This window comes from Dama dama, chromosome 12 (genome assembly GCF_033118175.1).
Source record: "Dama dama isolate Ldn47 chromosome 12, ASM3311817v1, whole genome shotgun sequence".
NCBI classification, from domain to species: domain Eukaryota; kingdom Metazoa; phylum Chordata; class Mammalia; order Artiodactyla; family Cervidae; genus Dama; species Dama dama.
The window spans coordinates 78,098,814-78,242,992 of record NC_083692.1 but is presented as its reverse complement, the minus strand read 5'-3'; the positions used below and the strand labels follow the sequence as shown (position 1 = coordinate 78,242,992).

The 144,179-nt window shown below is 40.1% G+C and overlaps 2 long non-coding RNA genes, 4 pseudogenes and 8 gene segments (V, D, J or C); all 14 read right to left on the bottom strand.

The window, feature by feature from the left end:
• Positions 1 to 12,297: 12,297 nt before the first annotated feature.
• Positions 12,298 to 12,950, bottom strand: LOC133067046 (T cell receptor delta variable 1-like). The segment is given in 2 exon segments: positions 12,298 to 12,650; positions 12,868 to 12,950. Coding segments are annotated over 2 exon segments (402 nt in total).
• An 8,552-nt stretch (positions 12,951 to 21,502) lies between these two features.
• LOC133067392 (T cell receptor alpha variable 22-like) lies at positions 21,503 to 22,358 on the bottom strand (annotated as a pseudogene).
• Positions 22,359 to 40,499: 18,141 nt separating this feature from the next.
• LOC133067045 (T cell receptor alpha variable 22-like) lies at positions 40,500 to 45,248 on the bottom strand. The segment is given in 3 exon segments: positions 40,500 to 40,600; positions 44,689 to 44,970; positions 45,188 to 45,248. Coding segments are annotated over 3 exon segments (435 nt in total).
• Positions 45,249 to 54,466: 9,218 nt separating this feature from the next.
• LOC133067044 (T cell receptor delta variable 1-like) lies at positions 54,467 to 55,161 on the bottom strand. The segment is given in 2 exon segments: positions 54,467 to 54,891; positions 55,113 to 55,161. Coding segments are annotated over 2 exon segments (474 nt in total).
• Positions 55,162 to 59,992: 4,831 nt separating this feature from the next.
• LOC133067043 (T cell receptor alpha variable 22-like) lies at positions 59,993 to 60,663 on the bottom strand. The segment is given in 2 exon segments: positions 59,993 to 60,348; positions 60,540 to 60,663. Coding segments are annotated over 2 exon segments (480 nt in total).
• Positions 60,664 to 62,991: 2,328 nt separating this feature from the next.
• On the bottom strand, positions 62,992 to 63,911 carry LOC133067042 (T cell receptor alpha variable 26-1-like). The segment is given in 2 exon segments: positions 62,992 to 63,371; positions 63,814 to 63,911. Coding segments are annotated over 2 exon segments (420 nt in total).
• A 578-nt stretch (positions 63,912 to 64,489) lies between these two features.
• On the bottom strand, positions 64,490 to 80,581 carry LOC133067041 (T cell receptor delta variable 1-like). The segment is given in 3 exon segments: positions 64,490 to 64,581; positions 79,921 to 80,277; positions 80,493 to 80,581. Coding segments are annotated over 3 exon segments (531 nt in total).
• A 4,080-nt stretch (positions 80,582 to 84,661) lies between these two features.
• On the bottom strand, positions 84,662 to 85,957 carry LOC133067391 (T cell receptor alpha variable 22-like). The segment is given in 2 exon segments: positions 84,662 to 85,407; positions 85,597 to 85,957. Coding segments are annotated over 2 exon segments (471 nt in total).
• A 3,336-nt stretch (positions 85,958 to 89,293) lies between these two features.
• On the bottom strand, positions 89,294 to 90,031 carry LOC133067040 (T cell receptor alpha variable 8-3-like; annotated as a pseudogene).
• Positions 90,032 to 93,180: 3,149 nt separating this feature from the next.
• On the bottom strand, positions 93,181 to 94,172 carry LOC133067038 (T cell receptor alpha variable 21-like). The segment is given in 3 exon segments: positions 93,181 to 93,201; positions 93,516 to 93,871; positions 94,070 to 94,172. Coding segments are annotated over 3 exon segments (435 nt in total).
• A 12,458-nt stretch (positions 94,173 to 106,630) lies between these two features.
• On the bottom strand, positions 106,631 to 107,593 carry LOC133067390 (T cell receptor alpha variable 20-like; annotated as a pseudogene).
• A 6,099-nt stretch (positions 107,594 to 113,692) lies between these two features.
• On the bottom strand, positions 113,693 to 117,675 carry LOC133067389 (uncharacterized). Its single transcript, XR_009695236.1, has 3 exons — positions 117,559 to 117,675; positions 116,641 to 116,756; positions 113,693 to 115,523 (listed from the first exon to the last, which is right to left on the bottom strand). It is a non-coding gene; the product is annotated as an uncharacterized LOC133067389 (long non-coding RNA).
• Positions 117,676 to 119,859: 2,184 nt separating this feature from the next.
• LOC133067037 (T cell receptor alpha variable 18-like) lies at positions 119,860 to 120,690 on the bottom strand (annotated as a pseudogene).
• Positions 120,691 to 134,197: 13,507 nt separating this feature from the next.
• On the bottom strand, positions 134,198 to 135,171 carry LOC133067388 (uncharacterized). Its single transcript, XR_009695235.1, has 3 exons — positions 135,074 to 135,171; positions 134,889 to 134,981; positions 134,198 to 134,479 (listed from the first exon to the last, which is right to left on the bottom strand). It is a non-coding gene; the product is annotated as an uncharacterized LOC133067388 (long non-coding RNA).
• Between the last annotated feature and the right edge of the window lie 9,008 nt (positions 135,172 to 144,179).

Here is a 144,179-nt window from a genome sequence, read left to right as displayed (position 1 = left end):
TTAATGGAAGAAAGAATTTTGTATTGGAATAAAGTAAAGTTTCACATGAACTATTTCACTAATAATGATAGGAAAAAGGAGTAAAGAGAGTAAAGAAGGAAAAGAGAGAGCGGGGGAGAAAGGAAAAGAAATGGAAATAAAAGGAAAGGATTAATGGGTTTATGAATAAATAAGTATTTTTCAAATGTAACCCTATCTTCATTATGAAATCTGTGTGAGGTTGACTCTCTCTTCTATTTTTATAGAAGCTCTAACTCACCCTTTCAATATTTTATTGCATCCATAGTAATTATTAGTATCATCAGTCATGAATATTTCTTTACTCAATAAATATTTATTGAACACCTACTATATATTGGGTACTGGGCTGATGACTGAGAATACTTCAATAAGCAAAAGGAACAAAAAGATATGCTTCAGGAATAGTGAAGTGAGGAAAAGGAAAGTGAGCTCAAAGTCTGTAAAGAGGAAGAAATGAGTGAAAAAGTGACTGGAGAGATATGCTGGTATTTGGAAAGTGCTACAGCACCTCTCATTGTACTTTCCAGGACTTCAGTACAAGCACCTGTTCTTTTATCTCTAACTCACAAATCAAAGCAATTTCCAAAGCATGATAAACACAGCAATTTACATTTAGGTACACATCCTACACAGGAGGATAGATTTCTGTCTTTTTGATGATCCAAGAATATTATGTTAGTGATGCTGCCCACATCAAGGACCAGAATACCTCTCTATTATTTTCCTGCCTTGTGCTCTAATTTCCTCTAAATCTTTTCACCTGGGGAACATGTGTGACTAATAAGGAGCTAAGGATGTTTCAGAATCTTGCTACAATCAGTAACACATAGTCCTACTGCCATTTGGATATTTAGAGGACTGGCATGTTTCTTTACAGATTAAGGATTATTGCTTTTCTCAAGTTACAACATACGATTTTTATTCTAACACTTGACATTTTGCCCTGAAATGTTTCACCTTCTGCGATGGATATTGTATGACTTTCCAGTTGATTCATTACTTTGGGGCTTTCTTCTTACTATTACTCCCAGCAAGACCACATTGAGCAACACATGCCGAGATTTTGGAGCTTGACATTAGCAGATTTAAAAATAAATGTAACAGCTGGACTAAGACATATTAAAACTGATGATAGGCAACTTTTAAAATCTCTTTGAGGCTTAGCTTTTTAATAGGTGGCATAGGTCTCAGAATAACTCACTAAATGGTAATGAGGATTAAAAGATACACTTAGGGCTTTCTAAAAAGACAGTGATTTTAAAGCCAAAAAGAAATTTTTGATAGATTTGACAGTATGAGAACTAAAGACAACATCATTTAAAAAATAAATGGTAGTATGTTAGAATAAAATATACTAACAAATATAAAAGTTGAATTATCAAGTAAGATATCAAAATAATTCTAGCAAAGAAAAATAAAACTAATCTAATGAAAAAAAAAGGTCAAAAGATAGCAATAAGCATGTGACCAAGGTTGAATGAAAGAGTGCCAAAACACAGAGAAAAAAATTGCTCAAAAGCACTAGGGATCAGTAAAATGCTATAGATAAAGTACCTTTGGATTGCTAAAATGAAAGAGGCTGATAATTCTCAATTTTTAGAAGATGCAAACTGCACCTTCCCACTCCCTGTTGGTTGAAGTATAATTATTTATACCACTTGAATGGAAAGTTGTCACTTAATCAAAAAATTTTTAAATGCACCTTGTTTTGCAAACAGCCATTCCAGTTTCAGAAATTCCATTACAATAGACATGTCTCCACATATACAAAAGTCAATCTCCAAAGCTGTATAAAGACAACACTCCTTATGATAGCACAATAATAGAAACAAATATTTATTAATGGAAAAGTAGTTAATAATAGAACATTTCAGAGTACTACATAGACATTAGAAAGAATAAATTGGACCACTTCCCAGGTGGCGCAGTGGTAAAGAATCCACCTTATGCAGAAGACAAAGGAGACCAGATTTGATCCCTGGATTGGGAAGATCTTCTGGAGAAGGAAATGGTAACCCACCCCAGTATTCTTGCCTAGAAAATCCCATGGACCGAGAAGCCTGGAGGGTTACAGTTCTTGAGTTGGCAGAGTCAGACATGAAAGAAGTCTTTGGAACAATGAGAATTATTTGTACTTTTCTCACATTTAGGTTAAGACTAACACACTGGAACTAACGTTTTATTGACATGAGAAAGAACTGTGAAAAATTGCTAATGCTTCTCACTTTATTTCTATGTTGCAATTAGGATTCTTAGTATACCCATAATTCATCTCAGCCACATCAATCAATGAAGCACTTCTTCCTTGTCCTTTTCTTTATGCGTCTTCTCCCGGTTTCCTTCCCTTCATTTTGCTCATCTCTTACTGCTCTCTGACTCTCCTTCTGGATGACTCTAGATTTGCTCTCATGACTGCTCCCCCACTGTGTCCCCCCTTCTTCCCACCAGAGATACTGCACAGGTGCAGCCCCGTCTGTCCCCGTGTGCCCCTCTCAGGACACAGTAGTACACAGCGGTGTCTCTCAGGGTGACCTGGGGCAGAACCAAGGAGCTGGACTTTCTGTCTGAAGCTGTGGTCAGAGAGGCCAGGCTGTTGTTCCCTGTGCTTCATACGCCATGAATGACATACTGTGGACTCTGATTGGGATTTTGCCGATACCAATGTATACAGTCATTTCCACCAACAGTAGAGTGGTTACAACGCAGGTTCACATCCTCTCCTTCAGGACAATCCATGGAGCTGGGCTGAGTGGTCTTAGTATCAATCACAGTCCCTGGGGGGTTAAGAAATCAAGTTAACTCCAGAGCACAAATCAGTGTAATTCTATGGATCAAAGGGATAAGCCTCCTATAAATGTTTAGCTGCAGGGAGCCGGCCTAACTGCTCAGGCCCCTTCTCAGCCCTGAGAGAGATCTAAGAGGTCCCTCTCTGTCCCACCACCCCTGATTTATTAAAGTGCAAATTGGCCTTTCTCACCTCCCTCAAGGAAATCGCTGCAGCCACCATTTGCCCATTTTCCTGACTCTGATAAGATTATCGGGCTCCTGTGAATGGTTTATGTCTAGGTAGTCTTTAACTGATTGTAAGACGCTGGTGCCATGCTCTGCTAGAGTTAAGATAAAACTCCTGAGCTAAAACTAGTGTCTGCAGTTCTGCACGTATGCAAGTCTTTGATCTAAAATTTGGTGAATCCTGTTAGCATATATATGTATGTTACCCCTCAATAAAGTCATCAGAATCAGTCACAAGCTGGCTCCGTCCCTCTCAACCCCATCTTTCCAAGTCTTTTATTTCTCAGGTGCTCTGGTGATTGCGTCCTCGACCTGTTCGTTTTGCCGGCAGGTCCGGCAATTAGCCCTAACCCCTACTCCAGTGTTTCTACTTATGTCCTGTAAAAATATTGTTGATGTTCATTATTGGACTGCAAGGAAATGAAACCAGTTATCCTAATGGAAATGAAGCCTAAATATTCACTGGAGAGACTGATGCTGAAATTGAAGCTCCAATATTTTGTCCACCTGATGAGAAAAGCTGACTCATTGGAAAATACCCTGATTCTGGGAAAGAGTGAAGGCAAAGGAGAAGGGGGCATCAGAGGATGAGATGGTTAAACAGCATCACCATCTCAATGGACATGAATTTGAGCATACTCCAGGAGATAGTAGAGGACAGAGGAGCCTGGCATACTGATGTCCATTTGGTCATAAAAAGTTGGATACAACTTAGCAACTGGACAACAACAAAATTATAGAGAGCAAAGATACATGGCAAGAATCAGAGATTCCATAGGCTTTGTTCCATGGGTCCTTGGCTTAATAAACCCAGAGAATTCTTACAACCTGCTTACTGAAAGGATTCTTCTGTTATCGTGGCTATGATTTAAACTGTAAGGTAGAAGATGGTCCTCTTTAGCAAACCCACAGATCACTTCTCAGTCCCATCACTGTGATGCTGAATACAGCACAGGGAGGGGAGTGGAGAGTAAGTGACTCTTTGTGGCCCTTTGCCCTTAAGTCACCCCTTGCAGACACAGAGCACTTACCCAAGGTCAGAAACACAGTTACTCCAGTCACCAGCCTCATACTTCAAGGACAAACCAGGATTGTGGGCCCAGAGCTCAGGCTGTGTCTGACCCTTTGCTTGAGGAGGTTCCAGAGAACAGAGGCAACAGCTGTCAGTAAAAACTTACAACCAGTGAAGATACTGCTGTGTTGTTGTCAGGACCTTCTCAGCCAATGATCAAGCAGCTCCTTATCTATGTCTTCCTCCCCAGTTTTAGTCATGTCCCCAAAAGATGGTGAAACATCCTCAGCTCACAGTGAGATCACCTATGAAGTTTAAAGTCTGGCTCTGGATAAGGAACACCGATCACAATGATGTGTCTGCACAATTATTGGTCTTTCATTTGTTTCTTAGGAGACTGGCTGATGCTCCAAGAAGCCTGAGGAACACAATGTTTAATCCCAGAAAAATATACTGAGCTCTGTGTTGTAAAATGATGAAAATTTCCATCCACATTCCAGAAAATTAATGGGAGATTCAAAAGTAGGCAGTGATGTGCTCTGGGAGACAGGAAAAATTAATAACATTGAGACAAAAAGCTACACATCCTAGAACTTGCAGCAGCTCTTGTAACAGTTCTTGGAATCATGCATCTATTGCCAACTAGGCAGACATTTTCCATGCATTTGTTCTTAATAAACTAACTGATTGACATAGATGGTGTTCGCCTCCCCTTGAACAGTAGTCCTTAATCCTCATGTTCCCCATGCCAATGCTTGTGGATGTTGTGTAGCAAGGATGCTAAGGGCAGAGGAATTGACAGAAATGAAGGGAAAAAAGTGGAGGTGGCATAGAGGTGGATGTGAGTGGTAGAAAAAGTTGGAGGAGGGAAAAAATGGTATCAGGAATAGAAAAGGGAAGGGATAATCAGAGCAGGGAATGGGAAGCATGTTAGGAAGGCACTTGGAAAGGGCTTAGGCAATTGGGCTAACCTGAATCCTCGACCACACACATTCAACAAGGGATAATAAAGCTCAACAAGGGATAATAAAGCTCAAATTGTCTAAAGAATATGAAAGTATGCCATTTTTCCTTTTTGGGGACAAATCAATGGAAAATAAATTTCCGTTACCTTCTCCCAGAAAGAAACACTGTTTTCAGATGAATCAGCCCCCTCTTGTGACTGAATGGAACTGCAGATCTAAATCCGGACCAAAAGTCAGCAAGCAACTTTTTGAAAAACCCCTCAAGTTTGCAGGTAAATGGGCTTCCCAGGTGGCAGGAGTGGTAAAGAACTCACCTGCCAATGCAGGAGACTTAAGAGACCCAGTTTCAATCCCTGGATCAGGACGATCCCTTGGAGAAGGGCCCATGGCAACCCACTCCAATATTCTGCCTGGAAAATTCATTGGAAAGAGGAGCCTGGTGGGATACAGTCCATGACTTGTAGAGTCAGACACGACTGAAGCACACGTCTTACTTGTAATACCTCTGTACTCATCTGTATTTTCTTGGTCCTAAACACGCCATAGAAGTGTTTTAATTATCTTTGACTACTTTATTGCGGTCATATAATTCTCATTTGTCTCTAACCTTCCTATATTTAAAATTTACTTCAAAGGCCATGTAATTCAATGTTTATAAGAAAGTTTGGTACACAGTAGACACTCAAGAATTACTTGTATCTTGAATGAGCTGATGAATCATTATTCATGAATTTAATGAAAAAATTATGTTGAACAATTGTTTAAATTATTCTGAAAACAATCTTCCAATTTTATGGAATGCATGCCAGACAAAAGGCTCCAATAGTATAAACAAGGAGTTTTTATTGTGAACAAAATGGACATAAACAATAAATCCAAGTCTAGGGTTGAGGAAAACTCTATTGAAGACATGGGAGTAAATGTTATGGTAATCACGCTTTGTTCGTTTAACAAACATTCATAAATACTCAGTGGAAGTCTCATTGTTGTTCAGGCACTCAGTCGTGTCTGACTCTATGTGACCCCTTGGACTGCAGCACAACAGACTTCCCTGCCCTTCACTATCTCCAAGAGATTGCTCAAACTCATGTCCATTGTGTGGATGATGCCATCCAGTCATCTCATCCTGTCACCCCCTTCTCCTCCTGCCCTCAATCTTTCCCAGCACCAGGGTCTTTTCAGTGAGTCAGCTCTTCACACCAGGGGGTCAAAGAATTGGAGCGTCAGCTTCAGTATCAGTCTTTTTAATGAATATTCAGGGTTGATTTCCTTTAGAATTGACTGGTTTGATATCCTTGCTGTCCAAGAAACTCTCAAAGGTCTTCTACAGCACCGCAATTAGAAAGGCTAAATTCTTCAGCTCTCAGACTTCTTTAGCTTCCAACTCTCACATTCATAGTGACTACTGGAAAACCATAGCTTCGACTCTATGGGCCTTTGTTGGCAAAGTGATCTCTCCGCTTTTTAATATGCTGTCTAGGTTTGTCATAGCTTTCCTTCCAAGAAGCAAGCATCTTTTAATATCATGGCTGCAATCATCTTCTACAGTGATTTTGGAGCCCAGGAAAATAAAATCCATGACTGCTTACGATTTTTCCCCATCTATTTGCTATGAAGTGATGGGATCAGATGCCATGATCTTAGTTTTTTGAATGTTGAGTTTTAAGTCAATTTGTCACTGTCCTCCTTCACCCTCATCAAGAGGCCCTTTAGTTACTCTTCTCTTTCTGCCATTAGAGTGGTATTATCTGCATATTTGAGGTTGTTGGTATTTCTCCTGACAATCTTGATTCCAGCTTGTGCTGGAATTCATCCAACCCAGAATTTCACATGATGTGTGATGTACTCTACATACAATTTAAATAAGCAGAGTGACAGTATACAGCCTTGATGTACTCCTTTCCCAATTTTGAACTGGTTTGTTGTTACATGTCCAGTTCTGTTGCTTCCTGACCTGCATGCAGGTTTCACATGAGGCAGGTAAGATGGACTAGTATCCTATCTACTTAAGAATTTTCCAGTTTGTTGTGATCCACACATTCAAAGGCTTTACTGTAGTCAGTGAAGCCGAGGTAGATGCTTTTCTGGAATTCCCTTGCTTTTTCTATGATCCAATGAATGTTGGCAATTTGATTTCTGGTTCCTCTGCCTTTTCTAAATCTAACTTATACATTTGGAATTTCTCGGTTCACATACTGCTTAAGCCTACTTGAAGGATTTTGCGCATTACCTTGCTAATCTATGAAAAGAGCTCAATTGTACGATAGTTTGAACATTCTTTGGTATTGCCTTTCTTTAGTATTGGAATGAAAACTGCCCTTTTCTACTCCTGTGACCATTGCTGAGTTTTCAAAATTTGCTGGCAGAATGAGTACAGCACTTTAACACTCAGGGTGCTGAAAGGACACAGATGAATCAGGTGAGGCTTGATTTTGGTTTCCTTAAAAATAGTAAAATCAAGGACATATTGCATGTTTACTAGCTACTATTGGATATAATATTTCTGAATTGGATCTCCAAGATTTTACCTTTCATATTAATTATTTTCACTTCATATTGATTTATGAGATTTTAATATATTGTGCATTTGATTCTCGTTTCAGTAATGTAGATTGCATATATAGCCTTCCAATTGCATTGACTTTGTACTCTCTTAGCAGTGATTTTTAACAGAAAAGACAATCTAAAAATATACTTTCATGCTTATAAGAAGCTTCCTTGACAGTTTTGTTTTCTTTAAAAACTTTGAGAATGCTTTCCTATTGTGACTGCCATTGCTCGTGATGAGAACTCAGGCGTCATTCTTGGTGATGTTTCCCAGAACACAGCATATTGGTTTCTCCTAACTGTTAGCAAGATTTTCTTCCACTAAATTAGACCCTTGGATTTGTCTTCAATGCCTTGCATACTTCTGCCAAAACCACAGTGGTGAACTTGCAGAATTCTTTATTCATCTTTATGACTCTTCACATAGCATTGCTCCTGAATAAGGAGCTTGCTTTATAGGAAGTCAAGTACAACAGTGAGTGGAGGTTCTTGCTATGATAAAAAGCTTATGGAATGGGTAATGGATGAGGTAGTTATAAATACCAGTTACAATCATGTGGTTATTTGCAGTAACAAAAGCTATAATAGTTATAAAATTATCTTCATTTTACATGAATATATTTATGTATACATTAACCATTTTTTAGCTTCTCTCTCCTCTTTGCCTGCCTGTGGTAAAAGAAAACATGCCACTACAATCTAATCTTACATCTCAGTGTATCTCAGTAGCTAAGATACAGAATTCAATGGGAGAGTGTGATTCAGCTAGATAAGGAAAGAATATCACCTGTAAATGGATAAATGAACTCAGTAATCTCTTTGAAGGAGAGAGCTTGTTTTGGTTGAATGAAGAATAATTGCATCATATTAACAGGAAGCATTAAATTGAAGAAAGTGGAGAAGACCACTAGATCATTCAAGTATAACTTAAATCAAATCCCTTATGATTATACAGTGGAAGTGAGAAATAGATTTAAGGGACTAGATCTGATAGACAGAGTGCCTGATGAACTATTGACAGAGGATCATGACATTGTACAAGAGTCAGGAATCAAGACCATCCTCAAGAAAAAGAAATGCAAAAAAGCAAAATGGCTGTTTGAAGAGGACTTACAAATAACTGTGAAAAGAAGAGAAGCGAAGAGCAAAGGAGAAAAGGAAAGATATACCCATCTGAATGCAGAGTTCCAAAGAATAGCCAGGAGAGATAAGAAAGCCTTCCTCATTGTTCAGTTCAAAGAAATAGAGGAAACCAATAAAATGGGAAAGACTAGAGATCTCTTCAAGAAAATTAGCGATGCCAAGGGAACATTTCATACAAAGATGGGCTAAAAAAAGGACAGAAATGGTAGGGACCTAACAGAACACAACATATTAAGAAGAGGTGACAAGAATACACAGAAGAACTGTAGAAAAAAAAAAGATCTTCACGACCCAGATAATCACGATGGTGTGATCACTCACCTAGAGCCAGACATCCTGGAATGTGAAGTCAGGTGGGCCTTAGGAAGCATCACTATGAACAAAGCTAGTGGAGGTGAAGGAATTCCAGTTCAGCCATTTCAAATCCTAAAAGATGATGCTGTGAAAGTGCTGCACTCAATATGTCAGCAAATTTGAAAAACTCAGCAATGGCCACAGGACTGGAAAAGGTCAGTTTTCATTGTAATCCCAAAGAAAGGCAATGCCAAAGAATGCTCAAACTACCACAAAATTGCCCTCATCTCACATGCTAGTAAAGTAATGCTTAAAATTCTCCAAGCCAGGTCTCAGCAATATGTGAACTATGAACTTCCAGATGTTCAAGCTGGTTTTAGAAAAGGCAGAGGAACCAGAGATCAAATTGCCAACATCCTCTGGATCATCGAAAAAGCAAGAGAGTTCCAGAAAAACATCTATGTCTGCTTTATTGACTATGCCAAAGCCTTTGACTGTGGATCACAATAAACTGTGGAAAATTCTGAAAGAGATGGGAATACCAGACCACCTGACCCGCCTCTTGAGAAACCTGTATGCAAGTCAGGAAGCAACAGTTAGAACTGGACATGGAACTACAGACTAGTTTCAAATAGGAAAAGGAGTATGTCAAGGCTGTATGTTGTCACCCTGCTTATTTAACTTATATGCAGAGTACATCATGAGAAACACAGGGCTGGAAGAAGCACAAGCTGGAATCAAGATTGCCAGGAGAAATATCAATAACCTCAGATATGCAGATGACACTACCCTTATGGCAGAAAGTAAAGAAGAACTAAAGAGCCTCTTGATGAAACTGAAAGAGGAGAGTGAAAAAGTTGGCTTAAAGCTCAACATTCAGAAAACTAAGATCATGGCATCTGGTCCCATCACTTCATGGCAAATATATGGGGAAACAGTGGAAACAGTGGCTGACTTTACTTTTCTGGGTTCCAAAATCACTGCAAATGGTGATTGCAGCCATGAAATTAAAAGATACTTACTCCTTGGAAGGAAAGTTATGACCAACCTAGACAGCATATTAAAAAAGCAGAGACATTACTTTGTCGACAAAGGTCCATCTAGTAGAAGTGATGGCTTTTCCAGTGGTCATGTATGGATGTGAGAGTTGGATGATAAAAAAAAGCTGAGTGCTGAAGAATTGATGCTTTTAAACTGTGGTGTTGGAGAAGACTCTTGAGAGTCGCTTGGACTGCAAGGAGATCCAACAAGTCCATCCTAAAGGAGATCAGTTCTGGGTGTTCGTTGGAAGGACTGATGCTGAAGCTGAAATTCCAATACTTTGGCTACCTCACGTGAAGAGTTGACTCATTGGAAAAGACCCTGATGCTGGGAGGGATTGGGGGCAGGAGGAGAAGGGGACGACAGAGGATGAGATGGTTGGATGACATCACCGACTCAATGGACATGAGTTTGCATAAACTCCAGGAGTTGGTGATGGACAGGGAGGCCTGGCATGCTGCAGTTCATGGGGTCACAACGAGTCGGACATGACTGAGCGACTGAACTGAACTGAACAGGAATCATAATTTTCCTGTTTTCCTTATCAGAAAGTTTTGTTCTTCAAAGAGGTAATGATGAATTCTTAGTTAACAAGGAATGAAGTTAGCCAGTTAAGCTATTACAGTGGCTTTGTAGTGTCTCAACTTAACTATCTGGAAATCTGTTTCCCAGAATTTGCTTCCCTGTATTGTTCTCATTTATGGTTGGCCATGAAAGAGGTCTGCATAAGATTTGGAAGGTACTTGGGATGCAGTAGCCATGTTTCTATCTTCCACAGGTTGGTGCAGGGCTCCAGGGACTATGGCAACTCATAATGTTGCTGCAGATCAGGTAGTTCAATTTACTGTTGACTCACAACTCCTTGACCTTCCACCAGATCTCTTACTCATGTTATCTTTGTCTTTGACTAAGTATGCTTGTAGCATGATGGCAAATGACATCCACTTCTCCTGAAGGTCACCCAGTACTTTGAGCCTAAAGGAGGTGAGAGAAAAAGACAAGGTTCGGTGTATCTTGTGGGTTCCATTGTCCTCATGTTATTTCCATACATGTCATAGTTTGTCCATGCTTTTGTCCACATCCAACTTTCCTTCACAAATGTTACTCTGGTTGACTTTCAGTGAATTCAGACACAACACCAAACAAATGTAACATTTTTTACCTGCATTTAGTGTTGGAATACAAATGGAACAGACTCTTCCACTGGCTCTAGCCTCTGCCAGTGAATAATCCTTATCAGTTCAGTTGCTCAGTGCTGGCTGACTCTTTGTGACCCCATGGACTGCAGCACACCAGGCCTCCCTGTCCATCACCAACTCCCAGAGCTTGCTCACACTCATGTCCATTGAGTCGGTGATACCATTCAACCATCTCATCCTCTGCCATCCCCTTCTCCTCCTGTCTTCAATCTTTCTCAGTACCAGGGTCTTTTCCAATGAGTCAACACTTCGCATCAAGTAGCCAAAGTATTGGAGTTTCAGCTTCAACGTCAGTCCTTCCAATGCATATTCAGGACTGATTTCCTTTAGGATTGACTGGTTGGATCTCCTTTCAATCCAAGGGACTCTCCCCAGATCTCCTGCATTGAAGGTGGATACTTTGCCAGCTGAGCCACAGGAGAAGCGGAATAATCCTTATCACTAATCTCTTACTCTACTTCACTGGTAGTTCTCCGTCTCTGAATATGCCCTGACACGATCTAAGAGTGAACGGGCTGTATAATAAGTCGCTTCAGTTATGTCCTACTCTTTGTGACCCTGTGGACTGTAGCCCACCAAGCTCCTCTGTCCAAGGGATTCTCCAGGCAAGAATACTGGAGTGGGTTGCCACGCCCTCCTCCAGTGGAACTTCCCAAACCAGGGATCAAATCTTTGTGTCTTATGCCTCGTGCATTGGCAGGCAAGTACTTTACCCTTACTGTCTGGGAAGCCTTAAAAGGAAAGAACTAAGGAAATTATTTTCATGACAATTTCAGGTAATATATCAAGATTTGTGATGTGAGGATCTTTAGGCAAAAGTGTCATTTTATATTATTATGGGGCAAGTTTTCAAATTTAGACAACTTTATACATGTTCTGTACGGTTGATTTAAAGTCAAAAATTCAAGAGGAGATTGTACCAGTAGAAAGTTACTCTGGACACCTGCTTCCATATGACACAGAAGGAGCTTTTATTTAGAATTAAATCTTCTGATCCAGACCACAGATGAAGCAACCACAGGACTACCATTTATTGTCTGGGATCTGCAGGTGTGTATTTCAGCTAGGGTCCTACAGCAGAGAGGCTTTCTCTTATTAAGCTTGGGGGTTTTTGTTCAGCTTTTCCTATTATTTCAAGCACTGTGAGTTCCCAGAGAACACAGAAGTACTTTGCAGAATCCTCCAATTGTAAGGTTGAAATGGTGAGGCTGGATGATTTACGTGATCTCTCAAAATTTATAGAGTAACGGCCACCCCTTGTAAGAAAACTCATCTCTCCACTGGGAAGTTGCTTGTACCAAAAAATGCTGTAACTGCTCCTACTTGCTTCATACCGACAGTTCAGGGTAACTGACTCCCCAACTCGACTGGATATGTCTGGCTGGTCTTGAATAACTTTCTGGGCTATGCTGAATCCTGTGGGGAAAATCAGAAAACAGAGATGAAACAGTGAATAAAATAATGTAGGAATTAGACTCATTTAGGACCACTGCCCCCCAAAACAAACTGAAATCATAGGATGCTTGCTTTTCTCCAGTCCTCCTTTCCTCCCCAAGTCCCTGTGAAGCACCACGTGCCTGTGTGCAGTCCTTTCACCTTGAACACGCGCACCCATGTGTGGGAGCATCCCTACCAGAGAAGGTGAAGGCCAGGAACACCCAGAGCAGACTGGAGAGCGCCATGAGGCATGGATTCCCCTGCACAATTGTGCTCAGTTTTGCCTCAAGCTGAGAGTGACTTTGTGCTCCTGGCAGCACATATACATATTACCTCAGGTCCTGTGTGACTCCGCCAAACAGGAAGTGGGATTTGTCATTTACATACGTCATGTGGTCTGTGCACAGATGGGAAAAAATGTCTGACTCACCACAAACTTTTACTTTGTCGATTTTTCTTTCACTGGTAATTAAGTTAGGCTGATCCTGAAGGGGGCTTCACAAAAGCAATTAGTAATAAAGGTTTGAGCTGAGGGGAACTGAGGAACAAGCTAGGTGACATTCACTGATAATAATTCAGCACAGTAATTTTGCCATCCCATTTAAAACAGCATTTGCTTTTGGTTTTTGAACTTTTTATTAGAGTAGAGTTGATTTACAGTGCTTGTTAGCTTCTGCTGTACAGCACAATGGAATATCCGTCAACAGAGGAGCGGGTGGAACATGGGTCTAATGAGATATCCATCAACAGAGGAGCAGATGGAATATGTGTCTAATGAAATTGTTGCCGTTGTTGTTTAGTTGCAAAGTCGTGTCCCACTGTTTTTCAACCCCATGGACTGTAGCCCTCCAGACTGCTCTGTCCATGGGATTTCCCAGGCAAGAATACTGGAGTGGGGTACCTTTTCCTTCTCCAGGGGTTCTTCCTGACCCAGGGGTCAAACCCTTGTCTCCTGCTTGGCAAATGCATTCTTTACTGCCAGGCCACCAGGGAAACCTGTGATGAAACCCTTCAGCTATAAAAAAAAAAAAAAAAAAAAGAATAAAATAATGCCATTTGCTGCAACATGAACAGATCTAAAATAAAATTTAGTATAAGCTACGAACCCTTCTTGTAATCTACATACTGGTCATTTATTTAGCCTACAGTTATATTGCTCCATCCAGAATCTAAGTACTTTATTTAAAAACTCACAGACCTTTGGTCTTCTTGGTGAAATGTAGTCTTATCCAAAATTTTTAATGTACTTTTTTCTGGGTTTTAGGGCTCTACTTAGTTTTTTCAATATGTAAAATTAATTTGACATTAAATGATAACAAAAAATCAGTCCTTCTGACTTTAAGAGTCTATTCTATTGATTGTGTTTATATTAATTTATGACAGAAATAAAATAGTTATACTTTTGAAACCTGATATTGAGTCTTATTTATTAGATTTTGAGAAGGATCAGAATATTCAGTCTCATTGCCTCCACAAGTAGAATTGTACTTATTAGATCATGAATCTTGGAATTGTCCTCATGTCACATTTTCTATCCCACTGGCCCAAATTGTTCAGTCTCACTAGTTAGTTATTTATTATGTTTTCTTCTTGCAAAATATACTTTAGATAAGCATGCTGGACCTTTCTGTGCCATAGTATTATAATGCACTCCAACAAAACTTAGTATCTACTAGCTGTATCTACACCATAGATGGTGATGCAAGAAGTTTTGTAAACTGTTACATGTTCATTGAAGGCAGGAGAAGAGGGGGATGACAGAGGATGAGGTGGTTGGATGGCATTACCAACTCAATGGACATGAGTTTGTGTTATACTTTTTATTATAAAAAGTTATACTTTTTATTTTATATTGGAGTATAGCCAATATAAACTGTAATAGTTCCTGCCACAGAATGGCAGGATATATTTTTACAATGCATTTCCATCAAAGGATGGTATTCAGAATACAATGTACTCTCTAAACTCAGCAAGAAGAAACTGTAACAGTTTCTGGTGGACCCCAGCGGGGAGTCTATCTGATTAACACTGTAGCATCTGTATTATTGCTTACTTTTCATTCCTTATATTTTTAATTTGTGCTTTCTCTTTTTTCACCTTGATAATTTAGCCTAGGAATATATATTTTATTAATCATTTTAGCAAAATTAACTTGGTATCTCATAGCTATTTCTATCATTTTCTTTCTATTTTTACCAATTTGACATTTTTCATTATGCTATTGCTTCAGTTTGCATTAGTTGTAATTTTTCTTCTTTTTTTTTTTGTTGAAAACGTACATAATTGTTTTCTCAGCTTTTTTCCTTTAGCAGTATAAGCATTTAAAAAGATAAATCTCTCCTATGTAAAATATTAACTGTATCTCATAAATATTTGTATGTATGTGTTCTCACTATATTTTCTTTCAAAATATTTTGTTATAGCCCACTAATTGTTTCTTTAACCTAAGGGTTTGTTTTTTTTTTAAAGTTTAATGCCTGAATTCCAAATATTTGGGAGTTTCCAGAGATATCTTTTTGCTATTGATTTTCTAAGTCAATTCCAATTTTGATCAAAGAATAGATTCTATATAATTTCAGTTTTCTTAAATGTATTAAAACTTTTCATGCACAAACCAGTGTGTGTGTGTATTTATCTACATGGCAGGGTGTGTCTGGATCCTGGGCTGCAGATCTGGGCACAGGCTGCAGGTGCCCGGAGAGCACTGTGCACTTGCTGCAGAAGTAGGTGCTGAGTCTCCAGGCTGGGAAGCTGTGATGGGCAGTGAGAGCTGTTTGGCACTCGTACTGAGGAAAACTGTGAGTCTTCTACCTTCCTTTTTATTCATAACTGAACCTATGGCTATCAAGAATGCAAGACCTTTGCCAGGGTATTGACTGTACCATGGGAAGTGTCAAATGCACTCCTCTTCTACAGTTCAGAATGGAAATCTCTCCTTCCTGGACTATCAAAGATTGAGGGCTGTTTCACCTGCTGTTGGTCACTTTTTTCCTTCTCTTGTCCACCCACCCCTGTTTAAAGAGATAAAAAGTCATAGGTCCACAAATTAATATTTCCTTCTTAAAGTTCCCATCTGCATGAATTTGTCCATTCCCCAGTTTTCTCATTCCCCCTAATTAATGAGATATCTTAGTTTTTGTCCACCACAACCCACAGTCCTAATTGAAACCACAGAAGTAAAAATGATGCTCCCAGAATCTTGTCCATTGTTCTTGGCACCAAAGGTCAGTGACAACTCAAGTTCCTCTTCTGGTCTTCTCAACCAGCCAGAACTCTGACTTTAAGTTCACATCTGCTTTAATGCTTTCAGCAGACCCCATCTTCTTACAAGTGCTTTCACTTAAACCTATCTCTCTCAAGGAAAGTATTCCCCATATTGAGACTAGAATTGCTGTAAATTAATTTCACTGGGAATCAGAAATACTCTGCTTACACATGGGTACAGAGCAGGTTAGACTTTCTCGCCTGCTCTGCACCTCTTCCTTTCCTTAACACCTCCTAGAAAAACTCATATATCAGGACAGCATGATATGTTAATGGAGATTACATTATTTTACAATGGGAAAGAGAGAGCCTCCCATGAAGTTACAAATTAGTAGTGTGCAGAGGGATATTTATTTTTTATTATAAATAGTAATAAAGTCTATTGAAGATACACTGAAGCATAATATATATCATTACAAGAAAAGTCATGGATCTGACAGAGAGAATATATAGCCCTTTTGCCATGATGGAACGTCATTTTTGACACAATCTTTCAGATGTGTCCACATTTTACATGACCCTAAAAAATGATAGAAAACCAATCAAGTTCAATTTATACTTTTCCTAAAATATAATTTAGGCAAATGGAATATTTCCAAGCTGATCATGGATCCTAAGCTGACATTCAGGTTGCTCAGAATACTTTTGATAAGGGTTGAAGTATAAAAAAGTGAGTTTTAAATTATGAATCTGTACAGATTTAAGACATCCACATACTCTGTCTCTTCCTTCACACACATCGGTATCACAGATGTCCCTCAGCTTCTGATGTCCTTAAGATCACATGACCATTTCTGCTGATATTTTATCAGAGAGAGAATAAAACAATCCACCACCTGTGGATGGTGAAGATAATTCTGGAAAATATAGTGAATAAGAGAAGCAATATCCAGGGTCAAAGAGTAAGAGGTCTAAAGGGAAGGTTGGGGAGGAAAATATCCAGGGTCAGGAGAGAAACATGGGTTTGTGAGTGAAAAATGTCCTTCATCACTTAGGGAGCAGAGAAGTGTGAAGATTAAAGTGGATAGTGCTGGGGAAGACATGTGTAGACGTGGCTAGAAAGAGATGAGGGTTGGTTGGATAGGCAGAGAAAGTTCAAAGACAAATGTGAACATTGGAGAATTTGACTTGACTTTTTCACTGCAAAAGCAGTGAAACCTGCAGGACTGTTCCAAGGAATAAATGTTACAGTGGCTACATTAGACATTGTTGGTACCTTGTTCAAATTTTCTCAGAAACCTCCTCTGTGCTCAGTCCCCAAGTTCTTTGTGTTTTGCTGCCAGCAGCTTAGGTAATAACTGATTTCTGGAATAAAAGAATTTCCAATTCTTTTGTCTAAGTGGTACAGTATAGTCTGATATGTGCTCTAGTGCTCCCCACAGAATTAGGCAGACAGAACAGCAGGAACATCTGAAATCTTCCTCTTGTTTGGCCTTTTCCTTTTCCCTAGTCAGTGGGCTTCCCAGGCAGTGCTAGTGGTAAAGAAGCCGCCTGCCAAGGCAGGAGAACTAAGAGACTCCAGTTCGATCCCTGGGTCGGGAAGATCCCCTGGAGGAGGAAATGACAACCCAGTCCAGTATTCTTGCCTGGAAAATCCCACGGGCCGAGGAACCTGGTGGTTTTTCCTCTTGAGGTCTGAGTCTGAGGAAGAGGACCCAAGGCAGAGAGTATTTAAATAGCTTGTCCATTATTTTCATTAGTGAAAAACTATACTACTTCTCATAATTACGCTATCTTTGATACACTAATATTAGATATTATAAAAACCCAACACTAATGGTGCTTTCTGTTGAAGAGTTAAAACTTAGGAGATATGACTGTTAATCTTTAAACGATGGATAATAGCTCTAAGTACAACTAGTGTTTCATAAAAGATATGATATTCCTGTTTTTCAATATTAATACTCTCAGAAAACATGATTGTGTTAATATGGAGATCCATGGTAGAATTATATTTGTGGCAGGTTTAGGCTAAAGACAAGAAGACAGCTTTTTTTGTCAATGGAGAAAGCCAATGAGTCTCAAAGAAAAGCTCAACTTTTGATTATATTCTCTCTAATCCTATTCTATTTGTGCTAATAATATAAGTAGCAGACTGTACCTTCCAGAATGACTTTGTGAGTTGATTTATGGCTACTCTCTCCAACAAAACAGTTAAAACAGATGAAAATTATTTTTAAGAAACTAAAGCCTCTGGACATAGTCTTTAGGTTATAGAGCATATAAAAAGGGTAATAGAGACACATTTATTCATAAAATCTACTAAATCTCCACGACAGCAGAAAGAATCTGTGGCAATTGTACCATGACCCACTCCCCGTCCCCAGCTCAAGATGATGGAAGTTCTACTCACGGTGGACACAACCAAGGACACAAGGCTCCTCCTCCCTCCAGTCCGCAGTGCAGGGCTATCGTATCTCCTACAGAGGGGCTGACTGCTGTCCTTCCTTACCTCCCCCAGGCCTGTGTTACAGAAACTGTGTTACAAACAAGAAAAGCTGACAGCTCTATGGCCACTTCTCACCTCACTTACAGCACAGAGGTTCTATGTCAGGCATGGTGGACTGAGAATACTGGGTCCTCTCGCTCTCATCCCAGCTCATAGAGTGGTGATTTCATGCTGGCAGAAGCAAGCCAAGAAGACAAGAGGCTACTGCTCCCTTCCATCACGCTTCTCGTAACACAGGGATGTCACTCTGAGACAAGCAGCCAACTGTCCCTTGTTACAGGTCCAGAGCAGTGGCTCAGGTGTTGTGCCCAAGGAGAGAAGCAGCTGTAAAAACAGAGGTCTCCCTTTGAGATGACTTTATTTGAAACCATCATTGGGAAGCCCAAGTTTAAGGGTGCTGTTGAAAACAATGGAGATGCTTATGGTAAACAATTAAGAGGAGGCTGGCAACTCAATGAGAGCAACAAGTTAATTCATAGACAACAACTTAAAATCTTAACAGAAAGTACAGGAAAAGGGATAGCTAGCAAAAGCCCTCTCTGGTCAGAAGACCTCAAAGAAAAGTTTCAAAGGCTGTCTCTGCAAAAGGCTTGATTTAATTAGATGGGTCCTGGGAACAATTTATGGCTTCATAGCACTGTTGGAAAAAATCAGCCAGCGATTAATGGAGTCTATTGCTTAGGTGCCAAAGAATTGATGCTTTTGAACTGTGGTGTTGGAGAAGACTCTTGAGAGTCCCTTGGACTGCAAGGAGATCCAACCAGTCCATCCTAAAGGAGATCAGTCCTGGGTGTTCATTGGAAGGACTGATGCTGAAGCTGAAATTCCAATACTTTGGCCACCTCATGAAAAGAGCTGACTCGTTGGAAAAGACCCTGATGCTGGGAGGGATTTGGGGCAGGAGGAGAAGGGGACGACAGAGGATGAGATGGCTGGCTGGCGTCACTGACTCGATGGACATGAGTTTGAGTAAACTCCGGGAGTTGGTGATGGACAGAGAGGCCTGGCGTGCTGCGATTCATGGGGTCGCAGAGAGTCGGACACGACTGAGCGACTGAAATGAACTGAACTGAATAGAAACAGAAACATATAGTCTAGCATAGAAATTAGAGAAAAAGACTGTTAAAGAGCCTTGCTAACCCACTACTGCATCAGGATGTCTGAGAATGTACCCAAGACTATATCCTTTGAGGAACAATATCATAGGCTATACAGTATGGGAAAAATTAACTTACCTGAAATAATCAAGTCACTAGGCAAATAAACAAGCAGATAACAGCAAGTGCCGGAGGGGTGGAAAACAGATAGCCAGAGTTGCCGTAATAAATGTGGTAGCCTGAAAAAGGACTCCCAAAGTTATTCAAGTCCTAATGCCTGGAACCTAAAAATATGACTGTAAAAGCGATACATTCCTGGACACACACAGTCTTCCAAGATGGAATGTGAAAGAAAAAGAAAATTTGAACAGACCAATTACTAGTAATTAAGTTGAACCAGTAATCAAAAAATTCCTGAGAAACATAAATCCAGGGCCATATGCTTCAAGAAGAAATTCAGCTGAATATTTAAAGAAAAATTAGTACCCACCCTTTGCAAATTATTCCTAAAAATCAAAGATGAGGAAATGCCCTCACTCTCATTCTCTGAGGCCTACAGTATTCTGACACAAAATCAGACAAAGATTCTACAAAAAGGAAAATTCAGGCCAATATTTCTGATGACTATAGATGCAAAAATTCTTAACAAAATAGTAGCACACTGAATTCAACCAAACTTGAAAGAATCATGCATCATGATCAAGAGATTTATTCCAGGTGTGCAACGATGGTTCACTATCCACAAATGAAGCAAAGTGATATACCAGGTTAGCAGAATAAAGGATAAAAATTACACGACTATCAATAGATGCAGAAAAAATTTTGACAAGATTTAATATTCATGATAAAAACTGTCAACATATTTGGTATAAAGAGAGCATGCCTCGAAATAATAGACCATTTGTTACAAATCTACAGTTGACATCATACTAAATGGTAAAAATCTTAATCTTTTTCTCCAAGATTAGTAACAAAACAAGGATGCAACTCTCACCATTTCTATTTAACATAGTACTGGAAGTCCTAGTCTCAGTAATCAGATGGGAAAAAGAAATAATTGGCATCCAAGTTGAAAAGAAAGAGGTAAACTGTCTCTAATTACAGACAGCATGATACTCTACATAGAAAATTGTAAAGACGCCACCAAAAAAACTAATAGAAACAATCAACAAAGTTGATTACAAGATAAAGTTGCAGAACACAAGATTAATATACAGCAGTCTGTTGCATTTCTATATTCTAATAATAAGTATAAGAAAGAGAATTTAAGAAAGCAATCCAATTTCTAGTTGAATCAAAAAGAATCAAAAGTACTAGGAATAAATTTAACCAATGAGGTGAAAGAGCTGTTCTCTGAAAACTGTTAAGACATTGTTGAAAAGAATTTAAGACAATGTAAATTGAAAAAGGAAGCCGAGAGGGCTCCAGTAAACAAGAGCCCACAGCTTTTCATTGGCTGAGTCCTTGCCAGGAAATAAGAGGCATCCACATCTTCCCCTTGCCCTCCACTATGTGCACAGATCACGAGAGCTCCCTCTGTCTCCCAACTCTATTTAACTGAGATTTCTGTTTAATATTTTTTATACCTTATAGGACAGAGACGAAAGATATTTGACTACAAAAGAGGAAGGAGCTACGGTGAGGGAAGCAAGAAGTTCTAGTGATTCAAGAAGGAGTCATGAACCAAAGAAATTAGTTGGCCTTCAAAAGCTAAAAAAGGCAAGGAAATGGATTATCCCTTAGATCTCATGAAGCAATCAACTCTTCCAAGACCTTGACTATGGAAATAGATTTAAGATTTCTTGCATCCAGAATAATTTTCTTCTAAGTTATCAAGCTCATATTAAACATTGAGTAAGGTTTATTGTTGTTGCTCACTTTGCTTCACTCGTAGGATGGGATGATGCAAGTGTCTTTGGGGACACATTCTGGTGAGGCAGATCTGAACATTCTTGAGACATCAAACTAATCAGGATAACAACTTTATTGGAGTTATTTTTTTCTCTGAATTGTTCTCACTTTTTACCACTTTTGAGATCAGCATACTGTGGTTGAATATTTATTTTATTTTTGTCCCCTTATCAGCTATTCTGCTAGTTCCAAGTTAGAGGTCTCTAGTGCAGAAGGAGATACAGGTTGAGAAAGGAAGACAAAGACCGAAGTTCACAATCTGTAGGCGGAAAGTGTCTGTGATTAAACTGTACCAGTGCAGGTAAGAGACAATCAGCGCTGCGAATGCCCTGTGGGGCCCACGGTGTGACTGAGGCTGGAGGAGGGGCTGAGCCCCGGAGGGTTCGTGTAGAGGCCGCAGGTGCCTGGGGAGCACCGTGCTGCGCAGCGCAGAAGTAAGTGCCCGCGTCTGTGGTCCGCGAAGAGGAAATGTGCAGTGAGCTGCGGCGTTCTTTACGGATTGTTGTGGCGTTTAATCTTCCTTCCTGCTTTGTCCCTGAAGGAATGTAAAACAGGTGGATAAGGCGGCCGCTGGGGTTCTGAAGATACCAGTGTACATTGTTCACAGAGGCAGAAAAATTACACCTCAGCACGTGGCTGGCTCCCTCCTGGAGACTCAGGGCTGCGGGACTCTGCTCCACATCCACCCCTCGCACAGCTGGTGAGAAACAGAGAAACAGTCACAGGAGAGGGTCACTGTAACTCTGACAAAATCGTGGAAGTGACCCCCCCCCCCCCCACACACACACACACACAACTCCCATAGATGATGAGAAGGATAGAAAGTCTGCAGGACTTGGCAGTTCCTCTCCTTCCCTGAACAATACAGCAGCTGCTCAATCCTTCAGATTCCCTGTGGGTCAGCCCCAACTCACAGCAAATCTGGGCAAATAAAAGCCCCAGCACAGCGCTTGCTAGCCTCTACATGATGCTTCCTCTTCTTACTGAGACATTTTCACTGTCAAATACTTAACTAAACCCTGAGGGAGGGAGTGTCATAAGCTGCTGTGGAAATGTTCCTCTCCTGCAGCCAATCAGCTCACCCACCAAGTCCTGCTCAGGCCCTCACTTTGTGACAGGAAGCCCCGCCCTCCCGCCTCAACCAGTTCAGAATGGGCTGCAGAGGAGTGGAGGGGAGTGGAAAATAGAAAGGTCACTATTTTAGGACCTGAGGGGCATTTTCTAAGAACATTGCAGTGAAGGCAGACTCTGATTTGGGATTTGTGGAGGATTTTAGGGAAGAGAAAACAAAAATTAATTATCTAGCCATAGTTTTAGTCTCAGATGGCATGGATGCAGGAGATTCTTGCATAATGAAATATTTTCTCAGTTGTCAGGATCCTTTTTTTTTTTTTTTTGCATCTCCTGTGTACTCACCTGTGATTCTGAAAGGTGCTCACGAATCAGCACAGTATTCGTAACAGTCTTGGCTGGAATACTTTTCAGTATTAAACAGTTTCATTTTTAAATTATATATATATACTTATTCTAGACTGAACCTACATAAAGAGTTATACTATTTTTAATCTCTAGATGGGCACTGAAATTTGAATTGTAAATTGTTTTATTTTTATTAAAATATATATAATTTTAAAATAAAAATAAATTTTGAATAAAATTTCAGGTTTAAATACATCATATTTTATTTAGTTATTTTTTAAATTAGAGGATAATTGCTTTACATTCTTGTGTTAATTTCTGCCATACAAAAATGCGAATCAGTCATGGTTATATATACATATATTACCATCCTTCTTGAGCCTCCCTGTCCTTTTCCTCCCAACCCTCTGTTCCTCACAGACCACCAGTAGGGGCTCCATCTGTTATATTGAACCTTCCCACTAGCTATCTATTTTACACTAAATATATTTTAACTGTTGATTATTGTTATTTGTATTCTGCTTTTTAGCTCTAGTAGGTTATTTTAAAAGAACAGTTAAGTATTTTTTAAAACATATGAAAAAGTAAAATAAAATAAAAAATAAAACATATGAAAATAAATTCTGTGCTTTTTCTCAGAGTCTATGATTAATAATGGTTCCCTGTATATGGATTTAGAGGTAAAAGGGATAGAAAATGAGGACTTGTATATTTTCACTGAAGTAAAACTGAAGTGATCTGCAGACTCTCAGGATCAGATGGACAGTTCGAGATGGTTGCAAATGTTGACTAAAGGAACTGTGAGAAACAGTGTAGAAAAATAAAAGTAATAATAATTATTATTGGCCACACAGTGGATATTAGAGAAATAGAATTAGAAGAGAGAAAAGAAGAGAGGGGCAACCAGAGTGGGTCAGTTGGAACTTTGCCACAAAAATGTACTTAACCTAGAATGCCCGTTATAGGTGACCACTGGATAAACAAAGCCTTTATTTCCCCTTCATATTCTATTGTCTGGACATACAAGAAAAGATAAGGAAGTACACTGGAGGTAGGAATAGTTGCACCTCCACTTCAGGGGGCCCCTTTAGAGCCAGTGATGTGATTGTCAGGCGGGTCACTGACTGGCCTCCAGTTCGTTCTGCAACATTAGTGCTGAATCAGTGAAACCAGGACAAATCTGCCTATAATAAGACAATGTCTCTATTCAGATTTCAACCAGAACTGGTTTGTTCTATAGAGGAAGGAGCATGGAATATAATGTTACTGATTCCCTATGAAGAGCATTCCCAACAGGCGAAGGGTGGTGGAGAACCTGACTGTGCAGAAAAGAAGCTGGGAGCCATATTGTGGAAGATTTTCCCTAAGGAGCCAGAAGGAATGTGCCAGAGTGTGCTGAATCCTATTACAGGGAAATCTGAGATTCAAAAGATCCCTATTTAAGCAAATTATAGTGACTATCAGGAAGAAATGCTTCCTTGACAATGACTGTTCCTGGTGTTGAGCCTGTTCAAATGTGTACCTCAGTGAGCTGCGAGATACAGAAGCTCATAGGAGTGAAATGGAACTTTTGTTGGAGGTGACATTTCCAATTTATGCAACATCACCCCCTGGAGGATAGCAGTGGGAACAAATCCCACCTTGAGGCTTTTATGCCCTATTTCCTCCTCGTTCTTACCAGGGTTGAATTTCTTCCCATTCTAGTTTGATGAGTGTTTTCAGGGGTTTGCATATTAAGTTGTTGTTGTAGTTCAGTCACTAAGTTGTGTCCGACTCTTTGAGGCCCCATGGACTGCAGCATGCCAGGCTTCCCTGTCTTTCACTGTCTCCCAGAGTTTTTCAAATTCATGTTCACTGAGCCGATGAAGCCATCCAACTATCTCATCCTCTGTCACCATCTTCTCCTGCCCTCAATCTACCCCAGCATCAGGATCTTGTCCAATGAGCCGGCTCTTCGCATTACATGGCCAAAGTGTTGGAGCTTCAGCAGCAATCTTCCAAAGAATATTCAGGGTTGATTTCCTTTAGAATTGACGATTTTGATCTACATGCTGTCCAAGGACTCTCAAGAGTCTTCTCCAGCACCACAACTCAAAAGCATCAGGTTTTCAATGCTCAGGCTTTTTGGTCAAACTCTTACATCCATACACAACTACTGGGAAAATGATAGTTTTGACTATTCGGATCTTTGTCAGCAAAGTGATGTCTCTGCTTTCTAATAGACTGTCTAGGTTTGTAATAGCTTTTCTTCCAAGGAGCAAGCATCCTTGAATTTCATGGCTGCAGTCACCATGTAGTGATTTTGCAGACCTGGAATATAAAATCTTCCACTGCTTTCACTTTTCCCCTATTTGCCATGAAGTGATGGGACTGAATGTCATGATCTTAGCTTTTTGAATTTTCAGTTTTAATCCAGCTTTTTCACTCTCCTCTTTCATACTCATCAGAGGTTCTTTAGTTTCTTTCACCCTCATCAGGAGGTTCTTTAGTTCCTCTTGGCTTTCTACCATAAGCGTGGTGTCATCTGCATATCTGAGGTTATTGATATTTCTCCCAACAATCTTGATTCCAGCTTGTGATTCATCCAGCCTAGGGTTTTGCATGAGTTATTCTGCAGAGTTAAATAGGCAGGGTGACAATATACAGCCCTGACATACTCCTTTCCCAATTTTGAGCCAGTCTGTGGTTCCATGTCTGATTCTAACTGTTGCTTCTTGACCCACATACAGGTTTCTCTGGAGACAGTGATGGACTTCCCCTATCAATACTCCTTTCAGATATCAAAAGTGGGTTTTAAAAATGTAAATAGCTTCATATGAGAAGAAATGAAATACAAATACGCATGCAGTGAGAAGGTTGAACTAAACCAAAATCAAAATCTCTCCAATGAATTAATGAGGCATAATTGACTGTTCTGGTATAAAACATGCAGATTTTCTTGCCAGGTGTGTGAGAAGGTGTGTGTCCATGTCTCATTCATGAATGTGAAGAAACACCATAGAAGGTATAGCTCTTAGGATGTAGCAACAGTGGAGTTTAAATGTTGACCTAGTTGAACTACATTATTTTGTTTGATATCTTTGAGTAATCATTTAGTGCATTTTAAATCATGGGAAAAGAGGCTAGAGATCTGACTCAATGATATGGCCAATACACTGGTGGGAGTCACGTTAGTTAGTGATGTTCAGTACAGTCGAGTTGGTTGAGGGAACTACAGTGACTGAAATACCTGTTAATCTACGGTTCCACTTCCCCCTGATTACTGAAAACACTGTCGTTCATTGACTTTCCCTTTTCCTCCACAATGGCTCTTCCTCAGCGCTGGTCCCAGAGCAGCAGCAGGCCCGGGTTTGGGTGTGGGCTGCAGGGGGCTGAGGGGCACTGTGTGCAGGCTCAGAGGTATGTGGCTGAGTCTTCAGGCTGGGATCCTCTGATGTACAAGGAGCTGTCACCCTCCTTAGTGTTCAGAGTGACTCTCACTCGTCCTTGCTCGTTTTCACCCCCACTCACTACAAACATGTTCTTGGGGCTTTTTGCAGGTTCCCATCTGTACCAGTGTAATGCATAGAAAGAGCTGGAAGGGGAACTGCAGGTGAAATTGGGGCTCTCTCCTTCCTGAACCACAGCAAGGCAGGACGCTGTTCCACAGTCAAGAGGCTGCTCACTCCTGTTCGGAAAGACAAGGTCACACATAGAAACTGACTTATCCACAGAGTATTCATTGTCTTCACATTTCCAAATATTAGAACCTGGAGGTGCCTGAATGCGCCCCCCACCTTCCCCATCACCACCCCAGACTGCTCAGAATATCTTCAGCAGCCCCTGGACTTACGACCAAGATGAAGCCACAGGATCAGTAATGAGGCTAGAAAAGTGCTCCTCTCTGTTTATTCTGATCAAGTATCCTCAACATGGAAAGTTCTACAGCCTAGATCTGGGGAACGGTCTGCTCCAGGTAATAAGGATTCTGCATCTTGTTGCTCAGCCAGTCAGAGAGGAGGACACATACATGTGCTAGAAATATACCACTTCTTCCCTAGAATCAGTTTCCTGTGGTTCAAGGAGGGATCAAACGCTGCTTTCTTGAGACCAACTTCAGAAACATTGAGGATATCTCTCACGAGCTCACAATGCAAAGAGAGCTGACAACCTTTCAGAATTGGCTTGTCTTATGATCGGCTGCTGTTATTCAACTTTAAAGAGATTGGGATTGCAAACATGGCAGGAAACACACTTCGGTTAGGAATCTTTTACATAAAATTTCAATAAAATTTATAAACTTTCAAATCTAAATTATAAATGCGCACAAATGCTGTGTATTAAATTATCTTTATGCACACCATTCTAATAGAAAAGTTATGCAATAGAGATATTATTTCCAACTTAGAAACAAGAAAACTAAATCTGAAAGAGATCAAGTAACTAACTTGAGACCACACATATGGTAGGTGCATAGTAAGAATCACAACGCATGTCTGTCTGGCTAAATAGTCTACAGTGTTTGGAATCTGCCACACCACCTACATTTGTGATGCTCAGTAAACGTGTAAGTGTTAGTGAAGGTATATTCTAAAAATACTGGGAACCTACTTTGTGGTTATTCCTCCTAATAGCACCAAAATGTGCAACATCTGGTGAATGGATAAATGAAATGTAATTCATTTGCCAGTGAATTGCTATTCATCAATAAATATGAGTGAAATGTTAATGTATGCTACAAGATAAATAATTTTTAAAATTATGTTAAGAAATGATAGCCAGACACAAGATTACATATTGAATGATTTCATGTATATGAAATATTCACAAAAGGAACTTATAAAGTTATAAATGTGGTCAGTGGTTGCTATGGGGCCAAGCATGGAAATAAAGAACAACTATAATTGGGGATGAAGGATAATTTACTAAAAATTATTAAACTGGAAATTCAAAATGGATGAATATTAGGGAATGTCACTTATACCTCAATAGAGTTGTTTACAAATAAATAAGAATTTTGTTCTGTCTTATCTGTTACAGTCCAGGAAGAATGTTAGTGTAATTCAACATGCACATATTTATTTAAACAATGATTTGGGGACCACAATTTCCCATAGGACCTTCGAAAATTATAAAAGCAGCATTATCTGTGAGCTCAATATGCAGTTGGTAAAATAAAATGCATCCAGGAAAATTTATTAGTACAAGATAGCATTAATTAAGACTGTTCAGAATCTAAATCTACTTGGAATCTGGTACTGCAGATTGACTGCAAAACCTTCTTTCCAGTGAACAACTGAAATAAGCAAAGGAAACGGCATGGTTGTTCAGTCGCTAAGTCGACTGTTTGTGACCCCCAAGCACGCCAGTGTCCTCTGTCCTCCACTATGACCCTGAGTTTGCTCAAATTCACATCCATTGACTCAGTGGTGCTATCTAACCATCTCATCTCATCTCGCCTAAACAGTATGGGGTCGGGGCTAAAAGCAGAGCAGTGCCTTCCACCTGTGAGCTCAGTCACTCAGTTGTGTCCGACCCTTGACCCCACAGACTGCAGCCCGCCAGGCTTCTCTGTCCCTGGGGATTCTCCAGGCAAGAATACTGGAGAAGCTTGCCATGCCCTCCTCCAGGGGATCTTCCCAACTCAGAGGTCAAACCCAGGTCTCCCACATTGTAGGTAGATTCTTCATTGTCTGAGCCACCAGGGAAGCTCATGAATACTGAAACTTAAGTCGTGTTCTGAAAAGAGAAACAGGATTGGAAGGTCTCAACAGCTAACTCCTGACTTACCTTCCTAAGAAAAGAGATGCAGTTACGGTTAATAAAGGAATATCTGAAAAGTATCATTAATGTCTCCTATTTAGAAGTAGACAATTTTAAATAGTGATAAGCACTTTAAAGACAATACAAAACTGTGTTAAGATAGAGAGTGACTCTTGGGATGAGGAAGGGCATCTGCTTTAAGTAAGGTATGGAGGGAGGGCTCCACTCTGACACTTATTCTGCAATACCAGAGAAGGTATTGAAACTGTCTCATATTCAGTTGTATTTCTCTAAGTAGCCAGTATCTTTCTGCTGGGCACTGGGCTCAGCATTGGCATTCATTATTCCATTCACTTCTTATCAGAACCCTGCATGGTAAATTCTATCAATAACCACAGTGCAGAGATGAGGAAATTAAGCATAAAAATTACTGTCACAATCCCAACGTCACACAACTAATGAATGCTAGATCTAGAGACAAAATCTAAGTCTTTGGTCTGAAGCACTTTGCTCCACTGTCTTCCTAAAGTAGGGTGGACACAACTTTGAGGGGTTCCAGTAAGAATTGTGAACACAAATGCAAATCACCTAGTGCGACACCTTCTCTGTCACAGGCTCTCAACCAGCTGTGGAAATGTACAAGACCTTGGAGGATAGGAAGCCGCAGCATGAAATTCCAGACGAGTCTATCTACAAGATAAAGCTCAATATTTTCTGAGGTTTGTTTAACAGTTTACACAGCAGATTTCATGTGTTATCAGAAGTATCAGTGGTCTATCATGTTTCTTACTGTTACTGGGAAATCAGTTCCCATTAACTGATGTTAACTACCTTAAATATAAGGTACTATATTGAGAGAATGGGTATCATAATATAACATAGGAAGAGTATACCAATCTGTGTTTGCTACTACTGTCTATTAGCATTTTCATAATTGACTCTTGCTCCCACTTCTCAGGATATTTCTATACTACAAGAAAGGACAGAGAAGTAAATGCAATTTGACTTAATAGAGAAAAATCTATCTTGTGCAACAATTCCAAACTTTCTATCCAAGGTACCCTATAACTCTGCAGCCATAATCATCTCATGTGTTGTATTTGTCATTTGGAATCAATCACTTTCACATATGGCAGGCAAAAGAAAAAACAAACAAACAAACAGCCAGTTTTCCTGAATCCTCTTCCTCTTGATTTCTGCACTGGGACGTTTACTGACTGGCTCAGCCTTGGCAGCTCCTATTGTGATTAGGATTCCCCACAGTTTAATGCAAGATCACTGGAGGGGAGCAGGGAAGCCAGAGAAAGCCTCACAAAATGTTTGAGCAGGACACCAGGTGGCAGTATGTCAGCTTTCATTCTTGCTGCATCCAGTGTGCTAGAGTCCGATTCTCAGGAAGGAAAAACAGATTTAGCCAAAGGGTTCACAAAGGGGTGACATTTGAGTTGAAACATGAAGGAATTCAGAAGTGCATTATGTTTATATCTGGGGGGATAGCATCACTGGCTCAGTGGTAAAGAATCCACCTTCCGGTGGATTCAACCTCTGGGTCTGGAAGATCCCATAGAGAAGGAAATGGCAAGCCACTCTGGTATTCTTGCCTGGGAAATCCCATGGAGAGAGGATAAGTCACACACGACTTAGTGACTAAACAACAGCAAAGCATCACAGGAGAGAGGGAAAAACAAGAGGCACAGGACTTGATAGGGAAACAAGCTTGGGGTGTTTAAGGAATGAAACCTCATTGTAGCCCTTGTTTCTCCCAGCACATTATTACATAAGAAACTAACTAAAGCATCCGGCACTGTTAACTAGTTAGTGGATGCTTTCCTCATTTACTGATCCTGGGACAGTTGAATCTATGTTTGGGCATTTTCTTTCTTAGTTTCCTTTAGTGTCCAGTTTAAACCAGTAATGTCACCACCACTGAGACATTCAGCCACCCAGTTCTGGGGCCAAGTGCTTCTCCATAGTCCAGACCTTGCTCTTAAGCAGCCCTCTAAAATGCAACACACAGGCTCATTATAAAAGGTAAAGAAGCTTTTCACAATTAGGAAAGGTATGACTCATTTCCCAAAGTTGTTTTGTTTTGCACCCCAATGTTCATCGCAGCACTGTTTATAATAGCCAGGACATGGAAGCAACCTAGATGCCCATCAGCAGATGAATGGATAAAAAAGCTGTGGTACATATACACCATGGAATAATACTCAGCCATTAAAAAGAATACATTTGAATCAGTTCTAATGAGATGGATAAAACTGGAGCCCATTATACAGAGTGAAGTAAGTCAGAAAGATAAAGACCAATACAGTATACTAACGCATATATATGGAATTTAGAAAGATGGTAATGATAACCCTATATACAAGACAGAAAAAGAGACACAGATGTACAGAACAGACTTTTGGACTCTATGGGAGAAGGCGAGGGTGGGATGATCTGAGAGAACAGCATTGAAACATGTATATTATCAAGTGTGAAACAGATCGCCAGTCCAGGTTGGATGCATGAGACAAGTGCTCAGGGCTGGTGCACTGGGATGACCCAGAGGGATGGGGTGGGGAGGGAGGTGGGTGGGGGGTTCGGGATGGGGCACACATATAAATCCATGGCTGATTCATGTCAATGTATGGCAATAACCACTACAATATTTTAAAATAATTAGCCTCCAACTAATAAAAATAAATAGAAAAAAGAAAAGAAAACAATAAAACCTATCTCTTAGGGTTTTGATATTTGAATTAGATAATGAATCTGAAATGCAAACCACAGTGCCTCACATTGAGTAAAGCTCAGTAAAGACCAACTTTATTTTTTCCAGTAAATCCTACCTCTCCTTCAATGTCCAGGTCTGTGACTTGTTACTGTTTGCTCTTTTCTCCACATCAGTTCAATGATGGAAGCTTTTAGAAAATTCACTTAATCACTTATTTTCCTGGAGACAGTCATTATCTCTCCCTATTTCCTGGAGTCACATTTGTTATGCCCGATGTCTGAATCCCTGAGAGGGAATAGAGAAGGCCTCCAAGACAATGCAACTCACAGAAAGGGAAGTTTATTACTGACTCGAGCCAGGACTCTCTGCTGCAACCAATGCAGTGGTGCGGGTCAGAGAGCCCCGAGCCCAAGCTGTTACACAAATTTATAGGGTGAGAAGCGGGTTGGTTACACGTTTGCAAAGCAAATTCATTGGTCAAAACTTTCACGCGCACGGGACTTTCCTGGGGGTTTCTGCCCCATTCCTAATTTCCTAATTGGCAAACAGTGGTCAGTATTAAGTGAAAGCTAATTGGTCCTAATTGGCAAACAGTGGTCAGTGTTCGTTACTTCTGCTCGCCTCACATTCCCCCTTGTCTGTTGTTCAAGTAGAGCCACTGCGTTGGATGCAGCAGAAGGCCCTGGCTCGAGTCAGTAATAAACTTCCCCTTTTTGCCAGTTGCATTGTCTTGGAGGCCTTCTCTCTTCCCGCTCGGGGATTCGGACATCGGGCATAACAATATTCTCCTAGCCACATTGATACACTCAGAGTACTGAAAGGACCCAGATGGAATGCCGAGATACGGTATTATTTTCATTTCCCTAATTAATAATAATATTAAGGTTTTTATATATTTATTAGCTATCAGATATCTTATTTTTGAGTTGGATCTCCAAGATTTTGCCATTTTTTATTATCTGTTTTCTTAATGATTTAAAGGAACTTCTAACATATTCTGCATTTGAGTCCTTTTTCAGAAATATGCATTGCAAACACAGTTTATCAGTCTGTGCATTGACTTTCAAAACTCTTAGCAGTGATTTATAACAAACTCACAATTAAGAAATAAGCATTGATGTTCATAAGAAACTAGCTTGGATATTTTCCTTGTTTCCTTTAAGCTCTTTAAAAGATATTCTACTTTTGTGGCTTCTATTGCTTCTAATATGAAGTTAGATATCATTCTAATGATGTTTCCCAGAATACAATGGCTTGCAAATGTCTATCAAAACCAGAGTGGTGGACCTGTAGAATTCCTTATTCAAATGTATGACTTTCCTCATAGCATTGCTCCTGAATAAGGAGATTGCTTTATAGGAAGTGAAGTATAGCGGTGAATGGAAGTGCTTGCTATGAGCAAAGAGGTTATAGGATGGGTAATGGAAGAGGTCATTATAAATACCTGCTATAACCATGTGGTCATTTGCAGAAATAAGAACAATAATACTTATGAAAATTTGTTTTTCATTTTTATATAAATATATTTATGTATTACATTATGTATTAAATTTTAACTCCCCTCTCGCATTTGCTACATGTGGTAACAAGATATGCTAATATAAGTCAATGTTATATCTTATTATATCTTAGTAGTGAAGATACAGGATTCAATAGCAGAGTGTGGCTTAGCTAGAAGAGAAAGTAACATCACCCACAAATGGATAGATGAACCTGCTCTAATCTTTGAAGGATATGTTTAGAATGTTTTGGGTTGAATGAGGAATTACTGCATCATATTAGCAAGAATTGTGGTGTTGGAGAAGATTCTTGAGAGTCCCCTGGACTGCAAGGAGATCAACCCAGCCAATCCTAAAGGAAATCAACCCTGAATATTCATTGAAAGGACTGATGCTGAGGTTGAAACTCCAACATTTTGGCCACTTGATGACAAGAGGCATATCATTTGAAAAGACTCTGAAGCTGGGAAAGGTTGAAGGCAAAAGGAGAAGAGGGCAGCAGAGGATAAGACAGTTGGATGGTATCACCAAATTAGTGGATAGTGGAAGATAGAGGAGGCCTTGTGCTGCAGTCCATGGGGTTGCAAAAGTCAGACATGACTTAGTTTCTGAACAGCAAAAACAACATTAGCAAGAAGCATAGTTTTGCTGTCTTCTTTATTCAAAAGCTGTTAAAAGAGTACAAATGGATGCCAAATTAACCTAAAGCATATTGTAGCAGTTTTGAGCTACCTTAACTGACTGGATATCTTTCCCAGAATGTGCTTCCTGTATTGTTCTGGCTCAGGGTTGGCCACAAAAGAAATTTGTGTGAGATTTGGAAGGTCGTTGTGATGAAGCAGCCACACTTTTTATGTTTTGGGACATGGTGCAGGACTCCGGGGACTATGGCTACTCACACATGTTGCTGCTGATAGGATATTTCATCTTATTGTTGACTCACAACACCTCCACTTCCCACCAAATCTCCTCCTCATCTTCTCTTTGTTTTGGGCCCAGTGTGTAAGTAAGTTCAGTTCAGTTCCGTGCAGTCACTCAGTCATCTCCGACTCTTTGTGACCCTATCGACTGTAGCTCGCCAGGCTTCCCTGTCCATCACCAATTCCCGGAGTTTACTCAAATTAATGTCCATTGAGTCAGTGATGCCATGCAACCATCTCATCCTCTGTCATTCAATTCTCCTCCCACCTTTGATCTTTCCCAGCTCAGGGTCTTTTCCAATGAGTCAGTTCTTCATATCAGGTGGCCAAAATATTGGAGTTTCAGCTTCAGCATCAGTCCTTCCAATGAATATTCAGATCTGATTTCCTTTAGGATGGACTGGTTTGATCTCCTTGCAGTCCAAGTGTTTCTCAAGAGCCTTCTCTAACACCACAGTTCAAAAGCATCAATTCTTCAGCACTCAGCTTTCCTTATAGTGCAAATCTCACCTCCATACATGACTACTGGAAAAACCATGGCTTTGACTAGGTGGACCTTTGTTGGCAAAGTAATATTTCTGCTTTTTAATATTCTGTATAGGTTGGTCATAACTTTCCTTCCAAGGAGCAGGTGTCTTTTAATTTCATGACTGTAGTCACCATCTGCAATGATTTTGGAGCCCAAAAAATAAAGTCCATCACTGTTTCCATTGTTTCCCCATCTATTTGCCATGAAGTGATGGGACCAGATGCCATGATCTTATTTTTCTGAATGTTGAGTTTTAAGCCAATTTTAAGCATGATGTCAAATGACACCCACTTCTCCTAAGGTCACCCACTACTGTGAGACTGAAGGAGGTGAGATGTAGACAAGTTTTAGTGTGTCTTGTGGGTTCCATTATCCTCATGGTTCTAATATGTCCTTATGAGTCACAGTTTGTCCACACTTCAGTCTCTTCCAGCTTTGTTCTATAAATATTACTCTAGCTGATTAACAATGAATTTTTTCTCAACACCAGATACGAAGATAATAGCTTTGTATATGCTCTTCCACCAAATCTAGCAACTGTCTGAGTTCTAATCTTTATAACTAATTTCTTATTCCATACCACTGGTGGTTTTGCTTGTCTGATTTCACCTTAAGTGATGTAAGTCTAAGAAGAAAGGATTCAGGAAATTATTTCCATGATGATTCCAAATAACTAGACCCAGGTGTGTGATATGAGTGTATTTTAGTGAAACTGTTGCTTTACATTATTATGGAGCTAGTTTATAACTTTAGACAAGGTTGCACATGTTCTGTATGATTGATTTAAATTCAAAAATTCAATAGGAGAATGTTTTAGTAGAAAGTTACTCTGGACACCTGAATCGAAATGACATAGAAGAAGCTTTCATGTAGAGTTAATTCCTCTGATCCAGATCACAGGTTAAACAACTATAAGACTATCATTTTGTGTCTGAGGTCTGCAGGTATGCATTTCAGCTGGGGTCCTGAAGCAGGGGGACGCTCTCTTATTAAGTTTGGGGGTTTTTGTTCAGCTTTTCCTATTACTTCAAACACTGTGAGTTCCTAGATAGCACAGAAATACTTTGCAGAATGTTCCAGTTTTAAGAATGAAATGGTGAGGCTGATGGATTTATGTGCTTTTTGAAAGTTTACAGAGTAGTGGCCATCCCTTTCATTCCCGTCTTCTGAACACTGATGAATGAGGTAAGTCATCTGTCCACTGGGAAGCTGCTTGTACCAAAAAATGCTATAGTCATACACATTCCTACTGGTTTCATATTGACAGTTAAGGGTGACTACCTTCCCCACTTGACTGATTATGACTGGCTGGTCTTGAGTAACTTTCTGGGCCACACCAGATCCTGTGGAAAAAATCAGAAAACAGAACTGAAATAGTGGACAAAATGCTGTCGAAATTAGAGAAATTTTGGACCCAAATATTTACAAACCAAACTGAAATCATAAAACACTTCCTTTCCTCCAGTCCTCCTTTCCTCCCCAAGTCCCGGTGAAGCACCACGTGCCTGTGTGTAGTCCTTTCACCCTGAACACCGCACCCATGTTTGGGAGCATCCCTACCAGAGAAGGTGAAGGCCAGGAACACCCAGAGCAGACTGGAGAGTGGCATGAGGCGTGAACTCCCCTGCACAGATCTGTTTAATTCTGCCTCAAGCTAAGATCTCAGAGTCTTTGAGTGCCTGGCAGCACATGTACATAGCACCCGGGTTCCTGTGTGACTCCCCCAAACAGGAACGTGGTCTGTGTACAGATGAAGTCTGGCTGACCACACACCTTTCCTTTGTCTACTTGTCTTTCCCTGGTCATTAAGTTTGGCAGATCCTGAAAAGGGGCATGAGGAAAGAAATTAGTATTAGAGGTTTGAACTGAGGGAAACTGAAGGTTAAATAAGTTGACATACATTGATTCAGTAAAATAATTTTCCCATCCTGTTTAAGATATAATTTAGTATAGCCTACAAAACTTCCTTGTAATCTACAGATTGGTCATTAATTTAGCCTATGCTTATTTTTCTCCGTCCAGAATCTAGTGACTATTTTAAAGCATTCACAGATTTTAGGCTTTCTGGGTGAAAAGCAATCTTATCCAAAGTAATTAATGTATCTCTGCCTTTTTCTTTTTTACTGAGTTGCAGGGCTCTACTTAGGTTTTTCAATCAATAAAATTACTTCAACATGAAATGATTTTTAACAATCAGTCCATCTGAATTTCAGAGTCTATTCAGTGGTTTATATTTAAATGACATTATATCAGGAATAAAATATTATTCTTTTGAAATCTGATATTGAGTTTTATGTATTAGACTTTGAGGGGAATCAGGATATTCAATCCTGTTGCCTCTAAATGTAGAATTGTACTTATTAGACCATGTGTCCTAGAATTATCCTCATGGCACATTTTGTGTCTCATTGGTCCAGAGTATTCAGTCTCATTTGTCAGTTGCTCATGACTATTTCTCTTTATAAAATAAAGTTAAGATAAACATGTCAGATCTTTCTGTGACATAATTCTGTAAAACTCTTACAAAACTTAATATCTGCAAACTGCAGACACATAATACTTGTCAACACCACAGAAGACGGTGACTCAAATTCTGTACACTGTTTCATGTTCATGTGGAATGTAGCTGTCGATCTTCCATTTGGTTTCATTGTTGTAATAGATGAATTAATATAAAAGAACCAAAGGGAAATAAACAAGTAGAAAGAAAATACAGACAAGGTCTAAAAGAGTGCAAGTTCACGGATCAAAGTAACTCATGACTGAGTGAAGTGGGGAGGAGAGTTTGTATTTATCTGAGACATCTACTCTTCTGTCCCATTTCACATCTGAGTGCTGACAAACAACAAATGCCAGGCTTGAAATTATTTGTAATTAAGGAGAGGAGATCATGAATGATTACAGCAGCTTGCAGAGCATCATATTATATAATATCGACATATATTAATATAATAATTACATATCTATCAAGAAAGTTATATTAATAAAATTTTTTCAAAATACCATAACCTTATAAATTAGTTCTCATATACACTCTTAGGTTATGATGCATCACTCTAAGAAATTTTATCACATGTATAGGTTCTTGTAACACCACTAAGATCATGACACAAAATCGTTTCATCTCTCTAAAGAAATCCTCTTTGATTACCTTACTCATCCATGCAACTCTTTATAACCCTGCTAATTACTGATCCCCTTTTTATCTTTATATTTTGTCCCTTTGAGAATGTTGTTTAAGCAGAATCACACTATGTATCAGTTCAATTCAGTTGCTCAGTCGTGGTCGACTCTTTGCAACCCCATGGACTGCAGCACGACAGGTTTCTCTGTCCATCACCTACTCCCAGAGCTTGCTCAAACTCATGTCCGCTGAGTCAGTGATGCCATCTCTTCCTTTATCATCCCATTCTCCTCCCAACTTCAATCTTTCCCAGCGTCAGGGTCTTTTCCAAGGAGTCAGTTCTTCCCATCAAAGCCAAAGTATTGGAGTTTCAGCTTCAGCATCAGTCCTTCCAATGAATAGTCAGGACTGATTTTCTTTAGGATTGACAGGTTGGATCTCCTTGTAGTCCAAGGGACTCTCAAGAGTCTTCTCCAATACCACAGTTCAAAGCATCAATTCTTTGGCACTCACTTTTCGTTATAGTCCAGCAATCACATCCATAAAGACTACTGGAAAAACTGTAGTTTTGACTAGACAGACCTTTGTTAGGCAGCATCACTACAAACAAAGCTAGTGGAGGTGATGGAATTCCAGCTGAGCCATTTCAAATCCTAAAAGATGATGCTGTGGAAGTGCTACACTCAATATGCCAGCAAATTTGAATAACTCAGCAGTGGCCACAGCACTAGAAAAGGTCACTTTTCATTCCCATCCCTAAGAAAGGCAATGCCAAAGAATTTTCAGACTACCACACAATTGCACTCTTCTCACTCACTAGCAAAGTACTGCTCAAAATTCTCCAAGGCAGGATTCAACAGTATATGAACTCTGAACTTCCAGATGTTCAAGCTGGATTCAGAAAAGGCAGATAAACCAGAGATCAAATTGCCAACATCCGTTGGATCATAGAAAAAGCAAGAAAATTCCAGAAAAACATCTATTTCTACTTTATTGACTATGCCAAAGCTGTGTGGATCACAACAAACTGTGGAAAATTATTCAAGAAATGGGAATACCAGACCACCTTGCCTGTCTCCTGAGAAATCTGTATGCAAGTCAAGAAGCAGCAATTAGAAGTGGACATGGAACAACAGACTGGTTCCAAGTTCAGAAAGGAGTACCTCAAGGCTGCATATTGTCACCCTGCTTATTTAACTTATATGCGGAGTACATCATGCAAAATGCCAGACTGGATGAAGCACAAGCTGAAATCAAGATCACTGGGAGAAATATCAATAACCTCAGATATGCAGATGATAGCACCCTTATGGCAGAAAGTGAAGAGGAACTAAAGAGCCTCTTGAAGAAAGTGTAAGAGGAAAATGAAAAAGTTGGCTTAAAACTCAACATTCAAAAAACTAAGATCATGGCATCCAGTCCCATCATTTCATGGCAAAGAGATGGGGAAACAATGGAAACAGTGACAGACTTTATTTTCTTGGGCTCCAAAATCACTGTGAATGGTGACTGCAGCCATGAAGTTAAAAGATGCTTGCTTCTTGGAAGCAAAGCTATGACCAACCTAGATAACATATTAAAAATCAGAGACATTGCTTTGCTGACAAAGGTCCATATAGTCAAAGCTATGGTTTTCCCAGTAGTCATGTATGGATGTGAGAATTGGACTATCAAGAAATCTGAGTGCCAAAGAATTGATGTTTTTGACCTGTGGTGTTGGAGAAGACTCTTGAGGGTCCGTTGGACTGCAAGGAGATCCAACCAGTCCATCCTAAAGGAAATCAGTCCTGAATATTCATTGGAAGGGCTCGTCCCGAAGCTGAAGCTCCAATACTTTGGCCACCTGATATGAAGAACTGACTCATTGGAAAAGACCCTGTTGCTGGGAAAGACTGAAGGCAGGAGGAGAAGGAGACTACAGAGGATGAGATGGTTGGATGGCATCACCATCCTGATAGACATGAGTATGAGCAAGCTCCGGGAGCTGGTGATGGAGAGAGAAGCCTGGTGTGCCACAGTCCTTGGGGTCGCAAAGACTAAACTGACTGATTTCATGGTTATCTCCATAGTTTTCTTTGTATTTCACCATTTGGACATTTTATTATTTGCTTCTTTCAGTTTATGTTGGGTTAAATTTGCTTTTCTGTCATCTTTTCCTGAAAACCTTGAGAGTAGTCTATCAACCTTTTTTCTTCATTAATATAAGTATTTTAAAAGATAAATTTCCTTCTATGTGTTATTTTAGCTGCATCTCATGCATATTTATATAGTGTGCTCTCCCAACATTTACTTTCAAAATATCTTCTAGCATCCATTGTAATTTTTTTTTTAACTTCAGTTCAGTTCAGTTCAGTCACTCAGTCGTGTCTGATTCTTTGCGACCCCATAAATCGCAGCACACCAGGCCTCCCTGTCCATCACCAGCTCCCGGAGTTTACTCAAACCCATGTCCCTGGGGTCAGTGATGCAATCCAACCATCTCATCCTCTGTCGTCCCCTTCTCCTCCTGCCCCCAATCCCTCCCAGTATCAGGGTCTTTTCCAATGAGTCAACTCTTCGCATCAGGTGGCCACAGTACTGGAGTTTCAGCTTCAGCATCAGTCCTTCCAAAGAACACCCAGGACTGATCTCCTTTAGTATGGACTGGTTGGATCTCCTTGTAGTCCAAGGGACTCTGAAGAGTCTTCTCCAACACCACACTTCAAAAGCATCAATTTTTAGGTGCTCAGCTTTCTTCACAGTCCAGCTCTCCCATCCATACATGACCACTGGAAAAACCATAGCATTGACCAGATGGACCTTTGTTGGCAAAATAATGTCTCTGCTTTTTAATATACTATTTAGGTTGGTCATAACTTTCCTTCCAAGGAGGAAGCGTCTTTTAATTTCATGGCTGCAATCACCATCTGCAGTGATTTTGGAGCCCAAAAAATTAAAGTCTGACACTGTTTCCACTGTCTTCCCATCTATTTCCCATGAAGTGATGGGACCAGATACCATGATCTTAGGCTTATTTAAAGTTAGAAGATTTAAATATGTATCAAATATTTGTGAGTTTCTAGAGATATCTCTTTGCACTTGATCCATATCATTTCCATTTTGGTCAAAAAATAAATTCTGTATAATGTCAGTTTTCTTCAATATATTAAGACTTTTTATGCACAGACAAATTGTATGTGTCTGCGTGTGAGGGTGTGACTGGAGCCTCGGCTGTAGGTCTGGGTACAGGCTGCAGGTGCCTGGGGAGCACTGTGCGCTTGCTGCACAGAAGTAGGTGCTGAGTCTCCAGGCTGGGAAGCTGTGATGTGCAATGAGAGCTGTCTGGGACGCTTATTTAGGAAAACTTCCCTGTGAATCTTCACTCTTCCATTTCATTCACAACCGAATGTATGGCTATCAAGAATGCAGGGCCTTTATATAAGGGTATTGCCAGTACTATAGGAAGTAGTAAAAAAAAAAAAAAAAAAGATTCTCATAACTACAGTTCAGAATGGAAATCTCTCCTTTCTGGACTGTCAAAGATTAAGGGCTCTCTTTCACCTGCTCTTGGTCACTTTTTTCCTCCTGTTGACCACTCGGCCCCACTTAAAGAGATAAAAAGCCATCAGTTCCACAGACATATGTTTATTTCTTAAAGTTTCTATCTGCATGAACTTGTTTGTAACCCAGTTTTCCCAGTCCCCCTAATTAATGAGATATCCTAGGTTTTCTCCTCCGCAACTCACAGTCCAGTTGAAGCCACAGAATCGTAAGCGATGCTCCCAGTATCTTGTCCATTGTTTCTGGCACCAGTGCTCAGTGGCAACTCCAGTTCCTCTTCTGCTCTTCTCAGCCAGCTAGAGCTCTGACTTTAAGTTCACACCTGCTTTTATTCTTTCATTAGGCCCCACTCTCTCACAAGGGCTTTCTCTTAAACCCCTAGCTCAAAAGTAGTATTTCTCATTCTGTGCTAAATTAGAATCACTGAAAATTAAATTCATTGGGAATCTGAAATGACCCCCTACAAGGATAAAAGTGCAGGTGAGAATTTCTCTCACACTATCCCCTTCTTCCTTTTCCTTACACCTCCTAGAAGGTTAAAAATCATGTATCAGGACAGTTTGATGTTTTAATAGGACTAGTGTTATTTTACAATGGGGAAGAGAGAGACTCCCATGAAGTCACAAGATTAGTATGTAGGGAGCATTTCTTTTTTATTACAAATACTAATTAAAGTCTATTGAGGATACACAAGGGGCATAATATATCATTACAAGCAAAGTTTATGGAGCAGAACATAAAGATACATAGTCCTTTTGCCCTGATGGAATTTACATTTTAACACCATCATTTGGGGTTTCCACACTTTACATGATCCTAAGAATTAATAAAATATAATTAGATCAATTTCAATTTATACTTCTTATAAAATATAAATCAGGCAAATAAAATGTTTCCAGAATAAGCATGGAGAAAATAAATTGAGAAGCACTGGAATAATTTGTTCTGGAGAATCTTTTGTCTCCAAATTGATAAGATTAGCTAGGAAAATTCTGCAGAATTCAGAAGATATGGGACCATGATCATTCAGTAATGAAACATTTTTGATAGTTCTCATACTGAGTTACACCTTATTCTCACAGGTAAAATACAAAAATGTTAAGAACCAATTTGGCTTTAGAGGTCAACACATCAGGGTATAGAAACAGAAATTAAGGAGCTCATTTTTTTTTTTAAGAGTTTGTGTTCTCTGTATTTGATGTCATCTCAGACACTATCAAAGAAAAACATCATCACAGTTCAACAGGAGACAATAATAACCATTCCCACTCCTCAATCTAATTCCATCTACTCCAGCTCTCTAAGGGGATTTTTTATTGTTTGTTGAATTTTTGGTGTGTTTTATTTTTTATTTATTCATTCATCCATGCATGTCTTCAATATATATTTACTAGTGCCTAAAATGGTCATCCTTGGGTCTCATTCAAGAAAGAAACAGAAGTAGCAATCTTCAGTTAACCCGCTCCCAGTACAAGTACATTCAGATAAAAGCTACTAAAGAGAAATGTGTTTCTATATGATGGGCCCAAGAAAATGATAATGGGCTCACTTCTGGACTCAGTCAGAGTAGTTCTGATGGAGGAGCTGCTTGAACTGGAACTTACACTGTATTTCTTAGTAAAGAATGGGGTAAGGGAATTCTGGCACTGATTAACTCAGTATGATTGGAGTCTGGGATATATCTGGGTGAAAACATTATAAATTTATATTAGAGAAACTAATATGGCCTTAATGTCAAAGGATAAAACATGCTGTTCAAAGAAATATTAATTTTCAAAGCCATATTTTTCAAACTGTTAGACTAAAATATACAGAGATACTATTTAGGTAGATAGATAGATACCTACTTACATATAAGATTCAGAGATTTAAATTGAAGCAAAGTTGGAGATAAAAGTTTAACAGATATTTAAAGGATCCTTTCTGGCTAGTTGAAGAATCTGTATATGTGGGACAAAAGTTAACTGTCTCTGAAGCAGTGTTGCCCCTCTGCGGCCATGTAAAGATATTACTCTGAATGATTTTATATAGCTTCTTGAAATGGGGAAAAGACTAAAATTAGAACATTTTCTCACAACGTATACAAATATAAACTCAAAATGGATTAAACACCAAAATGTAAGACCTGAAACTTTTAAAACTTGAAAAAGAAAATATAGGCATTAAGCTCATTGACATTTCTCTTTGCAATACTTCTTTTCTGTCTCAAAGGCAAGGGCAACAAAAGGAAAAATAAATAAAAGGGACCAAATCAAACTAACATAAATCAACATTCAGAAAACTAAGATCATGGCATCTGGTCCCATCACCTCATGGGAAATAGATGGGGAGACAGTGGAAACAGTGTCAAACTTTATTTTTTTGGGCTCCAAAATCACTGCAGATGGTGATTGCAGCCATGAAATTAAAAGACGCTTCCTCCTTGGAAGGAAAGTTATGACCAACCTAAAGAGCATATTAAAAACCAGAGGTATTACTTTGCCAACAAAGGTCTGTCTAGCCAAGGCTATGGTTTTTCCAGTGGTCATGTATGGATGGGAGAGTTGGACTGTGAACAAAGCTGAGCACTGAAAAATTGATGCTTTTGAACTGTGATGTTGGAGAACACTCTTGAGAGTCCCTTGGACTGCAAGGAGATCCAACCAGTCCATACTAAAGGAGATCAGTCCTGGGTGTTCTTTGGAAGGACTGATGCTGAGGCTGAAACTCCAATACTTTGGCCACCTGATGCGAAGAGTTGACTCATTGGAAAAGACCCTGATGCTGGGAGGGATTGGGGGCAGGAGGAGAAGGGGACGACAGAGGATGAGATGGTTGGATGGCATCACCGACTCAATGCACATGAGTTTGGGTGAACTCCGGGAGTTGGTGATGGACAGAGAGGCCTGGCGTGCTGCAATTCATGGGGTTACAAAGAGTCGGACACAACTGAGTGACTGAACTGAACTGAACTGAATCAAATTAAAATCTAAAGCACAGCAAAGAAACCATCAACAAAAATAAAAGGCAAACTACTGACGGAGACTAGATATTTGTAATAAGGGATCAATATCCAAAATACACAAAGGCATTATATACCTCAATAACAAAAACACAGTCTGAATAAAAACTGGGCATAAGACCTGAATAGCCATTTTTGGAGTGATTCAAGAAGGGGTCTTGAGCCATGGATCCAAGTGGCCTCCAGAAGCTACAAAAGGAAAGGAAACAGATTCTTCCTCAGAGAATCTGGAAGGAATCAGCCCTGCCAAGACCTTGGCTATAGACAGCGAAACTGATTTTAGACTTCTTGCATCCAGAACTATAAGAAATATTTTGTAAGTGGTCAAATTCATATTAAGCATTGAGCAAATCTTTTCTGTTCACTTTGCTGCACTCATAGGATGGGATACCAGTGCTTGCTGTTGCCTGTTGGGATACATCGCAGTGAGACAGATCTGAACATTCTTGAGACACCCAACCAAGCCGGATAAGATTTCTCTCTTCCTTTAGTTGCTTTCAATGTTTACTGTTTTGGAGTCGGGCATACTGTGGGAAATATTTATTTTAATTCTGTCCTCTTATCAGCTACTTTTTTAGTTACAAGTTAGAGGTTCTAGTGCAGAAGGAGATAGACTGAGAAGGGAAAAGACCAACACAAATCTGTAGGGCTAAAAAGCGTTTGTGGTTATACCTATACCAATGTCCGTAAGGAATACTAAGCACTGCAAATGCCCTGTGGAGGTCTCACGGTGTGACTGAGGCTGGAGGAGGGGCTGAGCCCCGGGAGGGTTCCTGTAGAGGCCGCAGGTGCGTGGGGAGCACCGCGCTGCGCAGCGCAGAAGTAAGTGCCCGCGTCTGTGGTCCGCGGAGAGGAAATGCGCAGTGAGCTGCGGCGTTCTGCAGGGACTGTGGTGGCCTTTAATCTTCCTTCCTGCTTTGTCCCTGAAGGAATGTAAAACAGCTGGATGATGCGGCCCCCAGGGTTCTGAAGATACCAATTCACACTCATTGGGGAAGTGGAAAAATTACACGAAAGCGTGGAGTTGGCTCCCTCCTGGAGACTCAGGGCCGGGGGACTCTGCTCCACATCCACCCCTCGCACACCTGATGAGGAAAGAGAAACTGTCACAGGCGAGGGTCACCATAACTCCTACAAAACCCTGAAAGTGCCTCCACCACCACCCCCACCCGCTCCTTCCCCGATCCCATAGATGATGAGAAGGATAGAAAGTCTGCAGGACTTGTCAGCTCCTCTCTCTCCCTTAACAATACAGCAGCTGCTCAATCCTTCAGATGCCCCTGGGAGGCAGCCCCAACTCACAGCAAACCTGGGCAAACAAAAGCCCCAGCACAGTGCCTGCTAGCCTCTTCATAATGCTTCCTCTTCTTACTGAGACATTTTCACTGTCAGATACTTCACTAAACCCTGAAGGAGGGAGTGTCATTAGCTGCTGTGGAAATGTTCCTGCTCCTGCAGCCAATCAGCTCACCCAACAAGTCCTGCTCAGGCCCTCACTTTATGACAGGAAGCCCCGCCCTCCCACCTCAACCAATTCAGAATGGACTAGAGAAGAGTGAGGAGAGTGAGAAATAGAAAGGTCATGATTTTAGGACTTTAGGGTCATTTTCTAACAACATTGCAAAGAAGGCAGACTCTGATTTGAATTTGTGGAGGATTTTAGGGAAGAGAAAACAAACGTTAATTATCTAGCTGGCATGGATGCAGGAGATTCTTGCAAAATGAAATTTTATTTCCCAGAAGTTCTCAGGAGCCTTTTTTTTTTTTTTTCTATTCCCTTTGGCATTTCTTATGCACTCACCTGTGATTCTGAAGGGTGCTCATGAATCAACACAGTATTCATAGGAGTCTTTGCTGGAACATTTTGCAATATTAGACAGGTTTACTTTGTGTATATATATATATATATATATTTATTTATTTTAGACTGAACCTACATAAACAGTGATATTATTTTTTGTCACTTGATGAGCATTGAAAGTAGAATTGTAAATAGCTTTATTTTTATTAAAACTAATAGTTTTATGTTTATATTTATTAAAACTCATTCATGTCGAAGTACGGCAAAACCCACCACAATATTGCAGAATAATTATCCTCCAATTAAGATAATAAATTAATTTAAAAACATAATTTAAAAATAAATTTTAAATAAAATTTCATGTTTAAATGAATTTTATTATTATTTTTTTAATTAGAGGATAATTGCTTTACATTGTTGGGTCAATTTCTGCTGTAAAAGTGAATCAGTCAGTATTTTATAAATGTATGTATGTGTGTGTGTGTGTGTATATATATATATATACACACACATGTATGTCTCTCCCCTCCCTCTTGAGCCTCCCTCCAATGCTCTAGTTCCTCACAGAGCACCAGTATGGGCTCCCTGTTATATTGCAACTTCCCATTAGTTATCTATTTTACACAAAATACAGTTTAACTGTTAACTATTGTTATTTTTTATTCTGTTTTTTGCCTCTGGTAGGTTATTTTAAGAGAAAAATAAGGGTTTTTAAAACATATGAAAGGCAAGTCTTTGCTTTTTCTCCAACTCTATGAATAATAATGGTTCTGTGAATATGGATTTTGAGGTAAAAAGCATGGAAAATGAGGACCCATATATTTTCACTGAGGTAAAATTGAAGTGATCTGCAGGCACGAGGATCAGATGAACAGTTCGAGATTACAGCAAATGTTCACTAAAGGAACTGTGGGAAATGGTGTAGAAAAATAAAGTTGATTAGAATCAATATCTATTATTGGGCACACAGTGGGTATTAGAGAAGTTGAATTAGAAAAGAGGAGAGGGGCAATCTGAGTGGGTCACTTGGAACTTTGCATGAAAATGTGTTTAACCTAGAATGCCTGTTACAGGCAACCTCTAGATAAAGCAAACCTTTTTTCTTCCTACTCTCTTGTCTGGACATACAAGAAGAGATAGGGAAGTTCACTAGAGGGAGGAATAGTTGCATCTCCACTTCAGGGGGCCCCTGAGAGCCAGTGATGTGGCTGTCAGGCGGGTCACTGACTGGGCTCCAGTACTTTCTGCAACAGCAATGCTGAATCAGTGAGACCAGGACAGACCTACCTATAAGGAGACAATGTCTCTATTCAGATTTCAACCAGAACTCTGTTCTGTAGAGGCAGGAGCATGGAATATGATGTTACTGATTCCCTATGAAGAACATTCCTAACAGGAGAAGGGTGCTAGAGAACAGGGCTATAAAAGAAGGAAGCTGAGAGCCATATTGCGTAAGATCTCCCCGAGGAGAAGGAAGGAATGTGCCAGAGTGTGCTGAGTCCTATTACAGGGAAATTGAGATTCAAAGGATCCTCATGCAAGCAAGATCTAGTGACTATCAATGAGATGCTTCCTTGATAATCACTGCTCCTGGTGTTGAGCCTGTTCAAATGTGCACCTCAGTGAGCTGTGAGGTACAGAAGTTCATAGAAGTGAAATGGAGTTTTATTAGAGGTGACATTTCCGGTTAATGCAACATCACCCCCTGGAGGTCAACAATTGGAGCAAATTTCCTACTGAGTCTTTTGTGCCCCATTTCCTCCCTGTTCCTCCCTAGGCTTAAATTTCTTCCCATTCTAAGCTGATAAGAGTGTTTTCTGGGGTTTGCATATTAAGTTGTTGTTGTTGTTGTTCAGTCACTAAGTTGTGTCTGACTCTTCGCGAGTCGTGGACAAGAGCATGCCAGGCTTCTCTGTCCTTCGTTATCTCCCAATATGCTCAAACTCATGTTCCCTGATAGCTCAATCAGTAAAGAATCCACCCACAATGCAGAAGACCCTGTATGGATTCATAGGTCGGGAAGATCTGCTAGAGAAGGGATAGGCTGCCCACTCCAGTATTCTTGGGCTTCCCTGGTGGCTCAGCTGGTAAAGAATCTGCCCGCAATTTGGGAGACCTGGGTTCAATCCCTGGGTTGGGAAGATCCCCTGGAGAAGGGAAAGACAACTCACTCCAGTATTCTGGCCTGGAGAATTCCATGGTCTGTGGGGTTGCAAAGACTAGGACATGTGCAACTTTCACTCATGTGTTCATTGAGTCAGTGATGCCATCCAACTATCTCATCCTTTGTTGCCAATCTACTCCTCCTGCCTTTGATTTTTCCCAGCATCAGGGTCTTTTACAGTGAGTTAGCTCTTCACATCAGGTGGCCAAAGTATCAGAGAATCAACTTCAGCATCAGTCTTTCCAAAGAATATTCAGAGTTGATTTCCAGTAGGATTGACCACTTTGATCTCCATGCTGTCCCAGGACTCTCAAGAGTCTTCTCCAGTACCACAATTCAAAATCATCAGTTCTGTGCTCAGCCTTCTTTAGGGTCCAACTCTCACATCCATTTATGACTACTGGGAAAACCGTAGCTTTGACTCTATGGATCTTTGTCGGCAAAGTGATGCCTCTGCTTTTTAATACACTATGTAGGTTTGTCATAGCTTATCTCCCAAGGAAAAGTGTCTTTTAATTTCATGGCTGCAGTCACCATCCCAGTGATTCTGCAGCCTAAGAATATAAAATTTATCACAGCTACCATATTTCCCCCACCTATTTGCCATGAAGTGATGGGACCAGATGCCTTGCTTTTAATTTTAGAATGTTGACTTTCAAGTCAGTTTTTTCTCTCTGCTCTTTCAACCTCATCAAGAGGCTCTTTAGTTCCTCTTTGCTTTCTGCCATTAGGGTGGTGTCATCCACATATCTGAGTTTATTGATATTTCTCCCAGCAGTCTTGATTCCAGCTTGTGATTCATCCAGCCCAGGGTTCTGTGTAATATACCCTGCATAGACTTAAATAAGCAAGGTGACAATAACAGCCCCAACATACTCCAATCCCAATTTTGAACCAGTCTGCTGTTCTATGTCTGATTCTAAATGTACCTTCTTGACCCACATACAGCTTTCTCAGGAGACAGTGGTGAACTTCCCCTATCATTGCTCCTTTCAGATATTGAGTGGTTTTCACAAATGCAGAAGGTTGAACTAAACCAAAATCAAAATCTCCAATGAGTTAATGAGACATAATTGACTGTTGTGGTATAAAACATGCAGATTTCCATGTCAGGTGTGTGAGAAGAAGGCACGTCTCCATGTTGCATTCATACACGTGAAGAAATACCATAGAAGGTCTAGTCTCAGGATGTAGCAACAATAAAGTTTAAGTGTTGCCCTAGCTGAGCCACATCATTTTGTCTGACATCTTTGAATAATCATTTGGTGCACTTTAAATCATGGTAAAAGAGAAGGCTAGAGATCTCACTCAATGATGTGGCCAATATACTGGTAGGAGTCAAGGTTCCTGGTGTTCACTAGCAGTCCATTTAGTTGAGGGAGCTACAGTGACTGGAATGCCTGTTTATCTGTGTCTGCATTTCCCCCTGATTACCAAAAACACTGTCTTTCTTTGACTTTCCCTTTTCCTTCTGACAATGGCTCTTCCTCGGCGCTGGTCCCAGAGCAGCAGCAGGCCTGGGTTTGGGTGTGGGCTGCAGGGGGCTGAGGGGCACTGTGTGGAGGCTCAGGGGTGTGTGGCTGAGTCTTCAGGCTGGGATCCTCAGATGTACATGGAGCTGTCACCCTTCTTAGTATTCAGAGTGACTTTCACTTGTCCTTGCTTCTTTTCATCCCCATTTGCACTCACTACAAACAGGTTCTTGGGGCTTTTTCAGGTTCCCATCTGTACCCATGTGAAGCATAGAAAGACCTGGAAGGGGAACTGCAGGTGAAATTGGCGCTCTCTCCTTCCTGAACCACAGCAAGGCAGGACACTCTTCCACAGTCAAGCGGCTGCTCACTCCTGTTCAGAAAGACAGTGTCAGTCAGAGAAACTGATTTCTCTACAGAGTGTCATTCTTCACATTCTCAAATATTAGAATCTGGAGGTGCCTGACTACAAAATCTTCTTTCCAGTGAACAACTGAAATAAGCAAAGGAAACAGCATGGTTGATGTTCAGTCACTAAGTCACATTCGACTCTTTGTGACCCGTGGACTGAGGCACACGAGTCTCCTCTGTCCTCCACTATGTCCTGGAGTTTGCTCAAATTCACGTCCATTGAGTCAGGGATGCTATCTAACAACCTCATTCCGTCTCACCTAAACAGTATGGGGTAGGTGCTAAAAGTCAGAGCAGGGCCTTCCACTTACTCAAACTTAAATTGTGTGATGAAAAGTGAAACAGGATTGGAAGGCGTATCAGTGGCCAAATTCTGACTAAATTCCCAAGAAAAGAGATGCAGCTAAGGTTAATAAAGGAATATCTGAAAAGCCTCATTAACGTCTCCTACTTAGAAGTATGATTATATGGTTGGGGAGGGAATGCTAGATAAATATTAGTGTAGTGTAGTGAAAGGCGCTTAGTTATGTGTGACTCTTTGCAACCCCAGGGTCTGTAACCAACCAGGTTCTACTGTCTATGGGATTCTTGGGGCAAGAACACTGCAGTGGGTTGCCATGCCCTCCTCCAGGAGATCTTCCTGACCCAGGGATTGAACCTGCATTTCGTATGTTCCAGCATTGGCAGGTGAGTTCTTTACCACTAGCACCACCTGGGAAGCCCTGACACACACACAGAAGTCACTACAAATCAATTTCCTTTTTTTCCCCTCCAGATCACAGCAATCAGCCCACTTGCAGCAATCAGACCGCTTGAGGATAAGAATGTGAGGCCAAGACCACACCATTCAGAAACCTCGTTCACTATGGAGCTTATTTCTGATGAAACTACTAATTCCTTGGTAAAATTTACCCACATATTGGAGGGGCTTTGTCCAAACCAGGAAGTATATGTCTCCAACAGCAGGGAGCATTCCTTCAACTAAGAAGGCAAAATCCTGAAATCTAAAGCCATCATAATTATTTGAAATAGAGGCCAAGCCAATTGACCACTAGGTAAATTAAATAAATATTGCTTGAAGAGGATTGCAAGGTAGAAATATTGACATCTAGATAAAAAAATCCAAATGAGTTCAACTTAGTCTTTTATTTTAGAGTTTGAATAGTGTGAACTCTAGAAATACTTTTATCTTTTGCACTACACACACACTCACACACACACACACACACACACATATATATATATATATATTGGGTTTCCCAGGTGACTCAGTGGTAAAGAATCCATCTAGAATGCAGAAGATGCAAGTTTGATTCCTGGGTCAGGAAGATACCCTAGAGAAGGAGATGGCAACCCATGGTTGTCCAACCCAAGGTTATATATAACCTTCCTGGGTCCACTTGCTCATGTGGATTGCAGTGAAGCAAAATTCAGTGTTTATCACAGGACACCAAGCAAGTAGTCCAGGCAGCCAGGACTCAAAAGGCTGGAATTCACTGATGGCCTAGTGTGTAGGTGACTATCACTGAGGATGAGTCAGATAGAAATTTGTGACTAAACAACAACCAAGCATCACAGCAGAGAAGGCAAAGACAAGGGGCACAGGTCTTGATAGGGAGACAAGCTTAGGGTGTTAAAGGAATAAAATCTCCTTGTAGCCCTTGTTTTTCCCAGCACACTATTACACAAGAAACTTACTAAAGCATCCAGCACTGTTAACTGGTTAGTGGATGATTTCCTCATCTACTGATCCTGGGGCAATCGAATCTATGGTTTGGCATTTTTTCCCTAGTTCCCTTTAACTTCCAGTTTAAACCAGGATTGTCACCACCACTAAGACTTCTAGGCACTATGTTCTGGGGTCAAGTGCTTCTCCATAGTCCACATCTTGCTTCTAAGGAGCCCCCTCAAAAGATATACTCTGGCTGGCAATAAAAGCTGGAGATGCTTTTCACAGTTAGGAGAGTTATGGCTCATTTCCCATAGATTAAAAAAATGGGAATAATGAAACCTACCTCACAGGATTTTTATATTTAAATTGGATAATGAATCTGAAATGCAAACCACAGTGCCTGACAAAGAGTAAGCTCAATAAATACCAACTTTCTTTGTTCTAGTAAAGCCTACATCTCCTTCAATGTCCAGGTCTGTGACCTATTACTGTTTGTTCTTTACTCCACATCAGTTCAATGATGGAAGCTTCTAGGAAGTTCACTTAATCACTTATTTTCCTGGAGACAGTCATTATTTTTCCCTATTCCCTGGGGTCATATTCTCCTAGCCACATTGACACACTCAGAATACTGAAAGGACCCAGATGGAACCCTCAGGTAAGGCTTTATTTTCATTAAAGTTTTCATATATTTATTAGCTACTGGATATCACATTTCTCAGTTGGCTCTCCAAGATTTTGTCATTCTAGTTATCTGGTTTCTTATTGATTTGAGGAACTTTTAATATATTCTGTTTAACATAATCTTCATCTGAGTCCTTTTTCAGAAATACATATTGCAAATATAGTTTATCAGTCTGTGCACTAACTTTCAAAACTCTTAGTAGTGATTTATAACAAACACAATTTAAAAATACATTTTCATGTTCATAAGATACTACCTTGAGAGTTTTGTTTGTTTTTTCTCTTTAAGCACTTTAAAAATATTTTACCTTGGTGGCTTCTATTGCTTCTGATCTCAAGTAAGGTATCATTCTTAATGATGTTTCCTAGAATACAATATGGAAAATTTCCATGGGTATTGGCAAGATTGTTTCCACTTAAATAGACTTTTGAATTTGCCTTCAATGCCTTGCAGTGAAGGTTGCAATTTTCTGCCAAAACCAGAGTGGTGGATGTGCAGAATTCCTTATTCAAATTTATGGTTTTCCTCATAGCATTGCTTCTGAATAAGGAGATAGTTTTATAGGAAGTCAAGTATAGCAGTGAGTGGAAATGCTTGCTATGACCAAAGAGGTTATGGGATGGGTAATAGATGAGGTAGCTATAAATACCAGCAATAATCATGTGGCCATTTGCAGGAATGAGAACAATAATACTTATGTGAATTTGTTTTTCATTTTGATATGAATATATTTATGTATTACATTAACCAATTTTAACTCCTCTCTCCCATTTGCCTGCCTGTAGTAACATAAGATATGCTAATATAAGTCAATCTTTTATCTTATTATAACTCAGTAGTGAAGATAAAGGATTCAATGGGAGAATGTGGCTTAGCTAGAAAAGAAAATAACTTCACCCCCAAGTGGATAAATGAACTTGCTATAATCTTTGCAGGATGAGGTTAGAATCTTTTGGGTTGAATGAGGAATTACTGCATTATATTAGCAAGAACCATGGTGTTGGAAAAGACTCTTGAGAGTCCCTTGGACTGAAAGGAGATCAAGCCAGTCAATCCTAAAGGAAATCAACCCTGAATATTCATTGGAAGGACTGATGCTGAAGCTGAAAATCCAGTAATTTGGCCTCTCAATGAGAAGAGTCACTCATTGGGAAAGACCCTGATGCTGGGAAAGATTGAACACAAAAGGAGAAGAGGGCGACAGAGGATGAGATGGTTAGATAGCATTACCGAATCAAGGGACAGGAATCTGAGCAAAGTGGGAGATGGTGGAGGATAGAGGAGCCTGGCAGGCTGCAGTCCATGGGGTCACAAAGAGTCAGACACGACTTAGTGACTGAACAACAACAACAACATTAGCAAGAAGCATAGTTTTGCTTTCTTTATTCAAAAGTGTTAAGAGAGTACAGATGGATGCCAGGTTAACAAAGAGGGTACTGTAGCAGCTTTGTACCATCTAAACTAACTGGAAATATCTTTCCCAGAATGTGCTTCCCATATTGTTCTTGGTTAGGGTTGACCACGAAAGAAATTTGTGTAACATTTGCAAGGTGATTGTGATGAAGTAGCCATAGTTTTTATGTTTGGGCAGTTGGTACAGGGCTCCAGGGACTATGGTTGCTCACTCATTTTGCTGCTGATCTGATAGCTCAACTTATTGTTGACTCACAACTCCTTCACTTCCCACCAAACCTCCCCCTCATCTTCTCTGTTTTGGGCCAAGTATGCATGTAGCATGATGCCAAATGACACCCACTTCTCCTAAGGTCACCCACTACTGTGAGACTGAAGGAGGTGAGACAGACAAATTTTAGTGTGCCTTTGTGGTTTCCATTCACCTCATGGTTCTAGTTTGTCCTTATGAGTCATAGTTTGTCCATGCTTTGGTCTATATCCAACTTTCTTCTACAAGTATTACTCTAGCTGACAAGCAATGAGTTCAGTCTCAACATCAGATACCAAGATAACAGTTTTGCACACACTCTTCCACCAGATCTAGCAATTACCTGAGTTCTAATCTTTATAACTAATTTCTTACTCCACACCACTGGTGGTTCTGCTTCTTTGATTGTACCTTCAGTGACACAAGACTAAGAACAAAGGACTAAGGAAATTATTTTTATGATGATTCCAAGTAACTATACACAGATTTGTGATGTGAGTGTATTTTAGTGAAACTGTCACTTTTAATTATTTTTGCAGCAAATTTAGACAACTTTACACATGTTCTGTATGATTGATTTAAAGTCAAAAATTCAAGAGGAGAATGTTAACAGTAGAAAATTACTGTTAACAAATAACACCAAATAACAAAGAAGAAGCTTTTATTTAGAATTAAATCCTATGATCCAGACCACAGATGAAGCAACCACATGATTACCATTTCTTGCTGGGATCTGCAGGTGTGCATTTCAGCTGGAGTCCTGCAGCAGGGAGGCTCTCTCTTATTAAGCTCTGGGGTTTTTGTTTAGCTTTTCCCATTACTTCAACCACTGTGAGTTCATGGAGAGCACAGAAGTACTTTGCAGTATCTTCCAGCTGTAAGGCTGAAATGGTGAGGCTGATGGAGTGATCTGCTTTCTGGAAGTTTACAGAGTAGCGGCCATCCCTTGGATTCCCATATTCTGAATACTGATGAATAAGGTAAGTCATCTGTCCACTGGAAAGCTGCTTGTACCACAAAATGAAGTAGGAGGTCATGTACCAACTTACTTCATACTGACAGTTCAGAGTGACTGACTGCCCCACTTGACTGGTTATGTCTGGCTGGTCTTGAGTAACTTTCTGGGCCACACCAGATCCTGTGGAAAAAAATAAGAAAACAGAGTTGAAATAATGAACAAAATAATGTAGGATACTTTATACTGATTTTGGACCCATATATCTACAAACCAAACTGAAATCATAAGACGCTTGCTTTTCTCCAGTCCTCGTTTCCTCCCCAAGTCCCGGTGAATCACCACGTGCCTGTGTGCAGTCCTTTCACCCTGAACACCGCACCCGTGTTTGAGAGCATCCCTACCAGAGAAGGTGAAGGCCAGGAACACCCAGAACAGACTGGAGAGCGGCATGAGGCATGGATTCCCCTGCGCAAATGTGTTTAATTCTGCCTCAAGCTGAGAGGTCAGTGCCTTTAATTGCCTGAGAGCACATATACATAGCACCTGGGTTCCTTGTGACTCTCCCCCAAAACAGGAAGTGGAGTTTGTCATGTAGATCAACCACACGGTCTGTGCACAGATGGAAAAAGTCTCAGTTCAGTTCAGTCGCTCAGTCCTGTCCGACTCTTTGCGACCCCATGGACTGCAGCACACCAGGCCTCCCTGTGTATCACCAACTCCCAGAGTAGACTCAAAGTCATGTCCATTGAGTCGGTGATGCCATCCAACCATCTCATCCTCTGTCATCCCCTTCTCCTCCTGCCTTCAATCTTTCTCAGCATCTTTTCAAATGAGTCAGTTTTTCGCATTAGGTCGTCAAAGTATTGGAGTTTCAGCTTCAGTAACAGTCCTTCCAATGAATATTCAGGACTGATTTCCTTTAGGAGGGACTGGTTTGATCTCCTTGCAGCCCAAGGGGCTCCCAAGAGGTTTCTCCAATGCTACAGTTCAAAAGCATGAATTCTTTGGTGCTCAGCTTTCTGTATGGTCCAACTCTCACATCCATACATGACTACTGGAAAAACCATAGCTTTAAGTATATGACTACTGTCTGGCTCACCACAAATCTTTACTTTTTCTACCTATTTTTCCCTGGTCATTATGTTTGGCAGATCCTGAAAAGGGGCATAAAGAAAGCAATTAATATTAAAGATTTGAACTGAGGAAAACTGAAGATTAAACAAGCTGACATACATCAGTAGTTATTCAGTAAAATAATTTTTCCATCCTGTTTAAGATATAACTTTGTATAGCCTATGAAACATGCTTATAATCTACTGATTATTCATTCATTAGCCTTCACTTTCTTTTCTCTATCCAGAATCTAGTGACTGTTTTAAAACATTCACAGATCTTAGGTCTCCTGAATGAAAAGCAATCTTATCCAAAATAATTAATGTATCTCTCTCTCTATTTTTTTTTACTCAGTTCCAGGGCTCTACTTGGGTTTTTCAATAAACAAAATTATTTCAACATGAAATGATTTTTAAAAAAATCAGTCCATCTGAATTTCAGAGTCTACTCAGTGGCTTGTATTTAAATGGAATTATAACAGGAATAAAATATTCTTTTGAAATCTGATATTGATTCTTATGAAGTAGACTGAGGGGGATCAGGGTGTTCAATCCTATTACTCTAAATGTAGAATTGCACTTACTAGATCATGTGTCCCAGAATTATCAGGTCACATTTTCTGTCTCATTGGTCCAGGGTATTCAGTCTCACTTGTCAGTCATTATTATTTCTCTTTGTAAAATAAAGTTAGGATAGACATGCTGGAGTTTTCTCTGATGTAGTACTATGATGCACTCCTACAAAACTTAATATCTGCAGACAGCAACATGTCAACCCCACAGAAGTTGGTGACTGAACTTTTGTACACTGTTTCATGTTCATGTGGAATGTAGCTGTCAATCTTCCATTGGTTTCATTGCTGTAATAGATGAATTAATATAAAAGAACCAAAGGCAAATAGACAAGTAGAAAAGAAAATACAGACAAGTTCAAAAAAAGTGCCAGTTCATGTAATTTAAGATCAAAATAAGTCATGAATGAGTGAAGCAGAAATGAAAGGTTGTATTTATCTGAGACATCCACTCTTCTGTCCCATTTCACTTCTGAGTGCTGACAGGCAGCGAATGCCTGGGCTTGAAATTCTTTGTAACCAAGCAGAGGAGATCATGAATGACCACAGCAGCCTGTGCAGCAGCATGATGTTATAAAATGTAGATATATATTAATATAGTAATCACATATACATTATTAAACTGATACTGATAAAATTTTTTATCAAAATACAGACTGTAATATTACACATCAGTTTTTATATGTGCTCTTTGGTTTTGATATGAAGCTCTGTGAAGTTTTATCACATTTATAGGTTCTTGTACCACCACTAAAATCATGACACAGAATTGTTCCATTTCTCTAAAGAAGCCCTCTTTGCATACCCTCCCCATGCCTGCAATTCTTTATAACCCCAGTAACTACTGATCTTTTCATCTCTGTATTTTGTCCTTTTGAGAATGTTGTATAAATAGAATCATACTATGTATATAATCATAATAATCCAATAAGTGTAATCATACACCATGTTGCCTCTGAGATTGACTTTTTTTCATTCAGCATAGCATCCTGAGGTCCATCTAGGCTATATTTGTTTAGTCACTAAGTCCTGTCTGACTCTTTTATGACCCCATATACTGTAGCCCACCAGACTCCTTCGTCTATGGAATTTCCCAGGCAAAAATACTGGACTGAGTTGCCATTTCCTTCTCAGGGAATATTCCCAACCCAGGGATAAAACCCAGGTCTTCTGCATTACAGGCAGATTCTTTACCACTGATCTACCTAGGAAGCCCCATTTGGCTACTAAATGTATCAGTAGTCTGTTTCTTTTAATCGCTACAAACTGTCAACAACTTATGACATTGATTTCAGTTTTTTGACTTTCCAGTGGTAAGAAAGCAATACACATTCAGTAGAAACCATACTTGGAATTTTTAAATTTGATCTTTTCCCATCCTAGCAACATGTGGCATAACATTCCCTGGTGATTCTGGGCAGCAGCAGTGAGCTGAGCTCCCAGCCGGCCCTGAAATCATGAGGGTAAGCAACCGACATACTTACACTCATTCTGTACTCCTACAACCATTCTGGTTTTCACTTTCAGTGTGTGTGTGCTAAGTTGCTGCTGTCGTGTCCGACTCTTTGTGACACTATGGACTGTAGCCCACCGGGCTCCTCTGTCCATGGAATTCTCTAGGCAAGAAACTGAAGTGGGCTGCCATGGCCCCCTCCAGGGAATCTTCCCCATCCAGGGACTGAACCTGCATCTTTTATGTCCCCTTCATTGGCAGGCAGGTTCTTTACCACTAGCATCACCTGGGAAGCCCTACTTTCAGTAGAGTACTCAATAAATTACATGAGATTTTCAATATTTTTGTATAAAATAGACTGTTTTAGATGATTTCTCCCACCTGTAGGCTAATATAAATGTTGAGCACATTTAAGGGAAGCTGGGTTAGGTATATTAAATGCATTTTCCACCTATGATATTCTCAACTGAAAATGGTTTATTGAGACACAACTCTTGAAAATTGAGAAAACTCTGTAAATAAGATCTCATCGTACAGATGTATTACAGTTGCATTTACCCAGTGAAAGATACTTGGCTGATTTCCAGTTTTTGGTGACCACAAATATAGCTGTCATGAATATTCAGGTACAGAGTTTTGTGTGAATGTAAGCTTTTCATTTTTCAAGCATAAATACCCAGGAATGTGCTTTGCTGAGTTGTAAGGTAAGTGAGTATTTAAGCTTACGCAAAACTCTTGGACTGTTTTCCAGAATAACTGGACCATTCACCCACCAGCAATGTATGAGTGATCCAATTTCTCTGCGGTTTTGCCAGAACTTGGCATTGTCAGTATTTTTAATTTTAGCCTTTATGATAGATGTGAAGTGGTATTTCTTTGTGGCTTAATTTGCACTTCCCTAACTACTGATAACACTGACCATCTCTCTATATGTTTATTTCCTTACCACATAGCTCTTTCGTAAAGTGTCTGAATCTTTTGTTCAGGTTTCAACTGGATTGTTTGTTTCTTCCTGTTGAGTTTAGAACAGTTCATTGTATTCTAAATACAGTTTTTTGATGAAAATGTATTTTGCAAATATTTCCTGCCAGTCTGTGGTTTATCTTTTTCCTTCTCTTAATGGTGTCTTTCACAGAGCAAACATTTTTATTTTGATGAAATCTAAGTTATTTATGTTGTATGGATTGTGTTTTTGGTGTCATGTCAAAAATCTTTTTGTCTAACCCTAGGTCATGAAGATATTCTCTTATGTTTTTCCTCAAAGATTTAATGTTACATTTTATAGTTGGATATATGGTTCATTTTGAGGCTGTACACACTTTTTTGTACAAGATGTGATATTTATGTCAATTTTCAATTATTTCCTAAGAATATATAATCATCCCAACCTCATTTTCTCATAAGACTATGTTGTTACCTCTATTGAACTGTCTTTGCATTTGTCAAAAAATAAATTTTCCTGACCTGTGTGGATCTACTTCTACACATTTACTCAGTGACATAAACTTGTTAATGATATTCTTTCATTACATTTATAACATTATAGAGCCTGTAGAATGGTTCGCTTTATTACTTATATTTATATGAATAATTCATCTTTTTTTTTTCTTTTTTCCCTTGATAATTATACCTAGGAATATATCGCTTTTATTAATCATTTTAACAAAACTAAATTTGTGTTTCATGGTTATTGCTATAGTTTTATTTGTATTTCACCAATTGAACATTTTATTATTACATCTTTCATTTTATGTTGGGTTTAATTTGCTTTTCTATCATCTTTTGCTGAGTCTTCATAACAGTGTTTCAACATCTTTCTTTAGTAATATAAGTATTTAAAAAGATAAATTTTCTTCTGTATATTATTTTAGCTCCATCTCAGACATATTTATATAATGTGCTCTCACAATATTTACTTTCAAAATATTTTCTGATAGCCAGTGTAACTGTTTCTTTAACCTAGAGTTATTTTAAAGTTAGTGCATGTAATCCAAATATTTTGGAGTTTCTAGAGACATCTCTTTGCCCTTGATTTTCTAATCATTTCCATCTTGGTCAAAGAATAAATTCTGTATAATTTCAGTTTTATTAAATATATTAAGACTTGTTATGCACACACTGATGTGTGTTTGTATGTATGTGTTTCATCTACACAGCAGGGCGTGTCTGGAGCCTCGGCTGCAGGTTCGTGTAGAGGCGGCAGGTGCCCGGGGAGCACCGTGCTGCGCAGCACAGAAGTAAGTGCCCGAGTCTGTGGTCCGCGGAGAGGAAATGTGCAGCGAGCTGCGGCGTTCTGCAGGGACTGTGGTGGCCTTTAATCTTCCATCCTGCTTTGTCCCTGAAGGAATGTAAAACAGCTGGATGAGGCGGCCCCCAGGGTTCTGAAGATACCAGTTCACACTCCGTGAGGAAGTGGAAAAATTACACCGAAGCGTGTAGCTGGCTCCCTCCTGGAGACTCAGGGCTGGGGGACTCTGCTCCACATCGGCCCCTCGCACATCTGATGAGGAAAGAGAAACAGTCACTGTGAGGGTCACTGTAACTCCTACTAAACCCTGAAAGTGCCCTCCCCACCCCCACAGATGATGAGAAGGATAGACAGTCTGCAGGACTTGTCAGCTCCTCTCCCTCCCTCGACAATAGAGCAGCGCCTCACTCCTCCAGGTTCCCTGTGGGGCGGCCCCAACTCACAGCAAACCTGGGCAAACAGAAGCCCCAGCACAGCGCCTGCTAGCCTCTCCATGATGCTTCCTCTTCTTGTTGGGACATTTTCACTGCAAGACACTTCACTAAACCCTGAGGGAGTGAGTGTCATAAGTCGTTCCTGCTCCTGCAGCCAATCAGCTCACCCAACAAATCCTGCTCAGGTGAGGAGGACAGGACGCCCCACCCCCCACCGCAACCAACTCAGACTGTGCTGGCCAGGGGCGGGTGAGAGGGGGAAATAGAAAAGTCGTTATTTTATGACTTAAGGGATACTTTCTGAGAACATTTGGGAGAAGGCAGACCCTGATTAGGAATTTGGGAGAATTTTAGGGAAAAGAAAGCAAAAATTAACTGTATAGCTCCATCTTCCTCTCACATGGCATGGATGTAGTAGATTCTTCCATAACGAAATGCTTTTTCCCAGAAGTGCTGAGGATCCAGCTTTTGTTTCCCTTATGCTCTCACTTGTGGTTCTAAAGGGTGCTCATGGATCAGCACAGTATTGGAAGTTGCCCCTATTGGCTGGAACACTTTGCTGTATTAAACAGTATTTTTTTAATTAATTTTTAAAATTTATTTATTTTTAATTGGAGGATAATTGCTTTACAATGTTGTGTTGGCTTCTGCCATACAATGATGTGAATCAGCCAGAAGTATACACACGTCCCCTCCCTCTTGAACCTCCTCCCCACCCTTCTAGGTTGTCACAGAGCACCGTGTTGAGCTCCCTGCATCATACAGCAACTTCCCACTAGCTATCTCTTTTGCATATGGTAATGTATACATTTCAAAGCTATTCTCAGTTCATCCCACCCTCTCCTTCCCCTAGTGTGTCCAAAGTCTGTTCTCTATGTCTGCATTTCCATTTTTGTCCTGCAAATAGGGTCCATCAACAGATGAATGGATAAAGTTGTGGTACCTATATACAATGGAATACTACTCAGCCATAAAAAAACACATTTGAGACAGTTCTAGTGAGGTGGATGAAACTAGAGCTTGTTAACCAAAGTGAAGTAAGTCAGAAAGAGAAAAACAAATATCACATATTAATGCATATATATATAGATTCTGTAAAAATGGTACTGATTACTTGAAAAGTTATATATATTTATTTTAGACTAGGGCTGCATAAAGAGCAATTTTAGTTATCCTAACCACTAGTTGGACATTGAAAACTGAATTGTAAGTTTTATTATAACATCTATAATTTTAAAATAAATTATTTTAAAGAAAATTTCTATCATAAATACATTTTTAAAACTGTTGATTACTAGTTTTGTATTCTGCTTGCTAATTTTAGTAAGCTGTTTTAGAGAAAAATAAGTGTTTTTGAAACAATATGAAGATAATTTTAGTTTGTGCTCTTATCTCAGACTTTGTAAATAATATCGATTCTCTGTCAGTGGATTTGGGGGTAAAAGGGATGGAAGATGAGGACCTGTATATTTTCACTGCAGTGAAAGTGAAGTGATCTGCAGGCACTAACATTCAGATGGACAGTTCAAGGATGGTTCAGTAGTAGCAGCATGTAGGCCTGGTTGCTCCAAGACATGTGGGATTTCAGTTCTTCAACCAGGGACTGAACCTGTGACCTCTGCATTGGCAGGCAGATTCTTTACCACTGAGCCACCAGGGTAAGCCCCATGTGCTGCTTGCACACCTGCATGCTAAGTCGCTTCAGTCATGTCCAACTCTTTGCAACTCTAGGCTCTGTAGTCCGCCAGGCTCTTGTGTCCATGGAATCCCCCAGGGAAGAATACTGGAATGGGTTGCCGTGCCCTCCTCCAGGGGATCGTCCCAACTCTGGATGGAACCCTCGTCTCTCTCCTGCAGCTCCTGCAGCAGGCAGATTCTTTACTGCTGAGCCAAAGGGGAAGCCCCATGTACTGCTTAGGGAATATAAAAAATGATGAAAACTCTTTATAGAAGCAGGATTTCCAGACCTGCCAAGAAAGTGAAACATTGTCATTCACTTAATTTTTGTTTCTTTCAAAACACTTCTTCATGGGAAATATGAATGTTCTAGACTAGCAACAATAACATTTCAGATTTTTCTCAGAGAAAGAGTAGTTTGTTTCTGGTAAGTAGAACAACTATAACACATCAGAGTCTGGACTTGGCCCTGGATCCAAGTGAAAGAAGCCTTTGGTACAAGGAGAATTATTTGCATGTTTCCCACTTCTTATGTTGGGACTAGTACACTAAAACCAACATTTTATTGACATGAGGAGGAGCCATAACAAGTTATTAACACCTCTTTATTGCTATGCTAAAATTATGATTCTGACATGCCTCAAAGTTCTTCTTAGCTGCATCAATAAACTAGGTGCTTATTCCATGTCCTCTTTTTCTTCTTTTCCTTATCCATCTTCTTCCCTTTCCCTTCCCTTCACTTTCCTCATCTCTCACTGCTCTCTGACTCTCCTTCCAGATGACTCTAGATTTGCTCTCGTGACTGCTCCCCCACTCTGTCCCCGCTTCTTCCCACCAGAGATACTGCACAGGTGCAGCCCCATCTGTCCCCATGTGCCCCTCTCAGGACGCAGTAGTACACAGCGGTGTCTCTCAGGGTGACCTGGGGCAGGACCAAGGTGCTGGACTTTCTGTCTGAAGCTATGGTCAGAGAGGCCAGGCTGTTGTTCACTGTGTCTCGTAAGCCATGAATGACATACTGTGGACTCTGATTGGGATTTTGCCGATACCAATGTATATAGTCATCTATCCTGATGGTAGAGTGGTTACAAGGCAGGTTTACATTTTCTCCTTCAGCACAATCCATGGAGTTGGGCTGGGTGGTCTTAGCATTAATCACAGTTCCTAAAGGGTCAAGAAAATAAAATTAGCCCCTGACCACAAATCAGTGTAATTCTGTGGATCAAGCGTACAACATTCCCATAACTCTCTGGACCTCCCCCTATTCCAGTGTTTTTATCTATGTTCTGCAAAATATCATTGGTGTTTATTATATAGAGACCAAAGACACATGGCAAGAATCTGAGACTCTATAGCCTTTATCTCATGGGTCCTTTGCTCAGTAAATGCAGGGATTTCCTACAAACTGGTTACTGCTAAGTGGTCTTCTGGGATCATGGCTATGATTTAACCTGTCATGTAGAAGTTTGTGCTTCCTAGCAAATGTATAGATCAGTTCTCAATTCCATCGTTATGAGGCTGAATAGAGCAGAGGGAGAGCAGAGAGCAAATAGCACTTCATGGCCCTTTGCCCTCAAGTCATCCCTTGTAGACACAGAGCACTTACCCAAGGTCAGAAACACAGTTACTCCAGTCACCAGCCTCATACTCCAAGGACAAACCAGGATCAAGGGCTCACAGCTCAGACTGTGTCTGCTTCTGGGCTTGTTTCCACAGAACAGAAACAACTACTGCTGGTGAAGACTTAGAACCAGAGCAGGTATCAGTGTGTTGTTGCCAAGATCTGTCAGCCAATGATCAAGCAGTTCCTTGTCTAGGTCTTCCTGCCCTGTTTTAGTCATGTCCCCCAAAGAAGGAGAGACATCCCCAACTCACACGGTGTCTGCTGCCATCCTCTGTGAAGTTTAAAGTCTGGCTCTGTAAAAGGAACACCAGTCACAATGATATGTCTATCCAGAGCCATTGTCCTATCATTTGGTTCCTTAAAGAAATTGGCTTGTGTTCTATGAAGCTTATGGAAAACATTAATTAATACCAGAAAACTGTACTGAGCTCTGTACTGTAAGAAGATGAAAATTTCCATCCGCATTCCAGAAAATGTATGAGAAACTCCAGAGCAGGCAGTGATGTTCTCTGGAGGACAGAAAATATTAATAATGTTGAGACTAAAGCTATACAACCTGGAGTTCTGGGCTCCTGTAAAGGTCCTGGAAATCATGTGTCCTCCACCATCTAGGTAAACATTTCTCAATGCATCTGTTCTTGATACAGTAACTGATGACTCAGATGGTGTCCACCTCACTCTTCTTGAAGAGTGATCTTGAATCCTCATGTTCTCTACGCCCATGCTTGTAGGCGCTGTGCACCAAGGATGCTGAAGCAGAGAGAAAAGACAGGAAGGAATGCAAACAAAGTTGGGGTGGGGTGTAGGGTGGGTGTAAGTGGTAGAAAAAGTCGGGGGAAGGGATAAAAGCATAAGTAATAAGGAAGGGAAAGATAATCAGAGGAGGGAAACAGAGAAAGCAGTGTTCAGGAAGGTACATGAAAAAAGCTTAGGCTGTTGGGCTAAGAGGCCCAGATCCTTGGCCACGGACCCTCAGCCAGGGATTATAAAGAACGAGCTGTCAAAAGATAATAACATCTTCCCAGTGTTGGGATATTGGGACCACAGTAAAGTCTCTGTCAGGGAAGACCACTCATTCCAACTCCACTGACCACAGAGGGTGGTTCCGTCTGGATCCTTCCTTCATCATCTTTCTACTCTCATAAGCTCAAAAACGGCCTCAGTTCTCCATTCTAATCTCTGCAAATGGCAAGATAGGTGGTCTATAAACCCAGCAACCATCTCCTCCCTCAAAACTGTACTATGTGTAATACACCACGTGTCACCCGTTATGTAAAGGACCAGTATGGGTGGTGGAGAAGTTATGCTCAAATATGGAGAGCAGATATTTTTTGTGTGCGGTATAGGCAATATACTAAAAGGTGTGTTGGAATAAATACCTTTTCAAATAAAAGCATGCAAAGCTGTAGCTTTTAAATGTACAGACATCCTGCTCAGAAATATCTAAATTGATGGTGGGAGACATCAGAACCTGATATTGCGAAATGTACTGAATTAGAGACGCAGCCTTTAGAGGGAATGGCTTCTGTTGGGACTGTGGATGGAATCTACCAGAACAGCTTGATCTTACTCTTCGTTACTTTTGGATTTCTATTTCCTTTTTTCTTTCTTTTTTTTTTTTTTTTTCTGGAAATATTTCAGAAATAAAAGTGACTTTGTTGTTCAGCATAAAGGTATTCTAACAACAGGGTAACTCATCCTTTTTAACATAAAAATAAACATTTAAATATTAAGAAAGAGAGAGAGAGAATGGAAGTATGTCGTTTTTCCTTTTTCTTTGGCACATCAATAGAAAACACGTTTCCCTTTCCCTCTCCCAGAAAGGACCACCGTTTTCAGATGAAGCAGCCCCCTCCAGTGACTGAGTAAGTGAACTGCAGAAGTAAACCCAGGCCAAAAGCCCACTGGTGTGGCTCAGGAGTGAAGAGTCTGCCTGCCAGTGGAGAAGATGCCGGAGATGCAGGTTTAGCCTCTGAGTGGGGAAGATCCCCTGGAGGAGGAAATGGCAATGCACTCCAGTATTCTTGCCCGAAGACTTCCATGGACAGAAGAGCCTGGCAGTCTACAACAGTTCGTGGGGTCTCAAAAAGTTGGACACGACTGAGCACTATAGCACTACTGTATAATCTTTTAAAAGGGGGCTTCCCAGATGGCTTAGCAGTAAGAATCCACCTGCCAGTGTAGGAGATGCAGGAGACATGGGTTCGATCCCTGGACCAGGAAGATACCCCGTAGACGGAAATGACAACCCACTCCAGTATTCTTACCTGGGAAATCCCACGGACTGTAGACCGCCAGGCTCCTCTGCCCATGGCATTCCCAAACTCGAACACTACTGAGCATGCAACCTTTGGAAAAGCTCAAATTTGAAGGTAAAAGAAGTAATCTAACTGTTTTCATTGACAGAGGAGTGTATAAAGAAGCTGTGGTGTATATACACAATGAAATATTGCTCAGACATTAAAAAGAATGAAATAATGCCATCTGTAGCAACATGGATGGACCTAGAGAGTTTCATACTGAGTGAAGTAAGTCAGACAGAGAAGGAGGAATATCATACGGCATCCCTTATATGTGAGATCTAAAAAGAAATGATACAAATGAACTTACTTACAAAACAGAACGAGACTTACAGACTTAGAAACAAATATATGGTTGTCATAAGGGGAAAAAGATAGTTAGGGAATTTGGGATGGTCATGTACACACTGCTATATTTAAAATGGATAACCAACAAGGACCTTTTGTATAGTACAAGGAACTCTGCTCAACATTACGTGAATGGGAGGGGAATTTGGGGAAGAATGGATACATGTACATGTATGCCTGAGTCCCTTCACTGTTCAGCTGAAACTATTACAACATTGTTTATCGGCTATACCTCAAGACAAAATCAAAAGTTCAAAAGAAAAAAAGAATCTTAGTTGTAAAACCTTTGTACTCACCTGTGTTTTCTTAGACATAAATTATTTTTGGCCATTTTATTTCAGTAAAACCCCTATTATGATTCTCCATTGTTGACATCTCTTTCATCTTTCCATTTGTCTTTAAACTTCCCATATTTAAAGCTTACTTCAAAAGTCAAACAAACATTTATAAGAGAGGTTGTTACAGTCTGGGAACTCAGGAATGTTTCGTGAATAAATAGGTGAGTCTTTGTTCATGAATTTAGTGAAAGAAAGAAATTGTGATGAGCCACTATTCTGAAAACAATCTCCCAATTTTATGGAAAGCGTGTTAAATAAAAAGACTCTAACAGGATAAATAAAGGGTTATAATTATGGGCAAATTCAACAATAGGGAAAAAACATTCAAAATCTAAGATGGAAGAAAATTATATTGAAGACATGGGAGTAAATGTCATGGTAATCATGCTTCATTCATTTAACAAATATTCATAAGTATTCACTGGGAGCCTGTTCTGTGGCAAATCTCACACACACACACACACACACACACACACACACACACGTAAGCCAACAAGCACTTCTAATGAAAATATAAGAACAAATAAAAATGAATTACTTAAAGTAAGTATGGATGTATTAGTTTATTATATTAGAAAAAAGCAGAAGAAAAGCAATTACCAGTACATTTTTGTTTGTTGGGTTTTTTGCCTTTGTTTTTAGAAGATGATAAAAACTGCTACCAAGTGTTCTTTTAAATAATACTGAAAAACAAAAAATACTCTGTATGACCACGAGGAATCTAAAAATGTTTTCTTGCCTACTGGCTCTTTTCAGGGTTCTTAATTTTATAGGATTATATCTCTAAGACCATATGAGATGAGGTTATCTTCCTTTGCTTGATGAAAACCAAAATAATGCCCATAACGTCCTTTCAGAAAATCAAGATGACTTGATGAAAGGCTAGTACCTCTGTATGATGGATACTTTCAACAGTCCAGAAATGGAAGAGAAATTCCTGAATCTAATAAAGAGTATCGATGAAAATATCAAAAATCAATATTAGTCTCTAAAGGATCCCAAACAAGATAGGTAGACTATCATTGCTCCTATTCACTGTCTTCCTGAAGGACCTGGCATCAAACCAGGAAAGGAAATAAGATGTATTAAGTCTGAAAAGGGAGAAATAAACCATTTTTATTCATAGGTGCATGTAGAAAATGCAAAGGAGTCTATAAGCAAACTGTAAGAGCTAGAACTAATAGGGGAATTATTGACTGTATAGTCACTAAAGACAAATATAAATTTTATTTCTAGATACTAGTGAAATCAATAGAAAGTGAAATTTAACTTTCATTTATTAAATACGTGGGAATTAATTTAACACAAGGTATACAGTCCTCTACCAAAAAAAAAAAAAATTAGACAGGATCTACATAAAAGGGAATAACATAAGATGCCATATGTCAAGATGTAAATTGTCCCAAATGAATCCATAAATTCAACAGAAGCCCAATACAACTACTAGCAAGGTTTTTTGGTAGACGTTGAGAAGCTAATTATATAAGTTTGGTGGAAATTCAAAAAGACCTAAAATAAACCTTGAAGAAGAAGAAAAGTTTGAATTGCATTTCCATATATCAAAATGTATATGAAGCCCCAGTAATTAGGACAGAATGTTCTGTTGGAAAGAGGATAAAATAAAGATGAATAAGCAGGATCAAATCCAAAAATAGGTCCATATGGATACAGCATCAATTGGTTTTCTCCAAAGGTGTCTATGCCATTCTATGGGGGAAAAGATGGTCTTTCTGGGATAACAGCTAGTGTTAGTTGCTCAGCCATGTCTGATTCTTTGTGATGCTATGAACTGTAGCTAGTCAGCCTCCTCTGTCCATGCGATTCTCCAGGCAAGAATAGTGGAGTGGGTTGCCATGCCCTTCTCCAAGGGATCCTCCTGACCCAGGGATTGAACCCAGGTCTCCCACACTGCAGGCAGACTCTTTACCGTCTCAGCCACCTGGGAAGCCCCCATCCTGTACTGTGACCACACAAACATTAGAATGTGCTCTTAGTGACACCTTATTGTGGTTTTCATTGCATTTCTGCAATTTCTGGCTATTTGCATCTTTTGAAAGTACCTTGACTCCTTCCTCCCTCCTCCTTCTTTTATGAAATAGCTCTTTGCCCATGGTCTAAGTGAAATGTTTGCCTTATTTAAATACTGTTTAGCTTTGAGAGTTATTTATATATTCTAGGTACTAGTTCCTTGTGGGATGTATGGTTTCCAAATAACAGGTTTTCACAGTTGGTAGCTTGTCTTTTCATGCTCTTACGGGTTGCTTTGCAGGGCAAAAGATATTAATTTCGAAGTCTAGTTTGCCATTTAAAAAAATATTTTATAGACTTGTTTTGTTGTCAGGTCCAAAGACTGTTGGCCCATACACATATCAAAATTTTGTCCTGTATTTTGTCCTAAAATTTTTTATAATTTAACATTTTACATTTAAGTCTGTGATCCATTTTAAAGAATGTAAGTATGAAGTGTGAGACCTGAATCAAGGTTAATTTTTCCTGCCAGTGGATTTCAACTTTCTCCAGCACTATCTGTTGAAAGGGTTATCTTTCTTCTATCGAATGTATTTGGCACTTTGCCAGAAAAGGTCAGTTGGGCATATTTGTGTGGATCTATTTTCTCTGTTCATTTCCACTGAACTGTGTGTTTATCCCTGCACCAGTACCAAATAACCTTGATAACTGTAGCCTGAAATCAGATTGACCGATTGTTCTGACTTCTTATTTCTTCAAGGTTTTAAAAATTACTCCAGTATTTCTCCCCATTCATATAAATTTTAGAATAGTCTTGCCTGTGTTTGTTTTTCAAATCATGATGGATTTTAGCAGGAGTTCTATGACGTGTGTATGTAAATTTGGAGAGACTTGCCATGTTTGCTGCTTTGAAACATCCAGTTTGCAAACTCATGACATCTCTCCATCTGTCTCCTTTAATTTCTTCCATAAGTGTTTTGTAGTTTTCAGCTTAAAAATTCTGTACATGTTTTCTGTACAAAAAAGACCACTCAAGGTCTCTTTTCGAGTCATTGTAAATGGTATTATATTTTAATTTCGAGGTCCACATGTCCATCGCTAATATATAGAAATACAGTTGACTACATACATTTATCTTATTTCCTATGGTGTTGCTGAACTCAATAGGTCTGAGAGTTTTGGGGGGTACATTCTTTGTGAGGTTTTCTATACAGATAATCATATTACCTGGCAGTTTTAGGTCTTTTCTGGCCCAAGACTGTCTTTACACCTACTTTCTTTACTGCCTGGCTCTGACGTCTAGCACTGTTCTGAAGGACAGTGATGAGAGTGGATGTGTTTGCCTTGTCCCCAGGCTTGGGGAAACACACACAGTCTTCTGTTAGTAAGCACACTGTTCGCTACCGAGGATCTTCCCCACTGTGCCTGTGCTTCTCAAAGTCCTCACCATAGTTGACTGTTGAATTCCGGCAAAAATTTAGTCTACATAGATTAATATGATGTAATTTTTCTTTCTTATCCTGTTAATATGGTGAATTTCATCAACTGATTTCCAATTTGAAGTAATTTGCATCCTTGAAAAAAATCCATTTGTGCTTGGTATATTACTTGCTAATATTTTTAAGAAACTTTGTGTCTATATTCATGAAATATGTCTCTGCAGTTTTCCGTTATGATCTTTGTCTGATTTTAATTTCAGGGTAACACTAGCTTCATAAAATGAGTGAGGAATTCTTTTCTTCTTTTTTTTTCTGGAAGAAATAGTGCATAATTCATGCTAATACTTCAAAAGATTGGCAGAATTATCTAGTAACACTAAGTCCAGGGATTTTTTTTTAATTAAAAATTCAACTTCTTCATAGATATCATGACTTCAGCTTTCTCTGGCCCCTGCTCTGAGAAGAGGTGAAGAGGAGCGGCCCCTGGAGCCCACAGTGAGGTTTGGGGACAGACAGCAGGTCCTTCCAGAGCACTGTGCCCCGCACAGAAGTAGGTTCCTACGTCTGAGGGCTGGGCAGCAGCGAGGTGCAGGGAGCTGTGCTTTCTGGTCTCTCCAAACCGACCTGTCCATCTCTGCTCCGTCTTCACTTCTCCACCCCTAGCTAATATCATCAAGAGGACAGGACTTCCCCCAGGGCTCTGCTTATACCACTGTAAGGTGGGTAAAATGCTTGAGCAATTGCAGTACGTGGTGAAGTTCTCTCCTTCTTGTAGATGCAAGAATTGAGGGATTTGACTCATCTGTTGTCCGTTCACTTCTGTTGAGAAAACAGTGAGAAGTATCAGAGAAAGTCTAATCAGACGTCTATTCTCTCAGCTCCAACGGTCTCTCTCATTCTTCTTGTGTATTTTTCTCCTTCTTTCCATGTCTCCCTGCCCAACTCCCTCCATCTTTCCACTTTTTAGTTTCTGAGTTTTTCTCAACATCCTGCTCTCTCTCAGAAAATCTCATTCCTACAGTTCCCTGCAGATAAGATTCCGCTGTGCAGAATTCTCTGGAAGCAATCAGGGAAACCCCAAACTCACGTGATATTTGCATCCATAAGATCAACACTGGTGCTATGAGCAGCATTTCCCTCTTCTCCCTCGTCAGGAAGAGTTGCTGAATCTGCCTGCTCCTAAAGCGTTTCCCTTGTACAAGCTTTTCCAGCCCCACATGCGTTTCTGTGGTCGACACTGCCTTTTGCAAAGAAAAACGAAAGGAGTGACTGCAATTTGAGACAGCCAGTCCCACTTACCCCGTTTTACTCACACATCTTAAAAAGCAGGGCGGGTTTGCAGATGCTGCCCCCCTGTGGCTGGATCTAAAATTGCTGACTTTATAACCAATTCTTCACAGAATGCTTTCTAATTTAAGTGGTATATATGTTTGTCAAAACTTGAAAAGAAAGAGTTTGCTCACGCTGATATTGTTTGGGGAGGAACAATTTGCCTTTTAAAATGGATTTTTTAAATTTAAAACTAGGGCATCCATGGCTGATTCATATGAATGTATGACAAAACCCACTGAAATGTTGTGAAGTGATTGGCCTCCAACTAATAAAAAAAAAATTAAAAAAAAAAAAAAGAATTGAATAAACCTTAAAAAAAAAAAAAAAAAAAACTAGGGCATCGGGGGAAATAATGAAAACAGTGAGAGACTTTATTTGGGGAGGCTCCAGAATCACTGCAGATGGTGTCTGCAGCCATGAAATTAAAAAGACGTTTGCTCCTTGGAGGTAAAGCTATGACCAACCTAGACAGCATATTAAAAAGCAGAGACATTACTTTGCCAACAAAGGTCCATGTAGTCAAAGCTATGATTTTTCCGGTAGTCATGTATGGATGTGAGTGTTAGACTATAAAGAAAGCTGAGCACCCAAGAATTGATGCTTTTGAACTGTGGTGTTGGAGAAGACTCTTCAGCATCCCTTGGACTGCAAGGAGATCCAACCAGCCTATCCTAAAGGAGATCAGTCTTGAATGTTCATAGGAAGGACTGATACTGCAGCTGAAACTCCAATACTTTGGCTACCTGATTCGAAGAACTGACTCATTGGAAAAGACCCTGATGCTGGGAAAGATTGAAGGTGGGAAGAGAAGGGGATGACAGAGGATGAGATGGTTGGATGGCATCACCAACTCAATGGACTTGAGTTTGAGTAAGCTCCAGGTGTTGGTGATGGACAGGGAAGACCAGCGTGCTGCAGTCCATGGGGTCACAAAGAGTCAGACATGACTGAGCAACTGAACTGAACTGAGGACATCAGGAGAAAATAAATGTTTCATTTTGCATTTCCAGTTTCATCAGAATCATACATGTGTGTCTCTGCATGTACTAATGGAATGTATTAGATCAGAGACAGTTGAAGAGGTATTGCAAAGACTCAAAATTTATTGTTAGATGACCTAAGATCTTGAAATGGAAGATAATAAGTACCTATTTTTCTGTTGTCTTACGGATTACCCTGGTTGTGAATTATACAATTTGGAGCTCTTATTTATTGTCCCACTGTGTTATTTTACCACATACCAGTGATTTTTTAAAATCAGTATAATTTGACAGGAAGCCTTATCTATCAGATATGACTTTCTCTAAGACTTCCTTAAACAAAACTCTCAGATAGAATACAATTGTATGGCTCCACAGAATTTGTCACTTATCACAGCACTTACCAGCCCATAGTATGATCTGTTAAATGAGGGGACTGGCCTCAAGATCTAGAGAGTGTGTATTGTATCACCTTCAAGAACTGATCTGTTCTATATAGCAGCTACTAGCCACATGAGGCTACTTAAATTTAAATTAATTGAACTTAAATAATATTAAAATTTTAGTTCCTCAATCATACTGGCCATATAACAAGGGCTAAGTACCCACACCTGACCAGAGGCTATTGAATAGTGCAGATATAGGGTGTTTCCACCATCTCATAAAGTCCCACTGAGTGGTGATTCTCTGCAATGTAGGGTCTATAAGAACAAGGAACTTTGCCTGTTTGGTGTCACAATTAAAGGCCTAGATATGAGGTATGCACTTAATAAGTGTTTGTATATTAACATCACCATGTTCCCAGAAACTACTTGAATACCTGATAAATAGTAGATACTCAAGCATTTGTTGTATAATAAATAAATGGATGTGTCTGCATGTGTGAGAGTTTGAACTCAAAATATTCCAAAGATCAGTTTAAAAACACCCTTCCATGACTGTAATCAGGAGTTGCTTGTAGCTATTTAGAAATGTTGCTTTTGGAAGATTGTGTTAAAACTCCAGTCTGTCATAACAATTTATCACAGATTTGATGGCTCTTAAAGAAAAAAAATGGTTCCCTTACAATCTGGAAGGGCTTCCTTGGTAGCTCAGTTGGTGAAGAATCTGCCTGCAGTGCAGGAGGCCTGGGTTTGATCTCTGGGTTGGGAGGATCCCCTGGATAAGGAACCCACTCAGTATTCTCGCCTGGAAAATCCCATGGACAGAGGAGCCTGGTGGGCTTCAGTCCTTGGGGCTGCAAGAGTCTTAGCGACTAAATCAATCTGGAGGCCAGAAGTCTGAGATAAGGTGTCAACAGAAACATTCTCCTTCTGAATGTTTTGGAAGGGAATTCTTCAGTGCCTCTTCTAGCTTTAGGTGACTCGAAGTGTTCCTTCACTTGTGACTGTATACCCCCAACCTCCTCCTCCATCGAGAAGGCCTCACAAGGCTTTCTCACCTGTGTGTTTCTTAAAAGAAAAATTGTCACTGGATTTAGGCCCTACCTGAATAGTCCAGGATGACCTTATCTTTCATTTTTTCCCCCATTTATTTTTATTAGTTGGAGGCTAATTACTTTACAATATTGTAGTGGTTTTTGTCATACATTGACATGAATCAGCCATAGATTTACATGTATTCCCCATCCCGATCCCCCCTCCCACCTCCCTCTCCACCCGATTCCTCTGGGTCTTCCCAGTGCACCAGCCCCGAGCACTTGTCTCGTGCATCCAGCCTGGGCTGGTGATCTGTTTCACCCTAGATAATACACATGTTTCGATGCTGTTCTCTCGAAACATCCCACCCTCGCATTCTCCCACAGAGTCCAAAATTTTGTTCTGTACATCTGTGTCTCTTTTTCTTGTTTGCATATAGGGTTATCGTTACCATCTTTCTAAATTCCATATATATGCGTTAGTATACTGTATTGACCTTATCTTTCTATCCTTAACTTTGTTTACTTTTACAAAGTCTCTTTGTCCAAATAAGTCACATTCACACTTTCTGTGATTAGGATGTGGGCATATCATTTGGGAGCCCTCTCTCCATCCCACTATAAGGTCTTTAATGTCTTTGAAGAATTGTCATGAAAATATATGAATGATAGAAATCTCAACATTTCTTTCAGAGTCAAAAGTGAATCTGAATCTGAATTACTGCATAATATGGAAAGAGAGAGAAGCAAGTTTAGGATGCACTGGAAAATGAAGATACAATGAGTTAACAAAGTGTTTTGAAATGCACTCTCTTGAGACAACTTTTTCTTCTCAGGCATGTTGGATTTGGACACAAAAATGAAGACAAATGTAGCAATGCTATGTTAGTGAAGGCTTCTGCCCCATCCTAAAAGAGCAAGGAGGTTGGAGAGCACTTGGGGTTGCTTTTAAAGTTCCCTGATCTTCATGCAGATCAGGAGCCCTGCTGCAGTTTACACAGAAGGATGTAAACTGGGACAGAATAGTCACCCCCTGGAGAAGGCTGCCCTTTCCCACTCACACCATCGTATTTACTGTATGTTATCTCTAGATCTTGGGGTGAAAAGTAGAAATTTGCTAAATGAAGAGAAAAAGACCTGGCTTTGCTTTGGTTTATGGACAAAAAGGAAGCTCAACATGCTTAGTAGGAAATGACTCCACAGAATACATGTATAAGATAGCCCTTATTCACTAATATTCTTGTCAAAGCGATTTTAAAAGAGGACCAGATAGAAGAATATTTATAGTAAACTGTTACAATTATTATCCTATGAGATTTTAGATAAGAAACAAATAATACTGCTTGAACTGACCATGAATACTGAACACACATGTTCATTTTCACAATTACATGGAAAATTCATTCTGGCCAAAGAGGACAGCATCTGCAAAGGCTCTGATTTAGGAAAGAGTTTAATATGTCTATAAATGGTTAGAATTTTAAAGTGGTTGATGTACATTAAGGAGTATGTGGTGGAAAAGGGGGAATGACAAAACTAGAAGCAATTGAGGGGAAAACTGTACATTGTCTTGTATTTCTTAATGTAGAATTTGATCTTTATATCTTCTAATGGTTCCTTATTACCCAACGATGACCAGGAAGTGATACGATTATATATACATTTTATAATAACTCTATGATCATGTAGAAGTTAGATTCAAGGAGTTGAGAGTAAAGCCAGGAAGAAGCCTAAGAGGTCCCTGCAGTTAAACAAGAAATATGCACCAAATGGCTGAATTAGAAGAGTAGCGAAGAGTTTGGAAAGGAGGAGATGGACGTGGGTGCTACACAAGAGATACACTGACGTGACCTCGATGTTTATGGAGGGTGTGTGTGCTTCATTACACGCTGGTGCCCATCTGCCGTAGATGGTGTGTTTATTCTAACAGGGCTATTTAAAAGGGCATGACTGTATCTTTATTAATAATCAAAATTAAACAGACTGTTTCAACTTCAGATCCATTTGAGGATCTATATGTAGAACAAACTAGGTATATTTCCAAAAGCCGTGGCATTCCTGCAGCTAATAAAATAGAATTCTGAAGCATAAAAATTATTAAGTCACTTTCCCTAGATCACTCAACTAATGAGTGGCAGATTTGGAAATACAACCTAAGTTGTTGTGTTCTGCTAACACAGCAGATAAGTATCTAATTTATCATGTTCTTACTGATAATGGAAAATTTGTTCGTTAGAGTGCTATGTTGAGAGATTGGGTGTATTACTAATATTATAATATTAAATAAGTATACAAAGTCATGTTTGCTATGATTGTTTGGTTTTTTCCCATTATTGAGTCCTGCTCCCACTTCTTGTCAGATTTCTATACTACAAGAAAGACAGAGCAGTAGACAAAATTCACTTACCAGAGGAAAAAACTCCCACCTCGTGCAACAATTCCAAACTTTCTGTCCAAGTTAGCTTACTACTCTCCAGGTTCAATTAATCATTTGAAGTTGATCAAGTTCACATCCGGCAGGCAAAGGATTAAAAAGCAGCCAGTTCTCCTGAATCCTCTCACTCATGGTTTCTGCATTGCGAAGTTTACTAATTGCTTTAGCAATGGCAGGTCCTATGGCGATTAGGCTTCTGCACAACTTAACCCACGATCACTGAGGGGAGCAAGGAGGCTAGTGTAGGCCCCACAAAATCTTTGAGTAGGACACCAGGCGGCAATGCTTCAGCTTTCATTCTTGCTGCATGCACTGTGCTGGAACCTGATTCTCTAGGGGGGAAAATAGAAAAATTGAGATAAAGCATTCAGCAAGGGGTGACATTCAAGTAAAGATGTGAAGGAAGTTCAGAGATACACCATGTGGGTGTTTTGGGTAATAGCGTCACAGTAGAGATGGCAAAGGCAAGGGACACAGGTCTTGATATAGAAACATGTTTAGAGTATTTAAGTAATAATATCTCTTCTTTCTCTGTAGCCACTTATTCTTCCTAGGACACTACTGCATAAGAAACTTGCTAAAGCAGTCAGCTGAATATTCATTGGAAGCACTGATTCTGAAGCCAAAGCTCCAGTACTTTGGCCACCTGATGCAAAGAGCCCTCATTGAAAAAGACTCTGATGCTGGGAAAGAGTGAAGGCAGGAAGAGAAGAGGACAACAGAGGATGAGATGGTTGGATGACATCGCCGACTCTATGGACATGAGTTTGAGCAAACTCCGGGAAATAGTGAAAGACCCTGAAGCCTGGCATTCTGCAGTCCATGGGGTCGCAGAGTCAGGCACGACTGAGCAACAGAGCAACAACAAAGCATTCAGCACTGTTACCTGGTTAGTGGATGATTTCCTCATATTCTGATCCTGGGGCAATTGTATCTATGGTTTGGCATCTTCTTTCCTGGTTCCCTTTAACTTCAGGTTTTAACCAGTAATGTCACCGCCATTGAGACATCCAGCCACCCTGGGGTCAAGTGCTTCTCCATAGTCCAAGTCTTTCTCTTTAGGAGCCCTTTAAGATGTTACACACTGCCTGGCAATAAAAAATAGAGATGCTTATCACAGTTAGAGAAGTTACGTCTCATTTCTCACAGATTAACAACTTGGGAACAATAAAATCATAGTTTTGATATTTAAATTAGATAATGAATCTGAAATGCATCCTACATTGCCTGAAATATAATAAGCACAATAAATATCAATTTTCTTTTTTCTAATAAAACCTACCTTTCCTTCAATGTCCAGGTCTGTAACCTTCTACTGCTTTTTTTCTCCCTCTATATCAGGTCAGTGATGGGAGTTTCTAGACAGATACTTAATCACTTATTTTCCTGGAGACTCATTACTCTTCTCTATACTTTTAGGGTTATATCTACTAGCTACACTGATGCATTGATACTCTCAGGGTGCAGAAAAGACATGAAAGGAACACCCAGAGGAGGTAGGTATTATTTTGATTCCCTAGTGAATAATAAAATCAAGGTCATTTTTGTATGTTTACTGGCTATGGATATGGATATAATATTTCTAATTGGATCGTCAAGATTTTTTCCATTGTTTAACTATCTTCTTTTCTTTTTGATTTATGAGCTTTTCATATATCCTGCACTTGAGTTCTTTTTTAGAAATATGCATTGCAGATATGGTCTACCAGTCTGGAATTGACTTTCTACCCTCTTGGCAGTTATTATTTTTTTTAATAAAGACTATTTAAAAATACACTTTCATGTTCATAAGAAGCTAGCTTGAAAGTTTTGTTTGTTTTCTTTAAGAACTGTAGAACTGCTTTCTTTTGGTGACTGCTATTGCTTCTGATAAGAAAGCAGGTATCATTCAAATGATGGTTCCCAGAATACAATATATCACTTTTCCCTGGGTATTGACAAGATTATTTCCACTTAAATAGACCTTGGGATTCTTCTTCAATGCCTTGCAAACTTCTGCCAAAACCACGATGTCCCATTTGCAGAATTCCTTATTCATCTTTATGGCATTTCACATAACATTGCTCCTGAATAAGGACCTTGTTGTAGAGGAAGTCAATACAGCAGTGAGTGGAGGTGCCTCCTATAAGCAAATAGGTTATGGAATGGGTAACGGAAGTAGTTATAAATTCCAGCGACAATTATCTGGTCATTTTCAGTAACAAAAACATGAAATGTTATTAATGTTTTTCATTTTGATATGAATATATTCACACATACATTAATTATTTTTAAATCCCCTGTCTCATTTGCTTGCCTGTAGTAACATAAAATGTGCTAATATAAGTTAATCTTATAACTCATTCTATCTCAGTTATTAAGATACAGGTTTCAATGCAAGAGTTTGATTCAGCTAGAAGAGGAAAGAACATCACCCAAAAAATGGATAAATGAACTTGGTATAATTTTGCAGAAGGGAGTTAACTTATACTGGTTGAATGAGGAATTATTGCCGCAGAAAGAATAGTTTTCCTGTTGACTTCATGACAAAGTTGTGTTGTTAAAAGAGGTACTGATGGATGCCTAGTTAACAAATCAATTAAATAGTTAAGCTATTGCAGTAACTTTGTACTGCCCCAACCTAACTATCTAGAAATCTATTTGGAAGGTACTTGTCATGAAGTAGCCATATTTTTATATTCTGCTGGCTGGTGCAGAGCTCCAGGCACTGTGGCAACTCACACAGGTTGCTGCTGATCAACTACATCATCTTATTGATGACACACAACTCTTCCACTTCCCACCAGATCTCCAAATCTTCTGTTCATCTTAGGCCAAGTATGCATGTAGCATAACATCAAGTGACACTCTTCTCCTCAAGGTCAGTCATTCTTGTGAGACACTAACGGAGGTGAGACAAGTTTTAGTGTGTTATGCAGGTTCCATTATCCTCATGGTTCTAGTATGTCCTTATGAGTAACAGTTTGTCCATGCTTTTGTCTGCACCCACTTTCCCTCACAAATATTACTCTAGCTGGCTAACAGTGAATTTGGTCTCAACACCAGATACAAAGATAACAGCTTTGTATGGACTCCTCCAGCTCTAGCAATTGCCTGAGTTCTAGTCTCAATAACTGATCTCTTATTCGACACCACTAGTGGTTCTGCTTTTCTGATTGTAGCTTCAGTGACAGAGTCTAAGAGGAAAGGACTAAGGAAATGATTTTCATGATGATTCCGGATAACTAGACCCATGTTTGTCATGTGAGGGTCTTTAGGTGAAGCTGCCACTTTGATGTATTATGGGGCAAGTATTCAACTTTAGACAATGCATGTTCTGTATGATTGTTTTAAAGTCAAAAATTCAAGACCGAGAATGTATTAGTAGAAAGTTACTCTGGACACCTGTTTCCAAATGACATGGAAGGAATTTTTGTTTAAAATTAAATCCTCTGATCCAGACCACAGATGAAACAACCACAGGACTACCATTTCTTGTCTGAGGTCTGCAGGTGTGCATTTCAGCTGGGGTCTTGCAGCAGGGGGGCTCTCACTTATTAAGCTCTGGGGTTTTTGTACAGCTTTTCCCATTACTTCAAGCACTGTGAGTTCCCAGACTGCACAAAAATACTTTGCGGAGTCTTCCAGCTGTAAGGCTGAAATGGTGAGGCTGATGGAGTTCTGTGCTCTCTGAAAGTTTACAGAGTAGCGGCCATTCCTTGCATTCCGGCCAGAAGATTCCTGACGAATAAGGAAAGTCATCTCTCCACTGGGAAGCTGCTTGTACCAAAAAAGGTAGTGCGTGTACCCACTCCAACTTATTTCATACCGACAGTTCAGAATGACAGATTGCCCTATTTGACTGGTTATGTATGGCTGGTCTTGAGTAACTTTCTGGGCCACACCAGATCCTGTGGAAAAAATCAGAAAACCGAGCTGAAGTAGTGAACAAAATAAAGTAGGAATTAGACTAATTTGAAACCCAAAGAAAACTCAAATTGAAATCATAATAAATATGCTTTTCTCCAACCCTCCTTTTCCTCCCCAAGTCCCTGTGAAGCACCACGTGCCTGTGTGCAGTCCTTTCACCCAAAACACTCGCACCCATGTTTGGGAGCATCCCTACCAGAGAAGGTGAAGGCCAGGAACACCCAGAGGAGACGGGAGAGTGGCATGAGGCATGGGTTCCCCCACACAAATGTGCTCATTTCTGCCTCAAGCTGAGAGTTCAGTGTCTTTGAGTGCCTGGCAGCACATATACATACTACCCGGTACCTGTGTGACTCCCCCCAACAGGAAGTGGGATTTGTCATGTTCATAGACCACGTGGTCTGTGCACAGATGAGAAAAAGTCTGACTCACCACAGACCTTTATTTTGTCTACTTTTCTTGCTCCGGTCAGGAATTACCTGGTCACTAATGACCTATGCAGTATCTGAAAGGGGCCTGAAAAAAACAATTCTCATGAAAGGTTTGAGTTGAGCAGAACAGAGGAATAAACAAGTTGACATACATTGGTAATTATGCAGCAGAATAACTTTACCAGTCCATTTTAAACATAATTTAGTATATGCCATGAACCCTTCTTATAATCTATTTACTGGTCATCATTTAGCCTATGCCTACTCTCTTCCATCCAGAGTCTAATGACTCTTCTAAGAAGCTCAAAGACCTTCAGCTTTCTTAGTGAAAGGCAATCTTATCCAAATAGTTTATATATCTCTTGTTTACTGGACTCTAAGGTTCTAGTTAGGTTTTCCTGTACATAAGTTACTTCAAGACCAAACAATAACAAATCAGTCCTTCTGACTTTCAGAATCTATTCTGTTATCTATGTTTTTATGAAATTATAATAGGAATAAAACACTTTTTGTACAGCTTTTCCCATTACTTCAAGCACTGTGAGTTCCCAGACTGCACAAAAGTACTTTGTGGAGTCTTCCAGCTGTAAGGCTGACATTTAGTCTTACTTATTAGACTTTGAGAAGGATCAGGTCATTCAGATCTGCTGCCTCCCAAAGTGGAATCATACTTATTAGATCATGTGGCCTAGAGTTGTCCTCATGTCACGTTTTCTATGTCATTGGCCCAAAGAGTTCAGTCTCACTTGTTAGTGGCTCATTATTTTTCTCTTTGTAAAATAAAGTCAATAGAAGCATGCCGGATCTTTCTGTGACACAATGCTACAATGCACTCCTGCCAAACTTAGCTTCTACAGGCTGCAGACACTTAGTACCCGTCAATACCACAGAAGCTGGTGACTGTAGCTGGTGATCTGCACACTGGTACAAGATCATGTAGAATGTAACTGTCAATCTTCCATTTGGTTTCATTGTTTTAATGGAAGAATTAACATAAAATAGTCAAAGGCAAATAGACAAGTAGAAAGGAAAGTACAGACTCTAAAACAGTGCCAGTCCTTTAATTTTAGGACAAGATAACTAGTGATGCAGGAATAAAAGTGTGTTTTTAGTTGAGATGTCTACTCCTCGGTCTCATTTCACCTCGGAGTGCTGACAGGCAGCTGGTTTGCAATTATTTATAACTAAGTAGAGACCATGGATGCCCACAGCAACCTAGGCAGCAGCATGATAAAATTATATATATATATATATATATATATACAGAATGATTACAGATATAAATATAAGGAAATTTATATGGATAAATTTTTATCAAAACACAGAACTCACTCTGTTTCACCAGTTTTTACAGGCAATTTTTTGATGCATAACTCTATGAAATTTTATCACATGTGTGGGTTCTTGTAACTGTCACAGAAATCATAATACAGAACTGTCCCATCACTCTAAAAAATGTCCCTTTGCACACGTTCTCACCCCTGCAATCCCTGATCACCCCTGGCAGCTACTGCTCTCCTTTTCATTTCTATATTTTTCCTTTTAAGAATGTCATGTAAGTAGAATCATACCTTACGTATGGAATCATTGTGGATCATAATCATACTATCCAATAAGTGTTATACATCAAATAGCCTTCTGAGATAAACCTTTTTCCACTCAGCATAACACTCTTGAGATCAATCTAGCTTATTGCAGTAGTCTGTTCCTTTTAATCACTACAGACTTTTCCCAGCTAAGGATGGTTTGACTTATGCTTATTGACTTTATGGTGGTGAGAAAGCCATATGCATTCAGTTGAGAGCATACTTTGAATTTTGATCTTTTCCTGGGCTAGCACCAGGCAGCATGATATTCTCAGGTGATGCTGGGAGTGAGCTGAGCGTCTAGTCAGCCCCAGAATCAGGAACATAAACAACCTTTCTGTTCCCATACAACCTTTCTGTTTTTCACTCTCAGTTCAGCAGTCAATAAATTACATGAGGTTTTGCTATACTTTACAGTAAAATAAACTTTGTGTTAGATGATTTTTCCCAACTGTAAGTTAATATAACTATTGAGCATGTTTAAGCTAAGCTAGGCTAAACTAAGATGTTTGGAGGTTAGATGTAGTAAATGCTTTCTTCTCCTTAATACAATATTTTCTACTTACAATGGTTTATTAGAAGGTAACTCCACCATAAGTTGAGGAAGATCTATAAATAATATGTCTATTTATTCATCAGTTTACCCAATGAAGATGTTTGGGCAGTTTCCAGTTTGGGGCCATCACAAATACAGCTACCATGAATATTCATCTACAGATTTTTGTATGAACATAAGTTTTTTATTTCTCAAGCATTAATACCACAAGTTGATTGCTGAGTTGTAAAGAAAGTGGATAAAGTTTATGTGAAACTGATGTACCGTCTTCTAGAATGACTGTACCATTCACCCACCAGCAATGCATGAGTGATCCAGTTTCTCTGCATCGTTGCCAGAATTCGGTATTGTCAGTACTTTTAGTTTTAGCCTTTGTGACAGATGTGGAGTGCTGTCTCATTGTGTCTCTAATTTACATTTCCTAACTACTATTGATGTGAACCTTTGTTCATATACTTATTTATATGCTTTTATCCCTACTACATATCCTCTTTGGTAAAGTGCCTGTGTTAGTATTTTGTTCATTTTTCAACTGGACTGTTTGTTTTCTTCCTGTTGAGTTTAGGAGTCCATTGTATTCTGAATACCACTCTTCCGATGGAAATATAGTCTGCAAACATTTCCTGCCATTCAGTGGTTTGTCTTTTTCATTCTTTTAATAATAACTTTCACAGAGCAATCATTTTTAATTTTAATGAAATCTAAGTTTTTTTATGGGTTGTGCTTTCGGTGTCATGTCAAAAATCTGTTTGCCTAACACTACGTTATAAAGATTTTCTCTTCTGGTTTCTTCTAAAATATTTATAGTCTTACATTTGAATGTATGATCCATTTTGAGACTGAATTCAAAGTTTTGTATAAGGTGTGAGATTTAGGCCAAGTTCCAATTATTTGTGTATAAATATCCAATTGTCCCAGTATCATTTGTTGATAAAACTGTCCTCTGTTCAATTGTCTTTGCACCTTTGTCAACAAATCAATTTTCCCCACTTGTGTGAGTTGACTTCTATACTCTTACTCGGTGACATATACTTGCCAATGATTTTTTAATTATCCTTTTAGCATCTGTAGTATGGTTTACTTTTTCATTCCTTGTATTCATAATTCATGTTTTTCTCTTTTTCCCTTGATACTTCTACCTCAAAACAGATCAATTTTATTAATCAGCTTTCTCCCTGTGTGAGTCTACTTCTATAGTGTTACCCAGAGGCATACATTTATTGACAATATTGTTTTATTACCATTTTCACACTGCAGAATCTGCATATGATTTTCTCATGTGTATAAGTCATGTTTTTGTTTATTATATTGATAATTCCCTTGATAATTCTAGCTAGGAATAGATCAATGTTATTAATCATTTTAAGAAAATTGACTATATTTAATGGTTATTTCTATTGTTTGTTTTAGAGTTCACCAATCTGAATTTTTAAGTTTATCCTTCTTTTAGATTATATTGGGTTTTATTTGTTCTTTTTCTATCTGCTTTTGTTGAAAGGTTTTAATAGTCATTGTAATTGCTTCTTAAACATACATATGAGTTGTTTTAAATTTAGGGCCTAAATTCCAAATGTTTGGGTGTTTTTAGAGACATTTTTTCACAAGTGATTTTCTATATTTGTCTTTTAGAACACTTTTTGGTGAGGCAGACTTGAACATTATGGAGAAGGCGACTAAGCTGGATAATATCTTTATTGGAGTGATTTCATTTAATTCCTTTCACTTTTTAACATTTTTGAGTTCAGCATGCATGCTCTGTCACACAGTCATGTCCAACTCTTTGAGACCCCATGGACTGCTAGTCTGCCAGGCTCCTCTGTCCATGAGATTTCCCAGTATTTCCCAAGAATACTGGAATGGGTTACCGTTTCCTCCTCCAGAGGATCTGCCCCACCCAGGGATCGAACCCATGTCTCCTGCATCTCCTGCATTGGTAAGCAGATTCTTTACCACTGAGCCACCTGGGAAGCTGTGGTTAAATATTTATTTTAATTCTGTCCTCATATCAACTACTCTGCTAGTTCCCAATTCGAAGTTTCTAGTGAAGAAGGAGACACAGACTGAGAAGGGGAGATAGAGATCGAAGTCCGTAACCTGTAGGGCCAAACAGTGTCTGTGGTTAAAACTGTCCTGATGCAGGTGAGTAACATGAAGCACTGCAAATGCCCTGTGGGGGCCTCACGGTGTGACTGAGGCTGGAGGAGGGGCTGAGCCCCGGGAGGGTTCCTGTAGAGGCTGCAGGTGCCTGGGGAGCACCGTGCTGCGCAGCACAGAAGTAAGTGCCCGAGTCTGTGGTCCGCGGAGAGGAAATGTGCAGTGAGCTGCGGCGTTCTGCAGGGACTGTGGTGGAGTTTAATCTTCCATCCTGCTTTGTCCCTGAAGGAATGTAAAACAAGTGGATGAGGCGGCCCACGGGGTTCTGAAGATACCACTGCACACTGTTTGGGAAGATGGAGAAATTACACCGCAGAGTAGAGCTGGCTCCCTCCTGGAGACTCAGGGCTGGGGGACTCTGCTCCACATCCATCCCTCTCACACCTGATGATAAGAAGAGAAACAGTCACAGGTGAGGGTCATAGAGAGCCTGCAAAATCCGGAAAGTACACCCCCAACCCCATAAATGAGAAGGTTAGAAAGTTTGCAGGACTTGTCACCTCCTCTTCCTCCTTCAACAAAAGAGAAGCTGCTCATTCCTTCAGATTCCCCTGTGGGGCAGCCCCAACTCACAGCAAACCTGGGCAAACAAAAGCCCCAGTACGGTGTCCACTAGCCTTTTCATGACGCTTTGCCTTGTTGCTGGAAAACATTCACAAGATACATAGCAAACCCTGGGTGGTGAGTGTCATGACTTGTCTGGATGTTTCAGCTCCTGCAACCAATCAGCTCAGCCAACAAACCCTGCTCAGCTGACACTCTGTGACAGGCAGCCCCACCCTCTGGTCTCAACTGAACAGGTTAAAGAGGGGTGAGAGCTGAGGGAAAAGGTGACATTCAATGTTTTATACATAATTTTGAACTTGTGAATTGAAAGTTTCTATTTTCTCCTGATATATATTAATAAATAAATCTTAGGCAATAAAAATGGGAAAAAATCAGAAAAAGCTGGTAGCTATACTTCAAAATTCTCCATCTTACCTTTTGTTTATGACTCCCTGTTTGACCCAGGGGACTCTCCTGAGAGCTATGGATAAAGATAACAACATAGATAAAGATAATAACAATCAATGTAAATATAGATATTTTGCATTATGGTCATAAATGTCTAGTGCTTGAATCAGGGAATAAGACAGAGCTATTAATTGAAAGGAATATTCATCAAAAAGCATACTTCTTATATGCCGATAATGATTTAGCTTTTCTTCACACAAAACTATTCTCCTCTATTATTACTAACCTCCATTTGAAAGAGTTTTCCAGGGGATGGAGCAGTAAAGAATATACTTGCCAATTCAGGGGACGAAAGAGATGGGCGTTCGATCTCTGGGTCAGGAAGGTCCCCTGGAGAAGGAAATGGCAACCAAGCAGCTCCAGTATTCTTGCTTGGAAAATCCCATGGCCAGGGGAGCCTGGTGGGCTGTAGTCCGTGGGATGGCAAAGAGTAAGACCCAACTGAGCAAGTGAGCACATGAAAACTCAGAGTGAGTTTCGGAGGTAGGAGGTAGACGGGCCCCTGGGCTACACAGCTGGTATTTGTCAAGCAGAGTAAAATTCAAGCTTTGTTTTCCCTACATACTCCAAATACTGAGGGAAGAACCAATTCTACCTGTTGAAACTGTTCCTTTGACTTGCTTTTCATTGCTTTTGTTATTATAATCATACATAATGGGCTGCCTCAGAGAATCAGCCCCTCTGCCTGACTGCTAAAGGGTTTTTGTTCATGACCTGTCCACCTGTGGATGGTGGGAAAGAAGAAATTAATACACCCCCTTCCTGAGGTTTGCCATTCTAGCAGATGTTTACAAGATTAATTTTGCCTTTTTAATTTGTTTCCTCACCTTCCCCCACCCTGTTCTGTGAAAGAATCTGCCATCCAGACCCAGACAAGATGATCATTTTGAGACATTAGTCTGCCATCTTCTTGGTCAGTCAGCTTTCCGAATAAAGTCTTTGGCCCAACACCTCCTCTCAGATTCATTAACCTGTATGCTAATTAGCCTCAGTAACCAAGACAATTAACAGCAGGAGCTGAGCTCTGCTAGAGTAAAAAAGTGACCACTTCTGAGGTCAAGAGGTCAAGGAAAACTGTGCAGGCACAGAAAGACTCCTCAGAGCTCAAAAAGGAGGTGGCACCGCCTCATAACACATGATGCCAAGCATCCCACAAAGCTCTGTGCTGGAATCCATCTTGGCAAAAAGATGCACATGCATCTTTCAGGAGTGTCCTAAAACAGGTCTGATGTGGGAAAAGGAGAGAGATATCTGGTCAAAGATAAACACAGACTCAGAAGAATTGCCCCATATAGATGACTTAACCACCTCTTCACTGCACTCCTCATCTTCCTTCTCATTAGGGAGGATGCCCTACTGTCTCCTGCATTGGCAGGCAGATTCCTTACCACTGCACCACGTGGGAAGTCTATTTTTGGGGACTGATGAATAAAGGAGAACTTTTTTTGCTTCACACCACAATTGCACTGATCTCACACACTAGTAAAGTAATGCTCAAAATTCTCCAAGCCAGGCTTCAAAAATACGTGAACCGTGAACTTCCAGATGTTCAATCTGGTTTTAGAAAAGGCAGAGGAACCGGAGACCAAATTGCCAACATCCTCTGGATCATTGAAAAAACAAGAGAGTTCCAGAAAAACATCTATTTCTGCCTTATTGATTATGCCAAAGCCTTTGACTGCGTGGATCACAATAAACTGTGGAAAATTCTGAAAGAGATGAGCATACCAGACCACCTGACCTGTCTCTTGAGAAACCTGTATGCAGGTCAGGAAGCAACAGTTAGAACTGGACATGGAACAACAGACTGGTTCCAAAAAGGAAGAGTACATCAAGGCTGTATATTGTCACCCTGCTTATTTAACATATATGCAGAGTACATCATGAGAAACGCTGGGCTGGAAGAAGCAAAAGCTGGAATCAAGATTGCCGGGAGAAATATCAATAACCTCAGATATGCAGATGACACCACCCTTATGGCAGAAAGTGAAGAAAAACTAAAGAGTCTCTTGATGAAAGTGTAAGAGGAGAGTGAAAAAGTTGCTTAAAACTCAATATTCAGAAAACTAAGATCATGGCATCCAGTCCCATCACTTCATGGCAAATAGATGGGGAAACAGTGGCAACAGTGGCTGACTTTATTTTTCTGGGCTCCAAAATCACTGCAGATGGTGATTGCAACCATGAAAGTAAAAGATGCTTACTCCTTGGAAGGAAAGTTATGACCAACCTAGATGGCATATTAAAAAGCAGAGACATTACTTGGCCAACAAAGGTCTGTCTAGTCAACGCTATGGTTTTTCCAGTAGTCATGTATGGATGTGAGAGTTGGACTATCAAGAAAGCTGAGCGTCGAAGAATTGATGCTTTTGAACTGTGTTGCTGGAGAAGACTCTTGAGAGTCCCTTGGACTGCAAGGAGATCCAACCAGTCCATCCTAAAGGAGATCAGTCCTGGGTGTTCATTGGAAGGACTGATGTTGAAGCTGAAAGTCTAATACTTTGGCCACCTGATGCAAAGAGCTGACTCATGGAAAAGACCCTGATGTTGGGAATGATTGATGGCAGGAGGAGAGGGGAAGACAGAGGATGAGACGGTTGGATGGTGTCATTGACTCAATGGAGTGGGTGGACTCCGGGAATTGGTGATGGACAAGGGAGGCCTGGCGTGCTGTGGTTCATTGGGTCACAAAGAGTTGGACATGACTGATCAACTGAACTGAAACTGAAATATTGTCTTTGGAAAGGTCACCCATATACATCTTTAAGTGCCAGCAGTAATTAGCTGCATCAGTCCCAAATGCTTCAGTCAAAGAGTTGAAATCCTTTAAAGGAAAAAGCCTCTTAGGATACTAGCAAAATAGTCTGGAGATAATGCAGTTAGAAATAAGCCATTGTCCAGGGTTTTTTGTCTACTTGAGAGATGAGATTAATATTGTAAAGAAATTGTCTGACTTGTCTTATATCAACTCACATGGCCAACCTCAAGCTATTATATCTCAGCCCATCACTATTCCAAATGACACGGGAGTAAGTAGCTTTCTCCAGGTTGTTGAAAATTCTACGGCCTCATTTTCCCTGGAATTCTGATTCTAGAGGACAAAAATGCCAAATTTCAGAAAACAGGAGTCTTTCCTTTGCAAAATGATAAAGAAAAAAGAATAGAAAAGACAAGAAAAAATGAAAAAAAGAAGAATCTAAGATGCCCATGGGAACCAAACACTTCCAGGATTCTGTATTGTCTGTGCTGTTTGCCTTCACAGAACATGCCAACTTCCTAATATAACAAAGACTGAGCTACAGGGTCCAGGAGGTTTGTGTTCAGCTCCTCCTGCAGCCCCAGGCACTGTGTCACTCAGAGCACAGAAGTACTTGGCCGAGTCTTTCCAATGAGCTGGTATTTTCCTCAGGTGGAAGGACTTCTCACTCTTCTTAAATTCAGCCTCAAAACCTTTGATGCCTGAAACAAGATTGTCTCCAGACACGTACTTCAGGAGAAGCTGGGGTCCCTGGTCTGGGTACTGCACATACCAGAAGAGGTATGGTGAAATAGAAGATGAGTAGTTGCACTTCAGCTCCAGACCGGCTCCTTCAGAGACAGTGATGTGGTCATCAGGCTGGGTCACTGACTGGGCTCCAGCTCCTGCTGAAACGTCAGTGCTGAATCAGTGAACTCAGCTAACGCAAAAAGTCTCTATTCAACATGGAGCAATATTCCATGTGTGGACAAAGGAGTAAAATGGAGTAATACTCACTCAGAAACAGGAGCGTCTCAAGCATCAAGGTGAACACCAATGTCATAGTGGAGCAGTGAAGAGGCAGTGAGCTCCTTTCTAACGGGTTCCCCACAAATAAGTCTGAAGACTAGCTGGCTTGAACCCAGGTTTCTCTGAAGTTAAGAATGACAAAGAATTTATACTTCTTCTGATGGAGGTTGTAGGGAGGTTGTTAGGAAGAGAAGCTGTCTTAACAAAATGCCTGTCTCTGGTGTCTGAGCTGCTTTACATCTCACTGTGTAAAAAATGGTCAGAATATCTCTTTAAACCATAGGGTTTTTTTTTTTTTCATTTGATTTTTTTTAAAATTTATTTTTATTATTATTATTTTTTTTTCCAGTGGGTTTTGTCATACATTTCTGATCTTTTACAGAAAACCATTTCCAATTTAGGCAGCAGTGCCCTCCAGAGGCCAAATAGAGAACTATGGAGAAGTTCACTGTTTTTATTAACATGCCCCACCTTTCTACTGACCTGTGGTTGAATTTCAAAGCATTATGATTATGTACAGAAGAGGATTTATATGTTGTCAGCCTTGAACTGTATTAAATTTGACTTTTTTAGAATGAAACATAAAATCACAATGTTACAATTATTTTAGTTCCCAGATTTAACTATGAGCCAGAAAGAAATAATCCAATATATTTCAACTGCAGAAAGAGAAGAGACATTAACCGAGAAGTCTTCACTAATAAAGGTGAAATTGAGATAGTATCAGATGAAGGAAAACTAAGAAAAGTGGTCACCAGAAGACCTATCCTAAAATAATGTCTAAAGGAAGCTCTATAAACAGAAATAAAATTACAAAGGAATGAGTCTTGAATCAACAAGAAGGAATAAAGAATACAATAAGCAAAAATATGGATAAATACAATAGACATTTCCTTTTGAATTTCCTCAATTATATTTGGTGGAAATATATTATAGCATATTATATATGTTATATATATAGCAATATATATGTTATATATATTATATATATAATATATAGCATAACATATATTATATGAGTGTTATATATATAGCATTTATATATGTTATATATATAACATGTATATGTGTTATATAGCATAATATATATGTTATATATAGCATATATATTATATATATAGCATATATATGTTATCTATAACATATATATATGTTATATAGCATAATATATATATGTTATATATGTTATATATATAGCATAATATATATAGTATATTATTATAATAATATTATATATATACTATTATATATATTAATATATATAATATAATATAATATAATTATATATCTGGAAAAAATTATAACACTGTCTAATGAGGCTCTAAACACATATGGAAGAAATACTAAAGAAAATTATTTTATGAATAGGGGAGAATAAGTAGGTGTAAAGGGAGGCAATATTTATACACTTCATTCAAATAGGTAAAATAATATTACCAATAGACTGTATTATGTAAATGCAATAACTAGAGCATCCATATAAAAACAGCTATACAATAAGACACATCTAAATGCTATAGGCAGCCATGAAATTAAAAGACGCTTACTCCTTGGAAGGAAAGTTATGACCAACCTAGACAGCATATTAAAAAGCAGAGACATTACTTTGCCAACAAAGGTCCGTCTAGTTAAGGCTGTGGTTTTTCCAGTGGTCATGTATGGATGTGAGAGTTGGACTGTGAAGACAGCTGAGTGCTGAAGAATTGATGCTTTTGAGCTGTGGTGTTGGAGAAAACTCTTGAGAGTCCCTTGGACTGCAAGGAGATCCATCCAGTCAATCCTAAAGGAGATCAGTCCTGGGTTTTCATTGGAAGGACTGATGCTGAAGCTGAAACTCCAATACTTTGGCCACCTGATGCGAAGAGTTGACTCATTGGAAAAGACACTGATGCTGGGAGGGACTGGGGGCAGGAGGGGAAGGGGAAGACAGAGGATGAGATGGCTGGATGGCATCACCGACTCGATGGACATGAGTTTGAGTAAACTCCGGGAGTTGGTGATGGACAGGGAGGCCTGGTGTGCTGCGATTCATGGGGTAGCAAAGAGTCGGACATGACTGAGCAACTGAACTGAACTGACTGAAATGCTATTGGAGTTTCCCTTGTGACTCAGACCATAAAAGAATCTTCCTACCATGTGGGTGACCCAGGTTCAGTCCCTGGCTTTACAAGATGCCCTGGAGAAGAGAATGGCTATGCACTCCAGTATTCTTGTTTAGAGAATTCCATGGTAGGGTATAGTCCCTGAGGTCACAGTCAGACACAACTGAGCAAACCCCCACCCCCACACACACACTAAACACTGCAGATAAATTGAAGTGTAATCCTAGAAAATGTTGAATAACTCACAGGAGGTTAGAAGGAAAAACATAGGGGACAAAAAAAAAGTGCAAACAAAAAATCAAATAAAATGGAAGGCTAAGACCTAAAATATCAAAACATTAAAAACAAGTGATCTACACACAGAAACTAAGACACAGAAGTTGATCTGAACACACCAGTGACAAAACAGCTCAGACAAGAAGTGGGTTAAGAAACACGACCCAACTGTAACTGTCTGAGAGAAATTCATTTCAAATAAGACATGGTCATCTTGAAAGTAAAAGGATGGGAAAAGATGTATTATGCAAACATTAATCAAAGGAAAGTATAATGGCTATATTAATATCAGATAAAGTAGACAGACTCCTGAACAAAGAAAATTACCAGAGACAGAGAAATATTATCTACTGAAGAAAAGGATAATTTACTGAGAAGACATAGTAATCCTAAATATATATGTACCATCTAACAGAGCTGAAAAATAAATGGAACAAAAATTAGAACTAAAAAGAAAAGAAACAAATCTAGAAATATAGTTAAATACCTCAATATTCCTCTCTCAACAACTGGTAGAATAACTTGCCAGAAAATCAGCAGATATATAGAAGAATTCAATAACACCACTAACCAGTAGGATTTAATTGTCATTTATACAACACTTCACCCAACCAGAGCAGAATATACTTCTTGTCAAGTGTCCGTGGAATATATACCAGGTAAGTCCAAATCTTGGGACCAAAAAAACTCAACAAATCTAATGTAAAAGAACTGAAATATAAAGAGTATGTTCTCCAACCACAATGAAATAATAGTATAAATAAGTAACAGAAAGATACAGGAAAATTCCCAAACATTTGGCAACCAAACAACACACTTCTGAATCATCTATGCATCATAGAGAATGTCTCAAGGGAAATCATTGAATTTCCCATGAGTTGAATAAAAATGAAAATACAACATACCAAAATTGGGGGGACATAGCCAAAGAAGTATTGAGAGTGAAATTTTAGCACTACATGCAAATATTAAAAAAGAATAAAATCTCAGATAGATTATCTAAGCTTCTACCTGAAGAACCTGAACAAGGAAAAGATAAATTAATCCAAAACAAGCACAAAAAATTAATAAAGGTAAAAGGAGAAATCAGTGAAATTTAAAAGAGATAAACAATAGAGAAAATCAATGAAACAAAGAGTTGGTTCTTTAAGAGAATCAGGAAAACTGACAAAGTTCTAGCAAAACAGACGGGTGGAGGCGGGTGGGAAGAACAGGGGCAATGTCAGCAGGCTAATTAGCAGTATGGCATCCTATGTGATTGGCTAAGGATGAACATTTGCCTTTCTCCAGTTGGCTCTGGGCTTCCCTCATAGCTCAGTTGGTAAAGAATCCACCTCCAATGCAAATGGAGCCCCATCTGCAGTCTGAGTCCGGGGAACAGGCTCCCTCTGCACACCGTGGCCCACAGCACAGAGGTCGGTGGTCGAGTCACTGTGCTGAGAAGTCGCCATGTGTGAAGCACTGTGTCCTGGTGGTTTATCCAACATGACTGTAATTCTTCCACTTGTTTGCTCGTTCTGATTCGCCTGAATTGACAATAGGGATGTGAGCCCTTTCCCGGGATCCTGCCTAAACCACTGCAGGAAGTACAGAGCGCTGTTGGTGTAACTGCAGTTGAGATCCACGCTGTCTCCCTCTCTCACACTCAGAGCTTCAGGACTCTGACTCATGTCCTGCTTACTGCTCACCCCTGTTCAGAAAGAGAAAACAGAGACAGGCTGGTCAGCGGCTGATTATTCTTTGACAACTAACCTAAGTTTACTTTTTCGCTCTCCACAGGAACTCCCAGAAACCATGCAGGTACAACTCCCTGACTTTCTGTCTTCCCTGGGGAGGAATATCTGGGAGTTGCCCATTCTTTGCCCATTTCCAAATCCCTCTAACTCACAGTTTAGTTGTAACCAAAGGATAAGCAGGCTCAGGAATTTGTCCATTCCTTCTGTCATTTAGACTCACTGGAAAACTGAATTCTTTTGTCTGTAAAAAGGACTCGCAGGATAAAAGACCTGCTTTGCTGTCTCTTGTGTTCAAAACTTTCTACAGGAAACACAGAGTCAGCTCAGCCAATCAGAGCAAGTCACAGAGGCACGGAGGAGGACCCGCCAGAAGCCCATCTGCCAGGAGTGCGAGGTTGCCATGGAAACACCATCATCTCAGGACTAAGCCCAGCGTTGCCAGGGAAATGCTTATCTCTTTCCCTCCTCCTAAGGAAAACAACTTTTAACATATCAGATTTGCAGAATGTGGCTAAGTATGTACCTAGAGGGGCTTCTCTGATGGCTCAAACAGTAAAGAATCTGCCTGCAATGCAGGAGACCCAAGTTCGATCCCTGGATGGGGAAGATCCCCTGGAGATAGGAGTGACAACCCACTCCAGTATCCTTGCCTGGAAAATTTCATGGACAGAGGAGCCTGGTGGGCTACAGTCCATGGGGTGGCAAAGACTCAGACAATACTGAGTACTCATACACACAGGTACCTAGAGAGAAATGTAAGCATAAATGCTTATGTTAGAAAAGAAGAAATTGTAAGTTTTACTGCACAGCTGCAGCTGAACCTCTTCACATTCCTGTGACTGCTCCCTCCTCTTGCCACTTCAGCTCTTAAGAATTGCTTTCTTTAATTCACACTTTCTTGAAAATCCCTTTCTATCATTTCTCAGCCATCAGGTTGCTAAAAGAGTTAAGAACCATAATATTCACATTCAATGTTTGTGATATATCAGGAAATGAGCACTTTCACATCCTATAACTGAAGTATAAGCTAAATAAGATTCATAGGTGCTATTTTCATATCATTGGCCAGATATTCCACTTGTCTGAGAATTTTTTAAGAAATAGCCTTATAAATACATTATAAAATTGCATATTGTATGCAGCAAGGATATTTACATATCCTTCAATACAAATACTCAATATGTTATGATAGATATGTATTATAATATACTAAACAGTTGTCAAAAGAGTAAGTAGACTTATTTCTGACTTGCAAAGATTTTTTGGACTTATTCAACCTGGTTATTTACATTTTAAATTAATTCTTGTTGGAGTATGGCTGATTTACAATGTTATGTTACTTTCTGCTGTATAGCAGAAAAAATTTTGAACTGTTTAACTCTGGAGTTTTTATTTTTTTAATTCTCATTTTATGTTGCCTGCAGCATTTATCTCAGAAATCCCTTCATCTTTAAACATGTTTAAGGCTCAGTTTCCTTACCTGAGGATAGATTAATATTACTTTGTGGGTTTTAGATTACAGAAGGAGTATCTAAAGTGCTGAGCAAAGGACCTGGCATATGGTAGTGGTTCAATAAATGATAATAAAGACTCTGATGTTGAAGATGAGAATGACAAAAAGACAGCAGGTAGAAACAAGAATCTCATGGTAATTCTCCGATCTATTCCACTGAAGCCATTGGGCAGACTATAAAGCTAAAAACCCAAAAGATCAAAACTGAACAAAACCAGGAGGTATGGATAAGAATACCTGTGTCTCTCTCCTTGAATCAGGAAGCTTCCACTTCTTCTTTCCTTCTTTGTAAACCCCCCTCTTCTTCTACCCACAAAAGAGGAGCGAGGAGGGCTGATTCTGTCATTCAGAGTCCATTTATGAGTAGGAGATTGAAAAAAAAGTGAAAATGCAAGTTGCTCATTCATGTCCAACTCTTTGCAATCCCATGGACGGTATCCTGCCAGGTTCCTCTGTCCATGGAATTATCCAAGCAAGCATAGTAGAGTGAGTAGCCAATCCCTTCTCCAGGGGACCTTCTTGGCCCAGGAGTTGAACCCGTGTCTCCTACTCTGCAGGCGGATTCTTTACCATCTGAGCCCCCAGAGAAGCCCAGGAGATCAGTTCTCAGTCTAACTTAAACACAGGGCTCCAGAGCCCACTTATTCTGCTTCTAGCTCCTGCATTTTGAAGTCTTTGCCTACCTGTGATAAATGCATTTCTATAGAGGGCTAATTTAGTGCCCTGAGATGGGCTGCCTCTTCTTTCTATTTCAGCCCAGATGCCTGAAAAGTAAGTCAACTCTTGGCCAATATCTTGTGTCCTATCTTTCCACCTCATCCTTGTAGGAATTCTGAGCTTGATATTCTGGGTTCAGAAAGAAGTAGGAAACTCTACTTAGGCATGAACCTCAAACTTACCTTTCCTAGAGGTAATCAGAGGACCAGTTATATTAGGTCCTGGAGGTAATTAGGTCCAGGGATCAGCTAAAAGTCCTTCTTCACCTTCTGTTTGTCTTAAGCTAATATATACAGCATCTTCAGGAATCTTCCCTGTGGTGAGCAGGGCAGGATTTGGCCATTCTTAGGTCCCACTTCAAATGGAATTATTTTAGTTGAATAGTAACGGATATATGACATATCAAAACATGTAAGACGCAGCAAAAGCAGTACAGAAAGTCCCTGACTTATTGTTTTCCAACTTTTCAAAGGTACAAAAATAATATGGACTCAGTAGAAACTGCACTTCTAATTTTGAATTTTGTTCATGGGCTAGCATGATGCTGTCTTTTAATGCTGAACATCAGCAGCAAGTTTCAGCTCCCAGTCAGTTACTCGACTGCAAAGGTAAACAACCAACATACAACCCTTCTGAACCTAGACAACAACTCAGTTTTTCATTTTCAGTACAGTGCCAAATAAATTATATGTGGTAGTCAGCATCAAATTATAAGATAGGCTTTGTATTAGATAAGTTGCCCAACTGTTGGCTAATATAAGTGTTCTGAACATGTTTAAGGTAGGCTAGGATGAGCTATGAGGTTCAGAGTTCAGGTATATTAAATGAACTTTTGACTAAAGATATTATCAGCTTATGATAAGTTTTTTGGCACATAACACCATTGTAAGTCAAGGAATATTTGTAATTAGAGACAAATTTATGAATTTCAATTATATTTGTCAGGAAAAAAGAAATGTTGAGAATTAATAGGCAAAGTTGCAACTCAAAGAATTGGAAAAAGTAGCAAGTTAAAAGAAAGTAAAGGTAGCAAATAATAAAACATGGGCAGAAAAAAACACAATTTGTCAACCATCATAAGAGAAAAATAAATATATAAAGAACCCTTTATCTGTTAAACTAACTGAATCCATGATTTCAGGATTATTAAGTTTCTCCCATAAGGCTATGCTTACGTGGCCTCACTATAGTGAACTTTCTGAAAATTTTTTCTAAATCATTAAAAACCCTACACAAATTCTTCCACAGGTAGAAAAGAAGCCATGAATTGCAAGTTACCTAATGGACCATTACAATCTTGACCAAAATCTGACATTAACATAGAAAAGAAAAAGTTGAATATAAGTATTCAGGAAAATGGGGGGAAAGTGCTCAATAAAATAATAGCAAATCAATGTTTCACTATGTAAAAAGGACAAAACAACATTTATTTATTTATTTATTTTATTTTATTTTTTATTTGTTGGAGGCTAATTACTTCACAACATTTCAGTGGGTTTTGTCATACATTGATATGAATCAGCCATAGATTTACACGTATTCCCCATCCCGATCCCCCCTCCCACCCCCCTCTCCACCCGATTCCTCTGGGTCTTCCTAGTGCACCAGGCCCGAGCACTTGTCTCATGCATCCCACCTGGGCTGGTGATCTGTTTCACCATAGATAATATACATGTTGTTCTTTTGAAATATCCCACCCTCACATTCTCCCACAGAGTTCAAAAGTCTGTTCTGTATTTCTGTGTCTCTTTTTCTGTTTTGCATATAGGGTTATCGTTACCATCTTTCTAAATTCCATATATATGTGTTAGTATGCTGTAATGTTCTTTATCTTTCTGGCTTACTTCACTCTGTATAAGGGGCTCCAGCTTCATCCATCTCATTAGGACTGGTTCAAATGAATTCTTTTTAATGGCTGAGTAATATTCCATGGTGTATATGTACCACAGCTTCCTTATCCGTTCATCTGCTGATGGGCATCTAGGTTGCTTCCATGTCCTGGCTATTATAAACAGTGCTGCGATGAACATTGGGGTGCACGTGTCTCTTTCAGATCTGGTTTCCTCAGTGTGTATGCCCAGAAGTGGGATTGCTGGGTCATATGGCAGTTCTATTTCCAGTTTTTTAAGAAATCTCCACACTGTTCTCCATAGTGGCTGTACTAGTTTGCATTCCCACCAACAGTGTAAGAGGGTTCCCTTTTCTCCACACCCTCTCCAGCATTTATTGCTTGTAGACTTTTGGATAGCAGCCATCCTGACTGGCGTGTAATGGTACCTCATTGTGGTTTTGATTTGCATTTCTCTAATAATGAGTGATGTTGAGCATCTTTTCATGTGTTTGTTAGCCATCTGTATGTCTTCTTTGGAGAAATGTCTGTTTAGTTCTTTGGCCCATTTTTTGATTGGGTCATTTATTTTTCTGGAATTGAGCTGCAGGAGTTACTTGTATATTTTTGAGATTAATCCTTTGTCTGTTGCTTCATTTGCTATTATTTTCTCCCAATCTGAGGGCTGTCTTTTCACTTTACTTATAGTTTCCTTTGTAGTGCAAAAGCTTTTAAGTTTCATTAGGTCCCATTTGTTTATTTTTGCTTTTATTTCCAATATTCTGGGAGGTGGGTCATAGAGGATCTTGCTGTGATTTATGTCAGAGAGTGTTTTGCCTATGTTCTCCTCTAGGAGTTTTATAGTTTCTGGTCTTACATTTAGATCTTTAATCCATTTTGAGATTATTTTTGTGTATGGTGTTAGAAAGTGTTCTAGTTTCATTCTTTTACAAGTGGTTGACCAGTTTTCCCAGCACCACTTGTTAAAGAGGTTGTCTTTTTTCCATTGTATATCCTTGCCTCCTTTGTCAAAGATAAGGTGTCCATAGGTTTGTGGATTTATCTCTGGGCTTTCTATTCTATTCCATTGATCTATATTTCTGTCTTTGTGCCAGTACCATACTGTCTTGATGACTGTGGCTTTGTAGTAGAGTCTGAAGTCAGGCAGGTTGATCCCTCCAGTTCCATTCTTCTTTCTCAAGATTACTTTGGCTATTCGAGGTTTTTTGTATTTCCATACAAATTGTGAAATTCTTTGGTCTAGTTCTGTGAAAAATACCGTTGGTAGATTGATAGGGATTGCATTGAATCTATAGACTGATTTGGGTAGAATAGCCATTTTGACAATATTGATTCTTCCAATCCACGAACACGGTATGTTTCTCCATCTACTTGTGTCCTCTTTGATTTCTTTCATCAGTGTTTTATAGTTTTCTAAGTATAGGTCTTTTGTTTCTTTAGGTAGATATACTCCCAAGTATTTTATTCTTTTTGTTGCAATCGTGAATGGTATTGTTTCCTTAATTTCTCTTTCTGTTTTCTCATTGTTAGTATATAGGTATGCAAGGGATTTCTGTGTGTTAATTTTATATCCTGCAACTTTACTATATTCATTGATTAGCTCTAGTAATTTTCTGGTAGAGTCTTTAGGGTTTTCTATGTAGAGGATCATGTCATCTGCAAACAGTGAGAGTTTCACTTCTTCTTTTCCTATCTGGATTCCTTTTACTTCTTTTTCTGCTCTGATTGATGTGGCCAAAACTTCCAACACTATGTTGAATAGTAGTGGTGAGAGTGGGCACCCTTGTCTTGTTCCTGATTTCAGGGGGAATGCTTTCAATTTTTCACCATTGAGGGTGATGCTTGCTGTGGGTTTGTCATATATAGCTTTTATTATGTTGAGGTATGTTCCTTCTATTCCTGCTTTTTGGAGAGTTTTAATCATAAATGAGTGTTGAATTTTGTCAAAGGCTTTCTCTGCATCTATTGAGATAATCATATGGTTTTTATCTTTCAATTTGTTAATGTGGTGTATTACATTCATTGATTTCTGGATATTAAAGAATCCTTGCATTCCTGGGATAAAGCCCACTTGGTCATGGTGTATGATTTTTTTAATATGTTGTTGGATTCTGTTTGCTAGAATTTTGTTAAGGATTTTTGCATCTATGTTCATCAGTGATATTGGCCTGTAGTTTTCTTTTTTTGTGGCATCTTTGTCTGGTTTTGGTATTAAGGTGATGGTGACCTCATAGAATGAGTTTGGAAGCTTACCTTCATCTGCAATTTTCTGGAAGAGTTTGAGTAAGATAGGTGTTAGCTCTTCTCTAAATTTTTGGTAGAATTCAGCTGTGAAGCCATCTGGTCCTGGGCTTTTGTTTGCTGGAAGATTTTTGATGACAGTTTCGATTTCCTTGCTTGTGATGGGTCTGTTAAGATCTTCTATTTCTTCCTGGTTCAGTTTTGGAAAGTTATACTTTTCTAAGAATTTGTCCATTTCATCCAAGTTGTCCATTTTATTGGCATAGAGCTGCTGGTAGTAGTCTCTTATGATCCTTTGTATTTCAGTGTTGTCTGTTATGATCTCTCCATTTTCATTTCTAATTTTGTTAATTTGGCTCTCCTCTCTTTGTTTCTTAATGAGTCTTGCTAATGGTTTGTCAATTTTGTTTATTTTTTCAAAAAACCAGCTTTTAGCTTTGTTGATTTTTGCTATGGTCTCTTTAGTTTCTTTTGCTTTTATTTCTGCCCTGATTTTTAAGATTTCTTTCCTTCTGCTAACCCTGAGGTTCTTCATTTCTTCCTTCTCTAATTGCTTTAGGTGTAGAGTTAGGTTATTTATTTGGCTTTTTTCTTGTTTCTTGATGTAAGCCTGTAATGCTATGAACCTTCCCCTTAGCACTGCTTTTACAGTGTCCCACAGGTTTTGGGTTGTTGTGTTTTCATTTTCATCATTTCTATACATATTTTGATTTCTTTTTTGATTTCTTCTATGATTTGTTGGTTATTCAGAAGCGTGTTATTTAGCCTCCATATGTTTGAATTTTTAACAATTTTTTTCCTGTAATTGAGATCTAATCTTACTGCACTGTGGTCAGAAAAGATGACTGGAATGATTTCAATTTTTTTGCATTTTCCAAGACCAGATTTATGGCCCAGGATGTGATCTATTCTGGAGAAGGTTCCGTGTTCACTTGAGAAAAAGGTGAAGTTGATTGTTTTGGGGTGAAATGTCCTATAGATATCAATTAGGTCTGGCTGGTCCATTGTGTCATTTAAGGTTTGTGTTTCCTTGTTAATTTTCTGTTTAGTTGATCTATCCATAGTTGTGAGTGGGGTATTAAAGTCTCCCACTATTATTGTGTTACTATTAATTTCCTCTTTCATACTCGTTAGCATTTGCCGTACATATTGCGGTGCTCCTATGTTGGGTGCATATATATTTATAATTGTTATATCTTCTTCTTGGATTGATCCTTTGATCATTATGTAGTGTCCTTCTTTGTCTCTTTTCACATCCTTTATTTGAAAGTCTATTTTATCTGATATGAGTATTGTGACTCCTGCTTTCTTTTGGTCTCTGTTTGCATGAAATATTTTTTTCCAGCCCTTCACTTTTAGTCTGTATGTGTCTCTTGTTTGAGGTGGGTCTCTTGTAGACAGCATATATAGGGGTCTTGTTTTTGTATCCATTCAGCCAATCTTTGTCTTTTGGTTGGGGCATTCAACCCATTTACATTTAGGGTGATTATTGTTAGGTGTGGTCCCGTTGCCATTTACTTTGTTGTTTTGGGTTCACGTTTATACAACCTTTCTGCATTTCCTGTCTAGAGAAGATCCTTTAGCATTTGTTGAAGAGCTGGTTTGGTGATGCTGAATTCTCTCAGCTTTTGCTTATCTGTAAAGCTTTTGAATTCTCCTTCATATCTGAATGAGATCCTTGCTGGATACAGTAATCTAGGTTGTAGGTTATTCTCTTTCATTACTTTCAGTACGTCCTGCCATTCCCTTCTGGCCTGGAGGGTTTCTATTGATAGATCAGCTGTTATCCTTATGGGAATCCCTTTGTGTGTTATTTGTTTTTTCTCCCTTGCTGCTTTTAATATTTGTTCTTTGTGTTTGATCTTTGTTAATTTGATTAATATATGTCTTGGGGTGTTTCGCCTTGCATTTATCCTGTTTGGGACTCTCTGGGTTTCTTGGACTTGGGTGGCTATTTCCTTCCCCATTTTAGGGAAGTTTTCAGCTATTATCTCCTCGAGTATTTTCTCATGGCCTTTCTTTTTGTCTTCTTCTTCAGGGACTCCTATGATTCGAATGTTGGGGCGTTTCACATTGTCCCAGAGGTCCCTGAGGTTGTCCTCATTTCTTTTGATCCTTTTTTCTTTTTTCCTCTCTGCTTCATTTATTTCCACCATTTTATCTTCTACCTCACTTATCCTATCTTCTGCCTCCGTTATTCTACTCTTGGTTCCCTCCAAAGTGTTTTTGATCTTATTCATTGCATTATTCATTTTTAATTGACTCTTTTTTATTTCTTCTAGGTCTTTATTAAACATTTCTTGTATCCTTTCAATCTTTGTTTCCAGGCTATTTATCTGTAACTCCATTTTGTTTTCAAGATTTTGGATCATTTTTATTATCATTATTCTAAATTCTTTTTCAGGTAGATTCCCTATCTCCTCCTCTTTTGTTTGACTTGGTGGGCATTTTTCATGTTCCTTTACTTGTTGGGTATTTCTTTGCCTTTTCATCTTGTTTAGATTGCTCTGTCTGGAGTGGGCTTTTTGTATTCTGGAGGTCTGTGGTTCCTTTTTATTGTGGAGGATTTACCCAGTGGGTGCGGTTAGACGATTGGCTTGTCAAGGTTTCCTGGTTAGGGAAGCTTGCATCAGTGTTCTGGTGCGTGGAACTTGATTTCTTCTCTTTGGAGAGCAATGGAGTGCCCAGTAATGAGTTTTGAGATGGGTCTATGTGTTAGGTGTGACCTTGGGCAGCCTGTATGTTGACGTTCAGGGCTATGTTCCTGCGTTGCTGAAGAATTTGCATGGTATGTCTTGCTCTAAAACTTATTGGCTCTTGGGTGGTGGTTGGTTTCAGTGTAGGTATGGAGGCTTTTGGACGGTCACTTATTACTTAAAGTTCCATGTAGTCAGGAGTTTTCTGGTGTCCTCAGGTTTTGGGCTTAAGTCTCCTGCCTCTGGATTTCAGTTTTATTCTTCCTGTAGTCTCAGGATTTCTCCAACTATACAGCACTGATAATAAAACTTCTAGGTTAATGGCGAAAAGATTCTCCCCCGTTAGGGACACCCAGAGAGTTTCACAGAGTTACATGAAGAAGAGGAGAGGGAGAAGGGAGATAGAGATGAGCAGGAGGAGAAAAAGAGGGACTCAAGAGGAGAGAGACAGATCTACGCAGCTGTCTGTTCCCAGAGTGTTCTCCGTAGCCCAGTCACCTACAAAGATTCACAGAATTGGATTGGGAAGAAAAGGGGAAAGGAGAAAATAGAGGTGTTCTGAGGTAGAAAACAGAGAGTCAAGATTGGGAGAGAATAATCTTCAGTTTAAAAATAGGGCTTCTCTTCTTTTTTTTTTTTTTGTAAGGTTATAGTGTATTGAAAATGAAAATTAAGGAGTAGTAGAGGAGTACTAGAGGACTTTAAAAGAAATAAGAGAAAAAGAAAAATAGAAAATAGAAGAGAAAAAGGAAACAGAAAAAATGAAGAAAAAAAAAAGAAAGAGAAAAAAAACTTTTTTTTTCCCCTAAGTAAAAAAATCGTAAAAATCGATGAAAATGAAAGTTAAGGAGTAATGAGGGAGTAATAGGAAATTTTAAAGGAAAATAAAAGAGAAAAAATAAAAAAGAAAAAAGAAAAAAAGAAAAAAAAAGTAAAAATATATCTAGGAGTTTCTCTGGAGCTGTTGTGGTCAGTGTGGGTTCAGCTCAGTTTCATATAGCTCCTCGTTCCAGCTTACACTTCTCAATATCTACAGGCCCCTTCCGGTGTAGTCGGTGTTTTCTACAGGGATTTTAATCTGTTGCACCAGTCCCTTCTGAAGTGGTTCCCTTTGTTTATTTGGCTTCTGTTTGCCGGTCTCTTCAGAGCCTCATTTCCGCCCTGACACAGGCGGGTGGAGGTGGACTCTTATTCAGGTAGCTAGTTCCGTCGCTCTGCCGGGAGGGGCTGGCGCTGTGGGGACGGGCGGGCCCTGCGGGGACTGGCGGGTGCTGAGGGGACAGGCGGGCGCTGCCGGGAGGGGCTAACGCTGCTTTCTCCGTCTGCGCTGCTCAGGCTCCCGGCTGTTCTATATGGAGCACGCCCCCGCGCTGTGCGAGGTCAGCCCTCCGGTGTTCCACAAAAGCGCGGAACGAAAAGCTGCACCTGCTCTCTGTGCCTTCCCCGTCAGAGCGGTCCAGGCAGCCAGGGGCTTGATGGGCGCACTCTACCCAGGTGTGGCGCGCCCACTCCCTTCCACGGACCGTTTCAGTTTCCGCTGGCGCCAGCCGGGTGCGTGCGCCTTCTGCCCTCCACGTCCCCAGCCCCAGTCCCTGCCCACGCCGGTCGGGTGTCTGCACCCTGTGTCTCGCCGCGACCGTCCCCTCCCCCCTGCCTCCTGCCTCCGGCGGGGCTGGGCTGGTCCGCAGCCTGCGAGCTCTTCTCTGGACTTTCTCGGTCCCTTTGTTCTGCGAGCGGCCGGCAGTGTGTTCGGGCCGGTTAATTTCCTCTCTCTCTCTTTTGGTCTCCCACAGTTCAAGTTGGCAACTCACAGAAGCTCCCTCCAATTGTCCTCAGGGCACTCAGGCCCCGACCCTACCCCAAGCAATGACGCCTGAGACTCCCTTCCTGGGACGGATCTCCGTCCTTAGCTCTTTTGTCTCACTTTTTATCTTTTATATTTTGTCCTACCTCCTTTCGAAGACAATGGGCTGCTTTTCTGGGCGCCTGATGACCTCAGCTAGCGATCAGAAGTTGTTTTGCGAAGTTTGCTCTGCGTTCAGTTATTCTTTTGATGAATTTGTAGGCGAGAAAGTGGTCTCCCCATCCTACTCCTCTGCCATCTTGGCTCCTCCCCCCAAAACAACATTTCTAAGGGCACTTAACTCTAGAAATGAAAGTTGGTTTCACATTTAAAAATCAATTTAAATAAATAAAGAATATTTATCAAAAACACTATAATTAATAGTCACAGTGAAATATTGAATGCTTTACCTCTGAGTTTGGGAATAAGAAGAATTCTATTCAACATTTTATAGGTGATCTTAGCCAGTTAAGTAGGACTTGCTATATCATTTGTGGGGTGCAGTTAAAATGAAAATGCAGAATGCCAAGTGGGCTAGGGAGTCATCTCGTAGGACCACTGCCCAGACCCCAGACCTACTGAGGAGCTTTCCATCGGTGAGAACACACAGAGGTGCTGGGCGAGTGGTCCCTGGAGAGGACAGGGAAGCTCTACAGTTCCTCTCACAGACCTGACCCTACACGTCTCTTCCATCAGGATATTCATCTGTACCCTTTATCATAGACTTTTATAATAAACAGGTAAAAGTAAGTGAAATATTTCTCCTAGTTCTGTGAGTCACTCTAGAGAATTAATTGAGCCCAGGATTTTGTTTTGTTTTATCTTGTTTTGGGAATCTTCTATCTACAGTCTTTTGTTCAGAAGCACAGTTGATCACTTGGGCTTGTGACTGGCATGCCTTTTTCAGGTAGAAAATGTCAGAACTGACTAGAATGATAGGATACTCAGGTGGGATTGCAGAGAATTGCTTACTATGGGAAAAAACACATTTGTTGACCAGAAATGTTTTGTGCGAGTAGTAAAGGAGACTCATAGGAAAGAAGGACATAATAGGGCAGAACTGGGTTTTTCCCTATACAAGAAGGAAAAAAAATCTTTTTTTTTCCCCTCACACACAGATTTTTACACAATAGCCCAAAACTGTAATCAATCCAAACAACCCAAATATCTACTTCTGGGAGGATGGATAATTAAATTGTTAGATATTCATATAGAGGAACTCTACACATCAATGAAAAAAAGAACAAACAAGACATATACAAAGTGACACCAGTCAATTGCAAAGATATTATTCTGAGTGAAGAAAGCCAGAGATAATATACACTATGCATGTAGATATTAACAAGTGTAAAATTTCATTGAGTTCTAAGCTTCCATTTTGTACACTTTATTATATGTGTTGTACCTCAGTTACAGAGAGAGAGAGAGAAGAGAAAGCCAAGAAGCATTTTGAATATGGAGATAAATGTCAGTGTCATCACCTGAGAATAAAAAGTGGTTCCTCTGGGGAGGCAAAAATAGACGATGTGGAAGAGTGAGAAGAAAAAGAGAGTGCTATTTGATTTTGTAAATAAATGAGAGTATTATTTTGATTTAAAAAAATTTATTTTTAAAAAGGATGAAAAAGTGAGAATCTCAGATGAGATGAGGTTGAGAAATAATCATTGACTTTATCACCACCAAAGCCACTGGTTTAAGTGAGAGCTTCTCATGGAGTAATGCTCACAGAAGTCAGGTTCAAGGAGGGGACAGTAAGTCTAGACAGTCAACTAATTTGATTATTAAGGAGGATTGAAATGTAGTAATAGGGCTGGTGGAGATATGACCTTTGGGAGTATATTAAAATGGGAAAGATTCTCTTACAGATGTGTGGCCAGATTATTATAAGAGAATGCCAAAAAATTTATTTTAGGGAAGAAGGTACATTCCTGTGGCTTCTTTTCAAGGGGCCCAAGACTGGAAACCAAGACTCCATACCACCACTATCCCTTTCGAATCTACACGGGCGAAGCTCTGGGCTGTTTAAAAGAGCAGCCTGATCCATGGACACACGGTGGGGACTGTCTAGGATCCTGGGCAGAATGCCCAGTAATCTCTGCTGTCTGGCTGCGTCACAAGAGTTCCTTCTCCATAAGACCACTTGGGAAGAGGCTCTGGGTTCTCAGGAGGCAGGAAAACAGCAAAGACGCCCTTATTCTAGAGCCGCATCCTCAGGGTTTGGGTACGGTCTGCAGGTGCCTGCGGAGCACTGTGTCTGCTCAGCGCAGAGGTAAGTGGCTGAGTCTTCGGGTTTGGGGGCTTCGATGTGCAGAGAACTTCCCTTCTTTAACAAGGTGGCTCTCAGTCTTTCTGCTTTTCATCCCCAGCTGAGTAAAGAAGGAAGAGTAGTTCAGGGCCCTTCCCTGGGTCTTGTCTATACCACTGTAGCCCTCTGAAACTGCTGACAGTGTGGCTGCAGTTGAGGCTGAGACTGCCCCCCTTCTGGGTTCTCAGGGTCTGAGGACTCTGCTCCACTTGGTCTTCTCCACACAGCCCTGTTCAGGAGAACAAAGTCAGAAACAGCGCAAAGCTTTCAGTTCAGCAGTGCTTAAAATTCCAACACAAAGCCTAGCAGTGTCTAGACTTCTCTCTCTCCTCCCCGTCTTTGGAAAAATGTGCCCATAAGTTCTCACCTCTAAACCGGCAACTTACATCCAAGCTGAAGCCACAAGACCATGAATGCACATTCCAGCATGTTCTCCATCCTGCCACCTCACTCTTGATGCAATTTTAATGATTCCAAATCTTCTCCCTTGAGGGGCTGCTCCTGTGTCTTAGTTCTTCTCTAATACACAAGAGAGCCTTTCTGCTGGGCTTAGCCAGTCGCCAGCAAATCCTCAAGTAGCTTCATGCTTTTGACTTTTAAGACACTGGGAAAATGAAAGGAATGGAATCACTGCCCCCTGGTGGTCACAAACACAAACATCTCACTGGACAACTATGCCACCTACAAAGACAAATATTGAGGGAAAGACATCCTTTATGTTGGTGGGCACAGTACACAGGAGGTCTAAAGCAGTAATCAGAAAAGCCTTCTCTGCCTGCGATTTTAATCATGTCTTTGTTCCTTGGATGTATTTTAAAGCTAGACTGCTACCAAGGGTTATGGGAGTTGAGCCCAAGCATCAGTGTAATGGGGCTTCTTAGGTGGCACTACTGGTAAAGAACCATCTGCCAGTGCAAGAGATGTAAGAGACGTGGGTTCAATCCCTGGGTGGGGAAGACCCCCTGGAGGAGGACATGGCCATTCACTCCAGTATTCTTGCCTGGAGAATCCCCTGGACAGAGGAGCTTGGCAGGCTACAGTCCATGGGGTCGCACAGAGTCGGATGCGAATGAAGGGGCTTAGTAGCTGTGGTATTGGTGTAATGAACTGTGTTTCCCTCTACGTTACACAAGAGTCTCAGCAGGGGAGACCTTAAAAAGACCAGAGTGCTGAAAGAAGCAGAGGGATAGAATAGTTGTGCATCTGTCTGGAAACCTCTTTGACAGAAAATTGGGAATATAAGTTAAGAAATCCATTTCTTCAAATAATTTTATGCCTGGCTTCAGGGACCAAGCATAACTAAAACTCAGGGTCAAGAACTTGATAGCTCTTCAGAGGACAGAACAGGTGATCATGGCAGAGGGAAAGGAGAGCTCTCCAATGAAGACATCAGACAGGTCAGAAAGTCACAGGGCAGAGTGGGTAGCAGAAGATAAATATAGCAAAACTAGCCTTGCTTAATTTGCTCGCTTCTATGACACCCCATTGGATTTTGTCACTGAACGTGTGTCTATGTTGTGGAGTTGACCACCATTTATAGGAGCTCTCTTAAGACTTGTCTGAACAGCACACTCTGCCCCAACCCCATTAGCTTCAATGCGGAAAAAGAGCATCAGCTCTCAGCTGCACTGTTTTGATGTCACTTTATCCTTCACCCACTCAGTGACAAGAAAGAATAAACAACACAGAAGTTCTTACACTAACAGTGTTTGGAGTTTGTTGTTCTTGGACTTTTTATTTGAAAATTTGGTAATTTCTCAGTGATTTAAAAGTCATTGAACTAACATATCAATTTTAGCATCCTTTGATATAATTCATTTTACCCACACTTAGCAAGCTCTCTTACAATCATATTTAGAAGGCAGTTTGTCTTTGTTTCTGAATGTGTATCTCAGAAAGAAGATGAGAAAGATAACTGCAAGACAAATGCAGGAGCTCTTTGTAGAACAGACACTAAATGAATCCGGGAGCTGGATGAGTGATGTGTAATGAAGCTCAAGAGACGATTTATAGTTGCGAACTTTATGAAAATTGCATGTCATTTTAAAAATACTTTTAATTTTAAATCACTATAGAGTCATGGAAGTTTCCAAAAATGTATAAGGAGGCTCTGTGTACTCTTTACCTGGTCTCCTCCATGGTATCTAAATCAGGAAATTAACATTAGTAAAATCCACGGGTTTCAGTTTTTAGATTTCCTCAGTTTTGCATGGAGGTGTGTGTGTGTGTGTGTGTGTGTGTGTGTGTGTGTAGCTCTATTCAGTTTTACACATGTACAGATTCATGTATTCATGTATATCACATCACCACAATCAAGATGCACAACTGCTTCATCATAGCAAGTTTTCCCTAGGCCATACACACCTTTGTAGCCACACTGACCCCCTTCCCTAATCATTAACCCCAGACAATCACTCATCTGTTCTTCATCCATACAATTTTGTTGTTTAGTAATGTCATAGAGGGGCTTCCCTGGTGGCTCAATGGTAAAAGAATCTGCCTGCGGGAAATGCAGGTTTAATCCTTGGGTCAGGAAGAGCCTCTGGTGAAGGAAATGGCTACCCACTCCAGTATTCTTGTCTGGGAAATCTCATGGAAAGAGGAGCCTGGTGGGAGTCCATGGGATTGCAGAGTCAGGCCTGACTTATCGACTAAACAACAATGATGTCCTAGAAATGGAATTATATAGAAGTAGCCAATGAGATTTTTTTCAGTTAGCATAAGTAGTAAAATCATGAGATATATCCAAGTTACTGTATGTATCCAACTTGTTGGTCTTTTTTATTTCTGAATAGTATTCCATGATGTAGATGTTTCACAGTTTGCTTGACCAGTAACCCACTGAGGGACACAGTTGTTTCCATATTTCGGCTGCTGTGAATAAAGCTTTTATGAATATTCAGGTACAAGTTTTTATGTGGATAAAATCTTTTATTTATTTAGAATAAGTGTCCAAATGTGTGATTGCATGTTTAGAGTTATGAGAAACTGCCAAGCTATTTTCCAGAATGCCCGTATCTTTTTAGATCTTATCAGTAATTTGTGAGTGATTGAGTTTTTCCCACATTTGCCAGAATTTAGTGTTATCACTATTTTTTATTTTAGCCCCACTGAGATTTGTGTAGTGATATTTCATTGTGGCTTTAATTTGCATTTCTCTGATGGCTGATATTGTTGAACATCTTTTCAGGTGCTGATTTGCAATCTGTATATCCCCTCTTTGGTGAAACACCTGTTCGAATCTGTTGCCTATTTTCTTCCCTCATAGCTCAGTTGGTAAAGAATCCACCTGCAATGCAGGAGACCTAGGTTTCATCCCTGGGTTGGGAAGATCCACTGGAGAAGGGAAAGGCTACCCATTCCAGTATTCTGGCCTGGAGAATTCCATGGACTGTATAGTCCAAGGGGTTGCAAAGAGTCGGACATGACTGAGCACCTTTCACTTTCACCTCCAGTTCTGTAACTTATCATTTCATATTTTAGCAGGGTCTTTTACAGAGGAAAGGTTTTTAATTTTGATTCAGTTTGGTGTGTGCATGTGTGTGTGAGTGTACCATGCTTTCAGTGTCAAATCTAAGATTTACTTAGCTGCAAGCCTGAAGTTTTTCTCTTATGTTTTTTTAGAGTTGCATAGTTTTATATTTTACATTTAAGTCCATGATCCATTTTGAGCTAACTTTTATAAAGTATATATATTTTTAATATTTTTGAAAGGGCTGTGTCATCATCTTTGTTTCAGGCTTTACCTATTTGCTGTTATCAAGTAACTAGTTCAAAGCAACATAACCAAAGTGTGGATTGAAGACCTCTCATAGGGGAGTGAAAAAAAATTTGTTCTTTGAGCCTGTGACTTTCCCTTTTTATACTTAGTGTGATTTCTCTACCTAAAGAGTAAAGTTAAAATTGTAGTAAAAAGCCAAGCCCTTCTCAATTCATCGCCTCTGAAATCCTCTATCATGTATTACAGGGCAATGCTTTCTAGTATAGATTTAGAAAATGGTTACAGCTGTCTTATGATTGAAGATAACTGTAATCTCTTCTAACATTCACATTTCTTTAAACTTAAAAGTTCTCTGAGAAAAATGCCTATCAGTCTTTAAGTCATCAAACTGAGCTAAACGTCAGAATCTCCTTCCTTGTCTGTAACTTCTTTCCTATAATTGAGCATGTGCTTCTCGAAGAAGAGAATATTCTTTACACATTGTCCCAAGAATGAAAACCCCCTCTTTCTGTTATTACTTTTTGCTAAAATTACAGGCTTCCATTGACCTTTTTTCACAGTCAGCATTCCAAGGTCAAACAGCTAATTTCTCCAAGGATGTAGTCATTCTTTCTACTGTCCCAGCGGCAGACTCTTTTAAATACCAATTTTTTAAAACACAAATATTACAATTGAGGATAACACTTCCTAAAAATTTTCTTAAGGGTTGTGAATCCAGGAGCTTAAAATTGTTCTTGATCAAAATAAGTCAGGCCTTGAAAACAGGAACTAGAAAAACAGAGAAGGTACTTTTCTTGTCTTAGGCTAGGACTCCCAATGGTAGGAGTATTTATCCCTAAACTAGGTCTTTAGATTTGAAAGAAAAAATATACAAAGAAGCAGCACAAGTCATGGAAATGATAAAGATAAATAGAAACAGATAGTTTGACACCATCAGTTGTACTCATGGGCAATATCTAGAGTATGGAGACTACCTGTTATACAAAGGTCATTTCCTTTGAAATTAGGATGGAAAGGAAAAGTATTGGGACTCAAAGAGAACGAAGGTAACTATGACTTTCTTTCAGTCTGGACCACTGCTCCCTCCTTGCCCACTACCATCCTTAGCTTAATAGGATCCGTATCTTTAGCCACAGCAAGTAAATATTTGAGGCCAAAATTCAAAGATTAAAAAGTCTAGAAATGAAAGCAAGAAAGAGATAATACAGGGGTACGTTAACATTGGCTGAAACCTAGAAGAATCACTGATAAGAGGGACTTCCAAGTTTACAAGAGAACAAGCCAATATACCTCACTATAGACTCACTCAGGGGATTAAGATGGCTCTGTCTATGCCAACAGGAGGGAGACCATTTAATTTAATTGCAAGCCTGAAAATAGTACCATATGAAGAAAATCTGTTCAAACAGAAAGGGAACTTATGACACATATAAACAGAAGTATTCTTATGGTGATGAGAAACAAACTACAAGAAAAAATAGATCCACAATTACCTAACAGCATCCAAAGGGTAGAAGCTCTATATCTGTTGATTTTATGAATTAATTCTTCTTCAGTCAACCAATATTTAATATGTAACCACTATGTGCTATGTACTGTGTAATGTACAATACATTCACATTTCCTGACCCTACGGAGCTCACAGTTATAGTCATAACAGAGACATTACTTTGCCAACAAAGGTCCATATAGTCAAAGCTATGATTTTTCCAGTAGTCATGTATGGATGTGAGAGTTGGGCCATAAAGAAGGCTGAGTGCTGAAGGACTGATGCTTTTGAAGTGTGGTGTTGGAGAAGACTCTTGAGAGTCCCTTGGACTGCAATGAGATCAAACCAGTCAATCCTGAAGGAAATCAGTCCTGGATATTCATTGGAAGGATTGATGCTGAAGCTGAAGCTCCAATCCTTTGGCTACCTGATGCAAAGAACCTACTCATTGGAAAAGACCCTGATGCTGGGAAAGATTGAATTAGGAGAAGGGGATGACAGAGGATGATAGTTGGATGGCATCACTGACTCAAGGGACATGAGTTTGAGTAATCTCTGGGAGATGGCGAAAGACAGGGAAGCCTGGTGTTCTGCAGTCCATTGGGTCACAAAGAGTCGGACATGACTGAGCTACTGAAAAATACAGTACATAATTATAGATAGATAGATGTAGATACATAAAAGTATATTAATTGCAATATCCCTTTTGACTTGGACTTTGAAGACAGCCTGCAGTACATGAGAACTCATGGAGAGAGACCACAATACATGCTTGAAGACACTTGCAAAACATATATAAAGCCCACTTTTTAACTTTTCTTAGCCTGTTCTGCACAATGATATATGAGAAAACTGATAATTTACTAAAGTGTTAGAATAAATAGGGACTTCACAGGTGGTGCAGTGGCTAAGATGCTGAACTCTCAAAGCTAGGGACCTGGGTTTGACCCCAGACAGAGAATTAGATCCCATGTGCTGCAACTAAGAGCTGGCACAGCCAAATAAATTTTAAAAAATATTAAAAACAAAATAGAAAAAAGTGAAGCTGTGGTGGTGCATGTTTTTTTCAACCTTTCTAAAGTTAGAGGAGATTCAAAGGGTTGACTGAGAGAGTTTGAAATATTCCCCTGGAGTCTGGAGGATTTTGAGGCTCACATTAGGTTGCAATGACAACTTCTCTCACTTTACTGTGGTAAAGAATCTGACTGCCGATGCAGGAGACTCGAGTTCAATCCCTGGGTCGGAACGATTCCCTGGAGAAGGAAATGGCAACCCACTCCAGTATTCTTGCCTGGGAAATCCCATGGACAGAGGAGCCTGGCGGGCTACAGTCCATGGGATTGCAAAGAGTCAATTCTAGAATACATTTTTCTTCTTTCACATGTTTTATTTATTCCTTGAAACTGCTTACATCTATTTTCTTCATTAAAAGTTGGTCTCTAGGTGACTTTACTTCCTTCTTTCCAATATGTTTTACAAATTCAACTCTTTTAACTAATTACTTGATGACCTGGCTATGTAAGTCTATTGTCTCTCTCATCTCTCTCCTTCACACACTTGCGTGCCATGCACACACACACTTATACTTTCTTTTCTGGAAAGTTGCTCTTTACTGGGATCATTGTTATTTGTACAATAGGGATAGAACATCCTTACACAAGGAAGAGTAGTGTCTTCCTTTTTGGAATTCCAGATGAAAGCAAACCCACTAGGTTAATTCCCACCTAGAGTCACCAAGAATAGTGCAGAGACTTAACTCTTTTAGATGTTATATGACAGCTACTCTGCACATACGTGGGGCAGAATCATCCAAAATTGAAGCCATCTGGAGTTAATTGGGACTAAAGTATAAAGCAAAGCCTTCCTATGAAAGAATTTTGTGAAACAAGGAAAATATGACTGTTTAGTAATTGCAGAGTGAAAATGCTCTATACTCCAAGGTCACAGAAATGAGCAGGGAGCCACATCAGAAAGACTTAATGGTAAACTCCTATTAAACTCCTAGGAGTCATCAAGAAAAACACCAAATACCTTTGTGTTTATTCCAGTATTGTTTACTACAGTCAGTAAAACAATCTAAAAAGCTAGTAAAATGGAATTAGCCCAAAACTATGATAAAATCACACATTGGAATATCACCATTAGAATGTGTGATGTTGACCTGTAAATATTGTTGTGAAATAATTATTTCACAATATACTGTCAGGTAAAAACTCAGAATAGAAATATCCTATAAGGTATGAATCTCTAATAGAGTTTTTTTGACTAGTAAAATTGGTGAGTTATTTTGTTTTTAGCATTCCTTCTTTGCATATTCTATATTCTACCTTAAACATACATAACTCTGTAATCACATATAGAGAATGTGACCAGGTGATGAGGTTAGTTCTGAGCAAACTGCAGGGTTTCATTTCCCCTTGGGGTGAAGATTTGTGGTAACAGTTACTCTACGCACATCATTCCAAGTCATTCACGGCACAGGTGAGGCAGGGCACAGGGAGGGTCCAAGAAGTGTCCTTTCAGAGATATTTCAGATCCACAATGATGGCCAGACTTAGCAATGCATGAATATTTGTGCAATGAACCTACAACTCTAACAACTCAGATGCAGATTTAGTCAAATACTATTGAAATTTTTAAAGCCAAATTTCATGCTTCAATAAATCACCATTTAAGTTTTTTTTTAATTTGGCAAATGATCTTCTGCAAGACAAAGAATTGAAGATAAAGGTATTTTTGATGAATGACACTTTGAGATATGTTCTCTGAGCCAAAGAGATAGCATTTTCCTTACAGTGAGGTTTTCACTTCTAACCTCTCTACCTGTTTCTGTCCTTACTGAGAATCTCACGAAGGTGTTCATAGCTGGGGGACTCCACATGCTGACATCTGAGGTTTCTGTGGGGCTCCCTCAGGCACCGGCATCACTGTGATCTCTCAGAGCACAGAAATACACTGCTGAATCCTCGAGCTGTTAAGTCTGTGATGGTGAGGCTGGTGGAACTCGTTGCTTTCTTGAAGTTCAAAAAATACTGACCTTTTGTTGTATTCAGTTCATTGTAAGACTCCTGATGAATAAGGAAAATCATTTTCCCACTTGGTGGTTGCTTGTACCAGAATAAATAATAAGAATAACTAACAGCTTCATATGCACAGTTCAAGGTTGCATCCTCCTTCTCCAGCACAGGAATTTCTGGCTGGTTTTGTGTTACTTTCTGGGCCATGATGGATCCTAGAGAGAAGGAAAAAAAAAAAAAAAAAAAAAATATATATATATATATGGAGAGAGAGAGAGACAGAAAGGAAGAGGCTGATTCTCCCAGTGGAACTCGGAGGGCTTCAAGGAACAAACAGAGGATTAAGAGTTCTAATCCCTCTGCCAGTTAACCAACTCTCCTAAACCCCAACAGACAATAATCACCTGCCCTACCTCTACACATGGGAGCTGAGCAGGCTGAGTCTGCTGGCGGTCATCCTTATCAGCCTTACCAAGGCAGACAGAGGCTATGAGAGCTCTGAGCAGGCCAGGGAGCCCCATGTGGGAAGTTCTTCCTCTGAGTAGATGCCTGAGCCGTGCCTGAGGGCACACGCACAGTGACTGAACTGTGAGACGCTTCTGCAGCAGAACAGGAGATGTAACTGGCTGATACCAGTTTGCCTGCATCATGTCATGGCTTGTTGATGTGGTTGGTGATTGTAAGCTGCCTATTTAGACTGGAAAGTCACTTGGTCATAGCTGACTCTTTGTGACTCCATGGACTGTAGCCCACCAGGCTCCTCTGTCCATGGGATTCTCCAGGCAAGAATATTGGAGCAGGTTGCCATGCTGTAATTAAATTAACAACAATTACATCAGGGCTGCATGCATATTCAGTCAATGCATCTAGGATAGACATACGTTTTGTGACAAAAACAATTTATTATGATTATAGTGACCTCTGAGAACAAATAGGCATCCATTTTTGTATAGCTCTTTTTGGGGGAGGAGAGATCTGCAGCCCACATCTGCAGTGAAATAAGCTCGCAAGTTTTTCTTTCATACAGGAAGATAAAACTGTTTACTCTCAATCGTCGTAACTTTTCTTCCTACACTCCAAGGCATGGGTTTCTGTGGAAATTGACACTGGATAAAGTTCCTTGTCTGTTTAATGCAATCACAGCAAGCTTCCTGGTGGACAAAATTTGTCCAGCTGTATCTGTCTAACAGGAATCAATAATGTGTGCTAAAATAATCTTGCTTTTAAATATCCACCCTATAGCCAAAATGAGTACAAGCTCACCAGACCAAGCATCCTTATTTCCTTACATCAGAAATGCAGCCCTAGAGGCTGTGTGCCGCCGCTACTGACCTGTGCGCCGCCGCTACTGAAGCCGGTGCAGCGGGAGCCCGCGCTCCGCACCAAGAGGAGCCGCCGCGGTGAGAAGCCCGTGCACCGCAGTGACGAGCAACCTCCACCCGCTGCAACTGGAGAGAGCCCAAGGTCAGTAACAAAGACCCAGCCGGACCAAAAATAAAACAAACAAATAAGTAATAAAAGAAACATGGCCACTCAAAAGTCACAAACGCTTTTTCATCTCATGGCTGCAGCAGTTCCGGTTCAAAGGCTTTCACTGCAAGCAGCACCTCAATAGCATTACGTCTCAGCCACACGCAGACTGCTATGTGATTTGCCTGGTACTTCTGTGTTGGTTTATGATTATGATTCAGGTGGTGTGCTTTTAATCATCTATTCCTTTTCTCTAAATGAACTACTAATTTTGTGACATCTAATATCTATCTTACATTATGAGAAAAATAGATTTTTTTTGAAAGTCAGTCTAGAGAAGAGGAATCTTTCTGGCTGAACAGAGGTGCTTCTGGGGATTGGAGCTTGGGTCTTCTTTAAGACTGACATCCACCCTATTATCTTGTAGAGCAACTCCCAACCCCCTGAGTTTCTAGGATTTGACCTGAGCTTGATTGGTTTTCCTGAAAAACTCTAAATGTACACTAAACTCTGATCAAGGAGCGAATATACCTCTTCCTGACTTCAGCCTCCTTCTCCCCTTGGGTTTGCGCTCAGCTCCCCCTGCAGCCCTCCATCACTGTGTCACTCACAGCACAGTAGTACACAGCCGAGTCTGATGTTTGCACTGCCTGTTTCTGCAGGTGGAAGGAGCTGTCCCTCTTAACAAGAGTGGCCTGAAAGCCTTCATGCTCTACCTTCTTGTCTGCTCTTAAGCCCTTCAGGAGGAGTTGAGGAGCTTTGTTGAGATGCTGGACATACCAGAAAGGATAGGAAGTTGTATACGTGGTCTGGTAAGTGCAGTTCAGGGTCATGAGAGCCCCCTCTAAGACAGTCACTGGGCCTTCTGTCTGGTTCACTGAGTCACCACTGGTCCCTCCTACAAGAGAATCACTTCGTTATAGTAGAAATGTACAGGAGAAGAGTTTTCAGCCAGAGAAGACAAATAAAACGTATCTGTTATCATAGGAAAATGAGAAATCATTTTAGGATAAAATGCTACTTACCAAGTATTAAGAAGATGACCAGAACTGAGTGAGTGGCAGAAAACATTCTGGCGACAGTTCTTGTTCCCTAGAAACATCAAATCTAACAAAGTTAGTCTTCAGCTGGATGTTACAGAAGCTCCTCACTCAGAAAATGGGGACCCCTTTCTGCACAGCAGCAGTCTTCTGTTTTGCGGCTACAGAGGAGGCATGTCAAACCAGCTCCTGAATACAAAAAGGAATCACATTTGAAGGAAGCCCCACCCTCTGGTGGTGATCTTAAAGATTACAGTCATGTCTGACCTCAGTTCAGTTCGGTAGCTCAGTTGTGTCCAACTCTTTGCGACCCCATGGACAGCAGCAGGCCAGGCTTCGCTGTCCAACACCAGCTCCTGGAGCTTGCTCAGACCCATGTCCATTGAGTCGGTGTTGCCATCCAACCAACTTATCCTCTGTCACCTCCTTATCCTCTTGCCCTCAAACTTTCCCAGCATCAAGGTCTTCTCCAGTGAGTCGGTTCTTCACATCAGGTGGCCAAAATATTGGAACTTTAGCTTCAGCATCAATCCTTCCAATGAGTTCAGGGTCAATATCCTTTATGATTGACTGCTTTGATCACCTTGCAGTCCAAGAGACTCTCAAGAATCTTCTCCAAAACCACAGTTCAAAAGCATCAATTCTTCAGCGCTCAGCTTTCTCTATGGTCCAACGTTCACATTCATACATGATTACTGGGTAAACCATAGCTCTGACTATAGGGACCTTTGTCGGCAAAGTAATGTCTCTGCTTTTTAATACACTGTCTAGGTTTGTCATATCTTTTCTTCCAAGGATCAAGAGTCTTTTAATTTTATGAATGCAGTCACCATCTGCAGTGACTTTGGAGCCCAAGAAAGTAAAATCTGTCATTGTTTCCACTTTTTCCCCATCTATTGGCCATGAAGTGATGGAACCAGATGCCATAATCTCACATTTTTGAATGTGGAGTTTTACTCCAGTTTTTTCACTCTCCTCTTTCACCCTCATCAAGAGGCTCTTTAGCTTCTCTTTGCTTTCTGCCATTAGAGTGGTATCATCTCCATATCTGAGGTTGTTGATATTTCTCCTGGCAATCTTGATTCCAGCTTGTAAGTTATCCAGCCCTGCATTTCACCTAATGTACTCCACATGTAAGTTAAATAAGCAGGGTGACAATATATAGCCTTGACGTACTCTTTTTCCAAATTTGAACCAGTCCATTGTTCCATGTGCAGTACTAACTGTTGCTTCTTGTCCTGAATACAGGTTTCTTGGGTATTCCCATCTCTTTAGAAATTTCCACAGCTTGTTGTGATCCACACAGTCAAAGGATTTAGCATAGTCAATGAAGCAGAAGTAGACTTTTTTTAATTCCCTTGCTTTTTCCTGTGATCCAGTGGCTGTTGGTAATTTGATCGCTGGTTCCTCTGCCTTTTCTAAACTCAGCTTGTACATCTGAAGTTCTTGGTTCATGTACTGCTGAAGCATAGCTTGAAGGATTTTGAGCATAATCTTGCTAACATGTGAAATGAGTGCAGTTGCATGGTAATTTGAACATTCTTTGGCATTCATTTCCCTGAGATGAGGTTATTAGCAAAGAGAATATCCTGTACCCAGTTTGAATACAAACAATACACACAACACCTGCAACATTTACAGAGAGGGCTGCTTTGATCCACAGGGCCCTTGACAGAAGGAATATCTTTTCAGGAAGTTCTCCTCCTGGAACTTACTTAGGCAGCAGCATCGGTGGAGCAACCAGAAAGGGTGGGAAAGTTAAGGAAAGAGAGAATAAAGCTCCAGTCACTGAAGATGGAGTGTCTGCAGGTGAAACTCAGCAGGATACACAATCCTGGCCTGAATTTTAAAAACCAGAGACTAGCTTCCAGGTCGCACAGTCATCCATTAACAATGTGCCTTGGAACTTTCATTAACACATTGTGAAATATTTCAGCATATTTCTGAATTGTCATTGAAGAGTTAATATCACTTTAAGGGATTCTATGCCATCTGTGGGCATGTGGATGGGCTGAAAACAGGCATTTCTGGAGAAAAGCACTTAGGTTCCTTTATGAACTGTCCTGCCCCAGATTCCTCTCTGTAGGGCAACCCAAGAATTCCTAGGTCCAATTGGCTCTGACGAGCAGACCTGGAAGAACTTTGACAAGACCTCTAGCATAGCACACTGGAGAGAGAAGCAACACGCCCTTCCGTGTCTGCCCACAGCCGGAGCCCCATCTGCATCTGGGTTTGTGCTCAGTTCCCCCTGCAGCCCTCCATCACTGTGTCACTCACAGCACAGTAGTACACAGCCGAGTCTGATGTTTGCACTGCCTGTTTCTGCAGGTGGAAGGAGCTGTCCCTCTTAACAAGAGTGGCCTGAAAGCCTTCATGCTCTACCTTCTTGTCTGCTGTTAAGCCCTTCAGGAGGAGTTGGGGAGCTTTGTTGAGATGCTGGACATACCAGAAAAGATAGGGAGTTGAACCAGCAGTCTGGTAAGTGCAGTTCAGGGTCATGAGAGCCCCCTCTGAGACAGTCACTGGGCCTTCTGTCTGGTTCACTGAGTCACCACTGGTCCCTCCTACAAGAGAATCACTTTGTTATGATAGAAATGCACAGCAGAGGCGTTTTCAGTCAGAGAAGAAAAACAAAACTTACCTACAGTTATAGGAAAGTGAAAAATCATTAAGCTTTAGAATAAAATGTTACTTACTGAATATTAAGATGATCAGAAGAACTGAGTGAGTGACTGAATGCATGTATGCAAAAGAAAACGGTCCTTGTTCCCTGGAATACACCAGTCTAACGAATCTAGTCTCCATCTGGATGTTACAAAAGCTCCTCACTCAGAAACGGAGAGCCCCTTTCTGCACAGCAGCAATATTCTGTCTTGTGGCTGCAAAGTAGGCAAGTGAGACCAGCTCCTGAACACAACGAGGAACCACATCTGAAGGAAGCCCCGCCCTCTGGTGGTGGTCGTGAGAATTGCACCACAGTGGAGTCTGACCTCTTCCTCCTGATAACAGCTTTTGGGATTACATGCAGGAGAATGGGACAGGACCCTAGGAAGAGAGTCCTAAATATAACCGTGCTTAGGGAAATATTCTATTATTACTTCCATAATTTTCTGCATGGCACAGGTATCTCTAGCTTCACAAGAAACCCCAGTTACAGTTTCTAGATGGAATAGTCAGAGGTTTCTTCCTCGTGTGTGTCTCTGATTCCCATGGGTCAGAGAAGGATCCTGCTGTATGGAAAGTGCTTCCTCCTCTCCCCATGTCATTTCTCTGAAGTAGTTATATTCATGTTGACTCTGTCAACATGCCGTGGAGAAAATTTTATCTAAGGCAGGTGTCAAATAATGGGTAGTTAAATGATAAGGTTATTATCCTGATTTATCATGGAATGACAGATTTGTAAAACACAATAAAAATAAAATACGTGACTTCTTTTTCATTGATAACGGTAGAGTTGATCTTCCAACTAGAAAACTATTTTTGGACCTTGAACATCAGGTAGCACAGACAGAAGGAAAACAGGTGAGAGGAGCACTAACATTGCCCAGCTTACTTCATGGAGGCAGTTTCTAGGCACCAGTGCATGAGGTATTTACCAAAAATAGTGCAGCTGTCTCTCTGTGGGATTGAGACAGAATAGGAGAACGGAGATCCTGAAATACCTAAACCTTGTGGACCTCTGTACCAGAGGGGAGGAATGTTGACAAAAATGAAAGAAGAAGAGAAATAAGTGCAAGGCAGGGTTTGGGGGAGAGAGTGGTGGGGAGTTGGACCATCCTGGATGACAGCAACCTTACACCTTTAGCCTCATGAGGCACAGGTGACCTTACTTAGGTAATCTGGTTCTTGAAACATCTTTTTACCTCTTGTCACATTCTTGCTTTAATTCAGCTAAGTATTTTCTTTAGAATGTCAAGTTTAGATGCTGAACATATTAGCCAGACACTCTTCATTCCAGAGGCATGTGTGTGGTATTTATCTGTCTTCTGTTTATTTATTAGGGATTCAGGAATCTCAGTGGAAAGAACTGTTTGCTCAGTGTCTGTCAGCCTGTTTGTCTAGTTCCCTGTGAAATTATTTGTGCTAGTGAAGTGAACCCAGCAGAAGATTTAATGGGGTCATTTCATAGCTTGTTATTTCCTCTAGGATTGGGTTTACTTTATGCAAAGTCTAACTATAATATGGTAAGAAGTCAGAACATTGTTCTTTGGTGACATAAACCATTTTAAGGCTTGGGGACGTTGTGGCTGCAGACAGCTGTGAGGGTGCCTTACACGGGCTCTCAGTGTTGTCAATCCAGTAACAACGGCTGTGACTAAGTCAGCTGAACTCAAGAACAGTCTTCTTCAAATGTGCCTTTTTTCACTACTGAGATTTTCTCCCAAGTTAAAATGAACTTTGTTAGTTCTTACCAAAACTGGGATCATTTTTAATGCACATCTGATGCTGAGCTGTTCTTTTTGCTTGTTTTGTTCTTTTGTCTGTGCCAGGTCTTAGTTTAGGCTTGTGGGATCTAGTTCCCTGACCAGGGATCGAACCTGGGCCTCCTGCAATGTGAGTGCAGAGTCCCAGCCACTGAACCAACTCTCTCCCTAAAATTAGAATCTTGAGTTGAAGTTATCATGCTGGCAGGCCTCTCTGGCTCAGCAGATCACCTAGATTGTCTTAAACTCTTGTGCATTTTCAGGAATCCCTCCAGCATTCATTCTGGAAATTTGCAGGGTTGTCTACAATGTGGAAAACATTTCCTACCACAAATGGCGTTCAGTTGATTGAGGAGCAGGTGGGCAAAAAAAAAAAAAAAAAAAATCCTATGCCCTGTCTGTACTCCCACCAGCCTGGCCCCCAGTACGTGAAATGAGGGATCAGACTGAAAGCAGAGAACTGAAGCAGTTACTACCAGGGAAATAAAACCAGCTAGAATACTTTTATTTTCCCACCATTAAGATTTATTTTTGCTCTTTCATCTCCCTTTCCATTTCTAGGCCTGTTTATTAAGATGCTGAACCCCCAGGGCACAGGTGGCCAGCACCCAGTGTGCAGGACTCTAGGATGTTAGGGAGGAAGGCAGTGCTCACCTTCAGGTGGGTGTCCAGACCCACCCTAAGTGATGATGGTGACTACATCTGCCAAGACCATAAAACTACTGTAACTATTAAACTGCATTTAAGTAGTTGTGTCTGTAAATTGAGCTTCCCAGGTGCTAAGTGATAAAGAATCTGCCTGCCAGTTGAGGAGATGAGGGTTCGATTCCTGGGTGAGAAAGGTCCCCAGTAGAAGGGAATAGCAACCCACTCCAGTTTCTTGCCTGGAAAATTCCATGGACAGAGGAGCCTGGTGGGCTACAGTCCATGGGGTCGGAAAGAGTCAGACAAAACTTAGCAAATCACGCATGTCTGTAAATTATGAAATGACAATGATTCAGTATTCTGGCCACATCTCACAGACTGCCCAGCAGTAAAACATCCATCTCTTCCCACCTGTGTGCCCACCACTGTCCTGCCAGAAAGTCTGGTCCTCAAAGTTGCAGATGGCCTGATTGTATCAGAGACGCAGAGCAGGGAGCACAGTGGCTCCGCATCCCGCTCATGAGCAGAGGAGTGTGGAGACGTTCCTGCTTTGGGAGTGGGTGATACTTTCTTCCAGTTTCTTGAGCAGGTGAAAAAGCTCACTCTGCTGCCAAGATAGCTTATTGTAAGAGTGCATAAACACTCTTTCCATGTGTCTGAAATATGACTGATTGATGAATTAATTTTCCCTGTTTTTGTTGTCGTTGAGTCCCTAGGTCATGTCTGACTCTTTACCATCCCATGAACTGCAGCATGCCAGGAGCTTTATTCTTTCTTTCCTTGACTTTTCCATCCCTTCTGGTTGCTCCAGAAATGCTGCTGCCTAAGTAAGTTCCAAGAGGAGAGCTTCTGGACAAGATATTCCTTCTGAAGGGCCCTGTGGATCAGAGCAGCTCACTCTGTAAATGTTGCAGGTATGTGTCCTTCCCTGTCCTTCACTATCTCCCAGAGTTTGCTAAACTCACGTCCATTGAGTCAGTGATGCCATCCAACCATCTTATCCTCTGTCACCTCCTTATCCTCTTGCCCTCAATCTTTCCCAGCATCAGGGTCTTCTCTAGTGAATTGGTTCTTCACATCAGGTGGCCAAAATATTGGAACTTCAGCTTCACATCAGTCCTTCCAAAGAATATTCATGGTTGATATCCTTTAGGATGGACTGGTTTGATCTCCTTGCTGACAAGGGACTCTTGAGAGTCTTCTCCAACACCACAGCTAGAAAGCATCAATTCTTTCGCACTCAGCTTTCTTTAGGGTCCAACTCTCACATCCATTCATGATTACTGGGAAAACCATAGCTGTTACTATATGGATCTTTGCTGGTAAAGTAATGTCTCTGCTTTTTTACATGCTGTCTAGGTTGGTCATAGCTTTTCTTCCAAGGAGCAAGCATCTTTTAATTTCATGGCTGCAGTCGCCATTTGCAGTGATCTTGAAGCCCAAGAAAATTAAATCTGTCACTGTTTCCACATTTTTCCCATCTATTTGCTATAAAATGATGGGACTGAATACCGTAATCTTAGTTTTTTTTTTAATGTTGAGTTTTAATCCAGCTTTTTCACTCTCCTCTTTCACCTGCATCAAGATGTTCTTTAGTTTCTTTTCACTTTCTGCCATCAGAGAGTGTCATCTGCATATCTGAGGTTGTTGATATTTCTCCTGGCAATCTTGATTCCAGCTTTTGAGTCATCCAGCCCTGCATTTCACCTGATGTACTCTGCATATAAGTTAAATAAGCAGAGTGACAATATATAACCTTGATGTACTCCTTTCCCAATTTTGAACCAGTCCATTGTTCCCTGTGCAGTACTAACTGTTGCTTCTTATCCTGCATACAGCTTTCTTGGGTATCCCCATCTCTTTAAGAATTTTCCACAGTTTGTTTTGATCCACACAGTCAAAGGCTTTAGCGTAGTCAGTGAAGCAGAAGTAGATTTTTTTTTTTAATTCCCTTGCTTTTGCTGTGATCCAGCAGATATTGGATCTGCTCTGGTACCTCAGCCTTTTCTAAACTCAGCTTGTACATCTGAAATTCTTGGTTCATGTACTGCTGAAGCATAGCTTGAAGGATTTTGAGCATAATCTTGCTAACATGTGAAATGAGTGCAAGTGTATGGTAATTTGAACATTCTTTGGCATCCATTTCCCTGAGATGAGGTTATTAGCAAAGAGAATATCCTGTACCCAGTATGAATACAAACAATACACACCACACCTGCAATATTTACAGAGTGGGTTGCTCTGATCCACTGGGCCCTTGACAGAAGGAATACCTTGTCAGAAACTATCCTCTTGGAATTTACTTAGGTAGCAGCATTTCTGGAGCCACCAGAAGGAATGGAAAAGTCAAGGAAAGAGAGAATAAAGCTCCAGTCACTGAAGATGGAGTGTCTGCAGGTGAAACTCATCAGGATACACAATCTTGGCCTGAATTTTCAAAACCAGAGACTAGCTTCCAGATCACACAGTCGTCCATCAACAATGAGCCCTGGAATTTTCATTAACACATTGTGAAATATTTCAGCATATATAATCTGAATTGCTGTTGAAGAGATAATGTCACTTCAAGGGATTCTATGCCATCTGGGGGCATGTGGATGGGCTGAAAACAGGCATTTCTGGAGAAAAACGCTTAGGTTCCTCTTACACTGTCCTGCCCAGATTCCTCTGTCGGGCAATCCAAGAATTCCAAGGTCCTTGGCTCAGAGTATCAGAGCTGGGAGTGCTTTGACAGTACCTCTGAAAGAGAAACAACACCCCCTTCCTGGTCTGCCCACAGTCGGAGCCCCATCTGCATCTGGGTTTGTGCTCAGCTCCCCCTGCAGCCCTCCATCACTGTGCCACTCAGAGCACAGTAGTACACAGCTGAGTCTGATGTTTGCACTGCCTGTTTCTGCAGGTTGAAGGAGCTGTCCCTCTTAACAAGAGTGGCCTGAAAACCTTCATGCTCGGGCCTCTGGTTTGTCATCGAGCCCTTCAGGAGGAGTTGGGGAGCTTTGTTGAGATGCTTAACGTACCAGAACAGATAGAGAGCCAAACCAGCAGTCTTGTAAGTGCAGTTCAGGGTCATGAGAGCCCCCTCTGAGAAAGTCACTGGGCCTTCTGTCTGGTTCACTGAGTCACCATTGGTCCCTCCTACAAGAAAATCACTTTGTTATGATAGAAATGCACAGGAGAGGAGTTTTCAGTCAGAGAAGAAAAACAAAACTTACCTACAGTTATAGGAAAGTGAAAAATCATTAAGCTTTGGAATAAAATGTTACTTACTGAATATTAAGATGATCAGAAGAACTGAGTGAGTGGCAGAATGCATCCTGCCAAAAGAAAACGGTCCTTGTTCCCTGGAATACGCCAGTCTAACGAATCTAGTCTCCATCTGGATGTTACAGAAGCTCCTCACTCAGAAACGGAGAGCCCCTTTCTGCACAATAGCAGTATTCCGCCTTGTGGCTACAGAGTAGGCAAGTCAAACCGGCTCCTGAACACAAGAGGAACGGCATCTGAAGGAAGCCCCGCCCTCTGGTGGTGATCGTGAAAATTGCACCACAGTCCGTTCTGACCTGTTTCTCCTGACAATAGCTTGTGGGGTACATACAGGAGAATGGGACAGGACCCTAAGAAGAGAGTCCTAAACATAACAGTGCTTAGGCAAACTGTTATTATTTCCATAATTTTTTGCATGGCACAGGTATCTCTAGCTTCTCAAGAAACCCCAGTTACAGTTTCTAGATGGAATAGTCAGAGATTTCTTCCTTCAATGTGTCTCCAAGATACCCATGAATCAGAGAAGGTTCCTCCTGAATGGAAAGTGCTCCCTGCTCTCCTCAAGTTCTTTACCTGAATTAACTCTGTTCATCCCCAAGACTCAGTCAACATGCCATGGAAGAAACCTTATCTACAGCAGGTCTCAAATAATGTATGGTTGAATGATAAGGTTATTATTACATACCCTACCACCATCAAATGACACATTTGCAAAAATACCAAAAAAAAAAAAAAAAATTACCCTTACTTCTTTTTCAGAGTTAAAGGTAGAGTTGACCTTACAACTAGAAAACTGGACAAAATACATGAAACAAATTTTGGACCTTGGACATCAGGTAGCACAGAGATAAGGAAGACAGATGAGATGAGTGCTAACACTGCCCAGCTTACTTCATGGAAGCAGCTTCCAGGCACCAGTACTGGCGGGGTTTACCAAAACTGTCTCACTGTGGGATTGAGATGGAACCTAGAAATGTGTGGACCACTGGACAAGAAAGGAGAGATGTGGGCAAAAAGAGGGAAAGGGAGAGAGATAGGGGCAAGCGGGTAGCATGCGGAGGGCAGAGATCCAAGGTGAATCTTGGGCTGAGTAATAATCTTCAATAAAAGAGAGAAACCTCAGGGAGTTTGGTAAACCTCCCTGAAAAGGTCTCCTTTGGGGCCCCTGGACCACACTTAGATAATAGCACTTGTCACATTCTTGTTTTAATTCAACTAAGTATTTTTTTTTTTTTTAGAAAGTCATTCTTTTACAAGTGGTTGACCAGTTTTCCCAGCACCACTTGTTAAAGAGGTTGTCTTTTTTCCACTGTATATTCTTGCCTCCTTTGTTGAAGATAAGGTGTCCATAGGTATGTGGATTTATCTCTGGGCTTTCTATTTTGTTTGATTGATCTATATTTCTGTCTTTGTGCCAGTACCATACTGTCTTGATGACTGTGGCTTTGTAGTAGAGCCTGAAGTCAGGCAGGTTGATTCCTCCAGTTCCATTATTCTTTCTCAAGATTGCTTTGGCTATTCAAGGTTTTTTGTATTTCCATACAAATTGTGAAATTATTTGTTCTGGTTCTGTGAAGAATACCATTGGTAGCTTGATAGGGATTGAGTTGAATCTACAGATTGCTTTGGGTAGTGTACTCATTTTCACAATATTGATTCTTCCAATCCATGAACACGGTATATTTCTCCCATCTATTTGTGTCCTCTTTGATTTCTTTCATCAGTGTTTTATAGTTTTTATGTATAGATCTTTTGTTTCTTTAGGTAGATATACTTCTAAGTATTTTATTTTTTTTGTTGCAGTGGTGAATGGTATTGTTTCCTTAATTTCTCTTTCTGTTTTCTCATTGTTAGTGTATAGGAATGCAAGGGATTTCTCTGTGTTAATTTTATGTCCTGCAACTTTACTATATTCATTGATTAGCTCTAGTAATTTTCTGGTAAGGTCTTTAGAAAATCGAGTTCAGATGCTTAATATATTAAGGCTTGCTTCATTTCAAAGGCATGTGTGTGGTGTTTATCAGGCTCCTGTGTATTTATTTTATTAGAGATTCAGGGATCTCACTGGGAAGAACTGTCTGCTCAGTGTCTATCAGCCTGTTTGTCTAGGTTCCTGTGCAATTATTTGTGCAAGTGAAGTGAACCCAGCAGAAGATATAACAAAGTCATTTCACAGCTGCTTCTTTTTTCTAGGATTTACTTCATGGAAAGTATGGTTGTATTATGGTAAGAAGTCAAAACATTGTTCTTTGCTAACATAAACCATTTTAAGGCATGAAGACTTTGTGGCTGCAGTCAGGTGTGAGGTTGCCTTATATGGGTTTTCAGGGCAGTGCTATCAATCCAGTAACATTTGTGTGTTGTTTTTCAAACTAGGCTTGATGCACCTGAGATCAGGAACTTAATCTTATTAATCTCAGTGGCCAACTTCTCAAAATACACAAAACACTAGTTCAGAGCAAATGGTTTAAAAATATTTGAAAAATGAATGAATAAGTGAATGAGTGGACATGTCCAGGTGTACAATGATCTGTTTATGAAGTATAGTCTCTACGAGAAATAGTTCTCAGGCCCGCGGTATGATAAGCTTCTTCCAGTGGCTTGTCAGGTTCTGAACACAGAGGCATTAGGCACTTCTCAAACTAAGGCACAGTTCTTCATGCAAGAGACCACTCTCATACTGACTATTTAAAACATGATATAGCAGTTTTATACATACAAAATTCAGGTTAAATATAAATGTCTTTGGTTCACAGTTCTTAATCACCAAAGTGAAAGTCGCTTAGTCGAGTCTAACTCTTTGCGACCCCATGAACTACATGGGGCTCTCCAGGCCAGAATACTGGAGTGGGTAGCCTTTCCCTTCTCCAGGGATCTTCCCAACCCAGGGATCAAACCCAGATCCTGCATTGCAGACGGATTCTTTGCCAGTTGAGCCACAAGCAAAGCTCTAGAATATGGAGTGGTAACCTATCCCTTCTCCAACGGATCTTCCCGATGTAGAAATTGAACCAGGGTCTCCTGCATTGCAGGCGGATTCTTTACCAACTGAGCTATCAGGGAAGCCCATGCATACAAAATACAAAGTTAATAAAATTCATATTAAAACATCAATGCGAGGAGTGATATTTTGCTGAAACTAAAGAGGTGGTGAAATCTCATTAGAAGAAAGCTATAGATTGTGTCATTCAACAATTCACCTGATTGAGATGATTTGGAGCTTAATGCACTATTTGCTGCTGCTGCTGCTATGTCGCTTCAGTCGTGTCTGACTCTGTGCGACCCCATAGACGGCAGCCCACCAGGCTCCTCTGTCCCTGGGATTCTCCAGGCAAGAACACTGGAGTGGGTTGCCATTTTCTTCTCTAATGTATGAAAGTGAAAAGTGAAAGTGAAGACGCTCAGTCCTTTCTGACACTTAGCGACCCCATGGACTGCAGCCTACCAGGCTCCTCCTTCCATGGGATTGTCCAGGCAAGAGTACTGGAGAGGGTTGCCATTGCCTTCTCCACACTGTTGTCTGAATTCCTGTGATTACTGATTTCCAGTATTTTTACTTCTATTCAAAAATATCCATTTAAGTCAGCATTATATAACTCTATTATTGAACAAAGCATCAAAAAATCAGCACTGAAAAAATAGAATGCATTTACTGCTACTCTTTTTTCTACTGAATTGCATGTTGATACATTCAAACTTTTTAAATGTTTAAAAATATTCTTAAAACTTTTATCTATTTAAAGACCTATGATGCTTTTATTTGTAAAGTGTCATTATTCCATTTGTCTTTAATTAGATTAAAAAATGACATAACACAAAATCTTCAGAAAGACGGGGAGTATTCTAAATTGGCCCAACAGATGATTAGAAATATGCCTTTATTATTTAATTTGTTGTCATCAAACAAAAAAATCCAGATCGAAAAGTTCTAATATAATTCCTACACCCTGTAGGTTGGCAGGCATTTTTGTTCATAAAGGGTCAAATAGTAAATAGTTTAGGTTTTGAAGTCGTACAGGCTCTGCTACAACCATGCTGGTATAGCACAAAGCATCCATGGTCAATGCATAAATAAATGAGCATGGCTGTCTTTCAACAAGACTTTATTTACAAACATAAATATCAAGCTACTTTGCCCTGTGGCTATCCTTTGCCAATCCCCACTATACTCCAAGAATTTATCCATAAACCTCTAAAGATTACTTTTTTCACTAAATATATTATCAGAGCTTTTTGAGGAGGTTTAAAATAAAGAACACATTAATGGATAGAAAAGAAGGAGGAAATTGAATGATGCTAATACCAAAGATACTTCCCGGGTGGCTCAGTGGTAAAGAATCCACCTGCCGATGTAGGAGATGTGGATTCAATCCCTGGGTCAGGAAGATCCCCTGGAGGAGGAAATGGCAACCCACTCCAGTATTCTCACCTGGAAATCCAATGGAGAGAGAAGTCTTGAGGCATTGGTTTTCTATGTAGAGGATCATGTCATCTGCAAATAGCGAGAGTTTCACTTCTTCTTTTCCTATCTGGATTCCTTTTTTTCTTTTTCTGCTCTGATTGCTGTGGCCAACACTTCCAAAATCATGTTGAATAGTAGTGGTGAGAGTGGGCACCCTTATCTTGTTCCTGATTTTAGGGGAAATGCTTTCAATTTTTCCCCATTGAGGATAATGTTTGCTGTGGGTTTGTCATATATAGCTTTTATTTTGTTGAGGTATGTTCCTTCTATCCCTGCTTTCTGGAGAGTTTTTTATCATAAATCGATGTTGAATTTTGTCAAAGGCTTTCTCTGCATCTATTGAGATAATCATATGGTTTTTATCTTTCAATTTGTTAATGTGGTGTATTACATTCATTGATTCGCGGATATTGCATAATGATTGATATTGCATTCCTGGGATAAAGCCCACTTGGTCATGATGTATGATCTTTTTAATATGTTGTTGGATTCTGTTTGCTAGAATTTTGTTAAGGATTTTTGCATCTATGTTTATCAGTGATATTGGCCTGTAGTTTTCTTTTTTGGGGGCATCTTTGTCTGGTTTTGGAATTAGGGTGATGGTGGCCTCATAGAGTGAGTTTGGAAGTTTACCTTCTTCTGCAATTTTCTGGAAGAGTTTGAGTAAGATAGGTGTTACCTCTTCTCTAAATTTTTGGTAGAATTCAGCTGTGAAGCCATCTGGTCCTGGGCTTTTATTTGCTGGAAGATTTCTGATTACAGTTTCAATTTCCATGCTTGTGATGGGTCTGTTAAGATGTTCTATTTCTTCCTGGTTCAGTTTTGGAAAGTTATACTTTTCTAGGAATTTGTCCATTTCTTCCAAGTTGTCCATTTTATTGGCATAGAGCTGCTGGTAGTAGTCTCTTATGATCCTTTGTATTTCAGTGTTGCTGTTGTGATCTCTCCATTTTCATTTCTAATTTTGTTAATTTGGTTCTTCTCCCTTTGTTTCTTAATGAGTCTTGATAACAGTTTGTCAATTTTGTTTATCTTTTCATAAAACCAGCTTTGAGCTTTGTTGATTTTTGCTATGGTCTTTTTTGTTTCTTTTGCATTTAATTCTGCCTTAATTAAACCTGTTCTTCATGTCTGTGTCTCCTTTGCTGCCCTGCAAATAGGTCATCATCACCATCTTTCTAGATTCCATATATATGCATTAATACATAATATTTGTTTTTCTCTTTCTGGCTTACTTCACCCTGTGCAATAGGCTTTAAGTTCATCCACCTCATTAGAACTGACTCAAATGTGTTCCTTTTTATAGCTGAGTGATACTCCACTGTACATATGTACCACAACTTCCTTATCCATTCACCTGTCAATGGGTGTCTAGGTTGCTTCTTGTCCTAGCCATTGTAAATAGTGCTTCAATAAACTGGGGTATACGTGTCTTTTTCAATTATGGTAGAAGCAAAATTTTGTTGTGAGTGACAACATGCTGAAATTGAAAAGATCCTGATGTCCCAACCTAGACAGCATATTAAAAAGCAGACACATTACCTTGCCAACAAAGGTCCATATAGTCAAACCTATGATTTTTCCAGTAGTCAGGTATGATGTGAGAGTTGGACCATGAAGAAAGCTGCGCACCAAAGAATTGATGCTTTTGAACTGTGGTGTTGGAAAAGACTCTTGAGAGTCTCTTGGACAGCAAGGAGATCAAACCAGTCAATCCTGAAGGAAATCAGTCCTGAATATTCATTAGAAGGTTGATGCTGAAATTGAAACTCCAATACTTTGGCCACCTGATGTGAAGAACTGATTCACTGGAAGAGACCCAGATGCTGGGAAAGATTGAAGGCAGAAGGAGAGGGGGATGACAGAGGATGAGATGGTTAGATGGCATCACAGACTCAATGGACATCAATTTGAGCAAATTTTGGGAATTGGTGATGGACAAGGAAGCCCGGCGTGCTGCAGTCCATGGGATCGCAAAGAGTCGGACGCAACTGAGCGACTAAACTGAATTGAACTGAGAACAACAATTTTGTTGTGAGCAACAACATGCAGAGACTGAAAAAATCCTGATATCCCGGGCTCCTTTGCAGATGTAAGAAATGTGGAGACATGGACTAACACTCGTGAATGAAATGTAAGTAGGAGCTGCGGGGTGAAACTTCTGAAAATGGTTGACATGACCAGCATGTGCTCAGTTGCCTCTTGACGTTCTTTCTGGAAGGTGGAAAAAATGGATAGACTTCTTGCTGTTTTGGCAAAGTATATAAACAAAAGTGACAATTTAAGGACAAGAAACAGCCAGGAAGAAGACCCTTGATTCCTCACAAAATTATGAAGCTAGTATATCAATCCTGGACTGCACATGGTACATGCAATAGAGCTTCTTTATATGAGAGGGAAGTAAATTCCAGCTTGTTAAAAATGTTACCTGAGTTTTTTGTGATGTGAAGCTGAACCAATATCTGATATAAATGATGTTCATTAAAAATACATCACTGCATCAGTCTGATTGAGTAAGCTCCTAATAACCCAGCTCTTCAAAAGTGTTCTAGGTGATTCTGATATAGGTGATGGTGGTGGTTTAAGGTCTGGAATGTGGGAACCACAGTCCTACCAACCTTTCCCCTGACCTCCTGCCTTTTCTACCAAGTGTCACATAAATACAAATGCCCTTTGTCCACAAACACATTTTCAGTAGCATCAAAACTGTATCAAGAAAACTACTCTTACCAGGAACAAGAATACAATGGATGGAAAACTGTTATATATGTGATAATAAACAGAAGTATCCACTTTCAAAAAACAATACTTTAGGGGCTGATAGCAGAAAACATACATCTGTCACTTGTAGGAGGAAAAATTCTGACTTTTGGATAAATTCCCATCTCTTTAATGGAGAAACTGAAGCTTAGAAATCATACAAATCATAAATGGCAGAATCAGATGCACATCTTTGTCTCTTTTACTCCAAAGACTGAGATCTTTGTGTCTATTATTACATAACATTTTCACTCCTCAGGTTTAAAGTGAAAAGTTTCATTGAAACAGTCTTAAATCCTTTTTATTTCTAATGCCTGATGAATCTACTGTTTCCTATACAGGAATTAGAGAAATACTAAAATCATCTCAGGCATCTTAAAGCCCTCCCTAGGTCTTGAGGGGGCTGCACATATAACAGATGAGCCCTTCTATAGTGAGAAGTCCTTCTTCATCCTCCAGAGGTGAACTGGTAAAATTAGAACTTGAAGGGTCTTTAGGCTCATCCAGTCTAAATCCTTTGTTTAAACTGAGGAAACTGAAGGCTGCTACATCGATGATATGGCTAAAGACACAGCTAGGATGGGCAGAGCTGAATCTGGCATTTCAGTTTCCCGTTCTAAACCTCATGCCCTTAGCAACAGTCTGACACGCTACCGAAAATATCAAATTTGAGAGGAGCTCCTTTTCTTGTTGCTAGCCGTTTGCAGACTCTCCTTTGTGGGAAGACAAAACCACCAACTCCGCACACTGTTGCGGCTTCTAAGAGACAGCTCTGGCAGGTTTGTGCTGGGGCTGCGGGTGCCCGCGGAGCACTGTGGGTCTGCAGCACAGAGGTAAGTAGCCGCGTCCTCAGCCTGGGAAGCCGTGATGGACAAGGAACTGCTTTTGATGGAGTTGTCAAGTGTGAAGTGTAGTCTCCCGCTATATTTCTGTCTCTCATTTGAACTCATTAAAAATCAGATGAACAAAGCCTCGCCTTGAATCCTGTCTGTACAACTGTAAGGCAGTTATAGTAATACTTTTATAACTGCAGTTCATGGTGACATTTTCACCCTCCTGGATGCTCAGGGTCTGAAGATTCTGTTTTCCTTACTGGCTATTCACCTCTAGGCAGAAACACAAGGACAGAGGCCAGGAGTCAGTCACTGTATTTTCACTCATTAGTGTTTGCATTTCCTTCCATAATTTGAGGGTACATTTCCCAATTAACAGGCTTTCCTGGTGGCATAGTGGTAAAGAATCTGCCTCCAATGCAGGAGATGTGGGTTTGATCCCTGGGTCAGGAAGATCTCCTGGAGCAGGGAATGGCAACCCACACCAGTATTGTTGCCTGGAAAATTCCACGGACAGAGGAGCCTGGCGGGCTACAGTCAATTGGGTCTCAAAGAGTTAGACAGGACTGAGTGACTAACACTTTCACTTTTCACTTTTCCCAATTAAAGAGATTTTGCCCCTCAGTCTTGTGGGCTCTGAACTTTGATCACCCTCTTCCCATCACCAAGAGCCCCAACTCACTGGCCAGCTGAAGCCACAGAATCACCAAAGACAGAACCAGAAGCTTCTCCATTCTTCTTCTTTAGGGGGATCATGGAAGACGCAGCTCTCACCCTGAAATAAAGCCAGGTTCCTCAGTCTAGCTCTCTTTTTGAGTGTACTCATCCAGTCCCTCCCAGTCCCAGGGAGAGCCTTAGGTTTCTTACCCAGCCAATCAAAGGAAACTTAATCTTCTGCTTTCAATACAAACATGCTGATTTCAAACAAAGTGAGTCTGAGGAGAGAGGCAATGCCATCTTGTGGGGGCAACATCATCCTGCAAAGAGAACCACTTGAGGAAGATGAAGTGTCTTAGGGCTGGGTCAGAGGAAATCACAAAGCTGTTCTGTTATCTGCCTTTGTCGAACTCCAGTCCCATCCTAGAGTGAGAACAGCTACAATCTTATGCACTAAAAACTCAATTAAGAAAGAACATTGATGCCCAGTATTTGCAGATCCCCTCTGAGGAGCACCGTTAGACTTCTTACAGTCACTTCTGATACCATGCCCTTCTTTTTTCCTAACTTGCCTAATGCTGGAATGAGATTGTGTATCAGTCAAGGTTCTTATTTATGAGTAACAGAAACTGACTCTGGCTGAATTAAATAGAAAAGGAATAAGTTAATTAATATTGGGTTTGCCTCAGAATCTCCAATACAGTCAGAGAACTGGACTCCAAAGCTATAGAGTCAGTCTACCAAACATTTAAGGAAGAGTTAACACTGATCCTTCTCAAACTACTCTCAAAAGTTGCAGAGATTGCAGAGGAAGGAACATCTCAGTGCAACCTGTTTCATCACTTTGGTCTCATGACTTCATTATCCGGCCTTGCTAGCAGTCTGAAAGTTATGCCTGAGCTCAAAAGCACTGATTTGCACTTACCAAGTTACTAATGCTATTGCTCAGGGCCTAATCTGTCAATGACACAGACTCACACTGAGTCCCTGATGTGGTGTCGTTCCCCAGAGAGACTTCCCAGATGCCTGGTGACGACTGGATTACATTAGATATCGCCTATGATGGAGACGGCTGAGATTTGTTCTCACTGGAATAGACGCTTATACCTGTTGTTGTACTCTGCCAGCGTCATCCTCATAAACTCACAGAATGCCTAATTTCAGCAAGATATTCCCCACAGCACTTCTTCTGAGGAAGAAACGATTTTCACAGCAAAAGATTACAGCCATGGGCACACGCCCACAGGATTATTTTTCTTACCATATACCCTATCATCCAGAAATGGCTGACCTGATTAAATTTAGCATGGCTTATTGATCCTATGGGCTTCCCAAGTGGCACAGTGATAAAGGATCCACCTGCCAATACAAGAGATGCAAGAAACGCAGGTTTGAGCCCTGGGTCAGTAAGATCCACTGGGGTAGGAAATGGCAACCCCCTCCAGTATTCTTGCTTGAAAAATTCCAGGGACAGAGGAGCCTGGTGGACCATAGTCCATGGGGTCACAAAGGGGACTGAACGACTGAGCCCTCACACACATTGATTCTGTAAGAGCACCGGTAGAAAAACAACTCTGAAAAAATGGCACTCTGTCTCATTGGCTGCAATGTATGCTTTACAGCGGAGATAAGTAATGGTGTTGTCTCCCCCATCGCCAGAATGCGTGATTCCAGAAATCAAGGAGATAGCACTGGGAGTGGATCCTTCACTGTTATTTTCAGTAACTCACTAGCAAGATTTTTGCATGTAATGTTTGTAACTTTGAGTTGTATTAGTTCTTATTCTCTAAAAGAAATAATGCTTTCCCCAGGGAACACAGCAATGGTTTCACTGAACTGGAAGATAAGACTTCCATGTGGCTATCTGGGCTACATATGTCTCACAACCAATGAACAGAAAATGAGGTTACTCTACTGACTAGGGTAGTTGATACCAATTACCAAGGAGAAATGGGGTTGTTGCTACATATCAAATAAAAAGAGGACTATGTCTGGAACCCAGGAGATTTCCTAGGGGAGCCTCTTGGCCCTTCCATGCCCAATACTAAAGGTCCTCTTCAGTCCTCTAGAGGTTAACAAATAAATTTGGACACCTACCTTAGCATCTATTATTAAATAAATTCTAAATATAGATAATTAATATTTTTAAGTAATAGCTATTTTTTGATAAATTTAGGATGCTCATGAATTTTCTAAGCATGAAAGCTAGAAAGAGTATAGGAAAATATTAGCAGATCAGACTTCAAAGAAATTTAAGCTTCTGTATAGGTTTGTTAATGAAATGCTTAAGCATTACCATACAGAGTTATTTTCCATTCATCATCATTGATTCTGACCTTCCTCACACCAGGAATGGGCCCTTAGAATTTTAGATCTACAGTCTTTTTTAAAATAGTTCATTAACAAAGTAACAATCATTTGAACTAAAAAGAAGGCAATTCTAGAAAGAGTGTAGATTAAAAATGTTCCTGACCCCCTGTGTTTAGCCAAGGAGCTTTCTGTTGAAGTCAGCCAACGCTGTGCCAATAGAGCCTCAAGTGAGTTCTTCCATTGGGGCTCATAATAAATCTGGGGTCAGTAGCAAGGAACTTCAGGATGAAGAGCAGAAAACTATAGGTCGTAAAGAAAGCTTTGCATGCAGAGATCAGCGGACCTCTAAGGAAGCTAGTTCTTTTAAGAAAGCCTTTTCTCTAGCCCTCAAATAGCTGAGAAGAAAGTAGCAGGTTGAGTCCCATCTGTCCTAAATGGAGAGGAGTACAACGAGATCGGAGAGCAAAGACATGTCTTTCTAGTTTTTCGGCAAGATACTGGCATTGCTGCTGAGACCAGTGCCCTACTGCCTAAGACATTGCTGATTACAGGTACAGAAGTATCTAGACTTTACACTGTCATGACATTGCTTCCACTTAAAGTGCCCCAGCAATCAGACAGGTCAGAAAGGAGTAAAGAAAGGGAAAGGATACCTCAGAGAAAAATAAGGGCTTCATCTTGGGAAAATAAAGTCTAAAAAATGATCAGGGTCAGTGACCCAATTCCCCTAGCCAAAAATCAGGACACAAAGTTTTCAGTGATTGAGAATTCATTTGCAAGGAAGCTCTCACAAAGAAGGACTATCTCACTGAATGCATTGCTTATTTATTGAATTCTCTTGAGGGAATAAGTGCAATTAAATAAAATTAGGAGAATTATGTAAACCTCAGACATAATTGTCATGAAAAAATACAGTGTCTCCAACAAGATTTTGATTGATGGAAGAGAAACAGGACATGTACATGATGACCACCTGACCTCAATTCCACCACCCTTCTGCTCCTATCCAGCACTTTCCCCACGCACCTTGCAAGTGCATCTGACTGATTCTGCTCTGTGACTATGAAGTAGGGGCCACAATTCAAGTAACTGTCTCCTATTTCTTTCTCCCCAATCTCTCTTTTCTCTTCTCTCTTTTCTGTGCACTACTTCTCTTCTGTTTCATCTTCTCATCTCCTTTTTACTTTTTTTTTTTTTTTTGTCTCTGAAAGAAATGGATGTGTAATAGAAGGTAGAAATCATTGGAATAATTGTGAAATGACAGCAAGGCTCATATTTTAGAATTTTTAGTCATGAATATCAAAACTCTAGATAGGTAATGCATGTCTTTTCTTCTTGAACTTTTAGTTTTACCATGGCCCTAATCTGATGCTCAATTCTGTTGGGGAATCATCTCTTTACACCACTCAAAGCAACAGATCTTCCTGACAGATGAGTATATGGAGATGCCCCAGTTCCCCATCTGACTAGTTCAGATGTTTTCCTAACTGCCAGAAACCCTCATTCTAATGTTCACTAAGATTCATCTCAAACCTTGAGAAAAAATTTCATTTTGAATAGCTTAAAGTGCCCCCTAGTGGTCTAAAATTGTTGGGTCAACTAGCTCATCAGCAGCCTCTAGCCCTCTATTCTCTCCTGAGGACCACCTAGAAATTATCAGGAACAAAAGAACTGTAGGCTTGGGTGAGGATTTTTTAAGTAAACTTATTCCTTCTTCAAAATGTCAGTTAATGGAAACTATTATCTTAAACTGTTTTGTCAAATTGCATCTTCAAAGCTGAATGTGATTTTTCCAATCTATTTCAGAATAAGTCCACAACAAATTATCAAAGGTTTTCTATGAGTGAGATCTTGTTGTAAGTCTTTAAAACTTAAAAACTGAATTCAGCTTTGTCTACTTACAAGACGTTGCAATATAATAGGAAAGACAAGGACGTGTGGGTGTGTGTGTATTCATGTACAAAGTGGCACATGAGATAGTACAAAATGAATCCAGAAATAAGGAAAGATTTCTTATAACAGAGAATAGTCAAACAAAAATTAATGAGAACAAAATTGCTTTGTCTTTTTCCTGGAAATGATGGAAAGGAATGTTATCAGAGGTTAAGTAGAGACATTGGGTTGGGAGTAGACTGAAGACTAGAGACACTTTCTAGCTGAAAATGAAAGAGTAGGAGATGGACAGACAGGTGCAAGTAATGTGGGAGATATGAGGTTAAGTGTTCTATTCTACTGTGCATTTCAAAATTTTAAAGGACATATGGATATATTATTAACCTATCTCTCCTCTCTATATGTAATAGTATACAGTTTGCAACTTGAGTTATGGACTCAGTTATACGTCCTGATGACCTACTGATGCTAACAACCTGCTTCATAATAATGAAGTCCCCTATAGACAAACCTTCAAGTTTCAAACTTTCAAAGATGCAAACATGCATTCTCATGTCCAGTCATGTAGGTTAGTTCACATATTTGGTGTAATTTTCAAGGTACTATAATTTTATTTTGTTTTCTTTATTTTTGTATTCATCTTTTATGTGTCATTTGTGTGAAAAGTATTGTAAGCCTATTACAGCACAGTACTATATAACCAGCTGTGTTAGTAGGACAAAGCTAACTTTGTTGGACTTACAAACAAATTGGAGTTGTGTACACACTCTCAGAATGGAACTCATTTGTATGTAGGGGGCTTAATGTAGAATAGATTTGTAATACAGGTTTTGAACTCATTTTCTGAGAAACACTTTGTATTTCTTTTTTCCAACTATTACCACCCCCAAGTGCTGCAATAAATGTTTCAAGCATGTCTCCTGAGCAGAGGCCAGAATGAAGTGAAAGAGTAAGCTAGGTGGCTACCTGGAGGAAAAGCACTCAAGGTCCAGGAAGAAGAGCTGCAGAAACCCCAGGGCAGGAAAGCAGATATCAGGTCAGAGCAGCATCAAATATGGTGAAGGGGAGAGAGTGAGAAGGAGACAGTGCCTGATGGCAGAGAGGGGCAGGGAACCAGGTGGAGCAGTCTTGCAGGTTGTAGTAAAAATCTGCTTTTCATCTCAGTGAGATGAAAAACCACTGCAGAGTTGTGAGCACAGAAGCCACATGATCTGAGTTATGTTCTCAGAAGCTCACTCCGCTGGGTGGAGACCAGACTGAAGAGGGCAAGAAGGAAAGAAGAGAGATCAGGGAGGGTTATTATTGCCACCCCCAAGCAGAGATGAGAGTGGCTTGGATCAGGTAAGAGCAGAGTAGGGGGTGAAAAGTGATCAATTCTGGGCCTGCTTTGAAGAAAGAGCTAATTGACTTTCCTAACAGATCAAATGGCGATATGAGAAAAATTGAGGAGATAAGGGCACTTTCAAGGTTTCTGACCAAGGTGATTAGAGAATTTCAGAGACAGAGCTGCCTTTTGCCTAAATGAGGATGAGTTCACAAAAAGCAGGTGGGAGGTCTGGAGGGTGAAGTAGCTGGAGTGGTGGAAATCAGGAGATCACCTGGAGATACACCAAGAAGAAGATGCCCAAATGGGGATGTCAGATAGATCATTTAATATACAAGTTCAGAAATCAGAGGAGCCATGTGGATTTCAGATTTAAGCTAAGGTAAGTCACTTCAGTCGTGTCTGACTCTGTGCGACCCCCTAGACAGCAGCCCACCAGGCTCCTCCATCCATGGGATTTTCCAGGCAAGAGTACTGGAGTGGGCTGCCATTACCTTCTCCAGGATTTCAGATATAAATGCTGATATTTACATAGTTTTTAAAGCCAAGAGACTTGATACAATTAGCTGGAAATAAATTGTTGGTAGAAAGTAAAAAGTTCTAAGAATAAATTCTTGAGGCATTCCAGTGTTTAGAGATCAGGGGGATGAAGGAAAAACCCTCAAAGGAGACTGAGAAGGGGCAACTGATAACAGGATGAGAACCAAGAAAGTGCTCAGTCTCTAAATCTAAAGGAAGGATTTCAAGAAGGGAGTGTTCTATAATCTCAAATGTCATCATTATTTGCTATGAAATTCGTATGTTGAAACTCTAATCCCCCAGTGTCATTGCATTTGAAGGTGGGGTCTTTGAGAGGAAATTAGGGTGGAGCCCTCACTGTAGGATTTGTGCCTTTATAACAGATGCAAGACACGCTACTCTCCACTCTCCACGTGAAGATACAATGAGAGGTGAGCAGTCTGTAAACCAGAGACAGGATCTCACCAGTAACTCACCATGCTGGCACCCTGACCTCAGGCTTCCAGCCTCCAGAATGGTGAGAAACAAATAAGCCCATGTTGTTTATAATCCACCTGGTCTATTGTACTTTGGTCCAAACAAAGACACTGCTTCAAATAGTTAAAAATACTGGTTGGAACAATGAATGCATGTAAACACAAATATAAATAGGCAAATTTTCCTATTAAGATATAGAGACAATCTGCATGATATTCAAGTCTTGCTTAGGAGACATAAAAATAATGCAATGAAGTGACAGAAATGTTAAAAGTCTGTAATTGGGCTCCCTGCTGGATTCAGGTGGTTCAGCAAGCATCACATTCAAAAAAGGAAGAATACATATGAGTGTCATAGCAGGTAGGGGATGGGGAGAGATTATTCCTTTGTTTGGTGCTAAAAGGGGAAGAGTAAATTAGATCAGAGACTTTTGCTTAACATCAGAATGGAACATGTAACATAAATTATTTAATCAATGCAAATTAATAAAAAACAACAATTTTCTTTGTAAGTCAGAAAGTCTAAATATGACTCGGTCTCAGGTGAACAACTCTGATATTTGTTAAAGCCATGAAAAAAAAAATGACGTGGGCACCACATGTTTATGTGCAGAAAGGGAGAGTCCCATTCCCATTGTCGATGGTCAGAACAGACAGGTATACTGCGCCAAATGAAGGGGACCTCACACTAAGGAGAATGTCAACAGAGGCGTATCTGCAGAGAAACCTGAGCTACATTCTACCAGTAAAGAAAATGTAGCACACAAATAAATGATTCTGGGAAGAACTGTGAGAAAAAGAAGAGTACACTTACATAAGCTCAATAAAGCTGGAAGGAGTGAAACCAGGAGAGCAAAATGAGAACTTCTGTAGGTACAGAGGACACGGCAGTAAACTGACACAGACGCTCAACATAGCAAAGCAATTAGCATCCCATGCGGGTAGGAGAGAGGGTCTGTTCACGGGACACTCCTTCTGTGGTCTAATAATAAGATGCAACTCCAGAGGGAAAAGACTTCCCTACCCAACTTATTTTAGCATAGATAACACTGAAACCTAATGTTGAAAATATTAAGCAGAGAAATCGCAGCTGAAGTGAAAGTCTGGTCAGCTGGGGTTCTTTTGACAAGGTCAAATCAACTTCCTTCTTTCTGAGCACTCCGTTGACTTGTACCAGTTTGAAATCAGGTCTCCCTTGTGCTTCTATTTACTTCTTGATCCTGTTGATAGATTTTCTTTCACATATAAGACCAAATCAAAGCGTCAGTTTGAAATTGTATATGATTCAAAATATCTGATCAAACACATGTACTCTCCTCCTTTCTCAGCAAACTTCCCACTGGGATGAAATTTACAAGTATAAACAGGATGATACTAAATCCATAATGTGAAAATAATAAAAATATGAAAGATATGAACAGTTCCCATAAGACAAAAAGTAGATGCAAGCATTCTGATGGGTGAAACAGAGAGGGAGAAAGCACAGCCCGGAATGAACTATGAGAAGATTTTATCGCATATGCAAGTGAAGGAAACTTACTCCTTAGGAACCTATAGAGATTCTGGACTGAGAAAGGATAAGTGTGATGGAGGGCTGGAGGGACAGCACCTGGGGACCAATTGAAGGTCAATATGTGGAACAGTTATACTAGTCTCCCTGCTACTGGGCTTATATGTGAGAAGCATAGTAGGCTCGCCTGTATGTGGGCACCTGATGTTCACTAGAGTTAAAATAAAGCACCTGGAAGGCTATTTTTTTCCTGTGAGTACTTAACAGAGCTAAGCCACCTTCAAACTGATATTAGGTGGAAAGGAGAGGAAGAAACAAGTTAATAACCAGTTCCTTGCTCATTCATCCTAAAAAGAAGCCTGCCAAGTTACATGGTAAGTCCACATGGCCAGACTACTGGCCAAGAATCCCATTCAGGAAGAAACTTTGTGGAGAACAGGGACACAATGACACAAGAAGTCCATCTCACTACCCAGTTCTTCATTCTTAAATATTAACCAAGAACAAAGTAACACTAGTCATTAATAAGTACAGATGGTATCTCTTTCCATTCCTTGAAGCACCAAGTCATCAACTGTGAATATGAGAGTCATTGTACCTGGAACCAAAGTGGTGGCAGAATGTCATGCTTTATGGTCTCATATGGAAATGTGTATTTGGAGAATGACCAAAGGATCTAAGAGAATAATATAATGGTTCCTTGGTCACTACTCTCAAAAAATCTGGAGTCTTAGCTTTGAATAATAATTCTTTATATTTTTAAATTTTTCTCTCTCAAGTTCTTTACTATACATTATTTTAATTTTTCCAGATTGGTAAGAAATGTAAAGGGCTTCCTGTTGGCTCAGATGGTAAAGAATCCACCTGCAATTTGGGAGACCTTCGGAAGATCCCCTGGAGAAGGGACTGGCTACCCACTCCAGTACTCTGACCTGGAGAATTCCATGGACAGAGGAGCCTGGCAGGCTACAGTTCACAGGGTCGCAAAGAGTTGGACACAACTAAGCAGCTAACACTTTGACTTTTCACTTTTCCCAATTAACAGGAAGATTCTGGCCTGGAGAATTCCATGGGCTGTATAGTCTATGAGGTCGCAGAGTTGGACATGACTGAGTGACTCAGTTTCACTTTCAAGAAATGGAGAAAGAAATTAACTTTTTAAATACAATAATTTTCAAGTCTACCATTTATTGAATGCACCCACATGACAAGAGAGTTCCATGCTAGTAGTAGACACTGCTGGTGCTCAACCTAAACCCCCTTTTCCAGGCCAGTGGATCCAAT